The 144179-nt window shown below is 37.9% G+C and overlaps 4 protein-coding genes, 2 long non-coding RNA genes and 1 pseudogene across 15 annotated transcripts; all 7 read right to left on the bottom strand.

The window, feature by feature from the left end:
* Positions 1 to 6938: 6938 nt before the first annotated feature.
* LOC129450843 (PI-PLC X domain-containing protein 1) lies at positions 6939 to 9573 on the bottom strand. The gene is made up of 6 exons (XM_055213845.2): positions 9348 to 9573; positions 8745 to 8878; positions 8553 to 8675; positions 8263 to 8424; positions 7753 to 7927; positions 6939 to 7512 (listed from the first exon to the last, which is right to left on the bottom strand). Exons 1-6 carry the CDS (start codon positions 9433 to 9435, stop codon positions 7274 to 7276), a joined length of 921 nt encoding a protein of 306 aa, XP_055069820.2. The 5' UTR covers positions 9436 to 9573; the 3' UTR covers positions 6939 to 7273.
* Positions 9574 to 11147: 1574 nt separating this feature from the next.
* On the bottom strand, positions 11148 to 17327 carry rgn (regucalcin). 3 transcript variants are annotated; one of them, XM_055212895.2, is made up of 7 exons: positions 17176 to 17327; positions 15157 to 15324; positions 14082 to 14264; positions 12689 to 12904; positions 12471 to 12602; positions 12108 to 12262; positions 11148 to 12025 (listed from the first exon to the last, which is right to left on the bottom strand). In XM_055212895.2, exons 2-7 carry the CDS (start codon positions 15317 to 15319, stop codon positions 11975 to 11977), a joined length of 900 nt encoding a protein of 299 aa, XP_055068870.2. In that variant the 5' UTR covers positions 15320 to 15324; positions 17176 to 17327; the 3' UTR covers positions 11148 to 11974. The 3 variants fall into 3 exon arrangements, with proteins under 3 accessions (XP_055068870.2, XP_055068868.2, XP_055068869.2); XM_055212893.2 differs by having other exon boundaries at positions 17086 to 17288; XM_055212894.2 differs by having other exon boundaries at positions 17126 to 17287.
* A 59-nt stretch (positions 17328 to 17386) lies between these two features.
* vps16 (VPS16 core subunit of CORVET and HOPS complexes) lies at positions 17387 to 35315 on the bottom strand. The gene is made up of 21 exons (XM_073870749.1): positions 35014 to 35315; positions 34109 to 34209; positions 33929 to 34020; positions 33695 to 33823; positions 32051 to 32195; positions 31856 to 31971; positions 30310 to 30432; positions 30125 to 30180; positions 29180 to 29364; positions 29001 to 29077; positions 28795 to 28926; positions 24023 to 24186; positions 23732 to 23840; positions 23413 to 23547; positions 23201 to 23309; positions 22451 to 22548; positions 21777 to 21881; positions 20245 to 20492; positions 18218 to 18314; positions 18032 to 18135; positions 17387 to 17913 (listed from the first exon to the last, which is right to left on the bottom strand). The coding sequence occupies exons 1-21, from the start codon at positions 35061 to 35063 to the stop codon at positions 17769 to 17771; spliced, it is 2520 nt and encodes an 839-aa protein (XP_073726850.1). The 5' UTR covers positions 35064 to 35315; the 3' UTR covers positions 17387 to 17768.
* On the bottom strand, positions 24501 to 26444 carry LOC141365855 (uncharacterized). The gene is made up of 2 exons (XR_012370813.1): positions 25884 to 26444; positions 24501 to 25083 (listed from the first exon to the last, which is right to left on the bottom strand). It is a non-coding gene; the product is annotated as an uncharacterized lncRNA (long non-coding RNA).
* A 20308-nt stretch (positions 35316 to 55623) lies between the features above and the next one.
* LOC129425992 (uncharacterized) lies at positions 55624 to 64515 on the bottom strand. Of its 5 annotated transcripts, none has more exons than XR_008638263.2 (5): positions 64183 to 64515; positions 63349 to 63422; positions 62970 to 63056; positions 56639 to 56738; positions 55624 to 56495 (listed from the first exon to the last, which is right to left on the bottom strand). It is a non-coding gene; the product is annotated as an uncharacterized lncRNA (long non-coding RNA). The 5 variants fall into 5 exon arrangements; XR_008638262.2 differs by having other exon boundaries at positions 63349 to 63425; XR_008638255.2 differs by having other exon boundaries at positions 63349 to 63425; positions 63530 to 64515.
* Positions 64516 to 76562: 12047 nt separating this feature from the next.
* LOC129435317 (uncharacterized) lies at positions 76563 to 80008 on the bottom strand (annotated as a pseudogene).
* A 36272-nt stretch (positions 80009 to 116280) lies between these two features.
* On the bottom strand, positions 116281 to 128417 carry LOC129427310 (uncharacterized). Of its 4 annotated transcripts, XM_073870753.1 has the most exons (8): positions 127151 to 128417; positions 126359 to 126432; positions 125770 to 125888; positions 124210 to 124288; positions 123252 to 123464; positions 122105 to 123160; positions 120227 to 120395; positions 116281 to 116814 (listed from the first exon to the last, which is right to left on the bottom strand). In XM_073870753.1, the coding sequence occupies exons 5-8, from the start codon at positions 123460 to 123462 to the stop codon at positions 116682 to 116684; spliced, it is 1569 nt and encodes a 522-aa protein (XP_073726854.1). In that variant the 5' UTR covers positions 123463 to 123464; positions 124210 to 124288; positions 125770 to 125888; positions 126359 to 126432; positions 127151 to 128417; the 3' UTR covers positions 116281 to 116681. The 4 variants fall into 4 exon arrangements, with proteins under 4 accessions (XP_073726854.1, XP_073726853.1, XP_073726852.1 ...); XM_073870752.1 differs by lacking the exon at positions 124210 to 124288 and having other exon boundaries at positions 127595 to 128417; XM_073870751.1 differs by lacking the exon at positions 124210 to 124288.
* Positions 128418 to 144179: the final 15762 nt, after the last annotated feature.

Genomic DNA, 144179 nt, shown 5'->3' on the forward strand with positions numbered 1-144179 from the left:
CATATAAGTAGTCATAAAAGATAGGCTATTTTTAACACAATGGATAAATAAAAATATATTAAGTACAAATAAATGGTCAGCGCTGATATGTGAAACACCTGCGGCTGCGCTGCGGATCGAAAATGAACTTCATGCTATGAACGTTGCGGCAAAAAAGTGTCGTTTGGTGCACAAATTGAAGCCCAATTGACAATCAATCCGCTTTTCCAATGTCAGAACGCGATATAGAAGCTCGGTCGTTAATAAGTCTTTATTTAAAACATCTATCATTTGCATGAGACGCCAAACACAGGCCTATTTAACACAAGTCAGATTTTTCCAAGTTGAATGTTTATCTGTAACGAAAACTATAATGACGATAATTTTGATTTTTATTATTTTACTTTAGTTCGTTTTACAATGTTGTTAATAAAAAAAACTTTATTTCAATTTACATTTTTTAATCATCGTTTCAGTTTCAGTTTACAAAACAATCCTGCTTGAAACAACCAATAAATACATTTCATTTTATGATTAAATGTAGCCAAGTTTATCAAACATACACCAAATAATTGTTTTGTCCTTTACAGAAACATGAATAAGCAAGTTAGGAAGAACAGGAAGAAAACACTCTCACCTGAACAATCACCGTCATCACAATCTGTAGATTCACACTCAAAATCCATTTTTCCCCCAAAAACTAGATCCATGTGTAGCCTACCGGCATATAAGTTTTTTTTTTTTAAATAAAAACTTTGATACTTCGTAGAGTAAAGAATTTACCTGTTTAAAGGGACGAATAACAAACACTACAGTTTACTTTCACTTTTAGGTTATTTCTTAAGTACCTGCAGAACCGGTTGAGGCGGACACGTCTGCACACGACATACGGAATAGTCGGAGTTCGCCCCCTAGTGGCAGTGGTAAAGAAGTTTGAGTTTAATCGTAACATGGGACAGAAGCTAATTTCAGCGACTTCATTCTAATATATTATTTACCACGGTGGAATAAATAAATGAATGCAAATGAATGAAACAAGATAAACATCTATGCTTTTATGAGAAAGATTGCCAATATTTTTTTGGAGAGAGCTGAAGACAAGATAATAATAACGTACACAAATTAAATTAATAATGTATAACTTATCAGTAATAAAATAGTTTTATTTTAAAGGATTCAAGTGTTACTAATAAAGTTAAACATAAAGGATTAATCATTTTCACCTCACACACAAGTTTATGATTAGAATACACTAAAATACATCACTTCCGGTCGACATATCGCATGCGGTGTAGTCCCTGTCCCAAATGGCACACTCCGGGCTTGTGGGCCTCCTCAGAGTTCATACTTTGATGACATCATGTAGTGCAGACCTTAGGGACCCTTGATGTGAGTCCAAGAAGGTGCACCGGAGTCATATTTTGGTACAGACTCAAGTGTCATGCCGGAAATAGGAAGAGAAGTTGCCCATAAGTGTGAACTCCTCCCTTCTGTCGTCTGATTGGTCTGATTGCTTTTTCGCAAGAACTTCTGGGTTGGTAAAGTGCGCAAAGCCTGCTGCAGTGCGGGCTTTGCCGAAGATCGCATCAAGGGTGCAAAGAGGGCGCTGATGAGCACACTTTGAAGTGGAAAAATGACAGATGTGACACCCTAGGGACTCATAGACTAAGCGAGCGTGCGAAATTTAAGGCCACAAGACCGAAAGTTTACATGAAGTGTGTCATTTGGGACAGGGCCGTAGTTGCACAAATTTTTTAACAGATCCAAGGCTAAAAACGGATCCGAAAATTACGCATCCGCATATGGTCGCCACGGCATGGTTTTAGCTGTTTAAGCAGGTTGATTTTAGAGGGTCAGACTGGGGAAACAGCTGACCCCAGCTTGACCAGGTTGGAAGACCAGCTTTGCCAGGCTGAAAGCGCATCTTAAGCTTCTTCCATCTTAAACCAGCCAAGACCAGCCAACCAGGCTTTCAGCCTGGTCAAGCAGCTGGTTTAAGCTGTGTTAGACTTGATGAGACTAGTTCTATTGCATTGCTGTTCTTGTGTTGCTCTAATTGCTTCTATTGTTAACTTATTAATAAGTTGCTTTGTAAAAAAGCATCTGCTAAATGTAAATGTAATGTAAATTTTAAGCTGGTGGGTTAGTCTTTCAGCCGAACCAGCTAAAAAGTATCCAATACCCCTCCAAAACCAGCCTGCTACACCAGCTTAACAAGATAAAACCAGATGTCACATGTCGTCTTGTATTGACTGCACCGGTTATTGTTTGTCCTAATTAGTCTGTTCCACCTGCCCCCTCATCACTCTGTGTATTTATACTCCCTGCTCTGTTCATCCTTTGTCGGTAGATGTCTATGTGTATGCCATGTTCGTTATGTTGTTCACCAGTAAAACTTCATTGTTATTTTTATTATGAACTCCTTGTCTTGCTTATAGTGGTTACGTGACAGAATAACAGACCGTACAAACATGATGGACTCACCTGCACTGCACCTACTTCTTCGCCCAGAGAACCGTGGGCTCCTGGAGTACCTGAACATGACACTGGGGTGGAGGGGGCTCTCTTTCTTTGCTCAAGAGCCTGAGGCAGTTTCAGTACCTGAGCCGGAGCTTGGGTGTGCGGTTCAGGCCATCTCAGAGCCAGGAGCAGACATTGACCTGATAGACTTGTGGTCGACAGATCCTATTTACACTCAAATAACCACCCTTCTCTCTTTGTTGGTTCTGTTCAAAATTCTTCATCTGTCCTGTACCCTGATCCCTCCTTCATTGTTGGTTCCATCGGCACCCCTGTTGTCGTCATGCTCCTTGGCTTTGTCTCCGCCGCTAGTCCAATGCAGTCCATCCTCACCTCAGACCTCTCCTACACCAGTGTGGCCTGAAAGAGAGTCCCCGGCTACACATCGGGTCTTCAGTCCCACGCCGCCACGGCAGCTTGGCAACCCGTCACCTGCACCTTGCCTCACCACTCCCTCATCACCGCCGTGGCCTGTCTGCCCGGAAACTCCGCTGGGCTCTATCGGGACTCCAGGTCAGCCGCTGGTGGTCGACATCCTCCCGATGACACGGACTTCCGGTGTTTCGGCGATGCATCTCACCTGCACCCCTATGTCATCATCAGACTCCTCCCTTCCTCTGGCTTCCCCCGTCGCCCTCTCTTACCACATTGTTGGCCCGTTTAGCCGAGTCCCCACCAGCACCTCTGTCCTAGGAGTCAGCGGCTGGCCTCTGCTACAGCGCCTTGGTGTCGTCCCAGTACTTCGACCTCTCATTGCTGGTTGCTTATTTCGCCATGGGTCCGCTTTCGGTGTTTGGACCCTGGGATTCCCTCAATGCGTCATGCGTTCCACCCTGGCTCCTCCCACCTTCAGCTTCACCATTGCCCATGGTGCCAACTCTTCCTCGCCCTCCACCAAAGCCTCCGCCTCTTTTCCACACCCTCATTCCTCCTGTCCTAATTAGTCTATTCCACCTGTACCTTTTGAGTTCCCTCGTTACTCTATGTATTTATACCTGTTCTGTTCAGTCTTTGTCGGTTAATATCTATGTGTATGCCATGTTCGTTATGTTTTTCATCAGTAAACTTTATTGTTATTTGTATTCTGGAGTCCTCGTCTTCCTTTAAAGGGAAATTTCACCAGTAAAAACATTATTGAAAGTGGGTTATATTTGTAGTCAAAATGTAACACAAATTAAGAATTTGGTGCCTGTTTGACCGAGAAAAGACAGAGTGTGACTTTAGGGCGCATTTGTATGGAAAACTCCAACTCCAACAATGCACCACAATGCACAGCTCTGCAAGCCACTCCCACTAATCCAGAACACCGCTCACTCAGCTGTATGCTATTGTGTACATACATGCCACGTTAGATAAGAAAGAAAATAGAAACACTCACTTTATAGTCAGACGTCGGTTTATTCCTGCAGGCTTTGGCTGTCTCTTTCAGTTTAGGATTCTAAAATATGTATCCAGGAGGCTGCTGTCCATATCCGGTACGAAGCTTGGATGGTTGGTTAATAACCACACAATCTAATTGTGTCGTAGGAGCTGGCTTCACTCAGTTTCTTATTTATTTTTGAGAGTGCTTGGCCAAACATGTAAATAATCCCAAAGAAGGAAATCCAGCACCCTACACACAAACGCGTCCACAATATGTTAACTCCACAGTTGCGCCAACTCAGCGTTTGTGCTCGTGAGCCGAAACGCGTCTGTGAAACAAACACGCACGTACACAAAGTACCTTTTTTCCCCGGGACCATTCACCACATAAACGTTCATATCCTGATCTGAGGCAGAAATTTCATATAGAAGGCACACAGCGAGAGTACAGGCACTACTAGTCCTTCCAAGCTCGTGCCATTCCGGGCTCCTCCTCTGGCTTCTCGCCGCAGCTTTTTGCTGTATTGTGGCTCATAAAGGTTCCACGAACAGCAGATTAGAGCATCATGCTTGCGAAATCACCCTCTTCCATATCATATCGATTACCTTCCGCTATTATTGTAACAAGTCTGGCTCGCTCCACATCATCTGTTAGCTTAGCTTAGCTTAGCATAAAGATGGCGGCTGATCGTTTCTTTTTGGGTATGTTCGTGTATTTTCTTAAGTCCCACCCACTGATCTGTAATAGGTCTGTAGCGGGTCCCACGCAAAATGATGATTTTTACATCATTGAAAGAAGGAAGTGCAACACTGAAGTCTGTATTTCTCCAGTCTCAGGGGAGACTTATGCTGGGTACACACCAGAAGATTTTTTACATCTTATAAGATTTTAAAAATGTGATGGACCACAAACTTGAGGATAAAAAATCCTAGATTTATCCGTTTTGCTCCTATAGTGTGTGGTGTGCCATTATGTGTTAAAGACAGCACACCACACACAAACAGATTTTTAATCAGAGTCTCGACTGTGAACACAGGAAATCCCACAAAATCTCGCAAGACTTCAAAACAAGCATGGCGGACGATATGCAGGAAGACATTTCAATGATAGTGCTTGGAATAATTTTTACAAGACACGTTGTATAAACATTCATGCTGTTGCCACAAATCAACAAGCTGATCCTCCATCTCTACTGTCCACATCAACTTCACTTTGGCCGTTTCTCAATCCGAAGGCTGTAGCCTGCTGAGGTCGCATATGCAGGCTGCATACGTCATGAAACCTGGTTTATTCAAGTTAACTGAGCATTACATTCACAAGTCATAAGTTTATTAAAACTATATACGATGAACAACGAATAATAGCCAATTTTATATATTCTGAAATAAGACAGTCTTGATGACGTATATACAGCCTGGAAATGCGACCTACGGATTGAGAAGCGGCCTTTGTGCTGCACCGTGACTGCTTCCGTCTTCCCTCATCTCGCTTTCTGATTGGATATGGTTTCGTTTCATGTGATAATCTCAATAGCGTGCTCGCGTTTGTCCTCGGGATTCCCCACACACATCAGGATTTCTGATCGTAAATATTCAACATGTTGAATATTTACGATTCGCGATCGGCGCGGCTCCGACGTTCTTCCGAGCAGGTTCGGACACTCTTAACACACCTCACATGAAGGGACAATCTGATAAGATAATCTGTGAAACCTTCGCAATACTCGGGACATAGCTAGGATTGTCGGAAGGGGGGAAATCGGCCCAAAATCAGCCCGATTATCTTTTGGTGTGTTCCCGGCTTAAGGGAATGATGCACGACCATTTAAAAACATGACTGGGTTTCTAATGATAAAAAGCTTAATGCAAATTAGTGAAGTGTCCCTTTAAGGGGATATATGACAGCAGTCTGGGAGAGGGTATCTTTTCTGTAGGGTATGACTTTTGCTGAATCTATTTAAACTAATACTATAATCATCATTTCTTCTACCTGCATTCATTCCAAACTCCAAACTTATTTCTAGGGATGCACCGAATCCAGATTTTTTAGGTTCGGCCGAATCCCGAATCCACCGTTTAAGATTCGGCCGAATCCGAAACCGAATACCGAATCCTACTCGCATCCTTATTCCATTAACACAGTAAAGCACATTAATGAAGTAAACAACGTCCACAGCAGTGTACTTTTCATTTTTTTTAATTTTAACTGTACATTATGCCAGGATGACAAGTTGGAAAACTATTTTGACAATTACCATAAGCCTATGCATAATGAAAGCGATGCGTTGCGACACGCTCGTTTTTCCAATAAGCAAGCAGCTCCGCGCTGAAAACTATACTTTGAGTTAGAAGCTCCGCTCGTCAATGTCACAGTCTTCACACGGCCGTCCAATTACAGTGGAGGAGGGGCGGGACATTACCACAGCAACCAACCGGCTCACAGCTGAAGCATCACAGCTACCAAGCGCTCGGCTGAAAAACAGCTGGCATTTGGCGTCCTCAAGGCGTTTTCAGCCGTGTTTAAAAGTTTTGGTGTGTCCAGACCCTAAGGCTTACCGAAAGAAAAAGCTCATCTCCACTTCAGCACCCGATGTGTGTAATCAACGGCCGCGTGACGTCGACCAGCGTAGCGCAAGCCTAGGGTTCGGTTCGGTGAAAAAAAAATCTAGGATTCGGCCGAACCCGAACCCCGTCAAAAAGCCCAGTATTCGGCCGAATCCGAAACCGAATCCTGGATTCGGTGCATCCCTACTTATTTCTATACACTCTAAAAATACTTTGCTGCCTTAAATTTTTTTGTTAAATCAACTCGGATTTACAAGTAATTTCAACTTATTTATCTTGACTATAGATGAGTTGTTATAACTACAGGTGAGTTGTTATAACTTATCAAATTAAGTTGACTTTTCTCAACTATATTTTATAAGTTGTGACAACTCATCTCTGTTGATATGACTTGATGAAACTTAATCTGAAATAAGATCTCTTTTTCAACATACCCCCTCAAAATGTATGATGTTTGTGATGCTTCTACTACCCATACATAAATTTTGATTTTGTGTTTCATGTGATCATTTTATGTGTGAAATACAGTAAAAGGATGATGTACCATGCTTGCTCAGACTCCATGACACATCTGAAAGTGCAATTATTTAGCATTTTTGTGAAAAGATTCTACACAAAACCACCACACAGTTGTATTTGTGCAGATTTTTTATTCTAAATTGTTTTAGTTTATTCAAATGCTAAGCTTTAAAACTTGGCATTTTAACAAAAACTGTGGTTACCGTTGTAAACTGTCAGCAAACATCTCTAACCTAATTATGTTAATAAAGTCCTGTGAAATTGGTACTAGACAGGCATATTTGCATTTTGTTTATTCAGACTCATAAAGTTTTGGCCGGATGGATCTTCATGAACCATTTTCAGCTCTGTTAAGCTGTATGACATCCTGAACAAAGCTATTCACTCCAACAAAATCTCCAGCAATGATGTTGATGCCTTCTTTGTCAGGACCTTGATGTTGTTCCTTTACCCAGTCAAGCAACTGAGGGTAAGCAGCTGTGGTCTCCTCCTTTAAAGACTTCATGAGGTACAGCAGCATATCGTTTCCATCAAAGGTCAAATTAAGACCAGCCACGAAAAGTCCCTCTATGGACCAAACAAACATTATCACCGTTCCTATTGTGTACAGTTATACAACATCTCTAACATTTAGCTGGTACACAACAGGTCCCTAAAAGGTACAACATTTCAATGTGTTGCATACCTAAAAAAATTACAAAAAGGACACGTAACAGAAATTGTCATTTTTTTTACTTTTTTTCTGACAGTGTATACCTGCAATTATATATACACCATGTTAATTTTAGGGTGTTTTAATCAATTTACCTGGTCTTCCCTTTTGTTTCTGGCTGTTGAGGAATAAAATGACTTCTTTGGGATCTGAATTATCAGCCCACCAGTACTCGATTTGAGGCCACAGGACTGAATCATCATGGACACAACTGTTTTCATAAGACAAGATAACCTGGTAACCATTTTCCCAGCAGTCCTTGAGTGAGGGCTTTACAAAGGAGACAACAAGCTTTAAACGGTCCTGACTGAGAAGGCACTTTTTGAAACATTTTCTGATATTAATATTAGAGCTTAAACCAGGGGTCTCCAACATTTTTGTGAGCAAGGGCTTCCACAATGGATAAAACAATCTAGAGGACTACTTTTTTGATATAGTCTACTGAAAACATTTTTGTTTTATTTTATAAGTCAATATAAAAATATATATAGTAGAATGTGCCTTTGGCGGGCAACCTGGTGCCCATGGGCACCATATTGGAGACCACTGGCTTAAACCATTCTTGACTGCAGTTTCTCTCAGTTGTAGGCTTTACTCATACATACCACTTGAGTCTTGGGACAGAGTTTGGTTTTAAAGTGCTCTTTGAGGAAGCTGGTCAGGTCATTGTGTTGACTGTCTGCCATTTCTTTAAAATGTGAGAAAGCAAGAATCACCACCTCCTTTGAATGCTTTCTTAACCATGTCTCCAACTCTGTCATTCCCTCCTACAGTCATTTCAAGTTATTAGGCATCATAATGCTTTTTTACAAGTATGTACATTTCCCATGCATGCTTTATTCAATCAAGAAATAATTGAAAGAGTATTAAAGTGAAAGGACAGTTATGTATCTACCTTGACTGTCATTGTTGTGTATAGTCCATGGTAGAAAAATAAATCACTGGATTCTGGCTTCCCAGCAACCCTCAGATCAAAGTATCGGACACCAGCGTCGAGTTGCTCAGAGATGGTCTTTACCTAAACAATCATTTTAAAACATAAGCACATACTTGGACCTACTTAAACTTTACATTAATGGTACTTTACCTGAGCAGTGCCCCATTTTTTGACAATGGGCCTTAATATAGCTCTAAATAACACTGTGTCCAAGGCTTTTAATTTTTTGGGTTCCAGGACTGAAGAGTTCACATCTAAGTTGTATGCCATGGAGTCATGGCTACCTGAAGAATAATAACATTGATAGTGTTTCTTTTTTTACATTTGTGGTGTAAATTTTAATCAGATTTTGGTTATATGCAATGCAGTAAATTTAAAAAGAAATTTAAAAAATTTTCAAAATGCATTTTTATCTGATAAAATTATCAATAGAAACAGTATGGGGCAGTTTCCCGGACAGGGATTAGACTAGTCCTAGACTTAAACACTTTTAAGAGCTCTCCAAACTGAAAACAACTTTCACTTACAGATCTTAAAATACATCAGTGCCCTTTGTTTTACTTCAAGATGCACACAGGTAATATTTTTAGTAAGGCATGTTGTTTAAAACTAGTTATATTTCCTAATTAAACTAAGGCCTAGTCCTGGATTAAGCTAATCCTGGTCCGGGAAACCGCCCCTAAATGTTTAATTTTTAGAGCTACTGTATTCAGCACATTGGAATTTGATTGGTCTGTTAATTGATATACTCACCTGGAATAGCAAGCTGGCTCAAAGGGATTTTGGTCAATTTCTCATTCAGGGAAGACATCCAATCCGAAAAACTCTCCATTTCACCCATAATTTGGTTCTCTCTTAATTTATCAGTGACAAATTAGAGACAAAAGAAATATGTAAGCATAAATACTTTAGATTTTAGATGTGGTTTACTGCGGTAGAAACAGATCATGTAGTATGTGTCCTCTTTGTGCTTAAAAATAACTTTTCATCCTTTTTATATGCAGTTTTAGGCAACACCCTTTCATTATGCATCACTCAAACATATTTGATGGGCCCCTGCAAAAAAAATCAGTTCCTTATAGCAGGGGTTTTTAAAATTTTTGTCAGCCAAACCCCCTTGACTTGAATAATTTACTTGAAGTACACCCTGATATTTTAAATTATATATTTCAATATATTTTAAATCCGTTTAAAATTAAATTTTACATAATATTATTACATGGACCTTCATCTGGTAATTTTCTTTTATTGTTACATAAAACAAATATTAAACTAATAAAATATATTCTTTATTTAGCAAATAAAAAAACAATTTTTAGTGTTAGAATGTTAGATTCAAAAAATTTTTTTTCACATATTATGATTTAATTGTAAATAAACTCACAACCCCCCTGCAATTCTTCCGCAAATCACTCGCAAATTCTAATTTGGGAAACTCTGCCGTATAGGAACAAGTTTGTGAATGGAATCATTTCAGTGCAAAAGTTAAAATGAGATCAGCCAATTCAATTCCATTTTATTGTAAACCTTTTAAAATATTAAATCATATCATAATAATGCTGGATATAATAGGACTTTGTCCAAACAAACATTGGAGAGAAGATCTGTGCTTTTCAGCAACACTGCTGATTTACTTCCTCTTAGATTTAGATTTTAAAGCATTTTAGCCTTGCAGGGAAATGCTGAAATCAGCTTATATTAGTTCAAGGCAGTCACATTAAATGACATGAAATTCCTTATGCAAAACAACCGTGATGTGTCAGTTAACCCCCCAAAGGCTTGCAAAATAGTATAATGTCATTTTATTATAAATATTATTTATCATCAACCATTTGTGGCATTAGTTAAAGTAATAGTTCAACCAAAAATGAAAACATTTGTTTATTATTTACTCACCCTTATGTTTTCTAAATCTGTATGAGCCACTTAATTCGTTTGAACATAAAGGAAAATATTTTGATATCAGTTGGCGGTACCCATTGACATTAATAGTATTTGTTTTTCCTATTATGGAAGTCAATGGGTACCATCAACTGTGTACAGTTACCATCATTTATCAAAATATCTTTCTTCATGTTCAACACTTTAAAGGGATAGTTCACCCAAAAATAAAAATTCTGTCATCATTTTCTCATCCTCATGTTGTTCTAAACCTGTATGAATTAATTTTTTCTGATGAACACAAAAGAATATATTTTGATAAATGATGGTAAGCACACATATTGAAACTATTTATTTCCATAGTAGGAAAACAAATATTTTGGAAGTATTGTGATAAATAATAAAGAAGATGTACCCATTGAATTCCATCATATTGTTTTTCATGGAAGTCAATGTTTAAACTTTTTGGGTAAACGACCCCTTTAAAAAAACTCATACAGGCTTAGAACAACATAAGGGTGAGTAAATTACAGAATTGTAATTTTTGGGTGAACTATCCCTTTAAGTGGACAAATAACAAAACAACATATCCAGCATGTTTAGAGATACATTTTTTAATGCACAATTATAAATTTGACAAAAGGTCCATTTATAAATCTTCATTCAAAAAAGTGAATTCCAAACTTTTATTTCAGGTTATGGTATGATGCACAATACAGTACAGTAAATAAAAAAAGGAATTATTCTCTTCCACCTATGCACTTATTCTTGCTTTCTCATAGCATCTTTAAAGTCAACATGACACCCGATTTGTTATATTTTTTCAGTCTACGGTTATAGTTTGTGTGTATATATATATATATATATATATATATATATATATATCATAAACCCTTTTAATATTAAAAAAATAATAATTTCAACCACTAGGGCTTAATCCTGGTACTTTTTATAATCCAATTAATTCCTGATGGAAAGTCTTATTTCTATTAAGGTCTTGTTTTACGTTTAATGTTTCATGTTGACTTTAAAGCAATGTAAAAAACAGAACAGAATAAAAATATAATAATCATTATCATCATTTTTATAGCAGCATCATTAATAAGTCTGTCATTTTTATGGTGTATGATCTCCCATTTCATGTTTAGCAGCATCACATTGAGATTAATAAAAAAGTTTGGAGTATGATCTATGATCTCTGTCCAAAATTAATCAATCACAATAAGTTCTTAATATTTTAGTTCACAGAATGTTGTTCATGTAAATTAGAAATGTATTTGTTTTACATCAATAATAAAGATCACTAACGCTATTAGTAATAAGTTGATTAGTAATTTATCCCATTTAAAAACATCTCACAGAAGCCCTGTTAGCCCTTTAACAAAGGCTAAATCAGTTTTAACGTATGTCCCTGATAGCAGGATAAGAAAAATTCAAAATATGCAATGTTGTTCTTGTTAGATGACTGTAATGGTGAATTAACATCATCGACTTGGTTTTCATCCAGTATATGAGTATGGTGGAATCCCCTTCACTCCTAAACCCGTAACCTGTTGTGATGAAAATAAAAGATATTGTGTTTGAAAAGTGATGTCACCCTGTGATGTCACCCTAAATACAGTATGATGTTACCTTAAATATGCAGCCAGCCTCAGGCTCTTTAGGCAGTGCATTTTCATCCATGCCTTTATATGCTGAGGTGACATACAGATCACTGTAGTCCTTCCCACCAAAACAGCATGAGGTGGTTTTCTGCACTGGCAGTTTGACCATCTGAAGTTGGGTGCCTGAAAGTAGTCGTCCATAAAATGATTGATCAAAAGTCAGTCAAAATATAACTTCAAAAGACATTTTCTTCAGATTAAATGGTCGCGTACTACTGCACCTTATATTACTTATAAGAAGAAGCAGATCACAAATGTTATTACAAGGATTTTAATTATCAAAAAATGTTAAGAGTGTATACAAATAGATTTTGGAAATGCACTCACGCACCTGTTTGTGGGTCAATGCGTAAAACTCTTCCTCCATTGTAGCACGCGACCCACAGTTTGCCCTCTGCATCTATGCACATACCGTCTGGTATGCCATCATCTTGCTCTACCTTGTAAACCACTCTGCGGTTAGCTTTGTAACACAAATACATAAAGTGTAAATACATAGATTTTACAACACAGACTCGGTTTTTACACGTCATCCAAAAACAAACTCACACAGGCTGCCAGTCTGGATGTTGTAGTCAAAGGCCTCCACCTTGTACGCCAGGCTGTCGATGTAGTAAAAGACGCGGTGATCTAGTGACCAGTCCAAACCGTTGGAGATGTCTACTTGGTCAAAATGATGAACGACAGAGTGGTCTGGATGGAGCGAGTACAGCGACCCCTGTTTTCTCTCCACCACGGCGGGTCGCAGTTCCAATCCCATGGTACCTGGACACAGAAGGGCAGATGGAGATGATGGGTTTATTATAAGAATTTAGGGCTGAAAATACAAAATAAAAGTTTTTGTTTGCATAATAGATGTGTGTATTGTGTGTAATTATTATGAATATATATAAATACACACACATTCGTGTATTTAACTCTTTCCACGTCATTGGCGAGTTATCTTGTCAATTAAGAGAAAACGCTTTCCTGCCAATGACGAGTTTTTATGGCAATCCAAATTTCCACTATTATCCACTAGGCGGTGCTCTTATCCAACTTATAAAACCCTGAAGCATACTCTGATCCAAAAACAGTAAAAACTCGGTATATGTTTTGAGCATCGCTCTGAATCTGATCTCTAACAAAAGGCCTGTACAAAATTACAATTATTTCACAAATAAAGAGAGGATAAAACTTTTTTCTTTTCATAGCAGAGGGTCTGTTCTTTCTAGGGATGCAACGAATCCAGATTCGAACAAAAAGCATGTTGAGGCTCGGTTAAAGTTTGCGAAAGAGCATTTGGAGAAGCCTGTGAATTATTGGGAGACTATAGTATGGTCAGATAAAAGCGAAATTGAACTAAAATTGAAAGATTAAAATCTGCTGCCATCTACCAGAAAGCTGAAAATGAAAAGAGGGTGGACATTTCAGCAAGACAATGATCCCAAACACAAGGCAAAGGAAAAAATTAAGTGGTTTCAAAGAAAGAAAATCAAGTTGCTTGAATGGCTGTGCCAATCACCTGACCTAAATCCAATAGAAATTCTATGGAGAGAACTAAAGATTAAAGATCATAAAAGAGGCCCAAGGAACCTTCAAGATTTAAAGACCATTTGTGTGTAAGAATGGGCAGAATCACTCCTGGGCAATGCAGACAACTGGTCTCTCCATACAAGAGGCGTCTAGAAGCTGCAATCACCAACAAAGGCTTTTCTACAAAGCATTAAATAAAGTATGTTCAATACTTATTCCCTGTGTCATTTCACTTGATTTATTATGACTCAACTTGTATACTTAAATGTTCTGATTTCTTTGTATGAATTCAATATTTGGCTTGATGGCTACATCTGGTGGAAATTTTGTGTCAATAGCCCACTTAGAAATCCCCTTACTGATAAAAATGCTGATGTGGGATTTTCCCCACTGTTAATGAAAACATGAAATTGTTTTTCATACATACCAGCAAAAAACCTCCCTGCTGGATCTACCTTTCCATCATTGAAGCGGGTGTTTGGCTTTTCCTTGTCCAGGTGAGCAACTGTTGAAAAGGAACGCTTGACCCAGTCAACAAACGCAAACCGAGTTCCCTCTGCTATGACGTAACCACCTGCCTTCCGCGGGACCACAGATCCCACAAGATTCTCTGTGAACGTGTGAAAAAAACCCTTCATATACCCTTCAGATACGTAATGTTTACAGTTTTCTCAGCATTACAGTAAATGCAATGTCCACAAGATAAATACTGTATAAATACAATATGCAAAACTGGAGCTTTCAACTTAAAGTTAAACATTTGATTTTTACAGTTTTGGAATCCATTCAGCTGATCTACGGGTCTGGCGCTAGCACTTTTAGCATAGCTTAGCATAATCCATTGAATCTGATTAGACTATTAGCATCGCGCTCAAAAATGACCAAAGAGTTTTGATATTTTTTCTATTTAAAACTTGGCTCTTCTGTAGTTACATCGTGTACTAAGACCGACGGAAAATAAAAAGTTTTGATTTTCTAGGCCGATATGGCTAGGAACTATACTCTCATTCTGGCGTAATAATCAAGGACTTAGCTGCCGTAACATGGCTGCAGCAGGCGTAGTGATATTACGTAGCGCCTGAAAATAGTCCCCTGCTATTGAAAGTAACCAAGGGGACTATTTTCGTGGCAGTGCGTAATATCGAAACTCTTTAGGTTATTTTTTTAGCGCAATGCCAACGGTCCAATCAGATTCAATGGATTATGCTAAACAGGGCTAAAAGTGGTACCGCCAGACCCGGAGATCAGCTGAATGGACTCCAAAAAGGCAAAAACCAAATGCCCAACTCCAGCAGACCTGAGCATATTGAGGATATTTTCAGTTTTTAATGTAAACCACAGAAAACTCTGTTGTCTTACTTTAAATGTATGCATGTGGCAGACACTTTTATTTAAAGTGACTTACTGTGCATTCAAGATATACATTTATCAGCATGGGATTGAACCCATGACCGGTCCTAACACAATGCTCTACCGGAACATATTATGTCTTAATGGCTTACCGGTAGCAATACTCTCTATCTGACCGGTCAGAGAGCTCCACCGGCTGACTTTTTGACCCGTAATGTCAACGTACACCAAAGATGAGTCCTTCTCCTCCCAGACGGGACTCTCGCCAATTTCATTCTTTTCTTTGATCACACACTGCACTTTAATGGATGACATGGCACCTGTGGAATACAGTTGAGGAGTTCATGTCCTGAATTAACCTGTACTTTCTTACAAAGTTCAGTGGCATGAAATGCACAGACTTGTTTGCGTTGACGTAATTACAACTGAAACAGGAAGTTAGGGCGGGACATACGAAACGGCAGCTCCTCTTGAAAATAAGCATAATGTTAACATAAAAATCTGATGTGGATTGGTGAAAGTGAGAGGCTATAAGTTGTAAATACTTTTATCTAAATATTTTTGTCATAAATATTTTGCAACGCTGGTTTATAGATACCAGTACCCTGCTAAAAAAACAATAGACACCATCACAGAAATTCTATTGGTTTATTGGGAAGTTTATTGGTTCAAATGGAATATGGCCCAAAACACACTACATAGTAGTATTGGTCTTTGTTGGACTCTAATGGTATGTATTGGTTCTATTGGTCTATGTATTGGTTCTAATGGAATATGTATTGGTTCCAATGGAATATGGCCCAAAACACACTACAGTGTAGCGGTTTTAATGGTAAACGCTAATGGTTCCTATTGGTATTTTCATGAAAACCATTCAAATTTTCTGTAATGGTTTTATTGTTTTTTCAGCGGGGTAATATTCATAAAAAAGCCATAAAACTTCAATCTTAAAAATATTGGGTTACCCTTCCGAAAATTAAGTATGGTTTTACTACAGTTAAAACCATGGTTACTATAGTAAAACCATAGTTACCACTAAAAATTGGTTTCAAAAACCGCGGTTACCTCATGTTTACTGTAATAAAAACGTCTTTGCTAATAGTAATCAATACACCAAAAAATACATGGTTTCTTCAATTTAACCACAAAAAAATATGGTTAATTTTCATGAAGCTATATTTTTAACACAGTGTTGGACCAACCTGTTGGGTTGTAATTTAACTATGCTTGTATCAACCCAAAATGCTTGGTTGTTTTAACCCATTGCACAGCGTACCCGTCGTACAGTTTCGTTGCAAAACGAGATAAATCAATTTTTAACATTTTTGTCAAAACATGTTTATTATATTGTTATCATGTTATTATTTTGTTTTATGGTGCTACTTAGCTGTATTTTTTAAGTTGTTTAAATCAAAACAAACCAACTGCAGTTGAATTTATATTAATTGGAATGCACAACCAAAAAACAAGATTTCTGAAAAATAAAAAAAGCGGAGTTATTTCGTTTTGCAACGAAACTCTTCATACTTTTGGATCTTCAGGTAGCGCTGCGCAGAGCAATCAGCGTATGACATCACAGTACCGCGATAGAGTGTCGAATCAGGCTCGAGATACTGTGACATCACAAGCAAGTCGGTCTGCGCAGTTGCTCGTAAACTCGAACACGCCTATTAAGATGTCCTCTGATATGAGTTCTTGTTCCCAGTGCTTTAATTCTCCTTAAATGAACAGAATGCGTGTCGTTAGACATGCATCATTACACAATCACAAATTTGTAGTGTAAACTTATAATACAAGCTTTGCGAATTAAGTGTAATCTGTGCATTTTAAAGCTTTATCGATTCTCGTATTATGAAACACGGCGATACCGATATTACAGCACAAAAATGCACCGTGAACCCCGTTTCACTTGATAACATACAGAAGCTTGAAAAGAATCAGCAACAAAACAATAATTTCCCTTTTAAAATGTTATTACAGTGCAGTGAACTTGCACAATAGTTACGAGGCGTTTACGTGCACTATCATGTGACTAACGTTAAGAGCGCACGCATCTCTATAATTACACAACAAGTGCGTACATAACATCGCTTACAGATTCAGACTTCGGTGTTGTCGTACCTTTGCAGTTCTTTTCCTTTCTGATCGACGTTATTCTTGCAAATACTCACCAAGTTGCAAAATTTTCCTACAGTATGTGAAACTGGTCTGAGTGCAGCAGTGCGCCCTCTGTACTAACACAAACACGCATACATCCAGCCAGCCAAATCAGCATACAAGTTCAAATGAGAGGAGTTTGACCCATGGGAGCTAAGCATGGTTGTGGGAAAACTTATGGTACCTTATTTACCCTCGGATTTATATAACACAATTGAGTCACAATTAGCACAGTACAATGTTTATTTAAAATAACAGGGATTTCAATCTCTACAAGCATTTGATCATTGACAGACAGCTGGGTTATACTACAAATAAACAAACGCAAAGGTTTATATAATGGAATTATAGTACAAAGTTATTAAAGGTTTACAGTGCAGAGGATGATGGAAAGTGCTTTGGGCTGACATGCAAACTTCTTTCTCTTTGTGCACCCACCCAGATAATTTTCTGGCAAACTCTTTCCATCTGCGTCAGCTGTTCTTTTAGCAAAATCTTTCAGTGAAACTTTCCAATATGCCGATTACTTCAAAACAAATAACACGGGAGGCTTTGGGTTCACAGGGGTTCAGTGTTTGGCAGTTCACTTTAAGCAGGGTAAACCGGATCACTTTTTGACAGCGGTGGCTTTAGCCCGGTTTAGACGTTCCATCAATGCCTGATCAGTGTTGGCCGAACAGCGTGACAGGACGGCACTGATCTCGGATTCGTTACGCCTCTCGATAGCCGCTTCCGTTGCACTCTCCAGATCCCTGTGTGAAATAACAGTGCAATAAGTGCAATGAACACCTACAATTGCATAAAATGTCATATATCTTCCAAATTTAAGATGTTGTCTTCTCATGCACATACACACGTCCTAACTCTTACCCTACTGCGAGGTGAGCTTTGACCTTCTGCTCTGGTGTGACTCTGGAAACATATTTCTTTGCTTCATATTTGCTATGGTGTTTTATGCACACTTCGACAAACGGCTGTGCACAACAGAAGGATTGGTTTAATTTTGTGATGGACAGTAAAAAATGACAGCAAGACATCTCAAAGGGCATCAATTACCAGATATCCAATAGGAGATTTCTTGCTTTTAGCAAATTTCTCCAGTTCCTCCCAGTCCCCCTTCTCAGCCAGAGCCTTCAGCTTCAGCCACCAGTACCTGACAAAAACAAATATATTTTTTTTCTTATTTTGTTCGTTCACATTACGTTATTTTTCAGTGTTGTCGAGTGAATTTATATTATATGTGACCCTGTACCACAAAAGCAGTCAATCATTCATTATATACATAATCTGAAAGCTGAATAAAAAACATATGATGTATGGTTTTTATGGTCTTCACGTGTCCACTAAGACCCGAAACCTGCTCTAAAAGTTTCATGTGTGCCTTGGACATGGATCAGGTATAATATTAGTGGCCCCGGGTAATTTAAATGAAGGTGTTTTTGCCGAACAGACCCGAAAAGAACTAAACTATCTGTGCACTGAGTCCATAATGATATAGGAAACTAAGTTTTTAGACAAAAAATATACAATTTAAGTGAATTTGTGCTTAAAACAAGCTAGAAATACTAAGAAAGAAAGAATTTTTTTGCAATGTGCATTTTTTTAAAATATTGAGATAATTGCCTTTAAATTTGTCCAAATTAAGTTCTTAGCAACACATATTACTAATGAGAAATACATTTTTGATATGTTAATGGTAGAAAATGTACAAAATATCTTCATAAAACATGATCTTTGCTTAAAGGAATAGTCCATTTTCTTAAAAGAAAAATCCAGATAATTTACTCACCACCATGTCATTCAAAATGTTGATGTCTTTCTTTGTTCGGTCGAGAGGAGGTTATGTTTTTTGGGGAGAACATTGCAGGATTTTTCTCGTTTTAATGGACTTTAATAAAGCCCAACATTTAATACTTAACTCAACACGTATCAACAGAGTTTCAAAGAACTATAAATGATCCCAAACGAGGCATAAGGGTCTTATCTAGCAAAACGATTGTCATTTTTGACAATAAAAATAACAAATATACACTTTTAAAGCACAACTTCTCCTCATGTAGATCCGGTCGTGATGCGCCAGGTGACCCCACGCAATACGTCATGACGTCAAGAGGTCACAGAGGACGAACGCGAAACTCCGCCCCAGTGTTTACAAATGTGTTGAAAGAGGACCGTTCCGACGTTGTTGTATGTCAACTGATACTAATTAATGTCTTTGTGTCAGTTTATTGTTTACAATGGTCCGCAAATGTGCGTTTTATATATGTAACACGTGACCTCCCTACGTCACTACGCATTTACGTTAAGTCGCGCTGGACCGGACCTACTCGAAAAGTTCTGGTTTAAAAGTACACATTTTTTATTTTTCTTGTCAAAAATGACAATCGTCTTGCCAGACAAGACCCTTATGCCTCGTTTGGGATCATTTATAGTTCTTTGAAACTCCGTTGAAAAAAAACTGTTACGTGTTGAGTTAAGTGTTAATTGTTGGTGTCTATTAAAGTCCATTAAAATGAGAAAAATCCTGCAATGTTTTCCTCAAAAACATACTTTCTTCTGGACTGAACAAAGAAAGACATCAACATTTTGGATGACATGGTGGTGGGTGGATTATGTGGATTTTTCTTTTAAGAAAATTGAATATTCCTTTAATATCCTAATGATTTTTGGCATAAAAGAAAAATATATCATTTTGACTCATACAATGTATTGTTGGCTATTGCTACAAAATATACCCGTGCGACTTATGCAGGGTCACATATGCCAAACCCGATTTGAAATCTTGACTTGACTCAATACAGTAGTCTAGAACATTTACATTTCATTTTGTGTTCTCCAAAAAAAGCTTGAAACAACATGAGGACAGGTACATAATGACAGATTTCTAATTTTAGGTGAACTTTAACCAGAAATTAAACCAGAATGACAAGGCGTCCTAAACACAGACAGAAGGCTCCGCCTACACACTCTTCTGATTGGCTATGATTTTGTTGCATCTCGTCTGATGCGGACAGACAAATATCTTATCGCTTGTGTTATAATAAAGTAATCAATCCATAAATAACGTGGGTAGAGCTATTAACCTCTTATCGGGTACTTTGAAGTCCTTGTAGAGCTGCTCGGCATGCTTGTGTAGTCCCACAGACAGCAGTGCGGTGATGGTGTCATGAAGAGAGAATCCCACCAGCGGCTCGCCCTTCTCCTCCTCAAGCTTCCTCTGGAACCTCAGGAGACGCATTTCTTCTTCCGTGGCCTTGGCTGCGAATTCATTTTTGGCTTTGTAAAACTCATCCACCGCACTTTGTAAGAGACCAATCCGAGCCTCCAGTCTCTGTAAACACACACATACACACCAAAAGCGGAAGAAACAAAGGTGAGACTTTTCACACAGACATTATGGAAAATACACAGAAAATGCATCCAGGATTTGTCCGGGATCGTTTTATTTTTTGTTGATTCACAATGCCAATGATAAAGATCCCATAGAGAAATGTCACGTGTTTAAAGTCCTGCACTTGTTAGTTTCTTTCTCTGGATTTTTCAAACCTCGCATACATTGTACGCGTTGTTGCGCATGCACGTACAGGAGTACCGTACTTTCCGGACTATAAGCCGCACCGGAGTATAAGCCACATCATTCAAAAATGCGTCATTTAGACCAGTGGTTCTCAATCCTGGTCCTGGAGGCCCACTGCTCTGCACATTTTGTATCTCTCTCTTATCTGACAGACTCAGTTCAATTAAATGAGATCTCAGCTAATGAGCTGATGATTTGGATCAGCTGTGCTAAATAAGGGAGACATGCAAAATGTGAAGAGCAGTGGGCCTCCAGGACCAGGATTGAGAACCACTGATTTAGACGAAATAACATATATATGTCACAGTGGACTATACCATAGCATACAGAACTTACCTGGAAGGTTGAATAGGCTAAATGAACCGAACAAGCCAACTAGCGTGAAGTTCACATACTCGTCATTCCACATTACTGAATCCATTGAATTACAAAAATACAGAAGCAGCATATGGCGGACTCTCGCTTCTGTAGATGGTAATGTTGTCTCTTGCCTCATAAATGTCAAAATTAATTCATTCTGACTTATAAGGCGCACCTGACTATAAGACGCAGCACCAGCCAAGATATGAAAAAAAAAAACAGTTTATAGACCGAAAAATACGGTATGTAGTGTGTTGGCCAAGAAAGGCATAGCAATTTGTTGCAATGCGCATGCGTCAAACGTTAGCGCAATAGGCTTTATGCCCAGCTGCACCACCTCCTGAACTTCAGCCAGCTCCTTGTTTCCTGTCTGCCATTATTGGACAAACTGATTAATCCAGGTGTGCCTGACCTCAGTAGTCACAACAACAATAATCAGACACACCTGGATTAATCAGTCTGTCCAACAATGGCAGACAGGAAACAAGGAGCTGGCCGAAGACCAGGAAGTAGTGCAGCTGGGCACAAAGCCCATTGTATGAATCCAATGAACTATGTTTTGCAAGGCTGTGCTTTCGACTGTGCGTGTCGTACACATACACTCACGTATGCATACGAAAACTGACAATACCAAAATCTTGAAGGTCTAAGCTGGTTAAAAAAATAATAAGAGCTAACCGGTTCTTTATAGCTGGCCTTTACATAGTAGTTGCCAAGTTCTTGATGATCATCATCTTGATTGTAGAGATCCTTCAATGTCTCCTGCTCCTGATGTTTACAGAACTTAAAAAACAAAACAAAAACACAACCACAGATTAAAAACAACAATACACTTTTTACAATATTATCAAAATAATTTAAACCCCAATGTAGGGATGCGCGATAATTTGCATGCGATAGTCATTGCGCATCTTATCAGTGAAGCCGGTTCTGTGATTAGTACTAAATCACCATCACCTGCTTTCAGATGGAGCCGCATTTACTACACAAAGCCATAGTTCACTGACAAGCTGAGCATAGATTATCGCGGGGCCTATTATAAGTAAACTAAGGCTTTGTGCAGTAAATGCAGCTCCATCTGAAAGCAGGTGATGGCAATTTTCTACTAATCTGATCAAGGAACCGGCTTCACTGACAAAATGTGCAATGACTATCGCATGCAAATTATCGCCCATTCCTACCGCAATGTTGTCATTGACATTACTGACACTGCTGGTGTTATGTTAATCCTAACCCTGATCAAATTTCCTTTTTAAGACACAACCTAAATGGTAAAAATAAATAAAAAATACAACACCGGCTCAAAAAAGCATGTCCAGGTAATCAAATTTACTGTTTAAGAGTCTGTATACCTGTCTATAAAGGCTTAGAGCCACAGGCTGGTTTCTCAACATCATGAAGAAGTCTCCTCTGTTTAGCTCATTCTTCAGGTACATGACCACTGTATACACTAGCATACAAAAAAAGTGTGCAGGTTAGACCACAAGTATAGGTGCATTGTGTAACTTTCAGAAGGATCTCTTGACAGATATGCAATATAATATACGTTACGAAATTAACTGTATTGTTTTTATTACCTTAGTATGAGCCGTTTTTTATCTATATACACCGCGTGTCTACTTACATGGAAGTCGCCGTCATGTTTCTACAGTAGCCCTAAACGGACAAACTGTTCTATAGATTGTGTTTCGTCACTACGTTGTCTCATTCAATGACGTGTTTGTCCTGCGGCAGCTACCGTAGCTTCTCTATGCGTTTCGAAAGTGAGGGGTGAGCTGTGGACTAAGCCGCTAGTTGCAATTCACGCTAGATGCCGATAAACATCTACATAGTGAACCTTTAATGAAGTGTATCAAATCAATAACTGTGAATGATTCTAATGCCTTTGTTTGATTGGTCAATCATCAAAAAGGATTATAGCTCTGTTCAAAACACTAGTGAGCTGCCTACTTCTTGCTTGTTTACTAGCACCCAACTGTCTATTCAAAGTATACAGCTAATTTCAATTGGTTGGTGTTAGCATGATGCTAAGCTAACCATTATAAAGCTACATGAGGAGCAGCCTACTAGGTTGTGGAACTCAAGTGAACCACTGTACGTCCCGAGGTCTGTGTCTCCACTCTCAATGGCTTTGCTTAAAGCCAGAGGACTCTTCTTCATTTTTAACAACAGCGGCACCTGTTCACCAGAGCGCGGCTCGTGATCCAATAACTGCAGCGAGAGGGAGAAAAGCACTGATAACTCCATAATGATAAAGCAAAAAATGTAAGTGCAATATTAGTCTGCATGTGGCATGTAGTCTTTGCGTGCACACTTTAATAGCCAGCTCTGTGCGTCCGCTGTCATATGCTGTAGTGGCGATTTCTGAGTAAGAGATTCCAGCAGCGTCGGCAAGCTTTGCGCTCATGGCTTTCGCTATGACCTCATCTGACTCCCCCTTTTGCTGGACCTACGCACACACGCACACACATACATACATACAGGAAACCCGTCAACACGATGCATGTCTTGTCTATGCAAACACCAATTATGCACAATTTATATTAACTGATGAATGACTTTTGTAGTTTGTAACGTATGGCATATGTGATTTAGTAACCTATGCATCAGGGGGTACAGTAAAACACACAAACCTTATAGCAGGCCCAGTGTTTAAGCACTCGACTCACTCCCTGATATTCAGGAATCTTTAGATACCGGCAAATCTCAATGGCCAGTGGATAGAATTTACGATACACCAGTCTGAGCAGGGAGAGAAAGTAAAGCTTAAAAAATCTGCTTTGGTCAAATGTTAAAGGCTTTCATATAGATACTGGTAAAGCACGGGGCTGGCAACAGCAAGATCCCGGGATTGATTGCACAGCAAAAGCAAAGTGGCTTTGAATAAAAAAACATTTGTCAAATGCATCAATTTTAAGTCTGACCTGTCGATGAGTATTTGTAAAGTCATCTGTTTGAACTGAGAGTGGGTGAGAGGCATGCCGACTGTATAATCTCGGACCGCATTTAACACCCGTAGGTCCCGACACATACTGACAAACGGCTCCGGAGGAAAACTGCTCAGGAAACACTTCCCAAATGAGGCAGCCTGGAAGGAGAAATAAGACATGTATCCGTGTTTGATGCCAGCTTTTCTGTAGGCACAACATGTTGCCGCTGATGCTCACTTAAAGGGATAGTTCACCTAAAAATGAATTATTTCTGAAGAACGCAAAAGAAGATATTTTGAGAAATGCCGTGCTGGCAAAGTTGATCGATCAATTTGGTCATCTGCATTTTTTGGATCAGATTCGGCACGTATTGCAGGGTTCGTACAGATATTGTCTAATGAAATTCCAGGACTTTCAAGGACTTATCAAGCACCATTTTTTGGGTTTTCAAGGACTACAAATCAGAGATGTATTTTTACAAACATATTCTTTATTTACCTTAAACTCTGAAAAGGAGCATGCATGGATAAAAAATAAAACAATATGGTACAAATTAAGTACAGTAACTCAAATCTGAAGAAGATTGCTCAAATTAAGTTCTTCTGTCAAGTGCTTGAAATGTTTCAGACAGTTCTCTGCCTTACCATGCCCCATAAAGGCAGAATCCAAGTAGTGTGTGGAGACCTTGTTTGCAACTGCATCCAAAAATCTAATGTGCACATCCATCTGCTTTAGCTGAAGTTCCTTGTTAAGAGATTCATCAAACAGCAAGACATATTCTGAACCTGTTTTCACTTTTTCCAGCAGTTGCAGCTTCACATAAGGAGCAATGCCATAATTAACCATGTAGGATGTCTTCTTTTCACCACAAGCAAATGATTTTGCTATAACACTGCCTGGAAACATTAGCTGAAATAATGCAGAATTGTTCTCAGCACTTTTGTTGGAGTAGTGCGATGTAACAGCCTTTAGAGTCCAAAAAATTTCAGCCCTCCAAGTATCATTGTTTCATACAAAGGATCCAAGACTCCTGATGATGTAGTAGGTTGAGGGTTCTGCAAAAGAACATGTACAAAGGAAATTATGGCAAATTTATTCAATCATGGATATCTAGCAAGGATGCAGTATTGGTTGTAAAAGTTCAAGTAATTATTTTATTGCATTCTAATGACTAGTTTGGACTAAAACTATTTTTATATTTTGTAAGGATTTTTTATTTAATTCAAACTACAATTACAAGTCCTTCAAAACACAATATACCACCAGATTGATAGAGAGATAGATTGATATTACCTTTGTGAAATAATGTTTTGTACAAAAGAAACGTTTGTTTTTTAGGCCACTAGGAGGTGCTCTAGCCTAGTCATTATTCATTGATCCGTTCATTGATCCGTTTTCCATAGAGTTATAGGTTTTTGAATATTGGATGACTCCATTTCATTTTTATCACAGATTAGGGCAAATATATATTTTATGTACTATAATATATTAATATAAATTAGCACTGAATTAACATACTTAAATATTTTCAGCATTAATATACTTTATTTCTTGAAGAATTAAAAAACATGCAAACCATATAGTAACAATTATATAATTATAAGACAAAATGTTTCTGCTTTTAATTCAATTTAGTTACAGCTATGACTAGATGTCCTTGTCCATATTAAGAATTTTCTGGCGGTTCACGTTAATTTCTTCTATGAATTCGTTTTTGAATTTCTATGCGAGAGCGCCCTCTGGCTTCGAGTATGAATGAAACATACACTGCACGTGCACATTTACAGCGCTCCGTTCACATAATTTTGGATACAAATAAAATGATCACACACACAAACAACAACAAAATGCTTACCTGCTGCTTTGAGACAGTGGGGGCGAAATATTCTCGGACGGATGTTGATCCAGTGCGGCCAACTGCATTGACATGACGCTCCCCTTGCATGTGAACCTTCAGCGCCGACTCGCCCATGTTTGAAATTTCGAGAGATTTGCTGCATATTTTACACTGTGCACGATGAACACTTTTTGGATCCTCAAGGAGCCAATTTTTATTTACCTCCTTTTCCAGCTATGCTGGATTAAACTTGCACTTCCCCGGGTATTGTCTCTTACCATTCTGTAACTGTGCTCCACGTGAGTGACGTCAGAACGAGCAGTTAATGAGATACGTAAAGTGGAAGGGGAGGAGGGGGAGCGCTAATTTCGATTAAAATAAATGTTTTTGCATTTTATTGAAAAATAAACACTTTAAAATTATTTTAAAAATCTATATATTGTCTTTGAATAATCCCAGCACTTTTCAAGTACTTCTTCATAAATATGGCTGTTTTCAAGGGTTTTCAAGGACTTAAATTTAAAAAAGTCAAATTTAAGTACTTCAAGCACTTTAAGCACCTTGTACGAACCCTGGTATTGATAAGGTAGTAAAGACGATATTAACTCGTGTCAGCATTGCATTGTGAGCTAATCTTCAAAGCGTGTTGAGGAGTGCCACATTTCCGGCTGACGCTCCTGAGGTATTAAGGCCAATCACAACCTACATATTAGTTGGCCAATCGGATGACACAGCGCTTTTCAGAAAATTATCTTTGTACAAAATCAGAGCGTTTCAGGGAGAGAGGGATTTATGGAGCAACAATAATGTATGGTATGTGGAAAATAATGTTTTTTAAAACTATAAACACATTGTATTACACCAAATACACAAAATAGGTAATATCTAATAGATGCCTAATTTTGCAAGATTTAATATAAGTCTAGAGTGTGCCCAAGATGTGTCTGTGAAGTATCAGCTTAAAATTCCCTACAGATCATTTATTATAGCTAGGGCTGTCGATAGATTAAAATATTTAATCTAGATTAATCGCATGATTTCATGAGTTAACTCGCGATTAATCGCAAATTAATCGCACATTTTTATCTGTTTTAAATTTACCTAATTGTATCACTTTTCAAGTTTTTAATGCTCTAATCAGCATGGATTTGGTCAATATAGATGCTATATGCAAATGTATGTTTACAACAGCCTGTTTACATTTCAACAGAACCATCAGCCATAGTTTTATATATGATTTTCCCTTTAGAAGACCTTGTTCTTTCTCCATTTCTGTTTGCTGCTGCATCATTTGTGACCTGTGCTGGCATGGGATGAGCACATTTTCAAAAATTTGTTATTTATATTTCATCATTTTCTATTTAAAAAACTTCAAAACAATTGGAACAATTGTTGGAATCTGAGAAAGCATGACAGAACTATACCTGTTTACGCAGATCAAAAACAATATCAATATATGTTACATATATGTTTTTCTTTTATAGTTTAATTTTGACATTGAGACAGACTGCTTTAAAGGTGCAGTGTGTAATTTTAAGAAGGATCTTTTAACAGAAATGCAATATAATATACAAAACTACATTATCATGGGTGTATAAAAACCTTTTTATAATGAATTATGTTTTTATTACCTTAGAATGAGATGTTTTTATTTACATGCACGAGGGTCCCCTTACGTGGAAGTCGCCATTTTGTGCCGCCATGTTTGTACAGAAGCCCTTAACGGACAAACATTTCTGTCTCTGACGATGACATATTTTCCTGTGGCGGCTACTGTAGCTTCTCTATGCGTTTCAAAAGTGAGGGGTGAGCAGTGGGCTGAGCCTTTGGTTGCAATTTGTAACCTCACCACTAGATGCCAATAAAATTTACACACTGCACCTTTAAGATAATGCAGGCTAATGCAAGGGTTTAATATAATGATACAATGATACACAACAGATACTTTTACTCAACAGTTAACCAAACATTCACTTCAGATATAACAGATTATAGGTCATACCTGCGTGAATTCTTGTCAAAACAGATATTTTTAAAACTGTAATTTTGTGTTAGATGTCTATATATATATATATATATATATCAGGTCGCGCACTCGTGCGTTTGTGTGCATGCGCTTCAGACGTCTGCGTCAGACATCGCTTTTGAGTCTTGTCACTCTTAATAACTCTTTTAACATCCATCAGGTCCCCAACTTTATCTCTAATAATTATTTTAACATCAAACATGACCTGCAAGTCCTGCAGTCTATTTTCTATAATTTTGGAATGCTTTAAAAACGAAACCAAAGTGAAGCAATTGCTTTAGATTATGAATTTGGGACGGTACACCTCTCAGGAAACGTGCAGATAAAGATCATTTTAGATGTTTAATGACTATTTACAGCATTGGATTCGCTAGATGAGAGTTTAATGTTCTTATTTTTATGAAAACCTCCGACTCATCTAGATAGCACAGATCACTTTCTGCGTCTCAATTCATCCAGCTGTGGGTCAAACAGAAATTGTGTGTTGCGTTAATCGCGCGTTAATAAAATTAGTGAAGTTAAAATGAATTTGCGTTAACGCGTTATTAACGCATTAATTTTGACAGCCCTAATTATAGCATATCGAAAAATGCCCCCATTTGGGTGGAAGAAAAAATGCTTTTGTGTCTGTACCTTTAAATGCAAATTAGCTACTGCTCCTTACTCCCTTAGCAAAACAGACAGTGAGTGCTTTCAGGATACCTTTATAATATTAATTATTATCTCACATACTAGCTTGTTTGGATTACTTTCATGATGAATGTGTGTGCTTTTTGAAACTTCAATCAGTAGTAACAAAATCAAATACATCTAGGATGGCATGAGGGCGAGTAAATGATGAGAGTTTGATAATTTTTTGGGTGAAATGTTCCTTTAATGCAGCGTTGTGGGTGTGCGTCTTACCCTCATGAGAGTTTTCTGCGTCTCGGGTTCATGCTCGTGACCGGCTGCCTCCACGCACTGCTTCACCGCCTCGCCCAGCAGATTCTGTTCGGTGATCTCTCTTAGATACTCATCTGACTTCTGGCTCTTTTTCTGCACACCAAGAAAGTTTCATTAGCAACAATATCCCACAAATAGGGGGGTCTGGTACAACAAACGTGTCTTACTTCATATTCTTTATATGCCTCCAGAAGTAAAGCTCCAGGAGCCATTGAAGCTATTTTAAAGATCTCTTCACATGCATCTGTAGAAGATTATGGGACAAAAATGAAACGCTTCATTGGCTGATTGAAGTGCAGTCAGAATTTGCTGTAATATGGATTTGTCTGTAAGATCATCATCTAACCTGGGACCTCTTGCAGAAGCTCATGGTGTGTTTTGTTGATGATCCTGATCCCGTCCAATTCTGGCACCAGAAGACAGTCTTCATCAAGGTGGTACTGAATAGTCTCTTTACACTCGCCCACTACTAGTAACAGCCCGTCCCACATGATCACCACTGATGGCTGCTGACTTTTGGGTCGCTGGCACCTGCAGGATAAAATAGTAATAGTGAATGGGAAGAATATTATCTGATTTGCATCATTTAACTGTTAAATACAGGGTTCCCACACCTTAGTTAACTTCAAATTCAAGGACCTCTCAAGGACTTTTTAGGTGCAATACCCTCCAATTCAAGAACTAAATGTGGGGACACGTTACAAGTGAGAGCAAGGTTACATTGTGTTACCTTTTAAGATACATTGTTACAATTCCCTTTTGAGGGAACTTGCGCTGCGTCACTGCGGAATGTATATATCAAATTCAACCAATGGTGAGGCTTAACAACAAAGACAGGGTGATGCGGGAGCGAGAAAGTATATCGCTATCTGAAATATGGCCAGGGACGCAGGAAGTATGGCAAGGGAGACGCAGCTTCTCGTTCCCTTCTTAGGGAACAACAGTTAGATACGTAACCCGAGACATTTTCATGTGTCCAACACAACTATGGAAAAATGATTCATTTTGGTATGAATCAACATTTACATACAGAAGATATAAGCATTTAAAGCAAACAGTTTAGCATGTGTGCTTAAAAAGTCTACACTACACAGGGAATAATATGGATTTTGTCCAGAAAACTTCTTGCATAAAGTAGATTCAAGCACATTCAATGACCTGTATCTATGTATGTATATTTTTAAAAACTTCCCAGGGCCTTGAATTTTTTCCCAAAGATTTACAAACTTTCAAGGATTTCAAGGACCTGTGGAAACCATGTAAATAATTCAAACAGAAAATAATTTCATACCATGCCATCTGTTTTGGGGGAGTTTTGATATTGGTGTCTACCTCGCTGAGTTTCTCCTGCGAAAGAAACATCAATCATCAGATGCTATGAAATGCCGCATTGCTGAGCCAGAAATGTGAGACTAACACAATAAATTAAATTCTTTCTGGTAAAGACAATGAAGTTTATTGTTAGGTTTCACTTACCTTTAGGTTGGAAGTACCCATCCACACATGGCCAGAGTCTGTGAGGAGAGCCAGATATTTATAACTGAATGAGACACACATGTGAATCACACTGGATGCTTGTGGAGAGAGACCTGGAGGAGTCTGATACACACAAATACAGACAGATCAAAATCCATTATGTTGCATTGACCAAGTAGTTTAACTATACTGCCCTCCAAAGGCTAAAAGCAGTAACTACACAAACACAGAAAAAATGCCCTTGAAGGGGAAAATTAGGCAACGTTAAAATAAAAACAACCCAGTTACTTTGTTTTGGTAAACCAATCTCTGCAAGCATGTGAATTAGGTCATTGAAATTTGTTTCCCCTTGTGATGCCAGAAGGGGATCTTATTATAATAATATATTATATATTTATATTAAATTGTAATATAATAACCCTAGAGATAAATATTTGATTTTTACCATTTTGGAATCCATTCAGCTGATCTCCGGGTCTGGCGGTACCACTTTTAGCATAGCTTAGCATAATCCATTGAATCCGATTAGACCATAAGCATCGCGCTCAAAAATTCCCAAAGAGTTTCAATATATTTCCCATTTAAAACTTGACTCTTCTGTAGTTATAGTGTACTAAGGCCGTCGGAAAATTAAAAGTTACGATTTTCTAGGCTGATAGGAACTATGCTCTCATTCTGGCGTAATAATCAAGGACTTTGCTGATGTAACATGGCTGCAGCAGGAGCAATGATATTACGCAGTGCCCGAAAATAGTCCCCTACTATTGAAAGTAACCAAGGGGACTATTTTCGGATGCTGCGTAACTTTCCGTCGGTCTTAATATACGATGTAACTACAGAAGAGTCAAGTTTTAAATAGGAAAATATTGAAACTCTTTGGTCATTTTTGAGTGTGATGCTAATGGTCTAATCAGATTAAATGGATTATGCTAAGATTTACTAAAAGTGGTAACGTCAGACCCGGAGATCGGCTGAATGGAATTCAAAACGTTAAAAATCAAATGCTGAACTCTAGTGGGGAGCTGGAAAATGAGATTTTTTTTTAATGTGGAGTATTTTAAGCTAAAACTTCATTTACGTACTCTGGGGACACCAAAGACTTTACACCTTAGATAAGTCTCATAATATGTCCCCTTAAAAAGTTTTTACACCAGCCGGTCAAATATGTTACTGCAATTTTGACACACTGAAATGGGACAAATTTATACTGGGAGACCTTGTCAAAAGACAGAACGGATGTCACAAAGCACATTTGAAACCTTAATTCAATTTTGACCAAATGTGTAGTTCCTGCACTTTGCCTTTGTATGGCAAATACTAAAAGAGTCTTTTGGACTATGGCTGTCCTTAGATGAGAAACCTCAAACCAATGGTCGAGGTTTCATACAGACCATCACGTGTAAATAATTTAATTATAAATTAGGATAAAATGCATAAGGTAAAATTGTTATATAATGGTAATGCACATGTATCTGTGTGGCTGTTACAGTGAGGATCCACTGTATAAACCTGACATTTATTTGGTGTGTGTATGAACTGTCATTACCACAGATGTACAGGTTGCATTATCTAGGATGTACAGATTAGATCCATTGGAAACCAGCACTTTACTTTGCCTGTCCTGAGACAGTACTGCCCAGCACGTGGGTGCCCCCTGTAAACCTGGAAAACCATATTGCTTAGTTAAAACAATCACCAGTCGACATCTCAAGCAATGCCAAATAACAAACAAATGTTTTACCTAGAAGTTCAGCTAGCCTCCTCGGTTTTACGTCTTCGATGTTTGAGGCCAGAATGAACCGCGACGCACCTGTCAATATAGCAACTCCAGTCCCATAAGGCGAATGGAAAATCTTGGTCTCCAGCACGCGACTCTGAGAAACTTCCTTTGAGAGTGTTAAAGGATCAATGCTGTAAATCAGTCTTAAACTAATGCTTGTTTAAAAGTGTAAATAGTAAAAAAGTAGGACCACCAAATGAATTTGCAAAAAAAAGACAGGTTTCCCAAACACTTCCCCATCTACCATTGGTCAGTCAAACAAACAGTCCTGGAGCAAACGCACATCATTGGTTAATCTAAACATTGCACATTGAAGTACACACTTTGAAATGTGCACAATGTATCAAATGTGACCCTGTCTGTGAAATCCACGCTAAAGTCTCATAATCTGATTCACATTAGGTATGTTTACATGCAACCAAATAATCCTTATTGATGGCTCAACCAGATCGAAAAGCCTTCATGTAAACACCTTAATCAATACGATTGAGGTTGATCGATGCAAATTTCAATCGTATTCCAAAGGGGTGGTGTGGTCCATGTAATACGATCATCAGAAGTGCGCATGTAAACGCGTGAATCATAGTATTTTCTCAATCGGATGCAAAAATACCTTGCGCAGAAGAATTGTGCTAAAGTTCATGTCTTATATTTACCTATTATTTACGCATCACATGATTCCCGTGACAGAAACGGCAATGGCAACATGCATTATTAAGGTAATTGGGACACGCACTGTACATTCTGCAATCTGCAGCGTTCATGTCTTTCATAACATTGGGCTACATAAAGCAATAAAATCGCGTTGTGCCTTTCGAAAGTATGTTTTCTTTGCCTTTATCTAAAAACTTCTTAAGAGCAACTTTCTCATCCAGAGATAAAGCGTTAACTCGATAAAAGATGTGGCGCACTGCGTTGCCAAGTCCTCGGCTTTTTTCAGATTTGGGCTACTTTTAAACCATTTCAGCTAGTTGTTTTCTTTTTGCGGGTTAAAGATGAAATGATTTAGTTTATTAGGTATTGGCATTTAGATGCTTTCGGGCTAGTTTTGATACGCAAATCTGGCAACCCTGCCTGTGCGCAGATGTTCGGTTCGGATTCTATAGAATGTACATGTAAACAAACATTTTAATCAGATTGCAATGTTTAGGGTGCATGTAAACTGTACTGTCGTAACCTGCAATTGGATTCAATTCAGTCAGATTGACAAAACTGTAAACATAGCCATTGATTTCAATCTTTGACATGACCTTACTCAGTCAATATTAAAAATATCAAGGTTAAATTATCCAAGAATCTTCTTTACGTTATATAGGATGATTTTATGTAGAAATCAGGGCCACAAAGAAACATTGGCTGTGTCAAAAATAGCACACTATTACCTACATTAGTTCACTAATATAGTTCATTTGAATTTGAGTTGCAGATAGCTTTGAGTGTACATCGGTTGTACGCTCATTATTGCAGTGCATTGTGGTTGAATGAGTGCACTCAATAATGATTTTGGACACACCTAAAAATGTATGGTTCCCTCAAATAGTGCACTATTTAAGAGTATACAGGGCTATTACGGACACAGTCATTCTTTAGAAACAGTGTTCTCACATTGCCCATGCTGAAGTGTCTCTTAAAGCTTCCGAAGAGATCATAGACAAGAACAGTGCCGTCTTCCTGAACACACAGCAGTTCATCAGACACCGTCCATCCTAGCTGTTTCACCTCACCACTTTTCCACTGAAAACAAAAGAGAGAGAGAGATCACTGTACATTATATACTTATTATGATTGTATTGCCGCACTGTTTAATAATGCAAAGTCAATGTTGTTGTCTGCTCTTACCGGGAAGCTGGCCAGAGCCAATCCAGAAGAAGAGTAGATTTCTAACTGAGGTCTGGTACTGGGCGAGCGTTGTTGGGGCAACCTTAAGAGAGCTGAAAGAGAAAGAGGGGCGTCATTCGAATCAGACACCACGAAAAACCTCTACGACATTCTGCTGGGTTGATCTACTCCAAAACTCACCGATGGGACCCCCATATGGAGCTGCTGCGATCATACCGTTTTTCAGACAGTCTTTTAGACCATCCCTCAGGTTCCAGGTCATCTCATACAACTCAATCTTTCTGTTCCAGGAAATAAAACAAGTGGAAGCTTTAAAAAGCTGTTTCACCCAAGATGAACAAATTTAATACCTTCCTCAACTGTAATCATAGTTTTAAAATTCTGTCATCATTTACTCACTCTCATTTTGTTACAAACCCACATAAATTTATTTGTTGTGATGAAACCAAAGGAAGATATTATGAAAAATTTGTTTGTAACCCATTTACATAGTAGGAAAAAAGAATACTATGTTAGTAAAGGGGGTCCACGAACTGTTTCAAAGAAAATTTCTCAAAATATCTTCCTCTGTGCTCATCAGAACAAAAAAACTATACAGGCTTGTAACAACATGAGAGTGAATGATGACAAAATTTTAATTTTTGGGTAAACTATCCCTTTAATATGGGGTTTGTAAGTATTAAGATGATAATAAGCACGTGTAAAAGCAGTAAAATTGGATTAAAAGGGGGGCGTGACTCATTAACTGTCAAAGTACTGTAACTGTCCATAAAACAAACTGAGGTATTTGTTAAGGAAAATAAGCATTAGCATGACCACATTCAAAAACTAGCTGTAAAATGTTAAATAGTCTCACTCAATATTACCATGGTAAATCTCAATAGGTAAGTTAAACCCGTAATGCAGTCGTGCTACCACATGACAACTGTCACATGACTCCAGCGATTTTTTCAAAACAGACATTCAGTTTTAAAGGATACATTTCACGCGCTTCACTACTGAGTAAGTTTGTTTTGCATGTTGTCATATATTCACGCTCTGTATATTTCGTAAACATAATGATTTTAAGATGTTCTGTTATTTACCTGTAAAACGCATCTCCCAAAGGATTCCAGTTCGCTGTGACAAACGCCATGTTCTCCACAGCCGATGAAAAGCGTATAAATGTATAAAAAAACCCACAATTAACACCGCATTACTGTTTCTGTTATGATATTGTACTGTTTATTTCGGTCTTCCTCGCCCATCTCTTCCTATAACGTCTTCTTCTGCCTCAGTGATGGGGTCAGCGCATGACTTCTGCGCCCTCTGGTGTTTCGATGGTATCACTATGCTAATGAGAAATAACTTAAATATTGCACTTCAACAAAACAAACACATAGAACCACGGGGCTAAGCAAATCATTAAATACATATGTTAAAGGATTTACATATTATTACATTTAATACTAAAAATCTTAATAGCTTATGATTATATATTTAAATCTCCTTAAAAAAAGAAACAAATACGTTATTTTACAATATTGACAGTTGTGAATATTAAACAAAGTAAATTAATACAAGAGAATTAACTTTATGCGACGCTGTGCAGATCGATCGAAGTATGATATTGAAGTATCTTACGGCGCCAAAAGAACTGACAGACGGATGACGACGTCAAAGTACCGCGAGAGCGATTCGAGGAATCATACGGAGAAGCTTAATTTTGATTCGCTCTCGCGCTACTTTGACGTCATCCGCCTGTCAGTTCTTTCAATGCCACATGAAGTCGAACGCACCTAAGTTATATGATGGGGCTGCACTTGTATTTTAGTACCCAGTCATTGCAGTAATGGAGATTTGAATGGGATTTAATAGATAAGTCCGTTTTCAAGACTTAATGCACCACATGGAGAAAGTTAACTTTGTCCGTCAACGTGCAAGCAAAAATAAAATGAATATCTACCTACCACATGGTGTCGCTGCTTACTCACATGTCGCATGTTCACAGCTGCTGCCCCACATCTGCTTTGGACACCTGTTGTGAAGTTTGGTCCAGTATAATGAATAGAAGAATAGCTGTGGTGGGTTGGCTTTGTAAGGGAAGGCTGAAGCGTACATAGTATTAGCTGTTCTGTTCGTGTCTTTGTATCGCCTAGTTCTCATTGAAATGTCACCTCATAGTGTAACAGGCTGTAATCAGGATCTTTTGTAGTGGGAGATAACATACTGCTGTTGAGCGTCTCAAAATCACATCATTGTGAAGATCACAATACCAGTCCTGCTATAATTATACCCATCTTGTGTGGGGTTTAGGGTTCACCATTAAATTGTCAATCAAATGACAATTCTGTGTGTGCTCTTTTCATAAATGAACATCAAATAAATAGATGATAAGCTAAAGGATAAAAAGCTTCAGAGACAATAACATTGTTATTCTAATAACACACTTCATCATTCTAGTAAACTTTCTGGTGTTAGTTTTGTACAGTTGCTTTATTTGGTTAATATAAAGGTAACTTGGAGGATGTATTTAGATATCAGTTAAAAAGATGTGAGAGTTTGGTGTAAAACTGTTTATATGTATCACACTTAAAATCAATCAAAAACATGTGAGACACATAACAAAGCAAGGAATTAACATTTTTGAGAGTGGGAGGGATGTCTCGGGTGGGACGTATTCAATTATTTTCCACTTGAACTGAAGAAAGACAATTTTTATTAGACATTTAGCTGTACTGGGATAAATAATGTCATTTTTTATTTGAATACAGAACATGTCAAGCTGTCCCTATAGCAAATCACAGTTTAACACAAAAGCAATATCAAAAGCATGATAGCAGTGCCCAGTGGTACTGTATGACTCAGAGTATCTGTAAACATGTTATCTGCCAAATAATGTCTCAACACAATGTGGTATGGGGAGATATTTATTTGAAGATAAAAAGATTGTCATACTTAATTTGACAGGATTTTTAAGGTGTTATCAGAGCCTTATACCACTTTTCCACCGTCCCCTTACGAAAATGAACCATGGTTTTATTACAGTTAAAACTAATAAATTATGGTTGCTTTAGTAAAATCATGGCTACCACAAAATAACCACAGTTTTGCAGTTTTGGGCCAAACCGGTAGAGTACGATTACAGTTATGTTACCACTTAAAGTGACAATGAAACGGAAGTAGCGATAGTCTGATTTTGCCCCGTTGTGACATATATCCAAGTCAAACGGCTTCTGAAAGGTAAAAAGGTAGGGCTGGACTCGAATTTGTCCAATTAATTGGATCGTTGGAAGTCGATTCATGTTGCTATTGGCTAATTGCTGCAATCTTTTCCTAGGCCCTGCCCACCTGCCATACCCTGTGACCAGAAGTAAAGAGAGATACGGCTTGTTCGGCTTCATGCAGCGTCGCAAGAATCGCGAGAGGGATTCGGAATCAGACTCCTCTGTGTGGTTTCTGGAATTGGTCTAATGGTACTTTGATGTCATAGATGACTTTGCTGCTATGTTGAATCCAAGCGTGCCGCACAAGCCTTGAAAAGTGAAGCCAAAGCATCTCGATCGCCCCCCAGTGACTGGTCCCAGTATAGGTCATAAACCCCGCCTCCCCCATGTTATTCAATGGGACTTGAGATCAACTAAACAAATTAATTACACTTCAATTATCTTTTTTCCGAAGCTGGTTTCTGTCATTTACTGTAGTTTTAATCACGTTGATGAAAATTGTAATGTTTGTTTTTAAAATAAGTTTGTTTTTAGTTTGTTATTTAATGCTATAAAAACAGTGGTGTCACATCATGATTGACAGCTGTAATATGCGCATTCCGCGAGCGCGAGGCCTTGATTTTGCGGCTTTATTTTCTGCTCACTACTGCGCAGAACTGGTCCCGAAATTGCTAATGCACAGACTCAAAATGTCAGCGCCGTATCGGGACACTGGCGGCTTCACTTTTCACCAATGGAAGAGAGCGAACGGGCGTCGTCCATCTTTTTTGCAGTCTATGGTTGAATCCAATACTCAGCGCTGGTACTGTCGGACCAATCAGGTTCCTTTACGACTACAAGACCTTAATCATTAGGCTTGTTCGACTTCATGCGGCGCCGAAAGAACTCCTCCACTCCTCAAAGTCTACACTGTAAAGGAAGTACTTTGCTGCCTTGGATTTTTTTGTTGAATCAACTCGGATTTACAAGTAATTTCAACTTACTATTATTTATCTTGACTAGAGATGAGTTGTTATAACTACAGATGAGTTGTTATAACTGATAAAATGAAGTTGACTTTTCTCAACAATATTTTATAAGTCCCTGTTGACATGACTTGTAAATCTTTGTTGATTTAACAAAAAAATTTAAGGCAGCAAAGTTTTTTTTTACAATATATTGTTTCGAGGAGGGGAGGAGATTTGCGTTTTTGATTAAAGATTTTGGGGGCGCATGAATTTTTCAAAAATAATAAAGCACAGAGATAAGTCATTTGTAAAAAAAAACAATATTTCTAAAAAAATTATTTTTTTAATGTAAATTGCATTACCTGGTTTGGCACGGCACGATTACATACCATCTTTGCCTCGTAATTCTCAGCACTTATTTAAAAGTTCCAAGGCACCAACTTTCCAAAGGATGCTATTATCAGTCTTAAACATGGAAATGAAACCATTCGAGAACGGTTTGGCACGCTGATGGAAAAGCGGCTTTAAGTGGCGGTCACACTAGACTTTGAGCATGCAACTATTTTTTTTGGATGTTTCGGCGAATATGGGAGCGCTTCATAAATTGGTGCTTTTCAGTAGAGAGAAAGTCACGCCATGAAGTACCGGTTTTCTAATGGTCACATGTCTTCCTGTAATCTGAATTTCGCAGGGCAAAGTTCACCAGACTTTGGTACCAAGCAAAATATATTAGCATGACTCTGCGTTTGCGGTCTGACGCATTCTCATACAGACAGAGCGCAATGCGTCATAACCTGAAAACCACGCCCACCGGAGGAAAAACAATCCATCCGTCTCCATAGACTTTGTATTGCAAGAGGCCGACTCCTCGTCATTTCTGGCTTGTAACAAAAAACAGAATAATGCCTAAAAGCTGCTGTGTGACAGGATGTACAGCTAACAAGCCAAAAACCCGAGAAATAAGTTTTTATAAGCTGTCGACCCCAAAAAATGAGCATTTAAAGACACAAAAGTGGATACAGACAACTTTTCATAGTACTACTATTATTAGAACTACGCCCACTGAAGGGAAACGTAATCAGCGATCCAATTTTGTGTCTTTAAATGCTCGACAGCTTATAAAAACTTATTTCTGGGTTTTTTGGCTTGTTAGCTGTACATTCTGTCACACAGCAGCTTTTAGGCATTATTCTGTTTTTGTTATAAGCCAGAAATTACAAGGAGGCAGCCTCTCGCAATACAAAGTCAATGGAGACGGTTGGATTGGTTTTGCCCCGGTGGGCATCGTTTTCAAATCAGCATAACTGCGCTCTGTCTCTATACGTTTGAATGGATGTCAGCGGAATGAAAATGTAGTGTGACCGCCCCTTTATGTACTGTACACCATTTATTAACATTCAGACAAATTGTCCTACTGTACTTATTCATGCAAGCTAGTCATTCTCCTTATAAGGGCATCAGATCATATAGACATCTTTAACTCTAAAGATGGCAGACTCAACACTTGCTAAACAGATTTTTATCTATGAAAATTTTCACCAGTACCAGAAAACTTTTCAGAATTGTTACGGCCTGAAGAAATTCCCCAAAACTGAGGTTAACACAAACATGAATGCACCTGAGCAGCATTTACTCTGTGAGTTAAATAGAGAGAGGTCAGACTGCCGGAGGTTGTTACTCTCTGTGCAGTAGATGGATGTCTGTACTATGCCTCTGTGGCCGGTGATTTAGAGAGCTTGGCTGTTTTGCGCTTGTCTACGGGGACTGCCTCTTTTTTGATCGCTCTGATGAAGAGGAAGAAAACTGCCCATCCATCTGTACCCTCACAACGGCCATTGTCAGTCAGAGGCGATAAAAAACTTTTGCTTGTGCATCCGTGCCTGCTTTTCAAATGTCAGCTGTCCTGGACCCTTTTTCTGCTGGAGTGATTTCCCAATTCCCAATCTTTATCCATATCCAAGGTTGTCTTAACAACACATTCACTTTTTCTCACTTCGTTGGTGTAATAATATCTCTCAAAAAGTATTTGAACGCTTGAACACTCAGTACCAGGCTATACAGACATTTTGATAAAATGTATGGCTTAAATGCACCGTAGGTCGCTTTTGATAAAAGCATCTTTAGATAACTTCTTGGCGCTCTTGTGATGAGTCCTAGAGCCAGATTTATTAACCGGTTGAGCCAGCGCAAACGCCTTAAAAAGTACTGTCAGAATTTTACTAAAGACATGTAGTGATAAATTAACGCTGAAAAGACAAGAGTTGTTTTTGTGACTGATCTTATTACAAGGAGTTTTCCTTTCAGATGCTAAATTGATGGAAGGAGATTCTTTAAATAAATCACGCAAATAAAAAACGTAAATTTACTGGTATTTGCACCAATATTTAAAGCTTAAAGGATTAGTCCATTTAAAAAAAATCCATATAATTTACTCACCACCATGTGATGCGTATGTTGACGTCTTTCTTTGTTCAGTCGAAAAGAAATTATGTTTTTTGTGGAAAACATTCCAGGATTTTTCTAATTTTAATGGACTTTAATGGACCTCAACACGTAACAGTTTTAATGCAGTTTAAAATTGCAGTTTCAACGGAGTTTCAAAGGACTCTAAACGATCCCAAATGAGGCATAAGGGTCTTATCTAGCGAAACGATACGTCATCACGTCAAGAGGTCATGGAAGACGTATGCGAAACTACGCCCCAGTGTTTCCAAGTGTGGAGAAAGAGGACCGTTCCAACGTTGTTATGTGTGGAATGATACTAATTAATGTCTTTGTGTCAGCTTATTGTTTAAAATGGTCTGCAAATGTGCGTTTTATATATGTAACACGTGACCTTTCCATGGCATTCGCAATTACGTGAGGTTGCGCTGGCGCGTCACAGGACCGAAGATAGATGAGAAGTTGTGGTTTAAAAAATGACAATCGTTTCGCTAGATAAGACCCTTATGGTGCATTCCCACCAGCCGCGGTAGAGGTGGCAAAACTTGCTATTCGCGCGTAGTTGGACGCTTGAACATTTGAGTTCACTAGCTTCATTCGCGCGTGACATTCTAGTCCTTCGAGACATTCACACGGAAATTCACGTCATGGGAGGGGCTTCTGTGACTCAGCTAAGACTCCGCCACTACGCTCGCTTCCTGTAATCACGTCACTACTACAGCAAGGTCCTGACTGGTTAAGTTCAGATTTTTCAACTTGTGAATTTCCCGCGGCAACGCTCAATTCGCACGGAATGCGCCATCCACGCCGCAGGATGCCTAATCGCGTCTTTGCATTGACTTAACATGTAAATCACTTGCACTTGCCGCGTCTATCGCGTCTGGTGTAAACCCTGCATTATATCTCGTTTGAGATCATTTAGAGTCCTTTGAAACTGCAATTTTAAACTGCATTAAAACTGTTACGTGTTGGGATCCATTAAAGTCCATTCAAATGAGAAAAATCCTGAAATGTTTTCCTCAAAAAAAAACATAATTTCTTCTTGACAATAAAAAAATCTACATTTTTAGTGGTGAGTAAATTATCTGGATTTTTGTTTTTTAAGAAAATTGACTAATCCTTGCTCTTTCGCCGCCAGTGTATGAAAAAAGTTGACAGCCAGCGCCAGCATTTATTTTATGATTTTCACAAAAGTTTAAAGCCTTTCTAGAAAATGTTCTTCTTTAAATATTTAACCATAAAATATATAAAATAAAAGAACAGGCCCTCTGCTTTCAAAGAAAGAAAGAAACAAACAAACAAACAAAAAAACTTTTATCCTACCTTCATCACCTCTCAAACATGGGTAGGTTTCTTCAAAAATACCATAATTCCTTAACCCTTTAGTTATTAACAGTCTAGTATGTGTTCATTGTTCTCTCATAGTTTCTTCAAAATTAAGTTTTATTTGAGTGTTTTTAATAAAAATATTTTCATCTTCCTTATGACGCGTATGCCCCGCCCCTTTGATTGCCCCGCATCCAGTTAATCGAGTACTCGTCCTTCAGACCTATGGATTAATCGAAATGAAAAAGTGACATAAATGCACATCCCTAATACAAATTCATACAAATTAGTACCCTCATAAAATACATACAAATTGCCATGCGATTGTGTTGGTAATTTCATGTTCACGTTTAATAGTCAAAGGTGTCTAAATATTTACTATGTATTTTTATGTAAACAAAACAAAGAATGCCCACTTCCCAGCATGCATCAGACAATAACCCGGTACTTTCAAGTAACACTAAATGAGCGCACAACCGGCGAAAAGTCATTTCCGCCATAAAGCGTTTTCTCATTAAGCCGCATCTCATTGCACATGAAATCATTAGTCCTCGATAGGATGCGCTCAGATTCAGAAAGTGCTAGGGTCATTTTTAAGGAGCACTTAAGGCCGTTAGGAAGTCTGACATCATGATAGGGGCACTTCCCTCTCCATTCGTAACACTATCTCCCCCATTAGGCTGCAGCGGGGCGGAGGGCCAGTATGATATGGGTAAGGGGCAAAAGGGAAGTGTGTGTGTGTGTGTTTATGTGGTCTGTCGGAGCGGGGAGAGACAGGGGGGTGAAGTCGGCTTTTAAGGTGTCAGCGGTAAAATTTATAACACACCATAGAGAGGCAATAGTAGCACTCGCTGCCACACTCACTCAATAGAAATCAGATTAAAGGGATAAAGGGCCGTCAGTTATCGGAGTTTGCAGAAGCAACGCAGATTGGCATCGGACCACCTGGACTGGAAATGAGGGGCGGAGTCTTGAGGAAGACACCTGAGCCTTATGACTTTGTATGTAATGACTCTGCAGTCATAAGGCTCAGGTGTCTTATGGACATCGGTGATGATGATCATGGACTCGCAACGGAGATCCACAATGAAATATGAGTAACAAACCGTCTGCATGTTTTCATGACGGATGCGGTTTCACAGAGACAGTGATTGGCTCATCTCGTATTCTGTGGTAGAAACAACAGCTGGTTTAAAATGCGTGGAGAGACGAGTACATAATTAAAGTGTCATAAAAAATGAATATATACATTTATTTTAATACAGGGAAAAGCAAAATCATGGCTGGTAATAATTTTCTTAATAAATGTCAGTATGGTTCCATAAAGAACCTTTAACATCCACAGAACCTTTCTGTTGCCCAAAAAAATGTAATAGGGGACGAAGGATCTACAGACTATAAAAAGGTCAGGTTGTTCAGAGAATCAAAAACGTGTTTTTTCTAAATCATGTTTTTTCTAAAGTTTTTCTACACAACAAAAGCGAAGCAGATATTCACACCAGTGATGCGCGGGTCAATGTAAACAACCCGCACCCGACCAACGTTTTTAACTAACCCGCCCGCAACTCGGGCCGAAAAAAAATTAAAAATACAATTTGTACCCGACTCGCTCTCTGGCCTGCATTTTTTAAAAGTAGTAATTGTTTAAAATAGTTAACTGGTATCTTTATTTTAAACGACCTGACTGACCGCGACACGAATATCATAAAAAATATTTTTGGATGACTCGTAACCGCGGGTAAGCTCATTTTGAATCAACCCGATCACTGATTCACATCGCTCTAGATTACTCACGGGATTGAACTTTTGTTTGCCTCACACCTATGAATAAAAACATTGCGCAATGAGAAGTGTTTTCACACACACTGTCAACAACAACAACAACATTTTCTTATTTTCATACTGATTTCTATTTTATTGTTTTTATTTTGTGTTGGTTTAGAGGGATTCCTTAAGTGTTTTTTGTATTGCATGTTGCCGTGTTGTAAAGCAACAGATTGTAGCGCTATGCTCAATACAAATTTCCACTTGGGGACAATAAAGTGTATTCCATTTCATTCTGCGTAATTTTTCCATTAAGAAGACAAATACTATTGTTGCTCTGTACCTGTTGCGGAAATCCTAAATACGGCGGAAATCCAAACGCCAATGTGTTTGCGTTCACAGCACCATACATAGGAGCACACAATTGGCGAATTTCACTGTCTTTTCCAGAACTGGTTGCGTGGAACTGGTTGCGCAGAAAGTGCATTTAAAGTGAACAGCGCACGTTCACGGCAACTGCGTAGCCTAAAGCCCGATTTATAGTCGTGCGTAAGTTCTACGGCGTAGGCTATCCGTAGCCTGAGCCTGTGCGTAGCTCTGCGTAGCCTGATGTGCACCTTGCAAAAATTTTAAAAGCGCGTCAGATCTACGCGGACCGCAAGCGCTGTGATTGGTCCACCAGAACCCCTCCCATCAGGTAAAAAAACTGCGTCATAGGTATTTCCCGTGTGCGACGATGAAAACAAAGATGAGCCAATTTAAGGAGTAATTTAACTCAAACTGCAACAAAAGTCGCTGTTCATTTACTTCCATCATTGCTTGTCTTCTCAAATCATACACAACAAGTTGCTGTTTCTTCTTCGTTTGTGGATTAACCTGCTAAGCTTCTTCTTCATTGACGGTCGCGCTGCTACTGTGGTTACACGTGTGGATACTGCCTACCAGCAGTCTGCCCGTGTGTTTGCACGTCGACGCGGACAATGACGCAAAAGTATAAATGAAAACCGACGCTGTAGAACCTACGCACAACTATAACGAGCCCTTAATTCACATCACTTGCATTGCTTCATGCAAATTTAAGTCTATTTGCATCGTTGCATTGACTTTGTATGTAATCTACTTACGCAAATAATTAAATTCGCTTTTGGTATGTGCACACTTTAAGGCATCAGAGCGCATTTATTTAGAGTCGAAAAAATTTTGTTGTTAATGACCATATCCACCATTGTGGTTTTATAGATCCTTTTACTGTTTGTACACAATGATGATGTAGCAACATGCATCTTGGCAACGGAAATATGGCTAGAATCACAGCGTGTCAACCTACGCGAGCAGACTAAGCAACACAAAGACACAAAGTTATTTTAAGAAGTTGACTTTATCAAATGGTATCGGTCTACCAGGTCCGTGTACTAATAGTGAAGTGGATAAAAGACGTTAGCAGATGGCCAAATATATGTCAGGAATAATGTGGAATTGACGATGGACCATTAAATTCTAAAATATATTAAATATTGCACACCCAAGGTGGTTATGCGGCACAATGTATTACATCGCGGGTGTGCATTATTTTCAAATAATTCAAAGGACCGGAGTCAATTATTCGCTTATACCACGGTTAATAAAAACATTGCTCTGGTGTCTATTTTTAAGACATTTGACAAGTTAGGTGTGCGGTTTACCATAAATAATCAACACCCATAGAAAATTTCTCAGCCAATCAGAATACAACATTCAACAGCCCCATGGTATAAAATATATAATAAAAATTTACAAATATTAGTGCAACCGTAAACGCAACAATCCAATATTTTTATGCTGGGAAACCATTTTAATAAACTTTCTGAGTTGCTAACACCTTAGAACCACTGGGGACAACACCACTTCTGTTGCCAAAATGCCAACGCAACTATTTGATCACGTGGGCTGTAAAAGGGGCTGGTTGGAAAATGTTGGATGTTTTTGTCCCGTTAAGCTCATCAGGAAAATTCTTGGCTCCCTATGGGAATTCCAACCCTGTGCACATACACAACTTCAGGCAATTATCTTATAATGATGTCAGACATCTCACACTCGCCTGAAGTTCTTCTTAGTCCGTGTAGTAGTTATCTCATGTCATCCACTGGCAATTGAAGCTCCAATCTCCTGCAGGCTTTAATCAGAACTGGAGGTCAGAGAACACCAGAGGTCTTTGCTAAAAGATGCGGGTTAATCATGGACGGATCACGGTGGAGTGGATGGCACTCCACAAGCTTTGCTGAGTGGATTAAGATGGAGATTTTCTTCATCCAAGTCTTCGATTTCTTCATCAACTTTTAGCACAATGTTAAAGAACGTGATGCTCAAACCTCAAATCCTACCTACAGTAGGTTTTACTTGCTTTATCTAAGCACTTTTTATTGCGCTGACACAGTGGATAGAGGCTTTATGCTAAATATCCTTTGGAAACGGCACATCCCAGATCTTGAGTCTGATTGGTTGGAGGGAAGAGATGATGTTGAAAGTGTTTACTTTTGGTTTTATTTCTTCATAAGCAAATGAAAATAAGCAAAAAAAGAAATGGTGGGTGATTGACAGCATTCATGTCCCTATGAAGACCTTTCCCTCCTTGGTCATTACTTTTTTTCTGAAATCTCCTTTTGATGGTTAACTTACAGTTTTTCGTTTGATATTTAAACATTTCAAGTCACTTAATCACCAAAATCATTTTCAGAGGGGCGTTCTAGCCAAATGACATCCATCTTTTCCATTCCAGACGGATATACGGCAGAGACAGAGGAGCTTTGAAATGTAAATCTCATTGGATCTCCCGTCGAAGGGATTTTAATTAAATTGATGTACCTTATTTACCCTGGATTGGAGGGAATTCTCAGCTCTGAAAGATCACATTCAAGCAGATTTAGAAAGGATTTGACACGTATTGATATTGTATAAAGTCAGTTTTTAATTCTTTTCAAATCATGTTTAGTTAAAGTGCTCAGATGATTTCTGTTTTCACACTTAATGAATTGAAATAATTATTGAAACTGATACGTTACCTTTCTCAAAAAGTTTTGTTTGACCACTCAATAAAGAGAAAGTCAACCACTTGGGTCTGAACACACGGATGACCTTGAAAAGGACTTTCGCCTGTCCTGGAAAAATGTATACAAAGTAGATGTTCACACACAAACACACAAAACTTCTGGGCTATTTTCAATAGGGTCAAAAGGGGTTGTATACATTTACTGGGTTGTTTTAACCCATTGTTGGGTCAAATATAGACTGGGTTAAAAATAACTCAACTTTTTTTTAGAACTAGCTTAATTAATTAAAAATCGATATAGGTCTCTGTAAATGACCTAAATGACCTTTTATTGCACAGCCTGACCCCCAAAACGTGACAAGAGATTCAATCCTCACCTCTCGGCATTTGAATGGTGATCAGTCATGTTGGCAATTGGTAATTGTTTTGAGACTTGGGTTGGCCACTTCGGTATACAAAGAACCGCGCTTGTTAATGGCAGTGTGATTTTCTCACTTATAATTGCATTTTAATGTGATTATTGCTCAGTAAAGGTCAAGTCGATAATGAGCATATAATTTACTTAAGAGGCAAATGAATGAAAACGATCTAATAAAAATATGAAAAGTTACTAAGACGGTAATTGTATTTGGTCATTTAAAGTTTGAGACTAAAAATGAGATTCATAACCTGGTACAAGGTTAAAACCACAGAATAAAATTTATCATCGAATCCCAGATTTCCCGCCTCTAAACGGCGCATTATAACAAAGCAAACTGGTGATTGGTCACTTTCCATTTTAGTAATTTTCTCTTTGTTCTATGCTGGAATAAGATAAACCAGTCTTTGGTCAATCTGGCTATGTCAGACTTCTAGTCACATGAAAAGCAGTAAACTAATAATTCTCTGCATTATTTACAGGCCAAACAAAAATGGCATCTATCCATCATTTAGTCTCTATCTTAGCCATTTCCTTTCCTCTTCAGTGCTTTAAAATGACTATGATAAGCACATATGAGATAATAAAGAGCTTGAGCCTTATTCTGTCTAATGCACTGCGTGAGATTCCTCATAATGGCGCATAAATCACAATGTGATGATGGGACACATGTGTAGCCTAATGCCATTATGTGAGCCACCCAGTGGGAGTAAATAAGGAGCTATTGATTATCTTCCACCATTAGAGTTTGAAATACCTTCTGTGACAGCAGAGAAAAACACAGAGGCACATACAAGCACTCGGGCACAGTAAACAGTAAAAACTAGTGTTGTAGTACTCAAGACCGGCCTTTTGATGGTCTTGTCTCGGCCTTGATCGCATTTAGACTCATTTTGGTCTTGGATTTTACTTTAAGACCAGGCCACAGCTGGGGGGTATCACTAAATTGCAGATGCATACTCAGAAAATTAACCTACCGCCAGGCACACAATGCCACAAGCTCTCTTGTCAAACAGAGGGGAGGTTTGAAAAGGACATTGACACATACACGAGAGAAAATTCGGGTCTTCGGGTCCGTTCGAAAAAACCCATTCAGTCTAATTTACCCAAGATCCGCTATTATTATACCCGTGTCCGTGGCACACTTGAAAGTTTTAGCCCCGAATGGGTCTTGGGTCGGACCTTGGGTTTTTGGATCTAAGTGGATCCGTGAAGACCTCTAGTCTGAAGCCCCTATGAAGAACCATATAGCACCACTATAGCACCACATATGGTTCTACATAGCCCCTTATGGTTCTAGGTGCTACACAGGTACTTCATTGGTGCCATATGACACTTAAAATGGTTCCTCTATGATTACGAGCCAAGAACCACTTTTAGTGCTATTTAGCACAGTTTGTTTTTAATTCAATTCAATTCAATTTTATTTATATAGCGCTTTTCACAATTTGGTAATTGTATCAAAGCAGCTTTACATTAATAGAAGCAGTGAAAAGCACAGAAAATCGACAGATAGCACAACATAATACACGATAGCACAAGCAGCTAAATTTGCTGCGGCTATAAATCAACATTAGAGCGAAAGTATTACTAATGTAATGTATAGAAGTTAAGCCCAAGAAGGCTGCCTCCCCGGGTTGAAAACCCCCCAGACTTTTTAGCCGGGGAAGTAAAAAAAGTCCTAGGAGGGAAAAACCCTTGGGAGATATACATATATATATATATATATATATATATATATATATATATATATATATATATATATATATATATATATATATATATACATTGCAACAGATATTTTAGAGTGTATAATGTGAGCGCAATCCCACCTTAGCGCGATTAAAAAGGAGAGATGTCAACTGTGGGAGATGTCATTGACTCACCTTCGTTTGCCTCAGTTAAAACCTTTTGATGCGCGCAGCAGGGTTAGGTGAATGTCCAAGCTGCACACATGACAGATGAACTAAGCAATATGATGTAATGTGAAATGGCTGTGTGTTTTCACGTACCAAATAAATCTGAATAAAAAAACACCGACTTAACATTACAATGGGTTTCAGTGTTAACAGAGCGCTCTACTATCTGCTTTTTTCAAAACAATCGCATCCCAATGACGAAAGCGCGCACGGGCTCCAATCGATAAGTGAGTACGTGCTTCTAGGGGAGTAGGGAGGGAGGACAATCACGCTGGGGCATGGTTTGGATAATGTAAGTGCGCCCTTATAGTGCATTCAATCTATACATTTATTATGTTGCCTGGGATCAAACCCATGATTTCTGCGTTGCTAATGCAAGTTCGATCCATGGAGGCACAGGAACACATAAAAAACGTCCGTGGGATATTTGTGGGATGCACATCCAGGGCACGAAGCTCCCATTCCACCACATCTCAAAGATGCTCTATTGGGTTGAGATCTAGTAACTGTGGGGATCATTTTAGTACAGTGAACTTATTGTCATGTTCATGAAACCAATTCGAAATGATTCGAGCTTTGTGACATGGTGCATTATCCTGCTGGAAGTAGCCATCAGAGGATGAGTACATGGTGGTCATAAAGGGAAGGACATGGTCAGAAACAATGCTTAGGTAAGCTGTGGCATTTAAACAATGCCCAATTGGCACTAAGGGGCCTAAAGTGTGCCAAGAAAACATCCCCCACACCATTACACCACCACCACCAGCCTGCACAGTGGTAACAAGGCATGATGGATCCATGTTCTCATTCTGTTTACACCAAATTCTGACTACCATCTAAATGTCTCAACAGAAATCAAGACTCATCAGACCAGGCAACATTTTTCCAGTCTTCAACTGTCCAATTTTGGTGAGCTTGTGCAAATTGTAGCCTCTTTTTCCTATTTGTAGTGGAGATGCGTGGTACCCGGTACGGTCTTCTGCTGTTGTAGCCCATCTTTCAAGGTTGTGCGTGTTGTGGCTTCACAAATGCTTTGCTGCATACCTCGGTTGTAACGAGTGGTTATTTCAGTCAAAGTTGCTCTTCTATCAGCTTAAATCAGTCTGCCCATTCTCCTCTGATCTCTAGCATCAACAAGGCATTTTCGCCCACAGGACTACCGCATACTGGATGTTTTTCCCTTTCACACCATTCTTTGTAATCCCTAGAAATGGTTGTGCGTGAAAATCCCAGTAACTGAGCAAATTGTGAAATACTCAGACCAGCTCACCTTGCATCAACAGCCATGCTCAAAATTGCTTAAATCACCTTTCTTTCCCATTCTGACATTCAGTTTGGAGTTCAGGAGATTGTCTTGACCAGGACCACACACCTAAATGCATTGAAGCAACTGCCATGTGATTGGTTGATTAGATAATTGCATTAACGAGAAATTGAACAGGTGTTCCTAATAATCCTTTAGGTGAGTGTATATAAATACTTATAATTATTTGATATTTTTGCATTAATAAGAATGAACATGTTTAATTGTCATAAAAATGATGTCACAATGACAATAAATTTGAATGGTCCCAAAAACAGGGTAATTGTTTTTAAACACAATATGATTGATTTAAAGGTTTTACAAGATTTAAGGACACGTCAGCTGCCTAACCTTATTTGGGACTGAGAGCGGTTATAATTCAACCAAGGCAGCTAAAATGAGTGGAGGCAATTGATTTCCATAATAATAAGAGTGAACTAATCCAGTTTTACAATGTAATAAACAAAATTGTCTTTTCCTCTAAGGTAATTTAGGGTGAATCTCTGAGTCTTAATTAACAGGCCGTGCCACATGATTTGTCTTCTGATAGAAGATGACACTCGCATCGTGATTTCACTCCCTTTCGCCCCTTGTTTACGATGTTATGACGAAGTGGACCATGACTAATAACTCTTGTGAGATCACCGGTACACCAAAGCTTTTCGTTTTGCTGCGAGGAGACGTTTATAAATTCCCTGTGTTCATAAACCGCATGTCAACAATGCGAACAATCCCACGAATATTGTATACTCTTACAGATAATACTGTGATCTTGTCGCCAATAACAGAAAGTGTGATGTTGGTAGTTTGCTAGATTATTGACTTTCTGTGTATAACATGCTTTAGGCAAAGCTGCGGGCATTGCTGTGGTTTAACTTTAAGGAATGCCTGTTGTGACATAACAGGTAGTTTCTCTCAGGAAGTATGGGTACTGCAGCACCCCCTCATTTAACAGGATTGGATATGCAACACAAATTTTGGTCCATTTTATATTTATTCATACTGAGTGTTTATTTACACCAAGTGCAAATAGCGTCCCTGCTTGGCAAATGGTATAGTCGTGCCCGCCACTGTCTGGTTTTAAAACAAAAGTTTAAACTAATTGCATTTTGCCGACCTCGCTTTTCTCCCTTTTCCGATTACATATCACATCAAAAAGGCATTTATTTTTAATAAAAGGTGGAAATAAAGTGCCCAAATAGTGTTTGGTCCAGACCTTGGTGATGTCACAGCTGGTTCCATCTATACAAAATAAAATGCGCTCTTGTCTGTGTCCGATATCATCCAGCTGCAAGCTCTTTGATGAACTGTTGGGGCCAAAATCCACCATGACAAAAGTGTTTGGGACCATAAATGATGCCTGAGTGCTTTATTCCTTTATCACAACCTGCCATGCGCCATGGAGTTTACAACAAGCTCATCTGACAAGGCACATCCTTTTCTGAGCAACCAGTCTTCTTCTTTGTAAGACTATCAAAGTAAACTTGCTTCTCAGCTGGGGTTAAACTCTAAACACCTCTGAGGTTGCTGTGTATTGACAGAAAGACAAATCTATGTGGGTGTGACTGTGCCAGCAGTGGGTGGTGTGATGCGGAGGATGCTAATAAACTCAGACAAACTGAGCAGATGCTGAAACGGAGGGCAGACTGGAAGCCCCGGGCCTTCCCTTCAGCTGTGGTTCTTGTGCTTCTCTAGTGTGATTTTATATATATATATATATATGTGTGTGTGTGTGTGTGTGTGTGTGTCCAGCTATATGTCTGTCAGTGGATGCACAACCGGAGGCTAAATGTTTCTTTTGGATAAAAGCATCTGCTAAAAGAATAAACGTGAAAGGCACTGTGTACTGCATTTGTGTGGTCAGTCGTCACTGAAATCTGTGTATTGTTTTAGTTGTTTTATGACACATTTGGGGTTTTAAAATCATAGAAACCAGTGTGTTGGTCTGAAGAACCCATAATGTCAGGAATAGTGCACTCAAGACTACAATGAAGACGATTCTTGATAAGGCTATTTTGCTAAACTGCCGCTGTACAAGGTGCTGCAAAATGCCACAGATGAACCATTTATTTTTTAAAAGTGCTCATCTGTAAAGTGCATCTTTGTCTGAAAGCATCCTGCTTGGTGTAGATCTGTTTTAAGCTTTGAAAGTGCCAGTTCATAAAATGATGATTGTTTCCTGTATGTGGGGAGCTCTCTCTCTTTCTCCATCTCATTGTGACAGTGAAGAAAAGGTTATGTGCTTTTCTGTACTGTTTTTAGTAAGACTTTAAAGCAGACACCCTCATATAAAGATATATGGATAAATATATTGATTTTCAAATCATGTTATATTCAATGTTTTCCTATGGTTCTTGTAGACTTTAAAAAAAAACTGGTTGATTTAACACACGGTTAGAAAATACTGGACAGATCCAACTTTTGGCTTATAAATAACAACAATCCAAACTTAATGATTATAGGAACACCTGTACAATTTCTCATTAATGCAATTATCTAATCAACCAATCACATGGCAGTTGCTTCAATGCATTTAGGGGTGTGGTCCTGATCAAGACAATCACCTGAACTCCAAACTGAATGTCAGAATGGGAAAAAAAAGGTGATTTAAGCAAGTTTGAGTGTGGCGTGGTTGTTGGTGCCAGATGGGCCAGTCTGAGTATTTCGCCATCTGCTCAGTTGCTGGGATTTTCACGCACAACCATTTCTAGTGTTTACAAAGAATTGTGTGAAAGGGAAAAACATCCAGTATGCGGCACTCCTGTGGGCGAAAATGCCTTGTTGATGCTAGAGGTCAGAGGAGAATGGGCTGACTGATTCAAGCTGATAAAAGAGCAACTTTAACTGAAATAACCACTCGTAACAACCGAGGTATGCAGCAAAGCATTTGTGAAGCCACAACACGCACAACATTGAGGCGGATGGGCTATAACAGCAGAAGACCCCACCCACTGAAAAAAAATGATTCATTGAATTTAATCCATTTTTTTAAGGCAAGTGGTTACAATCAATTTATTTAAGCTACATTTAAACAAAAGTTTTAATTTTATTTTACTTTACTAATCTTTTTTGTTTAAATGTAGCTTAAATAAATTGATTGCAACCACTTACCTTAAAAAAATTATTAAATTCAATGAATAATTTTTTTCAGTGTACCACTCATCTCCACTCCACTACAAATAGGAAAAAGAGGCTACAATTTGCACAAGCTCACCAAAATTGGACATTTGAAGACTGCGTAAACATAATGAGAACATGGATCCATTACCACTGTGCAGGCTGGTGGTGGTGGTGTAATGGTGTGGGGGATGTTTTCTTGGCACACTTTACGCTCCTTAGTGCCAATTGGGTGTCATTTAAATGCCACAGCCTACCTGAGCATTGTTTCTGACCATGTCCATCCCTTTATGACCACCATGTACCCATCCTCTGATGGCTACTTCCAGCAGGATAATGCACAATGTCGCAAAGCTCGAATCATTTCAAATTGGTTTCTTGAACATGACAATGAGTTCACTGTACTAAAATGGCCCCCACAGTCACCAGATCTCAACCCAATAGAGCATCTTTGGGATGTGGTGGAACGGGAGCTTCGTGCCCTGGATGGCATCCCACAAATCTCCATCAACTGCAAGATGCTATCCTATCAATATGGGACAACATTTTGAAAGAATGATTTCAGCACCTTGTTGAATCAATGCCACATAGAATTAAGGCAGTTCTGAAGGCGAAAAAGGGGTCAAACACAGAATAGGGGTTTTCACACTGCGCTTAACCCTGGGTTATCTTCATTCTAAACCCCGCTTTTAACCCTGGGTTAAGGGGCGTTTCACACCTGTAATTTGAAAGCGGTGTTAGCACCACTTTTTACCCAGGGTTATGAAACCCTGCTCTGGAGCAGGGTTAGCACTGCATTTGTGGTGTTAACCCCGCATTGTGGTGCCAAACGCATGCAGTGTGAAACGAAGCAGGGTTAGAATGTTATGACCCTAATTAAACACAGCTGAAGTAGCTAATCAAGGCTTGATAATTACAGACAGGTGTGTTGAAACTGGGTTGGAGACTCTTGACCCAGGGTTTAGGAATGCACAGTGTGAAACGTCAGATTATGAATACCCAGGGTTATCTCTTAACCCCTGGTGAAGTATGAACAGTGTGAAACATGAAAAAAATAACCCAGGGTTCCGTTAACCCTGGTTTTAGAATAACCCAGGGTTAACAATTTCAGGTGTGAAAAGCCCTAATTAGTATGGTGTTCCTAATAATCCTTTAAGTGAGTGTATATTTATATCCCAGAAGTTGGTTCTGTCCAATATTTACTCAATATTAAGTACAAATTATTTGTTGCACTTAAAATGTTAAGTTTAATAAACTTGAAATTACTATTAATTTCATCTTGACTAGTGAGCAGTTCTGTAAAAATAATAACGTGCCTAAGTAGATTTAACAAAATATAATAAAACTATAATAAACCCTATTTAAAAAATTATTCTTGTTTTTTTTAACCAAAATTTGAGTTAAAATTGAAAAATGTGAGTAATTCTTAATGAACACATTATTGAGTAAAGTCAACTTTATCATGTATAACCCACTTAAATTTGTAAGAAGGAAATACGCTTAATAATTTTATGTTGAAACTACATGAATGATTTTGGTAGACATAACTAACTATACAGTGAACTTGTAGTTCCAAGCATGCTTGCATGGGACTGCATTTGGAAAGTACAATTTGAAATTTAACGCTATTTTATGTGTTTTAGCTAAAAAGAAAGACTTGTTAGTGTTCAATACTGTATTCATTTATCTATGTTTCTTCTTTGAGTGCCTTTGTTTAGACTGTAATGAAAATCATGATGTGTGTTAATTCACTCAATGAGCAATAACTGTACTAATGCCAGTCCTGAAACCAGTCTCTTCTTACTTGCTCATCATAATGTAGTATATAATAATAAATATGTAAAGAAAACAGGTACACTGTAAAACATTTCAAGTTGGTTAAACTTAGAAACGAAAGTTCACCTGCTGCCTTACAAATCGAAGTAGAATGAACTTGAAGATATGCTTTGTTTCAACTCACAGAGATATGTTTTACATGGTGTTAAACTAATCATCATTTATTGTTTCAACTTCATCCTCGTAGTTGAAACAACTAGCTAAGTTACATCATCAGTTCAATAAAACTCACTTTATCACTTTATCTCAACTCAAAGAGTTATGTTTTACACGGGGTTGGATTAATAATCATTTATTGTTTCAACTTCATACTTGTAGTTAAAACAACTAGCTAGGTTTCATTATCAGTTCAATTCATCATCTTGACTAATAATACTCACACTGAAATAAACTTGCAAATTATTAGCTCAAAAACTATTTATTTGCACAAGAACAATTTGTAACATTGGCTTGGAAAAGCATTTTTGTTAAAAATGAATATTACAAATGTTTATTAAAAACAAATTTCATTTAAATATTATATGGGTTTCTTTAATGTTTTTAAACTGTGAAATCAACACCATAGTTGTAATAATAGATACAGGTATGTGTAATGTTTCTTTTACTGATAAAAACTCAAATATGATAAAAATAGTTTTGCACTGTTAATTTTCAAATTATTAGTATTATTATTATTATTTTAAAAGGCACGTATTTTAGAGTTAGTTTTTTTTAAAGAACAATTAATGCAATATAACTATCACCAAACCTTTTTTGTTAATACCCAGTCGCTAAGAAAGTCTTTTACAAAATAAACCGATGGACCTTGGAAACAGTCAACATTTCACATCAGCTGGTTTGTCTAGTATTTAACACCATTGGAAATGACCATTACTGTTCCATCCCTGGCATAGGCATCATTTGCAGCGCTCAACTGAAGTTCAACATCATGAGAGAAATCAGGAATAACAAAAGGATCAGGCCATTCCACTGATGAGGCACTAGTAGTAATTGTAATGCAAAGTCAGAAACCGAACCAGAAGCTGTCAACAAAACTTTCAGTGTCACTCGATCTGATGGTAGATCTTTAATATCGGTGAAATTGCAGTGCTCATTTCCAAAGTCTGGATCCTCAAAGTGTAGAAGAAAGTTTCCTTGCAAGCCCAGAATGATGCACCATGTCACACATAGCTCCTTGACTGACTCAGGAAAACTCTCTAGGGTGACACACCTTATTTCTTGAGATGACACAATAACTCTGAGAGGTATCTTAATGCACCAACTGCTGTAGAAGTGTGAAAAAAGAGACTAAAGTTAGAAAAAGCAGCCTAGGCTTAGCTTCTGAAATTGTACTACGAGTGAAGAACTGCTAAGTCTAACGAATAAGCACCAAGTTGATAGCATTTGGCAACATTGTTTTTACAATACCTTATGTTAACTTGAATGTCGTCAAAGTGATGAGCAGCTCTTCTTCTATGCAGCCACACAGATGCAGAGTGACCAAACGAGACAAAGTAGTAAAAGCGGACTAGAAAAAAAAACAGGAAATTGTATGAGTGAAGAACTGCACAGTTTACAGTAAATGTATTAAGTTGATAGTATTAGGCCAACATTGTTTTTACAATACCTTATGTTAACTTGAACGTCGTCAAAGTGATGGGCAGCTCTTCTTCAATAGCAAGCGGACTAGAAAAAAAACATGAAATTGTATGAGTGAAGAACTGCACAGTTTACAGTAAATGTATTAAGTTGATAGTATTAGGCAACATTGCTTTTACAATACCTTATGTTAACTTGAACGTCGTCAAAGTGATGGGCGGCCACAAAGATGCAGAGTAACAAAACAAGACAAAGTAATAAAAGCAGATTAGGAAAAAAAAAACATGAAATTGTATGAGTAAAGAACTGCACAGTTTACAGTAAATGTATTAAGTTGATAGTATTAGGCCAACATTGTTTTTACAATACCTTATGTTAACTTGAACGTCGTCAAAGTGATGGGCAGCTCTTCTTCAATAGCAAGCGGACTAGAAAAAAAACAAGAAATTGTCTGAGTGAAGAACTGCACAGTTTACAGTAAATGTATTAAGTTGATAGTATTAGGCAACATTGCTTTTACAATACCTTATGTTAACTTGAACGTCGTCAAAGTGATGGGCGGCCACAAAGATGCAGAGTAACAAAACAAGACAAAGTAATAAAAGCAGATTAGGAAAAAAAACATGAAATTGTATGAGTAAAGAACTGCACAGTTTACAGTAAATGTATTAAGTTGATAGTATTAGGCCAACATTGTTTTTACAATACCTTATGTTAACTTGAACGTCGTCAAAGTGATGGGCAGCTCTTCTTCAATAGCAAGCGGACTAGAAAAAAACCATGAAATTGTATGAGTGAAGAACTGCACAGTTTACAGTAAATGTATTAAGTTGATAGTATTAGGCAACATTGCTTTTACAATACCTTATGTTAACTTGAACGTCGTCAAAGTGATGGGCTGCCACAAAGATGCAGAGTAACAAAACAAGACAAAGTAATAAAAGCAAATTAGGAAAAAAAAACATGAAATTGTATGAGTGAAGAACTGCACAGTTTACAGTAAATGTATTAAGTTGATAGTATTAGGCAACATTGCTTTTACAATACCTTATGTTAACTTGAACGTCGTCAAAGTGATGGGCGGCCACAAAGATGCAGAGTAACAAAACAAGACAAAGTAATAAAAGCAGATTAGGAAAAAAAAACATGAAATTGTATGAGTAAAGAACTGCACAGTTTACAGTAAATGTATTAAGTTGATAGTATTAGGCAACATTGCTTTTACAATACCTTATGTTAACTTGAACGTCGTCAAAGTGATGGGCGGCCACAAAGATGCAGAGTAACAAAACAAGACAAAGTAATAAAAGCAGATTAGGAAAAAAAAACATGAAATTGTATGAGTAAAGAACTGCACAGTTTACAGTAAATGTATTAAGTTGATAGTATTAGGCAACATTGCTTTTACAATACCTTATGTTAACTTGAACGTCGTCAAAGTGATGGGCGGCCACAAAGATGCAGAGTAACAAAACAAGACAAAGTAATAAAAGCAGATTAGGAAAAAAAAACATGAAATTGTATGAGTAAAGAACTGCACAGTTTACAGTAAATGTATTAAGTTGATAGTATTAGGCAACATTGCTTTTACACTACCTTATGTTAACTTGAACGTCGTCAAAGTGATGGGCGGCCACAAAGATGCAGAGTAACAAAACAAGACAAAGTAATAAAAGCAGATTAGGAAAAAAAAAACATGAAATTGTATGAGTAAAGAACTGCACAGTTTACAGTAAATGTATTAAGTTGATAGTATTAGGCCAACATTGTTTTTACAATACCTTATGTTAACTTGAACGTCGTCAAAGTGATGGGCAGCTCTTCTTCAATAGCAAGCGGACTAGAAAAAAAACATGAAATTGTATGAGTGAAGAACTGCACAGTTTACAGTAAATGTATTAAGTTGATAGTATTAGGCCAACATTGTTTTTACAATACCTTATGTTAACTTGAACGTCGTCAAATTGTTGGGCGGCCACAAAGATGCAGAGTAACAAAACAAGACAATGTAATAAAAGCAGATTAGTAAAAAAAACATGAAATTGTATGAGTAAAGAACTGCACAGTTTACAGTAAATGTATTAAGTTGATAGTATTAGGCCAACATTGCTTTTACAATACCTTATGTTAACTTGAACGTCGTCAAAGTGATGGGCAGCTCTTCTTCAATAGCAAGCGGACTAGAAAAAAACCATGAAATTGTATGAGTGAAGAACTGCACAGTTTACAGTAAATGTATTAAGTTGATAGTATTAGGCAACATTGCTTTTACACTACCTTATGTTAACTTGAACGTCGTCAAAGTGATGGGCGGCCACAAAGATGCAGAGTAACAAAACAAGACAAAGTAATAAAAGCAGATTAGGAAAAAAAAAACATGAAATTGTATGAGTAAAGAACTGCACAGTTTACAGTAAATGTATTAAGTTGATAGTATTAGGCCAACATTGTTTTTACAATACCTTATGTTAACTTGAACGTCGTCAAAGTGATGGGCAGCTCTTCTTCAATAGCAAGCGGACTAGAAAAAAAACATGAAATTGTATGAGTGAAGAACTGCACAGTTTACAGTAAATGTATTAAGTTGATAGTATTAGGCAACATTGCTTTTACAATACCTTATGTTAACTTGAACGTCGTCAAAGTGATGGGCAGCCACAAAGATGCAGAGTAACAAAACAAGACAAAGTAATAAAAGCAGATTAGGAAAAAAAAAACATGAAATTGTATGAGTAAAGAACTGCACAGTTTACAGTAAATGTATTAAGTTGATAGTATTAGGCCAACATTGTTTTTACAATACCTTATGTTAACTTGAACGTCGTCAAAGTGATGGGCAGCTCTTCTTCAATAGCAAGCGGACTAGAAAAAAAACATGAAATTGTATGCAGTGTTTCCGCTATATACATTCAACCGTGGCGGCCCGCCATGCCTAAAACATCCCCGCCACGCCTGCGGTTGTGGATAGAAGGGATACAGCAAACGAAATCTCGCTGGATGACCACTGTTTTAATCTAATCCTTCAACCAAACCCAACTCTAAACACAAAATTCCACACGATTGTAGGATGTACTTGTATCTCATTTAGCCAGAGCCGCTGTTTTCATCCTAATAATCCTACCTCCAAATCTAATCATTAACTTTTCGGCATTTGCTGTATCCCTTCTAGACAAAACCCACGGCGGCAGCTCGCAAAAAAGCTACATAAATGTCCGCTCTGCCAGACTGGCTGTCTTAGAAATAAATTCCTTTCTGGATTCGCGTTGTTAACTCATTTATAAATAAATCTCCTAAAGCATCATAATTTCTTCCATGGGTTTAGTTTAATGAACAAATAGATTTAAATCAACAGAGGATGATTAGGCTACGTCTCTGTTTTAAGAAATAATAATAAAATAAATAAGCCTATACGAAATATGTTACACTTAAATAATAATTAAATTGACAAAACGAATAAAAAAGTATTTGAGTTTCTGTTTTTTTTTGTGACGCGCTGACCAAAGCAGCAGAAAGCACGTCATGTTTTTAATGATTTTAAGTAGGTATGTTGCTAACTCCGCTGTCGCGGCTGACGTTTTGGTTCCACTCAGCGAAACTCAAGATTTTCTCAGGCGGCGCGCGGTGCTGTTGAAAATAATGCTTCTGTTGGTTTGTTGATGGCGAAATTTCTGAGTTTTTATTGTTAACACCACCGGAAGAACCATAGGTACCTTCTCGTTTTCAGGCACAACCTTTCATGTTTAACCACTGGCCGTGCGAGCTCGCCAAAGTCGGTTGTTTGAAAAATAGTCGTTGTTTTTGCTGAAGTTGAGTAAAGACATTCTTGAAATTGTAAAGACATTTAGTTTAATTGCTAAACTACAAGTGAACGAAATTTTAAGAAATTTGACCGACTACCAAAGGTGGTTTTACCTCTACCAAAATCTGCTTGAATGGTAAAGAATGGGACGCAGCCGTATAGCCATGTAGATGATATCTGTATATATAGACTGAATAAAGATTGTTATTTTGTGTAATTAGTGGGTTGTTTTTTTATATATCTAACTTTTTAGAAGTGGAATATGTAGAGGATATATCAAACAGCTTATCCTGAAAGATTCAGGTCAATATCTTAACGATTTAAAAAGTTATAGCTAAAAACTTCATAATTTTCATGATTCGGTCACATATTTTCTTGAATTTTAATGGAAAACATGGGACCAAATAAAGTGATGATTTTCGAGTTTCAAATGGCCAGTATTTTGTTATTCTTTAACCCATATACATGATCTTGGTCTCATTTAAAAGCTTTTTTCAAGCTCTTTCTATCTGAACAACTCGTTTTAGCATTTAACCATTTTGAAAATTTTAGCAACATACCTATTTTAAGTAAGCACAAAGTTTTCTCCTTATTGTGAGTTTACACAAATAAAAATACATAATTTGAAGTTTCGAATATTGTTTTACTTTTATCTTTATGACTATAAATTTAGGGTAATTTAAGGTGCAAGGTCATCACGCATTTGATGTTCAACGCGGACGCAGCGCAGGGCTGCGAGAAAAGACATTATTAAACTTTCGATTTAACATATTACGAGTTTTTTGGACATTCATTTGGAATCACTGTACTCAGTCATATAATCCACTTATCTGGTCATTAGTTTTTCAGAATATAGGCTATAAGCGCAGTAGCGCGCTGCTGACCGCTCAGCTGTCAATCAATCTTCTGTGCTTTAGATCGACACTCACAAAGTTTCACATTAAATTATATGATATTTGTCCCAAAAACAAAAGGCTAAATACTGAATACTACTTATATGCGACTGCAAGACATTAATAGTCGAATCTGTTTGTAAGGAAACTTACATTATTCCCGTGGAAGAGAAGAACGTTGGTAATAGAAACTTGAGGCAGACGGTGAGACTGTTTTATCTGTTTTCAGACTAAACAGCAGGGTCGGGGTACCCGCGGGATTTGATCTAACGGGTGTAATAATTTGTGTTGTAGTTGCAGGTCGGGACTCAATAGACAAGAGTAAAATGCGGGTCTAACATCCAAGACCAAAATTCGACTCGTTTTTAAATGGCCCCGTGCTTTGTGTTTAAGATCTGTCTGAAGACCGTTAAAGGTTTCTATTCAACTGCGCGATTTGCGGTGTGACCGGCTCGGGGTCTTTATGTCAAATGGTCCGGACCGGGTGTGAAATAAAATTGCTGCTGATGGATGTTCGGTCAATCACAGTGGTGCGGATTATCAAACAGCACTGTGCGTGAGTTTGCAACAGCTCTGTAACGCTAAACACGAGCACAACTTGTAATGCACACTACATTAAAACTACAATGAAATATCCGAACTACGTACGTAGCTATGTAACGTTTTTTAAGAAAATACATTTTAGATCAAACATAGAAAAGCAATATGCTATAAATATGAGGAAAAGTAAATGACAGCATGAAAATGATAAAAAATACATGTTAGTTTACTGTAGCCTATATTCTACTTTAAAAAAATAATGTACATTTATAATCATCATGGGCGCCCCCTGCCGCCACAGCTGAAAAAAATCCTAGAGGAAACACTGTGTATGAGTGAAGAACTGCACAGTTTACAGTAAATGTATTAAGTTGATAGTATTAGGCAACATTGATTTTACAATACCTTATGATAACTTGAACGTCGTCAAAGTGATGGGCGGCCCCAAAGATGCAGAGTAACAAAAAAAGACAAAGTATTAAAAGCAGATTAGGAAAAAAAAACATGAAATTGTATGAGTAAAGAACTGCACAGTTTACAGTAAATGTATTAAGTTGATAGTATTAGGCCAACATTGTTTTTACAATACCTTATGTTAACTTGAACGTCGTCAAAGTGATGGGCAGCTCTTCTTCAATAGCAAGCGGACTAGAAAAAAAAACATGAAATTGTATGAGTGAAGAACTGCACAGTTTACAGTAAATGTATTAAGTTGATAGTATTAGGCAACATTGCTTTTACACTACCTTATGTTAACTTGAACGTCGTCAAAGTGATGGGCGGCCACAAAGATGCAGAGTAACAAAACAAGACAAAGTAATAAAAGCAGATTAGGAAAAAAAACATGAAATTGTATGAGTAAAGAACTGCACAGTTTACAGTAAATGTATTAAGTTGATAGTATTAGGTAAAATTGCGTTTACAATACCTTATGTTAACTTGAATGTCCATAAAGTGATGGACAGCTCTTCTTCAATAGCTTATCAGCCACAAGATGCAGAGTGACAAAACGAGACTGAAAAAATTAAAAACAGACTTTTGTGGTTAAATTGTTTAAAAATCACTTGAGTGTTAACATTTGCAAGACTTTAATAAACATGCAAATGACAAACTTTGTATAGATATTAATCCGCGAATCGCATGGGAGCCGAACCGTGGGTCGTGATCTATTTTTTACAGTCTATGGTCGTCTGCGATCCGGTAACTTACACCACTGTAATCGCTATGATCAAAATACTTAGTACTCTTGTACAAAATACCAAAAATACGACATACAGATTATAAAATGGTAAAAATCATGCAAATACCTGTTATTTATGACAAGATAGGGAGGCAGTTTTTAATCATATGGTGTCCTGTATGTTCAGCAAACACGTGCGTCCTACTTGTAAATCCAGAAACACAGATAGCACGAACAGCATTTAAAGCCACTGATTAGAACGCAATAATCAAAGAAAAAAGATTAACTATACGCAACACAGCTGTTACCATCAACAACATGTAAAGGGGATTCTCTGGCGAGAGGTTGCAAACCTATGCGCGTGCGCAGTAGCCTGAAATGGCTGCCCTGCTAGACTTAAACACATAATTCTGTGGAAACGAACAGATATTGTGTCCACTTGTTAAGCGACTGAGAGATATAAATCTATTTAAAGGTTTTTTATGGCCTTTATGTCAGACGAACAGATCCTCGAACACTTATTAGACACTATTTGCGTTCATTTCAACGCATATTCCCCTCGTGCCCTTAATCGCACGAGGATAAAAATCTTTCAAGCATCACAATAATACATTACCCGTTTCTTAAACGCTTAAGACTCAGCCCGTGATTAATTCACATTGACAGTGAACAAACAAATCTGTTAAGCTTAAATGTTAAACTGTAAGCTATATTTATAATCAAAATAATCGATATAACGTTACGCACAACCAATTGAAATATCCAAAATTGTCCCCATGGTGTATTAAACTCTTTTAACATTTGATGCTTCGATGTGAAAGCAGATAAATATCCTGACGACGACGCATTCGCAAAGCAGGCTCGATGTCTGCATATTTTCTTTACTTTAAACTCAATATTTTTATCTAAAAATGTATAAAGGGCATCTTTATTACATCAAGACAAAAAAAATCATACATACCTCCTTTGCAGCCTTGCAAAAAAAATGTATTATTGGTCATTTCAGATGAGCGCTGTGTCTGAGGTAAAGTTAACTGAAATTTTCCCGGTCTTTTCTGGACACGACCCCTCCCTCTCGTTGTGATTCATAACTTACAGAAGTTAGTTAAATGAACATTCACATCACAGAGACAACTCACAAGTAGTTAAGACAATATGTAACTTTAAGTTTAACTTTGTGAAAACTTACAGACTTGGGTTGAATATCTAAAACTTGCTGTGTGTAGTAGAACTAAATAGCAAATGTTAGTACACATAACTTAATGAGGCTATAATGTTTTACAGTGTAGTTTTACATGATTAAATCATGAAGATTGCATTAAAGAAGTAAACCATAAGAACTTCAAAAAATAATGTAAAATATTGTTACCAAACATTTTTAAGCAGATATCACATATTTTTTACTATGTAATTTTACTTAACTTATTTAAGTAGATTTACTTACTTTGTGAAATTTACTTGAAAAATATTAGTGCAAAATCTTGCAAAATAAAAATGAAGTAAATTATACCTTTTTAAATAACTTAGCTAATTCTTTATTTTTTATAATTTATAGTAACTCTTCTCTAGTCAAGGAAGTTTTATTTAATTGTAATTTCAATTTGAGTAAACTGTAAAATAGAAGGATTTTTTTTACAGTACAAATTCTTTGCTGCCTTAAATTTTTTGTTTAATCAACTTCATTAATTTATTATTATTTATCCTGACTTTAGATGAGTTGTTACACCTTATAAAAAAGAAGTTGACATATATTTTAATTATATTTTATAAGTTATAACAACTCATCTTTAGTTAAGACAAATAATAGTACGTTGAAATTACTTGTAAATCTGAGTTAATTAAACAAACAAACAAACAAAAAATCAAGGTAGCAAAGAATTTTTAACAGTGTTAAACCAACCCAATAGGATTGACAGCAATTTTTCCCTTTAAAGTTTAGACTCTCAGTTGCACACATGGTTCTTAGTAGAAATAATGGACAATAAAAATTGCTATGCAGAGAACCCTTTTAGGGATCTTTATTTTCAAGAAAATATTACAGCCATTAAGTGCAAAATGTGTGGATCATAACAAAAGAAAAAAGTGAGAGAATAGATAGGAACCGAAAACAGAAGTTGACTTATATGACCACTTATTTTTTCACGAAATGTAAGTAATTCTCCTTCGCTCCCTTCCCACCTCTCAGTTTGACCTCTCTCAGGAACTGACCTTCACATAAGAAGTAAAACAATGAACCGAGAATAATAAGAACAATATTCCCTCTGTTCTTTCAGTAGAGGTCATAAATGCCTGCACGCTTGCCTGACCACTTTCATTGTTAATAGGACCCCGAGGCCTGCTTTGGCTCTCTATCTGTTCCACTGAACGGTGAGCGTGGATGTACCTTATCTTGTGTCTGGTGAAGCTGGCTTTGCATGCCTCAGGTATCCACTTTAAAACATTTTGGATCCCTCTTTTAGGATTCCAGATTTTCTGCAAAGTTCTGCAGTTTTGCAATCGATCATTTTTAATATATTTTGCAGCCTCGGCTTCGGAACAAAGATTCAGTTGATATGACTCTATCAATTGAATTTCATTTTTTAAACCATAAAGTATTGCTACATCCATATCAATAACCAGGCCTGCGATTTTTCTAGCAGATTATTTCAATACATCACTGTGATTTCCAGACCATTGACATTCCATATCCAGTTTGCAGTGCAGATGATCTTAAGACTGATATATATATTATTTTTTTTGTCATTTGGGACAAAGAGCATCCATCGCCATGGACGGTACATCCAATAGCCGTGTATTCTGACGAAATTGATGCACTTAGTTTGCAGCACTTCCACTTCGGCGCACAGTAACATAATCACTCCTGACTCCTCCCACTCTCGCTCAAACTTCTGTCAATGTTACTGCACCTGAGGTCGAAGTGCTCTTTCGCCATAAAATATAGTTTTCATTTTTTATCAGATTAAAATTTGCCATGTTTTATTTTGTGCCACCATACTTACTTGTGTAACTCCTTATGTAACAGTCAGGGAAAACAAGTGTTTGGTGGCTTCTAAATGTATCCCTGTTTGTATCCTAAGGAATGAATGGGGCTAGGATAAATGCTAACACATTCACGACACACGATGGATATGTATTAATTCGTCTTAGTTGAGGTAAGAACATAGAAAATATTGAAAAACTGTGGTGTTTTCCTTTAATCCTTTTTCACGTTTCTAGTCTTCTATCCATCATGGGCACCTGGGGCCGTTTGCACCAGCTGTGCGTAAGTTACAACGTAGCTTAGTTACGAGTAAATGGGCACTAAGTTACAACTTACGCACTACTAAATGTTTTTGCGCTGCACCATTAAACTTAGTTTAAACGTAACAATACGTTGTAACTAAATATTTACAGAAGCCTCTGTCCATGAATAACGATTGGAATAAGATGTCAGCCAGATTATATTACATCAATGAGCTCGTACTTAATTATGAAGAGCCGCAAGTTCGTCAACGAGTTTTCAAGAACTGTTTAATTGTGTATCCTTCAATTAAAATAAGATTTAAAATTTCTTCTTGTTTATTTTCTCCTCCATGTGTGGGATAGATATTTTCAATTAAAGGAATAGTCTACTCATTTTCAATATTGAAGTATGTTATTACCTTAACTAAGAACTGTTGATACATCCCTCTATCATCTGTGTGCGTGCACGTAAGCGCTGGATGCGCTGCGACGCTTCGATAGCATTTAGCTTAGCCCCATTCATTCAATTGTACCATTTAGAGATAAAGTTAGAAGTGACCAAACACATCAACGTTTTTCCTATTTAAGACGAGTAGTTATACGAGCAAGTTTGGTGGTACAAAATAAAACGTAGCGCTTTTCTAAGCGGATTTAAAAGAGGAACTATATTTTATGGCGTAATAGCACTTTTGGGAGTACTTCGACTCGCCTGAAAAGTCCGCTCCCCTTCTCACTCTCATAATGGGAGAGGGAGGGTGTTACTGCGCCGAGTCGAAGTACTCCCAAAAGTGCTATTACGCCATAAAATTGAATGAACGGGGCCAAGCTACATGCCATCGAAGCGTCGCAACGCGCCCCAGCGCCCACGTGCACGCACACAGACGATACAGGGATGCACCAACAGTTCTTAGTTAAGGTAATAACATATTTTAATATTGAAAATGAGTAGACTATTCCTTTAAAAGTGTAATGTTTTGAGTTCGATAACGTTTGCTTTAACGTCTTTTTTAACTTTCAGTTTTACGCGAGTCAAGAATGAGTTTGAAATTACGTACTGTTCAGACTATTTCCTGATTACACACTATAAGGCTTGTGATTGGATTAAGAAGAATAGATGTCATTCTATGCGACAACGCATTACTTTACGGAGAGCTTACGACCTACTAGCTACATTCTGCCTTAAGAACAAATGGTGCAACTGAATAAAGTAAAGAGTTAGTTATTAACTAGCTAGTAGTTACTAAGCCTCTAGTTTGGACTTTACGTCCCAGTTTAAGTAAGATCTTACGAATGACTGGTGCAATCTTACCCTAATGTCTAAGATTTATATCTCTTTTTCTACAATGTCTGATGACCCTGCGTGAGTTTGCGTTCTCGAGGTTCTGGGTGAGATGTGTTAAGTTGTTCGACTAAGCGCATGGTGACAAAAACGATTGACACGTTGTGCAAATGAGCGGTAAAAACGTGGTCGCGCATTCCTTCACTCACGAACCTTCCATAGGAATGAATGAAAACACTTTATTGCCTTTGCGTCAGTGCACACGCACAAGTGGGCACACTGCCGCATGGCAAATCGAGACCTTCAGCCTTATATATGCCGGGGCTTAGCCTCAGATGGTCCCGGCCCAATTTAAACCCAGCATGTACTGTATGCGGACACTCGCGTATGCATAAAAACTATAATATATAGATTTAGGATACTGGTTTGTTTAGGGCCGTGAGTTGTAGGTGTGTCATTTTCCTGCCACTACATTGTGTTTAGTCACATGATGTTTGGCTAAAATAATCTACGTTTTCAAAACTTACACCCCCTCCAAAATACTTTCGAACATTAGTATGCATAATAAATAATATATTTGAAACCTCAGTATGCAAAAACAGTATGTGAGAAATAACCAGATGCCTGTTGCTTTCTATTTAGTCAATGTGTAGATACTTAAAGGAAAACACCACCGTTTTCAACATTTTACTATGTTCTTACCTCAACTTAGATGAATTAATACATACCTAACTTTTTTCAATGAGTGCACCTAATCTTTGTACAGCGCCTCATGAATGTGTTAGCATTTAGCCTAGCCCCATTCATTCCTTAGGTCCAAACAGGGATGAACCTAGAAGCCACCAAACACCTCCATGCCTTCCCCACTCAAAGACATGAGTATTTACACGAGTAAGTATGGTGGCACAAAATAAAACTTTTGTTTGGAGCCATAGGAATGAATGGGGCTAGGCTAAATGCTAACACATTCACAAAGCGCTGTACAAAGATTAAAAGTGCACTCATTGAAAAATATAGGTATGTATTAATTCATCTAAGTGGAGGTAAGAACATAGTAAAACATTGAAAAACGGTGGTTTTCCTTTAATGTATTTTAGTATGTACACTCACAGTACGTAATTTTAGATACAGTGTGTGTGCCCATAAGCAAAGATAGACGGATACAGGTCATTCACATTTGCATTCAAGATGAATGGTATTGTTAACAGATGGCTCTCTTGTGGTATTAAAGACCTTTTTGGTAAAGCCATGAAAAGTAAGAGAAGCTAACGAGGTGATAAAACACATCTTATATGTCTGTTCCGGCTAAAGTGTTGTGTTTTTCTAAAGGCCAGTGTCTCGTTTTTGGCTTCTATCGCGTTGAGGTCCTTGTACTTGCTTCTCCTCATTATTTCTGTTTCTATCTCTCTCAAACACGCTGCTCTTTCTATCGTTCTTTGAAAGGAAAGAGAACAGGTGGCCAGCCAGTAAAAGCGGCTTTTCCCGTCTGTTCGTCCAAAAACCGAGAGGTTACCTGAAGTAAGAGTGAACCAGTTTAAGTGGTGGGAGAAATGAGCCAAACCCTGGCAGATACTCTTTTAACCGCACGCTTCGATGCTCTGAACCCTTCTGATGCACAAAAGAGCCAATGTGGAAAGCTTTTAGTTCACATTTTGAGGGAAAATTGAAGAAACTGGCAAAGGTAGGTAATCATTTCAGATTTGGTGTTCCATGTGATATGAAAACCCAAAAATACAGAAAAGCTGTATTTTTTGTGATATCTGCATTTCACGTCTGCCCACGCACAAAGCAGATAATTGTTCAGTGCGACCATCTAACAGCCTGTTAATTTCACTGCCAATTTCACAACACGTTTTCGCACCATCCATAGCAAACGGGAGCAATAGTTAAACAACAAAGGCTATAACTGCAGGAACTTCTGTTTTTGGAAACTGTCTGCACATTTCAAATGGGTAAAAACAAGAAACAAAGTGGAAAAATCTATAAGTTAAACATTTTTAAATGAAGTTAAATGAACACAACATTTTAAGGCACCATGAACACTTAAATTTTGAAGTTGAAACAGTGTACTTATAAAACGGTTTATTCCAGTCCTTGATTCTGATTGGTCAATAGCTATGCTTTATCTTCAATAAAACTGCTATTACTGCTGCACCCAACGATTTTGTGTTTCACTGCGCTGCAGTCTTAGCAATGTAAACATAATGTCTTGAAAAATCAGCTTTGTCCATAATTTGCCAACTTCCAAACTACGCGAAAATCTGTATGTGAGGCGAATACATATTTTTTATGTAACTTTAACTTACAAAGTTAAGTTAAACCATTTCAGCTTGTTTCTAAGTTATGTCAACTAAGTCAAAACTTAAAAAGGTAAGTTAAATTGACTTGCATAAAATAAGTTGTTTAAACTTCATACTGCATTTTTTTTTGGTCCGAATTCATAGTAATTCTTATTATATAAAACACAGAAAAGTGCCAAAATACTACTTCAGGCTACAATTTCAAGTGTGTATTCGATGGGCACTTTACTATCCCATGAGACCTCGTGATCTGAGAAGCCGCCAAAATAAAAAAGTGAATATAGTAAAATATCGGAAATGTATAAATCGGGCGGATCTTTAAATAATTTAGGTACCAAAGAAATGTATTATTCGTTTTTATTGAACAAATAAGAACGCGGTTCTTCAGATTACATCATAGGTCAAAGGACATATGGCTCACCTACCCTATCTCACGGCAAGTCGAAATATTTAATTAATTTATTTGTGTTATTGACACAATTTTCCGCTGTTTTTTGTGCCATTGGAGAACGAATGTCTTTTTCGTGTCTAGAAAGTATTTCTAGAAATAGTTTTTCATGTCTGTGCCACGACTTTATTTATCGTGTCATTATATATATTTTTTCATTTATTTTTATTTTTTATTTTTAAATCATTGTCGGTTGGGGTTGGGGTTAGATTCGGGATTTGCGTTAGGATGTAATTTTATGAATTGGTTTCTACATGTTTTTCTTTCACTTTTAAACCATGCTTGGAGTTGGGGTTAGAGTTGAGGTTTTGGGTTAGGATGTCACAGAAAGTGATTCCCAAGCGACAATGGTAAAAAATAGGAAGAAAACAAAATATAAAATGACATGATAAAGAAAGTCGTGCCACAGACACGAAAAACTATAGAAATTTGTCACATGAAAAAGACATTCATGCTCCAGTGGCACGAAAAACATGAATACATTAATCAAACATTTTGTGGGTCACATGACAATGAAAACATGGTGGATACAGTATGTCTATGTATTCATACAGCACCCATATAGAACATAGTGTTTTAACAATAAAGCGGTAGGTATTTCATCTAAATCAATATGTACTGTCACAATTTGGACGGTTTAGTTGCAGTTTACAGTCGGTCAGGAACTACATTTGTTCCAGCAGAAGAAAAGTTCTTAGTGATTTTACTTCATAAAAGTTGCATTAAAGTTTTTGCTTTAATATATTATGGTGTGGTGACCACTTTATAAACGCAACAAGGTACTAACAAGTCATGACTGAAGGAGTTGCATTGATATTATTAAGTGTATATTAATAATATCGGTTTTTAAAAGAACATTAATGATATTAGACTCTCAAAAAAGATTTTTTACCCAAACCTTTTCTTTTTTTGTATTTAAAATGTTGGGCAAGGAGCAGCATGTAACTCTGAGATTATTACTATGTAAAATGTAGCAGGTAGCCTAATTTTCATGCATCAGAGGAGCTCGTCCTTTAACGAACAGACTGAAGCGTAGAATCAAATCAGAGCCTGTTCTGTCTCTGCCGCTCTACTGAGCTACCTGCAAACCCACAGAATGGCATGAATATTTATTAAGCACATGTATTGGTACACTACACGTTGGCTCGTTAGTATCTAAAGGAGCATTTATACATCATAATACACCGACTTTACCTTTTGATGTGATTAAAGCCACTTTAAAAGTCAATTTTTTGACACATTAAATAAGGGACACTCCACTTTTTTTGAAAATATGCTCATTTTCCAGCTTTTGATTTTTGCAGTTTTGGAGTCCATTCAGCTGATCTCCGGGTCTGGCGGTACCACTTTTGGCATAGCTTAGCATAACTCATTGAATCTGATTAGACCATTAGCATCGCACTCAAAAAGGACCAAAGAGTTTCAATATTTATCCTATTTAAAACTTCACTTTTCTGTAGTTACATCGTGTGCTAAGACCGACGGAAAATTAAAAGTTGTGATTTTCTAGGCAGATATGGCATATTCTGGCATAATAATCAAGGACATTGCTGCCGTATCATGACTGCAGCAGGTGCAATGATATTACACACTTGCCCAAAAATAGTCCCCTGCTATTGAAAATTACCAATGGGACTATTTTCGGGCACTGCGTAATATCATTGCACCTGCTGCAGCCATGTTTTAAATAGGACAAATTTTCAAACTCTTTAGTCATTTTTGAGCGCGATGCTAATCGTTTAATCAGATTCAATGGATTATGCTAAACTATGCTAAAAGGGGTAACGCCAGACCCAGAGATCGGTTGAATGGATTCCAAAACAGTAAAAATCTAACTTTTTACTCTAGGGCAGCTGGAAAATGAGCATATATTTTTTTTTAAAGTAGAGTGTCCCTTTCAACAGGTTGCAGAAGTCACACTGCCCTGTTAGTTAGCTGCAAGTCCATTATGCTGTACAAAATGTTCTGAACTTAACAGAAAATGCATTATGAATTGATTTATCAATACAACCTTTTGCATTGTATGCATTTTATATTTATATAACATACAGCAGGGGTGGACATTCCTGGTCCCGGAGGGCTACTGTCCTGCAAAGTTTAGCTCCAACCCTAATCAAACACACCTGAATGTCATTTCCAAGTCGTACTAAAGCCTTTGGTTGGGATATTTGACCCAACAATAGGTTAAATTACAACCCAAAAGGTTTTCAGCCTTCAGCTGAAACGTTTTTTTGAGATCATGAGATCCATTTCAGTTACTGTAAGTGACCCTAAATATTTGACCGTATTGGGTGTGTATAAATGTCATACACCAGTCATGTCTGACAGATGTTGTTTAGCAGTCATCAATAGCAGCAGGACTAGGCCTTCTCCCAGGCCTAGGCGAGTCGGATCAATGACGGGCGAAACCTCACCCCCGTGTTTCTCCATCATAAATCCCAGTTTGAGCTGAAATCAGAGACGGTTACTTCACTCCTCTAATCTGTGATGGGGTGGGAACATTAATCTCAATCAGATGGAGGGACAACCATTTTGAAGCTCTCTGCATCTGGCAGGCTCCATTTTGTTTATAAATGATCTGAGCCGAGAGTGGACATCAAGGAGAGCGAGAGAGCCATCAGCGAGGGCCTTGATGAGCCCTGCTCACAAAACTGCATTCCCTTCTGGGATGTTTTAAAGAGACTTTCTTTAATGGTGTAATCCATAAATGCTGATACGCCCTAACTGTGCCCGAGTGGTTCGCTCAGGGGCCAAATCGAAAACATTGTTTGTTAAAAATGCGAGCGGAGTCAGCGTCCGAGCAAATAGAACTATTGTTATTGTTTGAAAGTGTTCATTATTGCACTACGACTAATGGACGGTAACGAATGGAGAGTCGTTCAATTTATCCTTTCTGTTTTAGCTGAAATTTAAGCTTTTGCCGGGAGACTTTGGTGTGGCTGCACTATTAAAGTGATCTTGCCTTTTATTTGCCGTTGCTTGTTTAAAATATAAATAGATTACTTTATAACAAACAAATCTTGCAATATGATTGCTGTGTTGCCATGACTGTTGAATATTGTTGGCAAGTTTTGGGTCCTGAACAGTCAGATATTTGGGTTTGTGCATTGACTAAGTTTAGGAAAATTACTGCAATAATACAGTATATGATGAATAACATTGATTTAACTAAAGTAGTTTTCATTTAATTTAATCATTTTAATTTCTCAATGCACGCAAGAACTCTTGCCTTATGTTACATTATACATCAAAGCTTCAGTAGATGAATAGAACTGGATTACAAACAGTGCTCATTTACACTAACAGTGTAATTTTTAGGGTTTGGTAATTCAGTTTTATGATGTTGTGTAATGGTACAGTGCCCTCCAGGAGAGGAAATAAACGTGAAAGCTTTTACTGGGATCAAACACAGCTTTAAAGATCCATCCACCTACATGAATTGACCGATTATTTAACAGAAGGAGGCAGAGGCTTCAGTGCATGAAATAAACATCTGTGTTAACTTCGGCCCTCATCTCAGACTCTGCTATGTTCACTGCTTCCTTTTCGCTAACTTAACTTAGTGATTTTAACTGTGATTTTAAATTGAAAAACAAAAACCTTTAACACCTATTTCAAAATTTTCATTCAGTGGCACACCAGCTAGGTTTACACGAGGTTTCAGTGGCGGCCGGTAACACTCGATGCATGTATGTAGCCGGTCATGTGAGTGGTTCCTTTTTTCAAAATATGTGTTCTGCGCATGGAGAGATACTGTGTGCATCATGTGTCTTGTCAAAATAAGTGTCTGCTGCAGATGCATCTAAAGGGTTTATGATAAAAGAGACGCTTGCGTTTGCCAGATACTCACATAATCTCATGCGAAATCAGAGTTTACTGGTAAGTGACTGTCTTGCATGTATTTTGTGAATGTGAGCGTCTCTTTTATCATAAACGGTTTTGACGCGTGTGCAGCAGGCAGTTATTTTGACAAAACACGTGATGCATGTGGTTTACATGATGCAACAAACACACATCTTGAAAACGCAAGCAACACACTTGACACTCCGAACACTCATTTTGAATTAGCGCCCATCGGATGAGAAGTCAAGTTTTGCAATGTTTGTCGATTAAAACGATTGCAAAATGACGCCATTTCCATTAACCAATGTTATGTGACTAAAATGTAAATTTTTCCTTTTGTAATAATAAGTCATGATTATATGTCTTAGTAGGTTTATGTATATCGCAGCCACAGCACTAGCCAATACTTTGAATCAAAGGAGAGGCAGTCGTGTTATCCAAGCATTAATGGCAAAGGAAAGTCCCCTTAGTTGGGACTGGGAGTGGCCATGTATGAGTTGTTCTGGGGAGGTTAGAGTAAGTAATTTTGCATATTTTATAAATTGCAGTTTTGTGATATATTACTTTTTCAAATTGCCTAAAAAACGAAACCTTTTTTACAATATATGTGAGTATTTGTGAAATTGACATGTTTGCATTGGGTGTATTTTCAAGTGTTATGGAAATGCAACTATTGGTTGCAAACTTTTTTTGACCCTCCCCCACACTGTATAAACTACCCAATCTCACGACAAGTTGTGTTATAGTCACAAAATATTTGATTAATTTATTCGTGTTCATGGCACGATATTCTGCTTTTTTCGTGCCATTGAGCACAAATGTCTTTTTCGTGTCACACAGCACGAATTTCTATAAATAGTTTTTCGTGTCATTTTATGTATTGTTTTCTCATTGTTTTTCCTATTTTCTTACCGTTGTCGCTTGGGGTTGGGGTAAGAATCACTTTCTGTGACATTTCAGACATCATAACCCAAAACCCAAGCGAAAATAGCTTTAAAAGCGGAAGAAAAACACGTAGAAACAAATTACATCCAAACACAAACCACAAAGAAAAAAAGCATAATATCATGCCATGAACACGAATAAATTAATCAAATATTTTGTGACTATAACATGACTTGCTGTGAGAAAGGGTAGGTATAACTTCCCTGTTGCACGTTTAATGTCAATTAATATTAACTTTCTTGACTAGTGAGGAGTTGCTATTAATGATAAAAATAAAGTTAAAATAACGTAGCTAATTTTTATAATTTAAAGTAACTCCCCACAAGTCAAGAAAGTTGAAATGAATAGTAAATTGAAATTGATTAAACTTAAAAGTGTAAGCGTGACAAGGATTTTTTTACAGTGCACATGTAATTAATTGTCAAAAAATATGAAATATGACTAAAAAGTATATGAAGAGTTTGGTTCCAAAACGTAATAAATCCATTTGGACTAATTTATGTAAAAATGTGTTTTCTATACCAAGAAAGTGACAAGATGAAAACCACTATTTTCTGTTACAGACTTTCACATAGCATCTTTAGGTTATAAAAACATAAAAAAATTGAAATCCATAATTTTATTTTCAAAGATTTATTATAAAAACTGACATTTTTTCAACAAAATGCAATAAATCTATTGAATCAATATATTAATGTGCATTCATCTTTGTCATGTTATATTAATTTAGTTGACTAGTGGTACACTGATTAAACATACATTTTAAATAAAAAACACTTATTTTGTCATATTAATAAAACTTTATTAACTTTATTGACAGCGATCAGCTGTAAAATGTTTTGGTCCTGCTCGATTTTCATTGACTTCGAATAAAATAATGTTAAGTTTTTCGTAAGATCCCCTGGGATCAATGTGTTAGCTGAGGCTTGATGCTGTTGTGTGAGAACAAGTGTCCTACGTTTCTTCCCCACCACAGGTTTATCAATGCTATCAAAAGTATTATTTTGTTTTTGTTTGTTTGTTGATCAAGAAGTACAAAGTAGATGAGGAAAACGTTAGGTTACTTACGTAACCCCGGTTCTCTGATAACATGAGTGAGGTATCTCACTATGGGAAACGCCTCTGGCGTGACAGATCATGGAAGCACCAATCACACCACGTCTGTCGGTTGACAGACCAATCACGGCAGTGATGCTGGAGTCCCGCCTCCCCACCTTAAATATCACTGCCTTTGGTACCTTACTTCATTCTCAGCATATCTCTTCTCCGTGTAGCTACTGCAAGGAGGATGGTGTGGTGAGATACCTCACTCATGTTATCAGAGAACCGGGGTTACGTAAGTAACCTAACGTTCTTTTTCAAACATTCGCTCGGTATCTCACTATGGGATATAGACAACTCCCGTATTGCAGATATGCTGTCCGAAGCAGGCTTGTCAACCAACCCGTGATTATGCAACTTAACTTAAAGTCATTTGAGCAGCTACCTTCCTAATAGCATACTCATATTATGGCCAAATTTTACACACTTAAGACAGAATGAGCCAGCGATGGCTCTGTGACGTCCAGTCTATAAAATCGAACAAACGTGTGAGGCGAAGCCCAACTTGCTGCCGCACATATGTCCTGAACTGAGACACCTTTAAAAAGTGCCCAAGAAGTGGCCATACCTCTGGTAGAATGAGCTCTCAACCCCGCTGGGGGAGTAAGACCTCTGCTATTATAACTTAATATAATAGCTTCTACCACCCAGTGAGACAAGCGCTGACGAGAAATAGGTTTCCCTTTGTGAGTGTCAGCCCATGAAACAAATAACTGATTATTCTTCCTAATCGCCCTAGTTCTGTTCACATAGCAACTTAATGCACGAACCGGGCACAAGCAATGAAGTCGCTCTTCTTCTGGTGAGGAAAAAGGCGGCGGGTGAAAAGCCATTAAATCCACTTGTTTACACGCGAGAGCTGACTCGCTCACTTTAGGTATAAACGCTGGATTTGTTTTAAAAGTCACTCTAGAGAGATCTGTAGCAAACACCATACAAGAGCTATGAACAGACAAAGCATGAAGTTCACTAACACGCTTTGCCGTTGAGAGAGCCAACAATAAAGCCACCTTTAGCGAAAGGAACTTTAAATCAATATCATCTAAAGGCTCGAAAGGGGGCTGAGATAATGCATTCAGAACCACGGATAGGTCCCACGGCGGAATCAAGGGCTTCACAACCCTTTTCAAACGCCTTGCACCTCTCATAAACCTGCTTATTAGCGGGTGCTGACCAACCGTATTCCGGTCGAAACCCACATGACACGCCGAAATTGCGGCTAGGTATACCTTTATCGTAGAAAAAGATCTGCCCTTGTCTAAAAGATCTTGCAGGAAACACAACACTTCAGCCAACGAGCAAATAAAAGGAACCGTATTCCTGAGAGCGCACCAGCGCTCAAAAACGTTCCATTTCTTATCATACACAGAGCGCGTTGACGCCGCCCGTGCGCTCTGAATCGTCTCAATAACCGCCGGCGACAATCCGGTGGCACTTAAGTTTAACCTTTCACGTGCCAAGCCCAAAGAGCTATTTTGTCTGGGGCAGGATGGAAAATCTCTCCTCGCGCTTGTGACAGAAGGTCCCTGCGCAGCGGGAGAGGCCACGGCTGGTCGCATAGCAACTGCATTATCTCCGCCAGCCAGATCCTGCCTGGCCAGCGTGGAGCGATCAGTATTACCGAATGTCCGTGCTCTCTTATCCTTCTTAGAGTTGGCACAATCAGGCTCAGTGGGGGGAACGCGTACAACAGAGCTTTTGGCCACGGGTGTGCTAGAGCATCCACACCCATAGGTGCACTCTCTTGCTAGAGAGAAGTATAGAGGGCAATGAGTGTTTTCGTGCGAGGCGAAGAGATCTACGGCAGCTCGGCCGAACCTCAGCCACAGCTGACTCACCACCTCCGGGTGGAGAGTCCATTCCCCGTACAGGGGATTCCCTCTGGACAGAAGGTCCGCCCCCGCATTCAATATCCCTGGGACATGTGTCGCCCGTAGTGAACGAAAATGCTTTGTCCCCCAAACGATCAGCTTCTGTGCTAGATAATGAAGCTGAGCAGACCGAGTGCCCCCCTGGCGATTTATGTATGCCACCGCCGTTGTGTTGTCTGATCTGATCAGAACGTGGTGGTTTCTTAGGAACCGCACAAAATGCTTTAGTGCAAGGTAAACTGTTAATAGTTCCAGAAAGTTGATGTGCGCGCTCTGGAGCGTGTCGGGCCATTTTCCATTTATTGCTCTGCCCTCGTACACTGCACCCCAACCCCACAGAGATGCGTCCGTCGTCACCACTTTCCTCTGTGAGACCGTCCCTAACGGGGTTCCCGACTCGAGAAAAGAGCGTTGTCTCCAGTAACGGAGGGCATCCATGCACTGTGACGACACTACCACCCTGCGGTTGAGGTGACGTTTCGGGCACAAGCGCTGCGCCGCTATCCAGTGCTGAAACTCCCTCATTCGCAGCAATCCCAGCGGAACGACTGATATCGTAGAGGCCATAAGCCCCAGGAGGCGTAAACACAGTCTGAATGAAACCTTGTTCCCCTTTTGAAATAGGGCAAGGCAACCGCGAATCGATTTGATTCGTTCCTCCGATAGAAAAGCCAGATACCGGGCTGAGTTCAGTCTGAGCCCTAAGTAAATTATCTCTTGTGTGGGTACTAAGCAGCTCTTTGCCTCGTTTATGTTGAAGCCTAAATTCACTAAATGAGACACGAGCTTTTCCGTATCCCTCTCCGCCTGTACTCGTGACGGGGCACAAAGGAGCAAATCGTCTAAATAAGCTGTCACTCTGAGCCCCGCTACTCTTAACGGCGTGAGCGCTGCCTCAACACATTTGCTGAACACCCTCGGTGCTAAAGAGAGCCCGAATGGAACCGTCAAAAACTCGTAGGCTGTGCCTTGATAGGCAAACCTGAGAAATTTTCTGTGCGCTGGGTAAATGCTTATGTGAAAGTAAGCGTCCTTCAGATCTACTGATGTACACCAGTCGTTTGGACGAATAAATTGACACAGTGTTTTGAGTGTGAGCATTTTGAACTTGTACGTCCTGAGGTGTTTGTTGAGGCTCCGCAAATCTAGGATGGGACGGAGACCCCCCCCTCGTTTCGGGATGAGAAAATACCGGGAGTAAAACCCCTGATGGCTGTGCTCCGGTGGTACCACCCGAATGGCTCTTTTGCTCAATAAAGAGTTTATTTCCTCTTCTAAAACCTGAGCCGAGGCCCCTTCTGCTGTTGACATTAGAATTTTGCTGAAACGTGGTGGTTTTACAGCAAATTGCAGCCGATAACCCCTTTTTATCGTGGACAAAACCCAGGGGTGTACTGCGCATGCGCGCCAATTCGCCGACTGAACAGCAAGGGGGCCGCTGAAACTCTCGTTCACCAGTGGCGCGGTGGCGCCATCTAGTGGGAGAGCTGGGGATTGCAGCTCCGAAACAGACAGATTCATTGTCATTTGTGTCTTTATTTTTATATGACTTTTTATTTTTATATTTGAACATTGCTGTGCCCTCGGCGCATTGCCTGGATGCACAGGGACTGATTTTATTAAACTCACACCACACTTGTGTTTGTGCAAACTGTCCTCTGTCCTCCGTTTCAACCCCGTGGGTGGAGGAAGGGAATTTCTTAAGCGGGGCACTGGGGGGAACTGGTGCCGAACTCACGCTTGACCTGGTTGAACACAAACCTGTTTCGTTGAACCATTCCCGATTCCCACACCTTCTCTTGGTGGGAGGGGGAGAAAATAACCTTTTTGAAGGGAGGAACGTGACAGAGACTCCGTGAGTGCTGCCGTTTATCCCGTCGTCCTGTGCGGGAAATGTTAGGTTGCCCGTCGTTTCTTGCCGCCCTGAGGGTTAGCCGGCCGGTGTCTAGCCGCAGCCGCTGCATAAGACGGTTTATCTCTCGGCGGAGCGGGCTTTGACTGCGGTTCTGCCTGTTGAGGCTGTGCAGGTCTATGGCTGTGACCTCTAAATGCTACCTGGCCACCCCGGTGAGGGGCATCAAAACTGGGTCTCGCCGGCGGAGGGGCCCTAGCGGTATGCCTCCGGGGAAGGCATGTTTGAAAAGCTTCCCCCTCCTGTTTCTTTAAGTCACACCGCTGCCTCATAGCCGCGACCGAAGCTCCGAAGAGGGCTTTGGGCTCAACCGGGGCGTCCAGGAAGTCCAGCTTTTCTCTATCTGACAGTCCCGACAGTCCCAGCCAAAGAGCTCGCTCCCCTGCCACCGCCAGGCCCATGCTACGGCCACAGCTCTGGACTGCGCCCCGAGACGTTCTCAGATTAAGATCTGAAATAACACACACCTCCTCCCAGAGACCCGGGTTAACAGCGCCGGCGTCCATCTGCTTTCCTAACTCCTCCATGAGTTCTGCCTGATAAGCAGTGATAAGAGAAGTGGCATTAAGAGCCCGCACCGCCAGGGCTGAGGAACGGTAGAACTTCTGAAAAACTGAGGCTGTTAGGCGCTCAGTACGACCCGGTAGAGAGGTTGAAGCTGAGGACAGAGCCGCTCTGCGGCTGGGATTCAAATGATTCGCCACCGACGGCTCCACGGGAGGGGGGTTTGATAATCCTAACTCCTCCATATTCCCGACATCCAACCTCGAAAACCCTTTAACAGGGACCCTGTGTGAGAATGGTTTATCCCAGAATCGTTTCATTTCCGAGATGCATGCCGGGACCGCTGGAATAAGTTGCTTCGCCGCCGGGGCTCGCGACGGTAGCCTTTTTCCGTCATAAAGGTCCCTTTCTGCTCCCTGCTCTGTCTGTTGAGACGGCCAGTCAATACTAAGTTTCTCCGCCGCTCTTCGACATACTTCGAGCAAGTCGAACTCCGCTTGGGCTGGGGGGGGACCTTTCGCTTAACGCGCTGTCCGGTCGGGAAGGATTCGGTGGGAGGATGGCATCATCCTCATCCTCTTCACCCTCCTCTAACAAGCGAGCGATCGTTTCGTCGTCGTAATCGTCCTCCTCTTCTCCATCGTCTGGCAGAGACCCAAAAAGGGGAGGTAGGTCAGAGGAGAGTTCATCCATCATGTCGCCCCAGTTGTCTGACTCCGGGGGCTTCTTAGTCTCTCCCGTGACTGACTGGGAAAGACAGGGGTCTCCTTTATTAGCGGCCGCTACCCGCACCCTTCTCTCTAGCACCCTTGACGGGAAGCGAGAGCAGAGCGGGCAGCATTCCGGGTTAGCGTGGGCCGCTTGCGCGTGTTTCACCCCCAAGCAGACGATGCATAAGGGGTGAGAATCTCTGGCCGAGATCATCGATCCACACGCACATGGACGCGGGGTCGCCGCTTTTGCCCCGTCGTCCGAAGAACTAGCCTTTGAAGTACTAGCCATTCTAAGTTCACCACAACGTGTTACTTAGTACAATCGATGTCCAATACCGCAGCAAGAATTCACCGTGACAGTGAAAAATCGCCCGTAAGAAAAACAGCTGCGCTCAACGACGTACCTTGACAGCTCGTCCTACAACCGTTAAACAGCTATTTCCTACGGTGCCTGCTGAAGGATAGCTCCCAAAAAAAGATCTTCACGGGGAAGAGATCGAGAATGAAGTAAGGTACCAAAGGCAGTGATATTTAAGGTGGGGAGGCGGGACTCCAGCATCACTGCCGTGATTGGTCTGTCAACCGACAGACGTGGTGTGATTGGTGCTTCCATGATCTGTCACGCCAGAGGCGTTTCCCATAGTGAGATACCGAGCGAATGTTTGAAAGAGAACTAGGATTCTGTGTGTATTCAAAGTGCTGAAATTACAATGTGTGGAATGTGCGCTGTGATTGGTTAAGCGGATTTATTGCATTCTGCAGAGAAGGAGGTCTGGCGTTTATTGCGTTTTGGGAAAAAGGGAGAAAAGATGACAGAATAACACAGCGGATATTTGATTTTGCATAAAATGAAGAATTGACTTTTTAATACTGACCTGATACAATACTGATTTTGTGGTAACTCATTTAAAAATAAAGGCGTTTATTGCGTTTGGGATCCAAACTCTTCATATATTAATATATATTATGATAATTTTATTAATTTGGGTTCTTTGTCCATGGCTGTGTAGAGAAAGTCTGATATCGTAACAGCACTAATTTTACCGTTGGTTAACTGCCTGTAGATACTTTAATAAATCGCTGTTATGGAAAATCATGTCAAAACTTTCTGTCAGCCTTACCCTCTTCTTTTTAACCTGTCTTTGTATTTAATTAATTGTGACTCTGATAATTCATCATTTGCATCCTAACTCCTTTCAGAATTGCTTTGTCTATCCTGTGGGGACAACCAGTGATGCATCCTAATGGAGCTATCATAATCACTTTGTCCTTCATCTGGAATTGATGCGGTTTCTGGAGCCCAGTCTCATGGAGATGCGTGTAAATAGCACAAAGTGTGAAAACTCTTGCAATACATACGCCAAATTCCAATTTCGGTGCATATGATACGCCAGTCCTTCCCATTCACTTAATACCGTGCATATGTTTGTGTCTTTTTATGTATTGGTTTCACTTTTTTTACCATTGTTGCTTGGTTAGAACAACTTTTTGTCACTGTAAAAAATTTGCTGTAATTATGCAGCTGGTTGCCAGTAACTTACTGTAGAAGATTAAGACTTAAAATGTTTCATGTTCATTTAACTTTGAACAAACTGCTGCCACTACAGTAAATAACATAAATGTAAAATCTACAGTAAGTTACTGGTAGCTAGTTGCCAGTAATACCCAGTAATACTATAATTTCTATAGAATTTTTTTTTACAGTGTACATAAAATGACATCCTAACCCAGGGCCGGAGTGGGACTCATTTTCAGCCCTGGAGTTTCATGCCTTAGACCGGCCCACTTTAGTTCACGACTGAGTATTAAAATAATATCTTTAAACCCTCAGTAGTATAAGTCTGCAGTAGTGCACTGTTCTCTGCAGCCTTGCAATTTGTATTTTTCAAATATATAATTTCATATTCCGTGCAAATGCAGTAAACAATTATAATTTTTGCCATAATCATGCAGCCCTACCATAAGACCATAATATTACTAAAGTAAACTCATTCAAAAACTAAAGGAAACAAATGTGTTTGTGTTTTCCTCTATATTTCTATTGGGTTGATAACGTTTGGAAACCCCTGATATACAATACACAAGCAAGATTGATCAAGTATGCATTGGAAACAAATGGAAAAAATCAGTATCTTTTTTTTAGTACTTAGATCATGTCTATTGCTAAATAACGTAGGCCTACATTGTGTTAAAAAAAAAACATCATGGATATACTTTTGAAACTACTTTTTTCAAATAAACTTATGAGTTTTGCATCAAATAGATTTTTGTTCCTCTTGCAAAAAACGATGAATAATGACTATTCATAGAGAATTCATCTATGACTTGGATAAAAAAATACGTTTTGTAAATTCTTTTCCTTTTAGAAGCCAGCCCGTTTGTATTAAGACGCGCTCAAGTTTATTTAAAATATAATAGACGCGCGCCCGGCAAGCGCACTCAAAAGACGCGCTCAAGTTTATTTAAAATATAGACGCGCGGCCGGCAAGCGCACTCAAAAGACGCACTCAAATTTATTTTAAATATAGACGCGCGGCCGGCAAGCGCACTCAATATAGACATCTCTCACCCGCAAATACGCGTCATCCCGGTGGCATGACAACACCGGCCCTCGTGGCCAAAAAAAACAGACCGGCCCACCGGGAATCCTCCCCGTTCTCCCTATGGCCAATCCGGGCCTGTCCTAACCCAAAACCCAATTCTAACCCCAACTCCAAGTGACCATGGTTTAAAAATAGACAAATCTAACCCTAAACTGAAGCGAAAATTATTTTAAAAACTGAGAAACCAATACATAAAACGACAAGGGGTAAACGGGAAGGACTGGCCTATCATATGCACGCAAAATTGGAATTTGGCATATATATTGCACAAGTTTTTACACTTTGTACTATTTATACGCATCTACATGAGATTGAATTAGTTTCTGAGATCAGAGACATGCATTTGACTACCAATCATTTAAACATTGGGACTTACCGTGTATTTACTGTACACAGTAAATAACAATCTCAAAAGATCTGCAAAACAATATTACATAATGTTTAAGGTAATTACAATGCAGATGTTCAAAAGCAAGTCGCTTTCTCTTATGTCTACACGGATCATCTTTTAGAAAGGCAACTCTTAGAGTGCAGCCATTCAACTAGAGATAAATGACTCTCCATAATCGTAATTAGTTTATATATTTCCAGAAAAAAACTAAAGTGTTACGATCATTATCCTGAACATGAGAGAATGGCGAATGATTGAATTTGGATCCTGAGTAAGCTTCATCATTCTGGTTTCCTTCTCAGATTAAAGTGTGATATAGCCGCTCTGATGGCCGGCATTAATCCGCGCGTAATGACATTGCAAACCGCATCAGGGTCATAATGGGCCGGTCGAGTCCGAGCCTCCGCTTCTTGTAATGACCCAGATGTCAGAGGAAACGAATGTTATCGTCGGAGTAATAAATATCCCAGTCAATTTGCTCCTGGCCAGTAAAGAGCTTTGGGCCATTCCGAGGAATTTCCGTCAGGGAGAGAGAGGAATCCTGTCATTGCTAATCAACTGATTACCGGCGCTCTGCATTGTGGGTTTTTAAAAGACAACGACCATTCTTCTCTAATCTTGAAGATTAGCCAGAGTTTCAGATATGAAGTGTGTTCAGCTCAGACCAAGCTGAGGCGGCCTCACAGGGATGGATCAAAATTTTCCAACCATATCCGAGACAGGCTTATGAAAGACCACACATGACTGCAGAACGCTATGTGGTCGGTATGGCGATGGTGTGAATGTGCATCAGCTTTTTGAAGTTAAATGGCCACATATTGCTCCTTATTAATGGAGACGTCATGACCTGTTTAAGGTGGATAAAAGTAGCTTTGGGTTTGTGTATGATAATCTTAATATCTGGCATGGTCTCATGTAGCCAGTACCGGTTATTGTAGCACTCAGATGAACTAGTAGTTTCGATTCATTTGGATCATTTTTGACGGATTTGGAATTTAGCGGCTTTTGCATCTGAGCTCCTCATATGTTTTTGTTATTTTAATTTATCAAATTAAGTTACATTTACTAGTTATATTAACTCTTCTCCAATATATAAAATACACTTTTTACACAATTTAAAATCATTATTACTTTCTTGACTAGTGAGAAGTTACTATACATTATAAAAATAAAGTTGACGTAGCTGTAGTTATTTCAAATGTATTTTAAAATTTATAGCAACTTCCCACTATAAGAAATTTGAAAATAATTGTGATTTCAAATTGATTAAACTTAAAAATGTAAGTGCAACAAGGAATTTTTAGTAGTTAGTTTAGTAAGTCGATTTAACTAATCTTAATGTTTACAGAGATAAGAAGACACATAAAACTGGAAACCTTTCTTGAGTTTGCAAATATGAACAATTCTTCACACATCATAGATTGTAACTTTGGGTAAACCCAGCAAACAAAGATTAAACTTTTTTTTTTTTGAGTTATTAGGCATTTCAATTACACTGTAAAAAATAATACGCTGGATTTACTTAAAAAATATAATGCCATCATTTATGCATCCATTTTTTTTAAGTACGTTTTAATTGAAATTTTATGCAATTGCATAAATTTCTTAAAATTGCATGCACTTACTTAAAAAATGGATGTAAAATGATGCCCTATATTTTTAAGTAAATCCAGCCTTTATTTTTTCAGTGTAGCATTTCAGTATAAAAGAAAAAGAAAGTATTTGTAATCGAGTTAAAAAATCTGAGACCAAATTGATATAAACATTTATGCGCATTTGAACTTTTCAAAAGTTTTCTTATCTGGCTTTTTTAACCTGTGTGTGATTAAAGTACAAGAACAAGTTCTAAAATGTCTGTCACATTCAGAAACACCTAGGTTACAAATGTAAGAAAAAGTTGTTCAGAGCCGCAGGTGTATAAATAGTTAGTTCCCTTATTAATATTCCAGATAGACTGGAAATGCTGTTGAATGTCTTGGCAGAGAAGAACAGCCTTAAAAACTGTGTCTGATATACTTTGAATGATCTTAGTCTGAACCCTCTTTGTTTTCTTGCTTTTATCTGTCTGCTCTCTGTTGTTCAACTGTTTCTGGGTATCAGTAAGATGGATTAATCACAGAAGACATGTTTAATCTTTATATAACCAGAGGGTGGCTTTTGTTCTTTTAATGTCAAATAGCTGGTTGAGGGGCAGTTTCCCAGAGAGGGTTTAGATTAATCCAGAACTAGGCCTAATGCTGCGTTTTCACCAACCGCGGTAGAGGCGACAAGCGCATGGTGCTTTTTGTGCATTTTGCGTTTGACGCGAATTTGCGGCTGATGCCCGAGTTCAAAAATTTGAACTTTGGCGGATTTTCGCGCCGCGTTAACCAATCAGGACCTGGTTAGTTGTAAATACACATTTTGAGTCAAATACACTTTTGAGTTACGTGACGTTTATCGACCCGCGCCATTTTCCCCCTATAGTAAGGTGAAACCGGTAACTCTCTAGATAAATGCACAATCAACATCAGCCATCTTGCAAACAGTCAACCACATGCACTTGCCCCTCCCACAAGAAACAGATTTTGCCCCTGACGCACTAGGCGCGGTAAACGCAGCATTTGTTATATTAGGACATTTAAGTGTTTTTTACAAACTTTACGAAAACATTACTGGTGTGCCTCTTTAGACAACACAATGACACTGATATATGTTAAGATACGTCAGTGCAAAATGTTTTAAATTAAGGCAGATGCAAACATGCGCCTCAACAAGTCTAGCAGTATCATATCTGTACTTTATTATGCAAAAATCCAATGTGTCCTCCACTGAGAGTGTGATTGCCCCTCTTGATTTCTCATGTTTAACTCAGCATTAAGATAGTGGCACAATGAGTCAATGGTTCAAAACAATGCAAAACACATGTTAAAAATGTATACCTTGTAATGCAGTGTAAGTCATTTGGGAAAGAAGCGTTGGGCAAATGCCAAAAAATTAATGTAATGTAAAAACCATAGGATTGACTGGCATTGTAAACACTCCCAGCATGCAACTCACAACATCTATTTACAACTTGCGAAACAAATCGTGGCTATTGCCGCTTGACACATTTCTGTATTCAATCAGTTTTTCTGTATTCCTCCACTGTCCGTTAAAATCACGACCCCGGCTTCGCCCTTATGAATAATCTGAACAGGGTTGAGACCAGAATAGCTCGCTTTTTGATTATTTGTAACCACAATTTGACATGTTTTGCATTATAAACCAGGACTGGACGATACAGCATACTAGTCAGTCTCTCTGCTATCTGCGCCTACCTAAAATTTTGACAATAGTTGACTATAAATTTTGACGTATTAAAATCATTTAGTTATTGCAAACCATTTGCGATATTCAGATTTTTGCTACACTATATTGCCAAAAGTTTTGGGACACCAGCCTTCATATGCGCATGAACCTGAATGACATCCCATTCTTAATCCATAGGGTTTAATATGAAGTTGGCCCACCATTTGCAGCTATTACAGCTTTAACTCTTCTTGGAAGACTTTCTACAAGTTTTTTAGGAGTGTGTTTATTGGAATTTTAGACCATTCGTCTAAAAGCACATTTGTAAGGCCAGACACTGATTTGGACAAGAAGGCCTCGCTCGTAGTTTCTGCTCTAATTCATCCCAGAGATTTTCTATTGGGTTGAGGTCAGGACTCTGTGCAGGCCAGTCATGTTCCTCCTCACCAAACTCGCTCATCCATGTCTTATGGACCTTCTTTGTACAATGCTGCACAGTCATGTTGGAACAGGAAGGGACCATCCCCAAACTCTTCCCATAAAGGTGGGAGCATGAAATTGTCCAAAATGTCTTGGTTTCATGAAGCATTAAGAGTCCCTTTCACTGGAAGTGATTGGAACAGCTGAATTTAATGCTTTAGAGGGGTGTCCCAAAACTTTTGGCAATATAGTGTATATCTTGCAGCACTATAATAGACAGACGGACAGTAAGACAGGATTTTTGATTGGTCTGATGGTAACAGCAATTTTCTTTTTAACCTCTTTTTAAATTAGTTGAGAAATTGATTGGAAACACATTTGTACTTCACAGCTAATTTAAATTGCTTTGATGACTTTATAAAGAAAATGTATTATTTGAAGTGAAATACCTCTAAAGTTTGATCCAACTATTGAGTGGGAGAGAAAAAGAGAAGTCATTTTAAACTCAATCAAATCCAGTTTCCCACAATGCATCAGTGAATTGGTCATGTCAATTCAGGATGAGTAACAACGATGTCAGTAAATCAGCCGACAAATAACCAGCGTGTAAAGATGATTAAAATTCCTCCTGAAGCTCATTGCTCCTGTGCTATTAAAGTGCGACAGAGTTCATCTACTTTAAATGAGAACTGAATAGCACTTAGCCTTGAGTAGAAATCATTTTGATAGGTCATAACCAGAAGAGCGCTGCCTCCTACCCATCTCTGAATATGCTTTGATCTTCATTCTTTACCATGTCTTTCTTTCTCCCACACACACACTGTGAATCATTTTTGTGTAAATATAAAGTATAGTTCTGGCTACTACCATTACTTTTATTGCAACAATTTATTATAAGTAAATATCAGTACTGTGACACAGTAAATGGTATTCAGAGTGAATAACTGGTATACAATTACAGCATTATGATAATTGGGTCTACGATACAATAATCTCTTGTAAATTTCAATAAATAATGTAATTATTTGGCGACAGTACTTTTCTTTCTCTTAGGTTTCCAGCATGCATGGAATCATTTATGTAGTTGCAATTGCTGTTGTTTATTTCTTTTGCTGTACTTTTTATAGCAAAAAATTATCTTCATTGCGTTAACAGTAAATTGTTGTAATATCGTAAAAAAATTACCTGTTAAAGTTTTACAGTGCACACACACAAATCTATACCAACAGTATAAGTCTGAAAACACAAATGCTTTCCAATTAAAAGGAACCTAGTAAACTTTACAAAAACTTTACACTTTAAAAATAAAGATGCTACAGAAAACAATACTATGATTTCTTGTAAATTTCAATAAATACTGTAATAATGGTGATGGTGATAGTACTTTTATGTCTCTTGTGTTCCCATCATGCATGGCAGCATTAATGTAGTTGCAATTGCTGTTTGTTTACGGTATGTCTTTAGCAGAAAATCCTGAAACCTACAATGTGTTTACAGTAAATAGTTGTAATATTGTAAAAAAAATACCTGTAAAGTTTTACAGTGTACACACACAAATATATACCCACAGTATAAGTCTGACAACACCAATGCTTTCCAATTAAAAGGAACCTAGTAAACTGTACACTATAAAAATAAAGATGCTACAGAAAACAAAACAACAGTCTCTTGTAAAAAAAACTGTAATAATGTGATGGCGACAGTACTTTTCTTTCTCCTGGGTTCCCAGCATGCATGGCAGCATTTATGTAGTTACAGTTGCTATTTCTTTATTTCTTTTGCTGTATTGTTTTATAGCAGAAAATTATCTACATTGTGTTTACAGTAAATTGTTGTAATATTGTAAAAAATTACAGGTAAAAGTTTTACAGTGTACACACACACTACTCTATACCCACAGTATAAGTCTGAGAACACAAATGCTTTCCAATTAAAAGGAACCTAGTAAACTGTACACTTTAAAAATAAAGATGCTACAATACTATGATTTTCTTGTAAATTTCAATAAATACTGTAATAATGGTGGTGGTGATAATAGTACTTTTCTGTCTCTTGGGTTCCCAGCATGCATGGCAGCATTAATGTAGTTGCAGTTGCTGTTTGTTTACCATATTTCTTTAGCAGAAAATGATAAAACCTACATTGTGTTTACAGTAAATAGTTGTAATATTATAAAAAAAATTACCTGTAAAGTTTTACAGTGTACACACAAAAATCTATACCCACAGTATAGTATTTCTGTCAACACAAATGCTTTTCAATTAAAAGAAACCTAGTAAACTATACACTATATAAATAAAAATGCTACAGCAAACAATACGATAATTTCTTGTAAATTTCAATAAATACTGTAATAATGTGATGATGTGAGTACTTGGGTTCTCAGCATGCATTGCAGCATTAATGTAGTTGCAATTGTTGTTTGTTTATTTCTTTTGCTGTACTTTTGTATCAGAAAATAACGAAACCTACTTTGCATTTACAGTAAATTGTTGTAATATTGTAAAAGAAAATTACCGGCAAACAAGTGCAAACATTTAAACATATTCATACAGTATAAGCTGTATGGTTTTGGCTGTATGGTTCCATAAAGAACTTTTAGGACCTTATAGAGAGAGAGAGAGAGAGAGAGAGAGAGAGAGAGAGAGGGGTATATTCAAACAATCTGAGTCCTTCTCTGCTATATGTTTACCCACAGTTAAGCCCAATAAAGGTTACTAATGACCTGTCTAATTGCTTTTCAGTGCAAATGTTATTTGTGTCACCGCCATGTTTGGTTTCCAGATAATGTATTTGTTTAGACATCGCTAAAAAGGGGTATTATAGATGTCTCAGGTTTGTTCATGTTTGTAAATAGGCTTTACAGCACAGATTATTGCATTTGCAAAGAGACACCAGCATTAGGCTGGTGGATAAAGAACATTAATAGGGCTTCCATTGTAACTAGCAAGCTTTAAAATTAAATGCATGCTGGACGAAAAGTGTAGACACTGGGGATTCATTGCATTTGCTCTGTTTGTGTAACATATAGCTTTAACCAATAGCGTGAGATTAGGGGGGCTATATCTTTTTGGTTGAGAATTACGGGATACAGGAATGCTTTGGCGATTCCATTTGGTGATGCCAAAATGACACTTTTGACCTTTAAACACATAATTATTTACCACTACTAATCTTTCCGAATTTAAAATAATTGTATTTGCATGCTTGAAGTGCTTTAATTGGAAATTTTACAGAAACTCTAAGGAGAGCTATTTCTACACAAGCAGGGGAAAAATAGATTTTTATGAATAGTCAAACAGGTTTGCACATGGGGACGTGATTCCATTAAAATTCTCTGCAAGAGAAATAATGGATGTGTCTCTTTTCTGCTCCGCTGGTTAGAAAGGGAAATTCAAACAGTCTGCTGCCATTGAAGATAACACACCTTTTTATTTATGGATTTATACGGTTCTATATAAGTGCCAGTTATTTCCCTCTTTCCTCTTTTTTTCATTCAATCACACATTTTCTCACCCCGTCCTGCCATCAGAGTTAAATGCGTTAGGCCAGTAGGTTTCTGTCCAACAGGGGAAATCTCTGGTTTCTTCATTTTCAGCTTCCCAGTTGGTCACCGGGTCAGAGGTCTTAGGAAAATGATGAATGGAAAAAGACCTGTGGACTGCTGGACCCTCTATAATTCACCTGTAAAAGACACATAAAGTACACTTTTAAAAATAAAGGTGCTTAAAACAATAATTTTTGTTCCTTAAACTACCATTAAGTCAAAGATTCTTTAAAGAACCATTTCTTTCTTTTTATAATCTGAAGAACCAGGTGCCTTAAAAAAACCATTTAGACAAAAAATGGCAGCATGAAGCACATTTATTGTGTATAAAAAATATTTGGTTTAAATGAAAATTCCCAAATATTAAAATGCTGTCTTCGTGTCTACTTTATTTTAAGTGTAATTTTTGTGACTGACAGCCTCAGTCCCTCTCATTGGTTTACTGCACGTTATGGCCAAAAAACACACCCATTACTCGTTACGAGAATATGAACAACCCTTTAAGACTGTGTGCCAGGCGCATAGAACTTTTTCCCGTTGTTAAACTAGCAAAAGGGGATTCGGACATGTCCTAAATGCACTTGCATGTGCGCTTTAGAGCATGCACTTATATTGTTAAAATAGGGCCCATTATGTGTCATTTGGTGTTGATTTGTTAAGATAAAACACACGTTGTGTTAAAAGTAACACAAAATGTGTTGTTCCAATTATAACACAGATATGTGTGTATTCTGGGAGAAAGCATTTAGTGTGTTGTCCCTAAACTAACACTGATTGTGTTGTTTTTAACACATTCGTTCTAAGAGTGGATGTGCCCCTGTCTAATAAAACCCAGCTAAAGTCATTTGTAACTCTGGTTCACTAAACCAAGTCGGGTATATTTGTAGCATTAGCCAACAATACTGTACATTGTATGGGTAAAAATAATTGTTATTTTTTAATGCCAAAAATAATTACGATATTAAGTAAAGATCATGTTCTATGATTTTTTTTAATTTCCTACCATAAATATTATAATTTTTTTATTTATCATTATGTTTTGCTAAGGATTTCATTTGAAGGATTAAAGGTGATTTTCTCAGTATTTTTTTGCAGCCTCAGATTCCAGATTTTCTAATAGTTGTATCTCAGCCAAATCTTTTCCTATCCTAACCATACATCAATGATTTTGTGGTACAGAGTCACATTTGTGATTTGCAGTTTTCTACATAAAATCATCCTACATCACATTCTGTGAAAATACAACCTTGATACAGGGCCGACACCACGGGGGCGTCACCGGCACTATCCCACCCCCTCAGATCACCAGATCATGTTGAATGGGATTTGAATGATAAAATGTGCTATTTAAAAATCAATTTTGCCTAGTGTATTGTCTTCCTTGAGTGAATAATAAGATAAAATAGCAATATTTTAGTTAAGGGCGGTCTATGAGGCAAGGTTGAATTCTGATTGGTCGCTTGACTAAGCGTGTAACATTATGTAAAATTTCTTGCACTACGGAAAGCAAACACGAAGGCTACGAAGATTACATAATTTTTTAGGTTATATATTGCATTAACTAATTGGACATTTGAAAATGAATTAAAACAAGAAATGACAGCAACTGCCACTAACTTACCTCTGGGTCTGAGCTCCAAATAAGCGGTGTTGTGCTAAAATGTATGTGTGCGGTTTTTTTTTGTAGTTGTATATAATAAGATAGCTCAGAGCTCTGTACGTTTCACACGATCTATATATTATAGATCCTTTTATGCCTTTATTTTGGATAGTGTTGAGAGAGAGTTGACAGGAAATTTTCGGGTGGAGATAGGGGAGCAGGATCGGCAAAGGACCACAGAGAGGAATTGAGCTCGGGTCGCCATGAACGCACTGGCAGTATATGTCGGTGCACTAACCGCAGGGCTAACGCCGCCAACAAGTATGTATTTTTAAGCTGGGAGAATTATATGCATTCATGTGATCGCCCCCTCTCGGTATTTCAGATGCCCCCTCATCAGCGCTTGGCTGGCACCGGCACCGCCTTGACATCTTAAATATTGACTGAGCAAGGTCATGCCAAAGTAAAATGAATAAGTAAAATCAAACTTTTAAGTTCGCAATCTCATAATTAAGCCCTATTCGGGCAGGATTACACTGTTAGACTTAACTGTAATTTCTACAGTTACTTACCACAAAATGCCCAGTAAAATACCATCATTTTCTTTTCTAGTTAATTACTGTAATAAGCATTGCATTATGGGTATTAACATTTCATTAACAGTGATTTACTGTATGTTTTGAATTTGCATTATGAAACATTCTTAAACATAATATTTATTTTCCTCCATCTATTTTCCTATTGGTTGATCGTATCTATTACAAATGTATTTCGGCTTTGTTCTTTCAGATCTTTAGTGTTTTAAACTTTTACAGGCTCACTCTCAGGATGTGCACCATTTGTTCCCCATGGTTTACTAATGATGTCATTAACTGCAACAATCAGAGAACACAGTCATGAAATTCTTGAGCATGCACTCACACAGTAGTTCATGTAAAATCTACCTGTTTGTAACAGTTTTCATGTACAAATTTAAGCAGCTCAATGATTCTGACAAAATCGCCCGCTCACCAACAATAATTGTCAATGATCTTAAAAAGGTAACAGATGTGTCAATGTAAAATTTAAGAGTAGAGCTCATGAAAAAACCTAACAAAAATACAGCTATCAAGGTGACAGGCCTGACAGATAAACAAGGGTGCTTCTTTATATTTCTCATGTGCGCTATTGTTCAGCCACGAAACCGAACACTCTTCTCATCGTCTCACGGTCTCAGCTCGTATATCTTATCATTGAGTCAAGGTTTTTTCATAAATAGTCAACTGGGAATTCAAGTAAATTATTCATGAAGATTTTTGAGCCATCAATCCTCGATGGTTGGACAAACCAAGGCCGCCTCCCTGCCCGTCGGCTTGTTTCAAAGTAGTCGAGGCGCATCAGGTGTAATAGCCAGACGGTGACTGAAGTCTGGTGAGTTTTGAAGGATGAAACCTTGTTGCGGGCGCAGGGTTGAGCGCACCGTTGCCCCGCGCCCCTTCGGAGCGCTCTGGTGCCATCCAATAAAGCCGTCATGGGTTTTGAGCGGTGAGAAAGGCGATTAATGTGATATTGATCATAACATGAATTCAGCGGCAGACTTTGGGTTGGCTGTAATAACTGAGTATTACTTTGTTCCCAAGCGTGTCCTGAAATTCACGTCCAGTCAATATCCCATTAGAGAGGTGTGTTAGTACAGATGTGTGTGTGTGTGTTTGCAAGACACAGAGTATTGGTTGGGAGGAAGCAGTAAAAATCGCATTATAAATCATTTATTAGGTGGACATATGGCTGCCTGTAAAAATCAATGATGATTATTGGTAGCGTATCATCACCCTGTAAACATACACTTAGTATTTTTTTGGAAACCATACACATAATAGTTTACATAAAAATAAAGAAATCAAAGAAAATAGGACTACAAATTTTTAAATATTAATTTATATACTAAATATAAAATGATCCTCACTGGTTGAACAACCTGAGCACCAGGGTCTTTAGCCCTTTGACTCATCTTTTCTCTTTTGTCAACACAATAATAGAGTACCATAGGGATGGTATATTTTTGTAGGCAAAACCTGGAAGTGGGGTTAGCGTTTTAGCATTTCCGATCCCATCCCAGGGTAAGTGATTTTTTTGGGGGGATAAACGTCTTAAATAAGATCTTAGGTTAACATGTTTTATGCTACGACATAAAAAACTCCAATAATCCCACTCGTGACTTTTTAAAGCTTTAAAGTTTCTTTAAAAGGCAGTCGCTAACAAGTTGCTACATGGGACTACAGCTTTTGTTGGGGACTTTAAACGTCACCACGCGCAAAGCAACATGGGCACAATTCCAAAGATTCATCCAGTATTTCCTTATCAGGAAGCGTGTTTTAAATGTGTTTAATTCATCAAAAACTTGATAGTGATGACGTTGATGTTGTTGAGAGAACTGGTGTGGTTCGCCTGAGGTTAGATTTTTATTTCTAGTAAAGCATTTAAACTTCAAAACTCATAAATTGTGTTTACTTGTGAAGATTACCTTTACGGCCTTATGATTTCCGTGATGCGGACAGAATCACGGATTTCAAGCTTAAAGGAAAACACCACCGTTTCCAATATTTTACTATGTTCTTACCTCAACTTAGATGAATTAATACATACCTATCTTTTTTCAATGCGTGCACTTTTAATCTTTGTGCAGAGCTTCTTGAATGTGTTAGCATTTAGCCTGGCCCCATTCATTCCTATGGCTCCAAACAGAAGTTTTATTTTGTGCCACCATACTTACTTGTGTAACTACTCATGTAACAGTCTTTAAATAGGGAAAACATGGAAGTGTTTGTTGGCTTCTAAATTCATCCCTGTTTGGAACCATAGGAATGAATGGGGCTAGGCTAAATGCTAACACATTCATGAGGCGCTGTACAAAGATTAAAAGTGCACGCATTGAAAAAGTCTAAGTTGAGGTAAGAACATTGTAAAATATTGAAAAACTGTGGTGTTTTCCTTTAAAAATGCAATGCGGAATGTCACGGAATGTGGCAAATTTTGGATTTGAAATGTTGGACGTAAAGAAAGGTACGTTTCTCATCATCCATTGCAAACAATGACAAGGGTTGCCTCATCAGCGCAAGCGGGTTTCGTCAAAGCCCGGAACACAGCAGACAAAAAAGGTACAGTATACCTTCCTCCCGCGTCAGTGCTTTATTTACAGGACATTCACAAATTCAGGAAAGATGAAGAAAAGCAGCAGATTCACCACTGCAGTGAATATACTGTATGAGTGTGCGATGGTGGGTTCCCACCCTAGGACACAACGCAACGCTCTTGACATCTATTTACCAGCCTGTATAGCTCGTATATGTTCCTCAGACATGAGGGCTCACAAAGTGCGCACACAGGAGCATCGGCACCGGCAGTCAACACACAGCGTGATCTCACTGAACTAAATTTTCTTTCTTGTTTAAGTGAACAAAAACAGCTGGATGTTTATCAGAATATTGAAACAGTGTAGACTTAAAGCTGTTTTGGGTGACAAGTGACAGGAGCCTGCTGCTTTCTGTGTCAGAAATGTTCATTACACACCAAAAATAAAAAGCACTCACTACTCTTAACTAAACAACTTTTGCAGCTTCACATTTAATTCATACAATGAGGACTTGCAGTGTTTTAATTGTATTTATTGCTAATGTTAAATCATAGATTATTGACTGACAATTTACTAATGTATACAGATGCCTGAAAAGTAAAACAAGATGTATATGCACTCAAAAACGTTCACTTTTGCCAATTTTACTTAAAGGGATAGTTCACCTTAAAATGAAAATTCTGTCATCATTTACTTATCATCATGTTGTTCTAAATCTGTATGAATTTCTTTTTTTCTGATGAACACAAAAGAAGATATTTAGAGAAATTATGGTAAGCACACAGCAGATAGTGACCATTGACTTCCATAGTAAGAAAAATATTATGGAAGTGTGATAAATGTTAAAGAAAATATTTTAATAAATGATGGTAAGCACACAGTTGAAATTCCATCATTTTTTTATTCCTACAAAATGTGTAAGTGTCATAAACTTTTGTCAAAACACAGCTTATCTTTTGCAATAATCCAAAAATCTATGGGAAAAGTGCCAGTGTCCCCTTAACTTCTAGGTTGGCCTATAAAAATACGTAATCCATTCGACACTTGCATTTACAGACTCCTTTACTAATTTAATTATACACTAAATAAAAAATGCTACACTGTAAAAAATTTGCTTTATGCAGCTGGTTGCCAGTAACTTACTGTAGAAGATATTGGGCCCTATCATACACTCAGCGCAATGCAGCGCAATGCGTGACGCAAGTGTCTTTTGCTAGTTTCAAACCGGTGCAGATATTATTTTCACGTTTAGCGCCATGTTGTTAAATAGCAAATGCATTTGCGCCCATTTGTTCTGCTCTGAAAACAAGGTGTGTTCAGGCACATTGTTGTACGTTGCTATTTTGAGGCAACTAAAATAGACTACGCCATTGACCAACTAAAACCTGATCTAAAGTCTAACGTCAATGGCACAATATTGTTTTTGTTATTTAATGAGCGCAATATGCGCCTACAAACGGGACGCCAACCGCGTTTGCTTATCACACAGCAACACACAAACGCGTTTAAATATGAAAAATGAAAGGATTAAAATGTAAAATATTATTATTAAGTCTCTTGGACATAAATGAGGACCGATTATGAGACGCTAGAAGGCGTAAAGAGCTGCTTCACCTACTGTAGCGTGGTAATAATTGCATGTTTTGTTTTATACAATATATCATCTATTTCAAATGTTTGTTTTTTTTAAATGCTACCCCATGCATTTATTGTGTTTGATCACTTTGTACCTGTGGATATGCTGAGATGAAAACCTTTATGCTTTTCAAAACTCTCACGGCTCTGTCCAAGTGCTGAAACATTTCGGAATTGGCTCTCCACACGTTTGTTAATTCTTTATCTCCTGTTACATTTCTGCTGATATGGGTGTATGTAGCATTTTAGTACTGTTAGACATCACTGCTGTATTTGACACAATATCTCATGCTGTCCTTCTTGAGAGATTGTCTGCATGGCTAGGAATCTCTGGTACTATGTTCAAATGGTTTTGGGGAAAAAAATCTTTACCAACACTAGTCCAGTAGGGTGTCCCACAAAGGTCGGTGCTTGGTCCCATCTTATTCAGCATCTATATGCTGCCTCTGGGTGACATCATTCGTAAGTTTGGGTTAGGGTTTCATTGTTATGCTGATGATACGCAGATCTATATCAGCATGCACCCTAATCCAAAAACCTTGCAGTCACAGCCCTTAGCACATCCTTGGATGAGTTAAAAGCCTGGATGCATGACAACTTTCTTAAGCTTAATCAGGCAAAAACAGAACTTCTTTTTGTCGGCACGCCAACATCTTCACTCAAGCCTAACATTTCTGAGTTGATAACTGTCAATGACTTTGCTAACCCATCTTCTCAAGTGTGCAATCTTGGCGTTATTTTCAACCCTGAACTTATGTTCGATATTCATATTAAGAACGTCTCAAAAACTGCCAGATGCAGAGAGGTTTATTCATCCCTTTATTACGTAGAGGGTCAATTATTGCAATGCGCTCTACTTTGGTCTCCCAAATCGGTCCATCAAAAATAACAAAATATACAAAATTCAGCTGCTCGGTTTTTGACACATACAACTACTCGTCAACATATTACTCAAGTACTCTTTGATTTACATTGGCTGCCAATACAAGCACGTATAGAATTCAAAACATTGGTTCTTACATACAAAGCTATTCATGAAACGGCCCCTGCTTACCTTTGCAGTTTGGTCACTGCTCTTATCCCAGCTTGCTCTCTGCGCTCTTCCAGGTCATGCATCCTCCAGCAGCCTCGATATAAATTAAAGTCTATGGGTGGTCGAGCATTCTCAGTCGCAGCACCATGTTTATGGTATGCTCTACCACCGGAAATTAGAGACTCTCCAACATTGGATTGTTTTAAGAAGTATTTAAAGACACACCTTTTTAGAACTGCTTACTGTAATTGAATGTATTTATTTTGCTGTATTTTTAGAACTGTTTTTGTAATTGAAGGTTACTATTTTGGTGTATTCCATTGTATGTTCTCTCTGTATGTTGTAGCGCTTTGAGTCTAAGAAAAGTGCGCTAGAAATAAAATGTATTATTATTATTATTACAAATACATTTTCAGAGTACAAACCTTTTCTTTTTTGAGATTACATTGTGCATTTAGGCTATCTTTCCATTTAAAGGCCTTCTATTTTTACTTCAATGACTGAAAGAAAATGACTTTTAAAAGTTTTAATAACAAAAAATATGAAATATGAAATGAAAACAACGCAATTTTTAACATCAATCTTAAAGTGTGGGTCTTCTTCCTCTGCTTAGTTTTTTAGTGTACAAATTTAGCCATCTAAATAGGAAATCGGCATGGCGCGAGCTCAACTGGCTTTTAAGGGGATGAAAGCTGAGACTCTAATTGGTTTATTGAACGTTACGCCCAAAACACACCCATTACTCATTACGAGAATAGGAACAACCCTTTTAGACCGTGCGTTTGACACACAAAAAATTTCCCGTCATAAAATTAGCAAAAGTGGAATAGGAAATGCACGTTTAGACCATGCGCCGTGCGCTTTAGACAATGCGCATAGATCGTTAAATTAGAGCCCAAAGACTGAAAATGTTTCATGTTCATTTAACTTTTAACAAACTGTTGCCCATTAAATAACTTAAATGTAAAATCTACAATAAGTTACTGCTTACAGTGTATGGACTTAGACAAAGCACTTCTGTTACTTGCTCCCATGCTTATTTAAATGCTTCTATTGTTCTCAAGTCTTTTTAGATTAAAAAGTCTGCTAAATAATTAAATGTAGATAATAGTAATTACCTTGTCCTCCAGGCATCCTTCTACTCCAAAAAACAAATTAAAACATACAAATTATTTTTTATTCCCCTTGCATTGTTCCACAATGATTATTGTTTGGTTTTCACCCGAGTAAGTGGGATTTCTCTGTCCTGTGGATTAATAAAGCATCAAGGCTGTGTCTAAAGACACATCTGCTGCTTGTAGTGCCTTGCTTACATGTGTGATGCGCAAGGCTTTAACAGAATCCAGTTTTGCCTCCCACCTGTTGTCACTCAATAGCTTCAGTGTAATTTCCACAAATTCTTTCTGAATATCCCATCTCTTGACATACGAGGAGAAGATTGCATAACATCTTTGAACAGTGCCAAAGGCATTAAACATTCTCTGTTACAAGATGCTACATCACATAAAATCTGTTTAAGGTTGTGGCCACAACAGGGAATGAATAATACATCTTGGTTTTACTCTACATTGTAAAAAAAAAATGCAGCATAAAAACATCTTGGTTTTGCAAGTCAATTCAACCTCCTATTTTAAGTTTTGGCTTTTGATAAGCTTACATTACTTAAATCAAGTTAAAATAGTTTTCTTAAGTTAAAGTAACATAAAAATATATTTTGATTTGACAAAAATGCTGCATATTTTTTACAATGTAAAATTAAAGCCCCTCATACAGTATTCGAGCCATTGAAACTTGGTCAAAACTTTTTGTTTTGTTTTCCAGTGAGACTTCTCTGCTGCTATCACCTTTTGCATTACACGGCCAATTTTCTTCTTTAACTGCAAGTGAGTTGAACATTCTTTCCATGAAAGGTTAGCGTCTGAATGATGGTGACTTGTTTCATGAAGATGTAGTGCTTTTGAAAGACACTGTGAGTTTTTGTATCCCACCACAAGTCGTTTGTCAGCAATACACTTTGCTTTCTTGAATACAACAACTGGCTTTAGAAAGTGCCTCTTATGGGATATGTTCCATCAGGACATTTCAAAGAGCCTTTCTGTCTAAAAGTGTCAACAATCTGATGGGGTGCAGGCCAATCTGATGGGTCCTCTGAAGTCTTTTCTCTGCTACCTTCTCTCTTGCATCTCTGCATTCTTCTGTCATTTCTTTATCGAAAGGTGTTGCTTTCTATCTATCCTTCCACTAGAAGTCCTGAACTCATAAATGAGGAAAAACTGTTCAATGGTATAACCCCACAATTCGGTACTACCGTAATGGATTATTAACATAAAACACAAGACAAGATGAAAAATATTCCTAAATCATGACTTCTGGTGCACAAAACACTATAAAGTGTAAATCATATTAACTCTTTCCCCGCTATTGATGAGCTATCTCGTCAATTAAGATAAAACATTAAAAAAAAAGGTGTTCCTGATGAGTTTTTATGGTTATCTGTAATACCGCGATTATCTGCTAGATGGCGCACTTACCCAATTTATAAAAAACTGAAGAAAAAAATTATTTATTATTTATGATCTGAATCTGCTCTCTAACAAAATTCCTTGACAAAAATGCAATTATTTCAGCTTTTTGTTAAAAAATATTTTTGAAGACAAATACCCATATTTAAGGGCCCTATTTATTTTAACGATCTAGACGCATTGTCTAAAGCACAAGGTACACGGTCTAAACGGGCGTGTCTGATTCCACTTTCGAAAAGGGTTGTTCCTATTCTCCTAATGAGTAATGTGTGTGTTTTGGGCGTAACGTGCAATAAACCAATGAGAGTCTCAATGCACATCCCCTTTAAAAGCCAGTTGTGCTCCCGCTATGTCGAATCCCTATTTAGAAAGCGGAATTTGTAAAATCTGAAAAAGTAAGTGGAGGAAAAAACCACCGGTTTAAGAAAAATTTAAAAAATTGTGTTTTCATTTTTATTGAAATTGTTATTTTTTTGGATTAAAACTTTTAAAAGCCTTTTTCTTTCAGTCGTAGAAGTACAAATAGCAGGCTTTTAATTGCTGTAAATGTATTGATATCCTACATAATCATAGTAATCTCATAAAATAATTTGCAAATATGCAAGAAAAGGTTTGTACTTTAAAAATACTTTATTTGTAACAAACAAGAGATAAAGAATTTACAAACATGCGGAGAGCTGTTTCAGCACTCGGACAGCGCCATGAGTGCTTTGAAAAGCATTACTTAAAACATTTTCTCATCTCATCATATCCACAGGTATCTTTTACATTTGAATTTTTTATGTTTTCATATTTAAAAGTGTTTTTGTGCTGCTGCGCACCCACGTGTGTGATAAGCAAACCCACGTTGTCGTCCCATTTATAGGCGCATATTACAAATGCGCTCAGTAGCCTCTTATGGAACGGCTGAAATTCCACAAGGGGGTGTATTTGTTCCAGACGTTGCACAATAAACATGACATACGAATATATTCATAATAAATCGTGAATGAAAAGTGAGATTCGAACGAATGTCCGTTAGTGAACTATACAGTATTTATATCGTAATTCGGTCAGAAACGTCAAGATTGTGAGATGAACAAATCGTTTTGGATTAAAAGGCTTGGATATTCCATTTCCTTGAACTTTTGGGGATTTATGAACAATTTGTTTTGGACAATTTCACTGAAGCGGATAAAGAGAAGATTTTGAAGGTAAGTAAATACCCTAAATCGGCGCCGCCCGGTTCAGGTAACTAACAACTACAGTTTTATGACGGCTAAAAATCATATTATGCTTTGTGTGTGCGCTTAATGGAATCCCGAAAGTCTAAGCTTTACAACGATGTGCCGCATGACCATATATTTTGAAGATTTAATGCTTCAAAGTTACAATGATGTAATGCAGCCTCATGTGCAAGGGAGGGGGTGTACCGTGTACGGCACAGTGTTCCTTATCAGATTAAATTACAAAAACATTATTATGCCATTGACTTTAGACTAGGTTTTAGTTGGTCAATGGTGTAGTCTATTTTAGATGACTCAAAATAGCAACGCGCCAACAATGCGCCTGAACACACCTCATTTTCAGACCAGAACGCCCATGGGAGCAAAATTGAGCGCAAATGCATTTGCTATTAAACAACGTGGCGCTAAACGTGAAAATGATCATTGCGCCGTTTTGAAACTAGCATAAGACACTTGCGTCACGAATTACGCCATGTGTATGATAGAGCCCTAAGAGTTTATAAGCAGAAAAAAATATATAGACAGGATGAAATGTTTTGTTTTCTCCATTTTGTTTGTTTGAAAGCAGAGGGTCTGCTCTTTCATTCAATATATTTGTTGTATGTTTATATATTTTCAGAAGAAAATTAGCCTGTAAGGCATTTTGTGAAAATCACAAAAAATGCTGGCGGGCAACTTTTCAAAAAAAGGCTGGCGGGGAATTACTTAAAATGGTGAAAAGGATGCCATTACCCATTTAAAGGGGTAGTTCACCCCAAAAATTACAATTCTTTCATCATTTACTCATTTATTGTTACAAACCGCTATAAATTTCTTTGTTTTGATAAAATTTTTAATTAAATATAATTTAAGTTTGCATGCCAAAACAAAGTTTTGAATAGGTTGTGCCAGAACAAGTTGTATCCAGCAGCGGTAAAATGTTGGTGAGATGGGTAACTGGAGATTTACAAAGGGGACAAATGGTGTGAGATAAACAGCAAGAGCATCTGTAACTTTAACAGCCCAACTGTTTAGTGTTTCAAGATCAACAGTCTTAAACATTATGAGAAGCAGTCTACTCCAACCTCTCTGAAATTACTGGAAATGGTTTGATAGAGTTGCCTTTTGCCTGTTTCAAAGACAACCGATGGCCCAACACCATATTAATTAAAGAGATATCAGTTATTTCTCTGGTGTTCACATTATTTTGCCCACCCCTATTTTAGGGGTGTAATGATACTGAGCCAAAAACCAGCAATACACCACACTCTGTACGTTCCGCAATACTCTCATGATGTACCGAACGCCCCCTCCTATAATCTATAATTTAGCGATAGAGCTTTAATGGCAAGACATATATCACTGTAAAAACGTTGGTTTACCTACGTGGTTGCCTTAAAATGTTGAATTATTCGTTGAAATTTTTTTTCCACAATTTTAAAAGTTTAAATAACTCAAAATGTTAAGGTAAGCAGGTAACTTACTTTTTTAAGTTGAATCAACAAATCATCTTTTTTACACCAATGCTGTTGCTTATTTGAAGGCAAAAGCAAAGACAAATTATGGCACAAAATTATCTTCTCAGTTTGGCAACTTCCCCATCTTAATTTACTCTTTCCCAATACTCCCTACCCCTCGCAAAGGGTTTTATTATTATGAACTCAGCATCTCGCGCTGTAACATCTGGCTGCTCTGCTGTTGTTTCGTCGAGAACCCTGAATCTCCCGAATGCCTGATGGCTTTTTAGGACACATTAGGGAATTCATATTTTATTGTCTAACATGTACCAACACTGAGGGAAGTAAAGCTAATTTAAAATTCAAACATGAATCATAGCTTAAAGAGAAATCTGTACAAGAGGATTTGTTACAAATGTACTGAACAGATGGAAAACTAAAGACGAATTGCCCATATCATTCTGTATTCTTAATTAATATTTGTCATTATCAAAAGCATATGCAAGACGAAACGTTAAAGCTGTGCTATTTACATGAATGCACATTAATGCTACACTGTAAAAAGTGAAAAATTACTTTAATTGGTAACACCTAAAAAATTCTTAAGCAATTTTGTAAAAAAATCACCTTAGATTGTCTTACTTTAAGTGAAACATTTAAATTGACATTTTTTTAATGAAACAAAGTTAAGTAATTTAAAATAGATCCAACTTTCACTTTTTACAGTATATGTAAGTAAGTTTTACTTTTAAGAAAGTAACCATTAAAAACATATTTATAATACCCATGATATGGCTTAAAGCCTTAGTGCAGTTTTCTTTATTGATTTGATTTGCTGTTTTTATTAATATTTTGGTTCACCGAGATGATACATTATAATGACATCACACACCAGGCAACCATCCTTTTGGGTTCTGCAGGCACGCAACTTTTAGTTTTGCATTATGTAATGTAATAATGATTGATACTATTTATTAAAGTTATATCTTGGCTTCTTTAAAATCACCCACAACACCAATTTAATCTCTATTTATGATTAATTTGTTAAACATAATAGCAGCTGATTGTAAAAGTTACTAAGTTATGATTTGCATATATTTTCCCAAAGGCACAATTTGAGCAATAGCAGTGCAGCAACTCAGTCCAGTTATAAGGCGGTAACACTAGACTTTCATCATGCAAATATTTTTCGGACACTGAATATGGGGCAATGGGGAGTGATTCTCGTCTTTTCTTTTCAGTAGGGAAAGTTCACGCGTGACATAACGATTTTCTACTGGTCTCATGTCTGCATGGGATATGAATTTGGAGGTCAGAGTTCCACAAGACTATCCCCAAGATGAAATGGGAAATATCTTGGTTGTGGCTAGAATGGATACAGCAACGGCCAAAATATTTTAAAATCTCGCCATATGAGCTCTGTTTTTATTCTAATCCTACACCCAAACCTAACCCTTAACTCAACATCTCTCAAGGTCAGGCTGTAGCTGTATCCCTTTCAGACAGAACTGCTGTTTTCATCTTAATCCTACCCTCAAACCTAACCCTAAACCCAACATCTCTCAAGAGATAGGCCATAGCTGTATCCCTTCTAGCCAGAACTGTTGTTTTTATCCTAATCCTACCCCCAAACCTAACCCTAAACCCAACATATCTTGAGAGATAGGCCATAGCTGTATCCTTTCTAGCCAGAACAACTGTTTTCATCCTAATTCTACCTCCAAATTTAACCCTAAACCCAACATCTCTCAAGATTTAGCTGTATCCCTTCTAGCCAGAACTGCTGTTTTGATTTTAATCCTACCCCCAAACCTAACCCTTAACCCAACATTTCAAAGGATTTAGGCCATAGCTGTATTCCATCTAGCCAGAACAACTGTTTTCATCCAAATCATACCCCTAAACCTAACCCTTAACCCAACATCTATCAAGATTAGACCTGTATCCCTTCTAGCCAGAACTGCTGTTTTTGTCCTAACCCTAAACCCAACGTTTCACAGTATTTAGGCCGTAGCTGTATCCCATCTAGCCAGAACTCCTGTTTTCATCCTAATTCTACCTTCAAACCTTACCCTAAACCCAACATTTCACAGGATTAAGGCTGTAGCTGTATCCCATCTAGCCAAAACAACTGTTTTCATCCTAAACCCTACATCTCTCAAGAGTTATGCCATAGCTGTATCCCTTCTAGCCAGAACTGCTGTTTTCATCCTACACCCCAAATTTCACAAGATTTAGGCTGTAGCCGTATCCCATTTAGCCAGACAAGTTTCATCCTAATCCTACCCCCAAACCTAACCTTGAACCCAACATCTCTCCAGATTTCGGCCATAGCTACCATTCTAGCCAAAACAAAGTATCTTCCCACAAGCTTGTGGAATGAATGGATTGAAAAGTGCAGTGTGACCACCCCTTTACACCCGCATGATCTGTGAATTTTCATTCTTTGTGGAATATTCTGAATTTGTCCTGATCCACCAATCTGGATGGAAATGCAAAAAAGTCTGATTTACAGTAGCTGAAAATGACCAAAAAGTGCTGAGTGTATGGATGAAGTCTAAAGCCAGCAGTATAGTCTGTTTTTTACGTGAACTGGTCGACGTTCGGCGCATGCGCAGTGCGTCAAAATGCAACGCATGAATTGGACTACATACTACATTTTACTGTACGCACATGCGGGACCTGGTTTAAAAAATCTGGGGGTGCACGTACAGTATGCATGCACTCTTCTGATGACAAAAATTGCGTCAGGCGCACTGAACGTGGACGTTCACTTACACGTAAAAAGATAACTATAGTTCGGCCGATAAAAGTCAAACAGCTCTCCCCGTGTTGCCAAATAATTCCAAAGTGCTGCTGAGTGTTTGTTTTAAAACAGTCATTTAGAGAGACTCTTTAAATGCTTAAATCTTTTAAAAGAGGATTTTGTCAGTGTTTACAGTACACATACAGATGGTTTGTCTAGCTTAAACAGTAAAGCATGGCACTAGCAATGCCAAGAAAGTAGGTTTTATTCCCAGCTGAAAAATATTTACTGTAGCTAAATGCCCGTAAATCACTTTGGATACATTAATTTAATCACAATTGCAATGTGCTGAATCACCTGGTGACAATTCTACTTGGCATCCCAAATGCACATGACTTCCTTTTCAGTATCATTCACTTTAAAAGACATAAATTAACCCTCATACATCATTTGGTTTACTTTTACAATGGATGTTATGTGGTTTTTGGAGCTTCACTATATTGTCTCCCATATTATAGTATTATACAGTATTATAAAATTGTTTACCTTCAGCTGAAGAAAGAAACTCAAATACATCTGGAATGACATGAAAAAAACGCGGCTGGTGTAAATGGGTTTCCACTTACCGTGGGTTTCGATTTAAAATTTTCGATCAAAAAACGATTTTAAATCGAAATCGATCAAAATTAAGTCACAACCTCGAACTTCGAATAAAAAAATGGGATTGTTGATGCTGCACGCCCCATGTCACGTCCGGTTGGATTGCCAAGCGCGGAAAAAAAAACACTCAGAGGTGCCTTTAAAAACATCGGTCCATCAGAACGCGTTTTATATTTTAAACGCGAAGGATGTGTTGCTACAACTCCTTGAAATGCATATCATAAACAGGATTACTACCTAGTGATCTGACTTCGGACAGAGCGCAGCTCTCTGCACGTGCGTGAGAGTGATAAAGGCACCAAGATGCAGCGGGTTATATTTTAAACAAAAGGGATAGTTTGCCTCAGCTCGCATGAAATGCGAAACTGAATGAATACGTAAGGATTACTCATTTAGTTTATGTGGACTTCGGACAGATGCAAGAGCACGTGCACATGAGACAGAGAAAAGCGCAGCTGCTTACCGTGGGTTTACACCAGCCACGTTTGAGGCGTCAAAATCGCGTCTACCGCGTCTAGTTTGCCCCTTGAACAGTTTGAGTGTACTCGCTTCATTCGCCCGTGAAAGCCCCGCATGAAATTCTAGTCATCGAGACATTCACATGGAAATTTGCGTCATGGGAGTGGCTTCTGCAACTCCGCTTGCTTTCTGTAATCACATCACTACTAAAGCAAGCTCCTGATTGGTTAACGCAGTGTGTTTTTTGGCAACGCTCAATTCACGCCATTCGTGCAAACTAGACGCATGAATTAGGCGGAATCGGGTGCCTCATTCACGCCACGAGACCTCCAGAAGCGTGAAAAGCGTCCTCAAATTGACTTAACATTGAAATCACTCGCGCTTGACGCCTCTACCGCGGCTGGTGTAAACGCAGCATTATGACGCGCTGGAATTATTTCAGATGCTAGGAGTCCAAGACGCGCACATTAAGTCCATGTGCGTGCAAGAAGGAATCCTCTCTCTACAAGCTCTCTCGCCAAAAAGTGAAGCCCACAAACCCCCATGCGAGGTAAAGCACGCAATGTGCATGTTAATGCGAAACTATAATAATAATAAATAATAATGGCATAGCATGTCTTTCAAAGAAAATAAATGTAAAAATCAAGAATCGAATCAAACCGTGACCTTAGAATCGGAAATGTAATCGAATCGAGGATTTGGAGAATCGTGACACCCCTACTTAAAACCAGTGATTGATCTAGAATCCGTTTGTAATTGTATAAATTGATATCAAATCATGGCATGCTTGAAGCTTCCCACCGTCTCTTGGTTATGAGAGAAACAAAGGGAGTTTAAAAGAGAGAGTAGAATTGACCAAAGATACCTTCTTAACTTCTTAATCAGCAAGTTTCAGTTCAATCGCCCGCTGTAGATTAGGCTTAAGATTGCTTTGGTGAATTGGGGTATTAGGGTTGGTGCCACTGTCACCCAAATGTCCATCTTTCTCTTCTAAACTTCAATCTAGCAACCTTCACAGACAGTCAGAGATTGGCATCAGGTGAAAATCTCATTAAAAAGAGATGGCATCTGCAGCCCCTGCATTCTCCACCCTATTTCGTTTAACTGCGTTTGAAGTCATCCGAGACTTAGAGGAGGTGCTTTTGTCCAGCTTGGAAAAGTCTCCTTGTTAGGAATGATTTGTCGATTTGGTGACAGCACGGGAATGCGAGCTGGCATTGTTAGTGTGCCGTGATTTTATTGCTGGCGAGAAACTCGGCTGATTCAATAAGCACTGCGGTTGAGTCATTCTTCGCAAAAAACTTTGGCGTACTGTCCACACAAACGAGTAGGGGGGTGGATCAGGGGAAGGGGCTGGGGGTGTAAAGAAAGAGAGAAAACACTTGGGGTACCCAATTAAAGCCTAAAAGATGACTTGTCTGATATCGACACTGACAGTTTCACCATGGTAACGGGTTTCATCGAGCAGTCTCTTTTCTCTCCGTTCGCATCGTCGCCTATGAAAATTTCATGAGACTCGCTACAGTGGGTGTCCACCTGACACCCTGAAGCACAGGTGCGATTAATCTAATGGCATATGCATGCAAAACAACTGCAGTTTGCGACATGGGAAGGAAAACAAGGGTGAAACGAAATCCAAACAAACAGACAACAAAGGTCTTGACGGTTCGCTGTAGGCTCGTCGTAGTTGTTAGTATAAGTACGAGCTTCCCGTGGTTTCGCAACATGAGGCATCATGCAACCTCACATTGGTGCATGGAAATGTAAACCTCAAATATGTCATGCTGAATAACTTAAGTGCAATAACTCATTTTATTGAATTGAATTGACTCATTATTATGCTTACCCAGTATTTACTGTATAAAATAAATTTAGGATTAGCCAATCTGCAGCACCACTGTGTTTTTTTTTAGGATAAATACTGTTGGTTAAACTAGATATCGGTTCTTGGTATTACGTATAGTAAAAAAAATCTAGATGGAGATGCTGTCTGCTCTGCCACTAGCAATATCCTGCACTCCTGGAGTTTCTTTTGTTTTTAAATTGTATTCAAAACACAAATATGCTGAAATGAAAAGACGATTTTTCCCATGCCTAACAAACAGGGACATGCATCAGATTCATGGCGAGCAGGAAAACTATGCATAAGCGTGTTTCGTCGTCGGATTCGTGAGGTAGAATTTCACCTGACACCAAAGAGCTCACCTGCTGGGAAGGGCCCAAAATGTCGTGCTCATTCAGAGACTGATTTTCTCGAAGATGAAATGTTCACTCACACAGAACGAAAGTCTTATTACAGATCACGGAGGCAAGACGGGAGAGAGGGAGGAGGGTGCTGGGGTTTAAGCGGCCGTGGTATGACACACAGAGGAGATATGACTATTTCAGCGGTGCTTTTACGGTAAATGTTCCATTACAGGCAAACAGGGGCACAGATGTTCTGAGTGTAGAAAATGACAGCGAAAGAAAAAAAGCACATCGGATAGATGCTGGGTATGTGTGTATTTTCTTAAAGGAACAGTTCATCCAAAAATAAACCTTTTAACCTTATTTAATATTTTTTCATCTTATGCCATTTCAAATTTATACAAAATGCTGGATTGTTTCAACCGATGACCTCTCTTCAAATATGTGCTCGGAGTATCATGTGTGTTGCTCATCATGTCAAAATATCTGTTTGTTGCCTCATGTGAACCCTGTACATCATGCTTAATTTCAAAATACGAGCCTGCTGCACACGCGTCGAAGGGTTTATGATAAAAGAGACGCTCACGTTCACAAAATACACGCAAGGCACTAACTTAACACTAAACTCTGATTACACATGAGCAGTGTTGGGGTAACGCATTACAAGTAATGTGCATTAAGTAATAATATTACTTTTCTGAAGTAACGAGTAAAGTAACGCATTACTTTTTAAATGTGTACATTAATATTTTAGTTACTTTTTCAAAAAAGTAATACAAGTTACTTTTTTTAGTTTAATTAATTCAATAAAAAAATTATGTACTGAATTAAACTAAACGTAATCACATTATGCATACACGCCTGTGTGGGAAAGGTTTGAGTCAGAAACTGAGATGGCAGGCCAAAGAGCGACATTTTTGTGATGAAATATGCAATTTCTGAATGCAGAACTTTTCAGTCATAAAAACACATGCAAGGCCTAAAAGAGATCAAGCCCTTAGCCAAGAAAAAGTAACGCAAAAGTAATTAAAAAGTAATGTAAGCATTAATTTCCATGAAAAGCCACTAAGTAACGCAATTAGTTACTGTATTTGGGAGTAACTTAATATTGTAAAAGTAACTTTCCCCAACACTGCACATGAGATTAAGGGAGTATCTGGCAAACGTGAACGTCTCTTTTATCGTAAACCCCTTTGAAGCATGGGACATGTATTTTGACATGACACGTGATGCAGATAAGTTGACATGAGGCGCTGAATACATATTTTTTGATATGACGAGCAACACACATGACGGGCTAAATACAGTTGTGACGAGCTTCGCATAGTGAAGAAAAGCACATCGGATACTGTAGATGCTGGGGATGTGTGTATTTTCTTAAAGGAACAGTTTATTTAAAAATAATACCTCTAAACTTATTTAATATTTTTTTATCTTATGGCATTTCAAATTTATACAAAATGCTGGGTTGTTTCAACCAGTGACCTCTCTTCAAAATATGTGTTCGGAGCAGTGCTTTAAGTGGGCCGGAACGCCCCGGTACTCAGTACCGCCACTTCTAAAAATAGCTCTTGAGCGTACCATCACCTCTACGTGCGACCAGAACGTGCTTTTAGCGTACCGGAACGCTCATCTGTTTAAAAATCAGAGGTTTAATTTAATCATTTGGCTGCGCTGCCGCTTTTCAGAGCGCCCTTAATGTACGCTTCCTAATTCGTTCCACCGAGAGCAGAGACTACATTACCCATACACCCTTGCGTTTACAAGTTAAAAGCGCATGCGTCCTTCAGTCAGTGTCAACGTGCTCTGGAGAGGTGTGTGTTTGTGTGTGAAACGCTCAACCATAGCTGATCGGTTAAAATGAAAATACAATGAACACGTAATATGCCCTCCTTGTTTTAGACTCTGAGTAGTAAAAGAACAAGGTAAGAATCAGAGGACTCGCTGACATCCCACCAAGCCAGAATGATAGCTGCAGGTCAGACGCAAGCCTTGTATGTACGTGATAATCTCCGCTGTCGCGGCTTTCAGTTTGGTTCCCCTCGACGCAACTTCGGATTTCCTCAGGCGATGTGCAGAAAACATTCTTGAAATTGTAATATACATTTAGTTTAATTGCTAAACAAAAAGTAAACGAAATTTCAATGAATTTGAACGACGTGCACAGTAGTTTTACCACCCGCAAAATGGAAAACAATGGGACAAAATAAATGACTTTAGAGTTTCAAATGGCCAGTATTTTGTTATTCTTGACCCCATAGACATGGTCTTGGTGTCATTTTAATGTTTTTTCAAGCTTTTTCTATCTGAACCACTAGTTTTAGCATTTAACCATGCTGAACATTTTACTCGCATATCTACCTTTTGCACATTTTATTTATGTTCAAAAACTCTTTCTACAGTAGCTCTTTCTAATGGTATTTTTTCAAAATCCTTTTGCACATTTTATTTATGTTCAGTAGCTATTTCTAGCTCAAGCAAATCCACAAATTTATAAAAGGATTAATTATTTTTTACAAGGTCGTCTGTTGACGGCTAAATATAAAACCCCTTCAATATAGGAGTCGAGTCAGCAAAAAAAAAAATAGAGTACCGGCACCTCTTTTGGGCCACTTAAAGCACTGGTTCGGAGTGTCATGTGTGTTGCTCGTCATGTCATAATATGTGTTTGTTGCATCATGTGAACCATGTGCATCATGCTTCATTTCAAAATACGAGCCTGCTGCACACACGTCAAAGGGTTTATGATAAAAGAGACACTCATGTTCACAAAATACACGCAAGGCACTAACTTAACACTAAACTCTGATTACACATGAGCAGTGTTGGGGGTAACGCATTACAAGTAATGTGCATTATGTAATAATATTACTTTTCTAAAGTAACGAGTAAAGTAACGCATTACTTTTTAAATATACACATTAATATTTGAGTTACTTTTTCAAAAAAGTAATACAAGTTACTTTTTTTAGTTTAATTAATTTGATTAAAAAAATTATGTACTAAATTAAACTAAACGTAGTCACATTATGCATACACGCCTGTGTGGGAAAAGTTTGAGTCAGAAACTGAGATGGCAGGCCAAAGATCGACATTTTTGTGATGAAATATGCAATTTCTGAATGCAGAACTTTTCAGTCATAAAAACACATGCAAGGCCTAAAAGAGATCAAGCCCTTAGCCAAGAAAAAGTAACGCAAAAGTAACTAAAAAGTAAAGTAAGCATTACTTTCCATGAAAAGCAACTAAGTAACGCAATTAGTTACTTTATTTGGGAGTAACTTAATATTGTAATGCAGTACTTTTAAAAGTAACTTTCCCTAACACTGCACATGAGATTAAGGGAGTATCTGGCAAACGTGAGCGTCTCTTTTATCATAAACCCTTTCGAAGCATAGGCCATGTATTTTGACATGACACATGATGCAGATAAGTTGACATGACGCGCCGAATACATATTTTTTGATATGATGAGCCACACACATGTTAAATACAGTTGTGGCGAGCTTCGCATTGTGCGCCCTTGAAAAAGAAGTCACAGGCCACCACTGGTTTCAAACAATGGTTGGCTAAAATATGGACAAACCCCACTCTTTGGGTTATATTAACCTGGACTAGGGGTTGAAACAACCCAGAATAAGTTAATATAAACCCACCATGTGGGTTTGTCAATATTTTACCCAAGCATGGGCTGAAGCCACCCAGCTTTTTTAGTGTAGGTAGTTTTTTAAGCATACTGTACAAATGATAATTTATATAGTTTCTGAACAACCTCAAAGTGATAGTGAAAAGGAAAATTCTGTTATCATTTACTTACCCTTGTGTTGTTTTAAACTTGAGTTTCTTTATTTTGTTAAAACCTGATAGCCTGCGCGAGGGCGTGGGTGTACTGAAGAGCTATTTATTTACATAATTTAAATTACTGTTAGTTTAAATGTACTTACATTAAACAACTATACATCATTAAAAAGTGTTTTGATTTAAGATTTAGTTTTTGACCTTTATTTTAATCTGAGAATCCTAGTAACAGTAATTTCTTCATTTTTGTCAGGCGTTATGAAAATGAAAAAATGGTACATACCTTTAATTTGAAATATAACCCTCAGCCGCACTCATTGATAAAAATACTCTTCCGTGATCGTCATGAAAGCACTCGATAAAACAACATCCATCGGGGCTTTTAATTCAAAGTATGCATATTTGGAGAAATATTACTTCAATTTTATATGTTTACTTCAAATTTTTGCAGGGGGGGTAATATTTCACCCATTTTTATTCCAAACATGGCGATATGAGCAAGCTGGAGTCTGCAGTCATTCACACTCAGTTTGTTTCATTCATACGTGAAGCCGGAGGGCGCTAAAGTCTGAAAGTATCAATATGAAACTTTCATAGAACAAGACGTCAGAGCAGCTCAGCTGTCAGTCAGACGTGAACTTGAACAGTGACGTGCAACGATCGATCGCTGTTTTTATAATAACATGCAAATAAAGATGTTTTGATGTTTTAAAACCATGGAGGCAATAAACACGATTAAGATTATATATGGTTTGTCTGTATTTTTAACGCTATGTCTGGTATTTTCATAACAGTACTGTATATTATAATGCTATGCTAATCGAGCAAAGCTAACAGCATAAATAGCATAAAATTGTTTATTTTCGGTCTTATTTTATGATCCAAAGCCACATCAGATCACGCATGATTGTTTAAGCACACGACTTTTGATGTTATAATGTGAGTTTTATTATAAATGCTTTTATTTGTAGTGTTTTGATGGCATGCTAAGCTAACGTACTAGCTGTTCTGTAAACATCTGCTGTCTGGAGATATGTGTTTCTAGGAATAATTTTGACTGGTAAAGCTTCTTTAAGGTTCTTTTTGTAAGAAAGGAATTTAATAAAAAGAAAGTGAATTGAGACGAAAGGAGGAAATAAAACACTAAATAGAATGTATGAGTAATTATTAATAATAATAATAAAATAAACATTTAGACAGCCATATCCCGGATTAAAAGTTGTTAATGACTCATCCGGATGCTTATTTAATGAGTCTGTTTAAAACCCGGAGCAATAGGACAATAAACTGAAAGGATGTTGTGAGATATAAATAAACAAACATTAGCTTTGCATTTCTGCTGTTTTCTCTAAATAAATTTACATGACATGGGTCTAAAAAACATTTCATAAAATACAGAGTTTTAGAGGTATCATCTTCAGATTTAAAACAGAACATAGTCAGACCTGTGGCTTTATCTGCTTTCTAGATTGCTCCAAGGCCAGTTTCATTTAGATTTTGATAACAATATTTCATACACTGTAAAAAAAAAACCGTAAAATTTACGGTGAAAAACCGGCAGCTGTGGTTGCCAGAAATCCACCGTAAAAAATACGGTAGTAATGTTCTTTGGTTTACGGTATAATAAGGAGTAAACTGTGAAATTAACGGTAAAAACTGGTAGCTATGGCTACAGAAATTTCCTGTTAAAAAAACCGGCAGAAATGTTAATGAAGTTACGGCCTGGAAAAAAATACCGTAAAATTTACGGTGAAAAACTGGCAGCTGTGGTTGCCAGAAATCCACCGTAAAAAAAACGGTAAAAATGTTCTTTGGTTTACGGTATGATAAAGAGTAAACTATTGAATTAACAGTAAAGACTGGTAGCCATGACTGCAGAAATTTACTGTAAAGAAATGGCAGAAATGTTTATCAAGTTATGGCACACTTAAGAATGAACTGTAAAATTTACAGTTAAAAACTTTCAGCTGTGGTTGCATATAGATTGGTAAAAAAAGCAAAGTCTTGTGATTCATAAATTCCAGAATAAAGCAAAACAATTAGATCACTTATACTGGCTACATTTTTATTTAAATACCACAAATTCAGTAAACACAAATTTAGGCATCCATATTTCTTTTCATTAAACAGTTCAAGAGTGCAGAACAAACATTTTGAAATACAAGAAATTTACCAGAAAGCAACATTTAAAAAAACATACACAGAACGTTCTATCATCAGAATGGTTTAACCATGTTAATGAAAAACATGAACACCAAAGGTATACACAACCCATGTATAGAGAGCATACAGATTTTAACTTTTTTATATCAAAAAGTATCTTTCCGTAGGGAAATATAAATTCATAAATTGACAGTACACAAAACAGCATAACCACATAAACCTTAAAATCTCTGAATTTCATTGGCTTTAAACAGATTTAATTTCAGCTACAAATATATTTTCTTTTTTAAAATGACTACAGGCGCATAGTACCATTACATAAGTTTGTAGGATGGAACATTCAACACACAACACAGAAATCTCAAACACAAAGTCTGAGCATCAGCAAGTGACTTAACATTGCGATTAAGTAAACAAATACAAATTTGCAAACTTGTATCCTTAAAGTGAACAGAACACCTGTAAAATGTCTCAAAAAAAAAAAAAATCAAAATACTAATAGCAGAGTCCAACCTTAATCTGCTCTCCATTCATGATCCGCAAGGTCTGCTATGAGTGTAAGGACTCTGGGATTCACTGGGAGCTGTTTTTTGTTTTTTTTCCATTCAACTTTGGTGCCCTTCTCTGGGTTTATGCTAAAGAAGCATCTGGAGAAGAAGGAAAATTGAATGACTTGAATTAGCTACTTAATGGAATCCTGAATTGCATCATTTTAACATTCAACAAGTAACACTGTGAATGAATCCTGCATTTATTTTGATGTAGAGATATACAGTAACTCACCACAGCGAATTCACCCCTCACATTTCAGCAACCATTCTTCTCAAAGGACAATAAAATATTCAAAACTAATTTCTATAGTAGAGCAGTCAATGTGCCTCTTGTATAACAGTTTAGATTTACTGTCCTCTGAAAATAACTAAACATAGTCATTGTTGTCAAAATAGCTGTCAACAAAAGTGAGTACACATTGAGTGATAATAGAGGCATGTAAGTTAACCATGCAAACCCACATGTCCTATTCATCATGTTCATGTGTTTTACTGCGTAACAGGACCATTCAAATGTGTAACTTGTATTAGAGCAGTTAAAATGTATTGCATTCAGTACAATTCTCTCATACTGACCACTGGAAGTTGAACATGGCACCTCATGGCAAAGAACTTTCTGAGGATTTGAGAATTAAAATTGTTGCTCTCCACACAGATGGCAAGAAGATCGTCTACATCCTGAAACTGAGTTACAGTAAAGTAGCAAGTGTCATAATAAGGTTTTCCAAGACGGGTTAGACACAGAGGAGAACTGCCAAAGGGTCGATCAAAGAAGTTGAGTCCTTGTGCTGTGCGTCAGGTGCAGAAGATGGCTTCAAAAACAGATGCATGAGTGCTGCCAATAACGTCGCACACAGCAACAAGTCAGTCACTGTAGCCATTGTCCCAGAAGGAATCCTCTACTGAAGCTGGTTCATAGCTTCAGAAGAGTATTCCGGTAATGAACACAGAAACCGACCTGCAGTGTGCGACGTATAGAGTGACCTTCTGCAACCTCTAAAGCAATGTTGAGAGCACTCAAGGATGTGTTTTTTAAAGGAACAGTATGTAAGAAATTTATATCAACTAATCATAAAATGTCCCTGATATGTCACTAGACATTAAGAAATCATTTTCATTTCAAATACTTATATCACTGACAACAGTGATCTGGCCAGGATATTGTCATTTAATAAAATGGAGTTTCAGCCCTCAACTGATGTTTATGTTGTCATTTTGTATATTGGCCACCAGCTGTGTGATTGCAGTACCAGTTTTAGCCACAAGTTTTGTGATTGCAATACCAGTTTTGGCCACAATCCTACATACTGTTCCTTTAAGCCTGACGCACAGCACAAGGACTTATCTTCTTAAATCGACCCTTGCGAGTCCTGTTCCGAATGGAAACTGTCTTGGAAAACCCTGGTCTGTATGACCCTGGCCACTGTACTATAACTCAGTTTTAGGATGTAACCGATCTCCTTATAGCCTAGGTCAACCTTGTGGAAAGCAACAATTGTAATTCTTAAATCCACAGAGAGTTCCTTGCCATGTTCAACATCCAGTGGTATGACAGAATTGTACTCTACGCACCAAATTTCAACTGCTCTAATACAAGATACACAAAATTGCATGGTCCTGTCAAGCAGTTAAACACATGTACATGATGAAAACAACATGTGGCTTTGCATGGTTAAAGGGATAGTTCAGCCAAAAATTATATTAAACCCATGATTTACTAACCCCCAAGCTGTACGAGACACATATGTCCATCATTTTTCAGACTAACACATTTTCAGTTATTTTAGAAAATGTCTTAGATCTTCCAGTTGTTAACAGTGAAGTTACCCAAACGGCTCTAGGATGATCAACAAAGGTCTTCTGAGGGTAATCTACTCACCCCCAAGCCGCAGCAGAGAACCCTCCGTAAACCGCATACTCTCTCATCTTGAATGCGGCTGGGGCTAAGATGGCAGCGTTACCGGAAGCTAGTTATTTTCATTTATAAAATTTTAAATATGGATATTTCTACAACAACACCGCGGCTTGGGGGTGAGTAAATCATAGGTTTAATATAATTTTTGGCTTAACTATCCTTTTAAACGATATACAATGAATATCGCATAGGGTGTACTCACTTTTGTTGCAGGCTATTTGGACAATAATAAAATAATAATCAAGTTATTTTGAAAGGACAGTAAATCTATACTGCTAAACAGGAACATATTGACTATTCTAAAATATACAAATTTCTAAAGTATTGTCCCTTAAGAAGATATAAATATGGGAATAGCAAACATGCATCATAGACGAATTAAAAACTGCTGGCGAGATGAAATATGCAAGATAAGGTTCATAATATATCCTTTAATTTGTCCAGTACCAAAATCAGAACTTAATAGGTTTTTAAGTCACAAAGAGGACATGAGAAATAAACATTAGATGCTATAAAATGTAATATCTTGGAAAATGGCATTTAGGCTTCAATTTTTAAAGGAACACGCCCACATTTTGGGAATTCAGCTTATTCACCGTAACCCCCAGAGTTAGATAAGTCCATACATACCTTTCTCATCTCCGTGCGTGCTGTAACTCTGTCTGACGTAGCCCCTGCTAGCTTAGCTTAGCACAAAGACTGGAAGTAAATGACTCCAGCTAGCACACTGCTCCCAATAAGTGACAAAATAACGCAAACATTTTCCTATTTATATGTTGTGATTTTTGTAGTCACACCATATATACAAATAACAAGGTCATATGAGACACAGCCATCTTTTAACAGTATATATACCGGGAACTATATTCTCAGGTGAAGCATTGCTACTTGACCAGAGTGATTTGCTCGCAGCGCCCGAGAAGCCCCCTGGTGATGAGCAGAGAGTTCGGTCAGAGTTGTGTGAATCACTCCGCCCAAGTAGCAGTGCTTCGCCTTCTGAGAATAAAGTTCCCAGTATGTATACTGTTAAAAGATGTCTGTGTCTCACATGATCTTGTAATTTGTACACGGTGTGACTATACAAATCACAACACATAAATAAATCACAACACATAAATAGAAAAAAGTTTGCATTATTTTATCAGTTATTGGGAGCAGTATGCTAGCTGGAGCCATTCACTTCCAGACTTTGTGCTAAGCTAAGCTAGCAGGGGCTGGGTCAGACAGAGTTGAGAAAGCTATGTATGGACTTATCTAACTGTGGGGGTTATGGTGAATAAACTTAATTCCCAAAATGTGGGCGTGTTCCTTTAAGAGCTCACATACAGCGCGTTTTAACTGTTTATAATTATAGAAGTGGAAATTATCAAAAGAAAACACTGATAAAAAAATGTAGACCTTGTAATCCATAACTTCAATACCTTGTAAATAATAAATGCAGGATTCATGGAAAGTGTTATCCAACATTCTTTAAAAAAAAAACTTTTTTGAAATGCAGAATTCCGAATGTGCTTAGAATGAGAAAAAACACCAAAGTTTCATTTTTAAATGAACTTTCAAATAAATTAATGTAAAAAATATTTTTGAGCTTACCTTTGCAGGAACTCCAGAGTAGAACCCAGCTCCAAAGGATAATGAATGTTGAAACAGTAGAAGCTGCCAAACATTATGCATATTGCTGAGATGAAAGTAGAAATGTGTGGAGTTGTTATCCTTTGGTCAATGCTCACCATGAACAGCTTTGATGTGTAGCAGGAAGAGCCTAAAGGAAAAAATGTAAAGGTTTTTAGTTGTGACATAATAATACATTTTTAAATTCTAATCTCATTGTTCTGACATTAAGTTCTTTACAGAACTAATCTTTAAAGGAACACACCCACATTTTGGGAATTTAGCTTATTCATTGTAACCCCCAGAGTTAGATAAGTCCATACATACCTCTCTCATCTTCGTGCCTGCTGTAACTCTGTCTTACACAGCTCCCGCTAGCTTAGCATAGCACAAAGTCTGGAAGTGAATGGCTCCAGCTAGCACACTGCTCCCAATAAGTGACAAAATAATGCGAACATTTTCCTATTTATGTGTTGTGATTTGTATAGTCACACCGTGACAAATAACAAGGTGATATGAGACACAGCTATCTTTTAACAGTATACATACTGGGAACTATATTCTCAGGCAAAGCCCCGCCAATTGGGCGGAGTGATTTGCTCGCAGCCGAGCAAATCACTCCGCCCAAGTAGCAGTGCTTCGCCTTCTGAGAATATAGTTCCCAGTATGTATACTGTTAAAAGATGGCTGTGTCTCATATGACCTTGTTACTTGTACACGGTTGTGACTATACAAACCATAACACATAAATAGGAAAATGTTCGCATTATTTTGTCACTTATTGGGAGCAGTGTGCTAGCTGGAGCCATTCACTTCCAGACTTTGTGCTATGCTAAGCTAGGGGGGACTGTGTCAGAGAGTTACAGCAGGCACGAAGATGAGAGAGGTATGTATGGACTTATCTAACTCTGGGGGTTACGGTGAATAAGCTGAATTCCCAAAATGTGGGCGTGTTCCTTTAACTAGGGATGCACCGACTATTCGGCATTTTCGGTGTTTGGCTAAATGAGTAAAAAGGAGCCATACGCTTTATAAATGCAGCAAATATGCCAGCAGTGTGGAAGCATTTTAAAGCGTCAATGAAAGACACAAAAATGTATAGCACTACAAGTTTAAAGGAAAACACCACCATGTTATTACCTCAACTTTTTTCAATGCGTGAACTTCATCTTTGCACAGCGCGTCGTCAATGTGTTAGCATTTAGCCTAGCCCCATTCCTTTAGAAGTCACCAAATACTTCCATGTTTTCCCTATTTAAAGACTGTTACATGAGTAGTCACACAAGTATGGCAACACAAAATACAAAGCGATTTTTTAAGCTGATAAAAAATGACAACTATATTGTATTGCAGAAGAGCACTTCGTTTGCAGCGCTTCGACCTCGGCCCGCAGTAACATCAACAGAGGGGGGAGTTCACAGAAGTGATGATGTTACTGCGCCACAGGTCAAAGTGCTGTAAACTAAGTGCTCTTCCACCATATAATATAGTTCTCATTTTTATCCGCTTAAAAAAAACCCCACATTTTATTTTGTGCCACCATATTTACTCATGTAACATCTTTAAATAGGGAAAACATGGAAGTGTTTGGTGATTTCAAAATTCATTCCTGTTTGGATCCTAAGGAATGAATTGAGCTAGGCTAAATGCTAACACATTCACGACGCGCTGTGCAAAGATGAAGTGCATGCATTGAAAAAGATAGGTATGTATTAATTAGTCTAAGTTGAGGTAAGAACATACTAAAATGTAAAAAAACTGGTGTTTTCCTTTAATTAATCATTTAAAATCCAGACACAACGAACAACAGAGTACAAGAAAAACACAGCAGAAATTCTATAGATATTCATTAAAACTTACCACAGACAACGATGCAGGGTGTTGCTGGTAACTTATCTAGCTGTACATCTTCAACAAGGCAAGACTCTTCAACATAGTGAAACATCATCTCTTCCTTTTCATCGAAGTAGGCAAGCAGGAGCAGTACCAAGTCTTTAATATCTTCAGAACATCCCTCAATTTGTCCCCTCATAACTTCAAGTTTTGCAGCAGCTTGAAGTACTCGTTTCTTCCGTTCTGCACCAACAGTTTTTAGAAAGTTAAGGAGCCGCTTTCCCTTTTTATCCAAGCTGTTGAAGAGCATCTCCTTTAGATCGATTCCTGTTAGCAACTTGAAGTGTACACACATGCCAACCTCTCGAAACAAAAAAGGCCAGGTCTCACAAAGCTGTTGCATGCTTGTTCCATTGTTTATGTCTCTGCGTTGTGTATAGTATGTTGCTTTCAAAAGACTGCTTACTACTTCTGGGTCAGGACTAGCTGTTGTAGACATCATCTTCATTTGTTCTTGTTTATCCAACTGGCTCTCTTTAGTCTCACTGAGTGGCATAAGTTTTAATTCCCAATTCACACAACCATAAGTGTCTTGAACTGCTGCTTTTTTTTCACCAGGAATCTCGTCTGTGTCAGAGTCTTCCGTTCTGTTGCGTTTTCTGATTTTTGGCACATATGATCTCTTTATGTTTTCTACACGATTCTGAAGCTGTTTCACCAGCGAATGATACCCTGAACCAACTATCTCACCCTCAATAACATCCTGCAGGGATGCAGGGTATTTGGCCACCATCTTTTTAGCAATGGTTGTTGAACTTTGTTTACTGGGACCATCACATACCTTCAACATGTCCGAAACCACTATTCTGATCATTTCTCGACGTAATCGAGGACTTAGTCTCTTCTTTTTTTCTAAACAATGAATAATTTCTTCTGGAAGCTTCTGCCATGGAATTTTAAAGTTGTCTGCCCAGTCTAAAGGCACTTTGGAAACCTTGACAAGATGTGATGAAGATGACGAACACGAAGCTAAATGACTGTCACTGTTTTCTGCTGAAGTTGATCCGCAACCAGTGCTTTGTTCTACAAATCAAAGAGGAACCCTTAATTGAACTCTTCTGAAACTAGATTAAGAACACATACATTATAAAATCAAATGTTGAAATGTACTTACGATTCTGGCCCAAGACAGATACCAGTTTCCTAGCCTGAATGTGTCGTAATACTGGAAGGAGATCTGCTTCCTGAACATACTGAAAATCTTCAGGTGTAGTTACCCCAAGTGAATTCAGTGTCTCCACAACTGATGCCAGCACCGAAGATGAAAGATCTGGGAGTACCCGAACAATTGCACTGGTTACATTCCTTTGCTGTGATTCATCCATAACTAAAACAGAAATACATAAATTTAGTGTATTGAAAAAGCATAAATGTGTAGTGTTTAGATACACAAACTGAGAAAGATTATTTGACTTGTATTACTTGGGTTTTAGCATTGGTTATAAATACAATCAAGTGCTATAACAATGCTAGACCTGTAATGCACTAATGTGACACTACACTGTGTTTCAGGGTGACTACCCTACATCCTTGCATCATGTAAGACGTCAGAGGATAAAAGTCAACCAAGTCCTCAATGTTCAAACACTGAACCCTCTCACTGGTGTTTCTTAGCGAGTACAAATGATACTCAGGAAGAAGGTCTGCTATGAACACTTTGGTCAGTAAATCAACTCGCTCGTCTGTGATGAACATGAGCAAAAGTTCACCAAATTCTATGGTTTCATCATTTCTAATGACAACCAGTTGGCCCTTCTTGAATACAGTTCCTTTATACTGTATTTCTACAGAAACCTGTGTTTGTGTTTCACTAAAGCTGAACTGACTGACAGCAGCTTTGACAGTTTCACTGTAAAGCTCAGAACAAAATGGAGAACTCCCTTTCACTTGCAATACTGGGGGACAAGAACCAGATGCCAAGTAGGCCTGAAACAACTGATGCCTCTCTGAAAGGGTGTGACACAAATTCTTAAAATTCTTTATATGTCTGGTACATCTTTTGAAGTAACTATGCTTACTTTCAAATCTCATTGTCCATAACCTTATCAATGGACCAAATTTGAGTATCAGACCTGGATAGTGCCGCAAGTAGTGATGTTTCGGTCTCAGATTTACTTCAGGAAATGCTGCTTTTCTGGACTCCAAGTATTCCTGTATGAGAACATCCAAGTAAGCAACCTGTGACACTGAAATTTTCTGAGCACAGATCAGTTCAACAATCTCCTTTAGCTGAAGTGTTAACTGCCAAACTTCATCTGCAGGATCTAGCACTCTGTCACTAAGTATAACAGGTAGAAGCCTTAAAAAATTCCAATTTTGAATGGCCTGACCTGCCAGCTTAAGCCCATGCGGACTGACCTCACAAGGTTTTGAGAGAGCGTCAGAACCACTATATTTGAACTGACAGATTCGACGGTTAAGAACTGGGTAAGTGAACCACTTTTTCTTAACAAAATACTTGAGGTACAGGACAACATCATAAGACAACACGCCTTCAAAAACATCGTGACCAAGGCAAGGTGGCAAGCCAGGTTGGCACACTTTAAAGTTTTTCAAAGAACTGAAAACTGAACTGAACTTTATGCCTTGAACCTCTGTAACGCCTTCTGTCTGTAACTGTTTAACAGCAGATTCATATCCCTCAACAGTACGTAGTGGACCACATGAATTTGGGTCAACACTCTGAAATTCATCTTTAGTAATTAGACAGTACCTGCAAAAGTACTTGGACTGGCTAAAGTTTTCAGTGAACCCACCAATACAGTGTGATCCCAAGTTATCTCCAGCAATGCAGTAAAGACTGCCTTTAATAACAGACTGGTCTGACAGAGAAATCCCATTTTCCTCAAGATCTTTCAGGTCTGCTACTAGCTGTGAGAAAACACTTTCATGGCCAAAGTCTTTAAAGTCCTTCTCCCTGCACAACATAACCAGCTGCATATGTTCTGTGTTTGACCTAAGATGAGCTGGCAAATTAACGAGAGAGAGATAAACAGCCAAAATTTTGTGTTTCTTGCGTGCAGACCCTAAAGGGTTAACCACCTCAAAAGCATCCTGATAGAGCAGTAGCTGAAGGCTTGGATTGTCTTCAGAGAAATCTCTGCACTTAAGTATTTGGCCATCTGAGCAATCACAAAGAATGTCAGAGTTGTTTTCAGTCAGGTGCATTGAAATGTAATTCTTCCCAATATCTGAATTTAACAAACACCTCAATGTCTCTTTTACAGGAACATAATATGCAAACTGCTCTTTCCGGTTCTCATCTCTACCTAAAAGTATTCTTTTTGGTTCAACATAGCTGAATACTTTTTTAAATGCCTGGCTCCTTGAGTACACTGTTCGCAAAGGTCCCTTGTGACACATAGAAAACAAGTCTGATTCTTTCACTGTAGCAAGGATTTTAGAAATTGTTTCCTCAGGTAGTGACAGGTCATTCTGCAAAAGTGAATGAAGCTTACTAACAGTATATGTTTGTCCCAATTCATGAATATTTTGCATCTCATCTACAATATTTTGTATTGTAGAAGCTGCGAGAAGAAACTGTCCTTGTAATTTCAGATAAAATAAGCTAAGATTTTTTAAAAATAAATCATCAAAATTTTCAAATGAACCCATTTCAACTTCTGACTCACCTGTATTTACATCCAGGTCAGAAGCTGCAGGATATTGCTCAGTTGAAACAGATGTAATCTCTGGTGCAGATTGTCGATGTGAATGATCAATGCTGTTAAAGGAGCAATTCCTGTGCTTCCTAGACATATGGGAAGTAAAAGAAGACTTAATTTGAAAAGTATATTTGCACCCTCTTACTGGACAGTTAACTGCACGACCTTCCTTCATATGGTTCTTTAAATGAGCAACAAGACCAGGCACATCGCTACACTGACGACCACAAAGTGCAACATTGCATATTAAGGCTGTATCAGTTACTCTATGTGCATAGGTGTTATGTCCCCGATAAAAGTGACTCTTAAATGCTTCATATTTGGAAAAAGACTGTTTGCAATCAACAGCTGCACATTTGAAAATTGCATGCGGTTCGTTGCGATGCAGTCTACAGTGCAAGACATAGTCTCTCAAACTGTGCACTGTTAAACTACAAAAGTTGCAAGTGTACATTTTTAAAGCATATTCCAAAGTGATTCACATTGAACTGAACTCTGAGCTCACACTGTCCATTACATTTTAATTTAACCAGTTAACAGTGAAACATTTGCTTACCTGTGCGTGTTGCAGAAAGACCGCCAAACAAACGACACAGAGCAGGCAGTGCAACGTCTTGAGTGCTGACGGGACTGATCGTCAATAGAAAGACAAGACTTTTAATAAAAGAAATAACTTTCATTTAAAATAAAACATACTATGCAACGCAGTGGCACTGACTGGACAACTGAAATGACAATAAAACAAAAAAGCTTTAAAACTTGAAACCAGGGCTTTTACAAATGGTTTAATATGATGCTCTTATTACAATCTCCACTATTATTCCTTTAGCCCCACAAACAGACTGATAACTTATATGGGTCGCAAAATGTTTTAATGACAAAGAAACCAAGCGAATTCCCGAGCGAATTAGTAAACTACTAACAGTTAGGGTGTAACGTTAAGGTTATATAGGCTATTAAAAGGTTAAAATATTAACAACTAGTAGACATCCAGCTGGTTAACGTTACACGTTTATTCTTGACATTTGAAAAATTACATGAAAAAATACCAAACGCTTTAAAACACAACCGCATAACCTTATATACAATAAGACAATTAATACCACAAACTGGGCTTATATGTGCTCACCAAAGAGATTTTGTGTGTTCATTTAATTTACATTTCATGAGTTAACAGCAGCACGTCGCCTTCCTTTCCTGGGTCAGCTAAAAAAACCGCCAACGCATATGGTTTACCTCACAAATATTTTTGCAAGTAACTTAACTCAGAATATAACCATAACTAAAACTGATAACGAAGGCAATTATTATATCTTAAATGTAACAAACTGTGCTTATATGTGCTCACCAAAGAGACGAATAACACTTAAAATCAGAGGAGTAAACAGCAGCACGATGCTTTGCTTGGCTGTGTTCCAGAAAGACCGCCAAACCAACGGGCTCGCGCATATGGTTTACCTCACAAATATTTTTGCAAGTAACTTAACTCAGAATATAACCATAACTAAAACTGATAACGAAGGCAATTATTATATCTTAAATGTAACAAACTGTGCTTATATGTGCTCACCAAAGAGACGAATAACACTTAAAATCAGAGGAGTAAACAGCAGCACGATGCTTTGCTTGGCTGTGTTCCAGAAAGACCGCCAAACCAACGGGCTCGCGCATATGGTTTACCTCACAAATATTTTTGCAAGTAACTTAACTCAGAATATAACCATAACTAAAACTGATAACGAAGGCAATTATTATATCTTAAATGTAACAAACTGTGCTTATATGTGCTCACCAAAGAGACGAATAACACTTAAAATCAGAGGAGTAAACAGCAGCACGATGCTTTTCTTGACTGTGTTCCAGAAAGACCGCGAACCTAATGAGCTATCCTAGGCAACGGCATCGGCAACGGTGCAACGTGGGCGCTGATTGGACAGTTCAAAAATCAATACATTTTATAAAAAAATCCTTCACTTTATACAAAGTCGTTGTACTGAGTGGACAACTAATAAAATGAAGACTGTAGCATAAAGTAAAGCCTTAATTTAACATAACATAAAAATTACAATTTTTAAAAATGTTTTTAATTAATATGATGCAACATAATATAAATGCAATATATTGCATATGAACCCAAAACAATAACATAAAGTATGGATTTTAAAACCTTTTACATATTGCATTTCATATTAATTTCAGAATTTAATGACATTACTGAGGAGTCTAAATCAGGAGGAGTCATTGCAATTAAAATACTTCATTTAATATGTAATATTACATTAAGTATTTTATTATGGGAGAGACTAAAGTTTTTTAAGCTGCCTGATTTATTGTTAAAAAACACAAGTGCATAACATACTGCTAACAGCATACATCAGAAATTTTTGCAATAGGCCTACAGTGATTATCTGTTTATTTTGTTTGTGTGCTATGTTGTTTGGTGGTAAAATAACAGACATTTTACAAAGCAATCAGGTGAAACATATTAAATGTCCTTGTTTTTACATTAACAGCATTACACCGTCAATTTAACGGTAATTTCATGATTTTTTAATTACGTTTTTTTTCCTTCACTATTTTACATTCTTTCACCGTTAAATCCACGGACTTTTTTTACAGTGTACATGTTTGGTGGAGTTAATAAAAAAAAGTATAATTTAAGCTCTCTATAACAACTTTTTTCATTATGACAGTAACTAATTTTCACCTCTTAATAAACTTCCAAGTGTCTGCTTTCAAATGAGACCAAACTTATGCTTTTAGTGCAAAGACTTCATAAACTGTATCTATTTTAGTTTGGCTATGACAGTTTTTGTGGGGAGGTTCAGAAAATGGAAAGAGGGTTAACAGGTTTTAAAGACGATATTTTCAAGTTCAAGTCTGCTTTATTGTTAATTCTTATGTTCAGTACATACATACAGAGAATTGAAATTGCGTTTCTCTCAGACCCTTGGTGCATACAGATAACACAAACAGTAGGGCATTTAATACAGATAATAAAATATTAAATGTATTTGATAAATGTTGGAAACCACATAGCTGATATATTTACACTCTTAGAAAAAGGTACAAATGTGTCACTGGGACCGACTGTACCTTTGAAAAAGGTCCTAATATGTACCATTTTGGTACAAATGTGCTTTTGAGGTAACAATTTGCACCTTTTAAGTACAAAAGTACTTTTTGAAAAAGTTCTGCCGCAGTGACAACTTTTGTACCTTCTTGTAACTTTTTCTGACATGTACTTTTCATGGTATTTGCCTCGTTTGCCTTTGCTAACTGGATATGCAGGTACTGTGAGTTCTGAATGCTCTTCCTAGAGTGCCTCGTGCATGTTCAAATCAATTGGGTGTGCGCATGTGTGGGCAGATCCTGTAGCAACAGGGGTGGTGCCATGGTCGCGAGAGAGAGTGATAGTCGCGCAAGCCAATCATTTGTTTTGTCCCGAATGGAAATAATTAGCTGTGTTTAAAACAGCCGTGAGAGGTCTACAGACACTCGAGTTTTATACTCTCTTTTCAGAGTATTTACATTTTAATTATGTATTGGTATATAAAGACAGTTTAAACAAATTTGTAAAAAAGTTTTTTTTAGATAATTCCTGCCTATCCTGCCTTTAAAAGTACGCATCAGGTTTATTTCAATGCACATATTGTGTTTATGTTAATTTTATGCAATAAAAATTACATTTGCACCATTTTTATGAAAGTTAAGACTGAATGGACCTGAAAATGTCAAATGGTTTAACTGCCAATTGCGCCAAAGAATTAAAATATTTATTATGGATATTTCTAAATGTAAATTTGAATGCGTAATATTTGTCCTGACATATGCTGAAAACAGCTCTGTTTTTTTAAATAATCTTTGACAAATGATGTATAAAAAACATATTACACTAAATTAGATGATTTTATTCCACATTTTTTATGAACATATTTATATTTTAATTTAAATAAATACAACACCAATTGACATAGACCGGTTACATCACATTGACAATTTTGCAATTATCCCCCAAATATTCTTTCAAAATGAAATAAAACCAGAAATTTTAGATTTGGTCCTCAAAAAAGAGAATGTTTGCAAGTAATCTGCAAATTTATTTTGACATTTTAAACCTTTTACATATAATTGAACCATATGGAGTGCGGAAACAAAATAATTAACATCATGTCATTGACCCATAAATAAACCTATGCCCGGTTGTTGTTAACCCAACCATGAGTTAAAACAACCCACCATTAAACCAATCCAGTATTTATTAACCCAACATATGTTCTGTCTAATATTTACCCAGCATTGGGTTGAAAACCCAGCAGAATTTAGAGAAACTGTGTACCATTATTTATCGTATTTTGTATAGAATAAAGAAACTCATACAAGTTTAGAAAAACATGAGGGTGAAAAAATTACAACAGAATTGTCATTTTTGGGTGAAACATCCCTTTAAGATGCTGCCTATTGTGTGTATTGTAGCTAGATGTAACAAATTCAATATTTTTCACAGTTTTTTATTCTCTTTCCCTCTAATCCTTTATAATCCATTCAGTTTCTGTTTCTATCCATCCTGAAAAAGTGATCTATAACTAGTATGTATCTCACTTTTTGATTTCCTCCATTGACTCTGAAATCCATGGGGTTTGACTAGAGAAAAATACTAAGTGACATTTTGATCGCAGAGGCTGGGCTTGACTAATCGATAAATTGCGTGCCAGACTTTTTCTTAAGCCATTAATAATAGAATCTCATTTGAAGCTGTTGCTTAGGCAACCATATGGCAGAGACGAAGGCAGTCGTTTCTCAGCGAGAGAGAGAGAGTGAGCCGAGGTTAAAACCCAGACTGATGACAGTGTCTCTCTTTAGACTGGCTTTTTCATATCATACAGACACGACGGGGCACGGGAAATGTGAGAAAGTCAAACTTGGGTCACATACAAAGATTTCGAAAATCCATTTGAGCTTTTGGTGTTACTATTAAAGTCAGTGGTGAACTAGAGAGCTAAATAATGGATTGTGGGTCTACGGGACACATCACTTTATGCAGTTTGTAATACTTCCATACAAGTTATATTATAAAATCACTGGCAAAATCTCATGGGCATGAATTAGAGAACTGTGTCTGTCTCACACAAACTTTGTGATTAAACTAGTTAGACTGTTAACCCTGTTAAAAAACAATAGACATCACAGAAATTCTATTGGTTCTATTGGTTCTGTGTATTGGTTCTAATGGAATATGGCCAAAAAAACACTGCAGTGTATTGGTCTTTGTTGGTCTATATTGGTTTGAATTGGTTCTATAGGTTCTGTGTATTGGTTCTAATGGAATATGGCCCAAAACACACTACAGTGTAGTGGTTTTAATGGTAAAAGCTAATGGTTACTATTGGTTGTAATGGTTTTATTGTTTTTTCAGCAGGGAATAAACAATGAACGCAACGTCAAACCATTTTGCCGGCAAAATGTCCACCACACTGTTTTTAGATAAAACTGATCTACACGTTTCTGGTTTAGATGTTTTGGTAGAAAATACATGGGCTGCGTCCAAAAGGCAGCAGCCAGCATTCCAAGGCAGGAAGGCATCAAGGCACATCCGAATCAAATGTTTGCTTTACTTCCTGAGATCTCCTGAGATACCTTCATCATCTTGTCCCACAATTCTATGCTTGTGTGTGCATGAGGAATGTGATCGGTAGAGCCTGGTCGAGTTAAAAAAAAAATGGCGGCCAAGAAAGTGGTTGTATCACAAATGAGCTTTTCCATTGCATAGTACCCAACAGTTTGGGTCGGGTCGGGTCAGCTCACCTCACTTTGGCTTGGTTAGCTTTTCCATCGAGTTTAGTAACACTTCGGAGTTGAAGGGATTATAGGCGTGTCGTTATATTTGCACTGACTACTGCTGTGACATCATACAAGTGAGAGCGTCCTTGTACATTCCCATACAGTCATTTTTTTCTCAGTCCGTCACAAAATTAAAATTGACCACCACAAATGACAGGTTTACTTGAGACAGCGCAAGCTAGCATGAAGGTAAAGCTAATCTTTTACATTATAACAATGACGCTGGTAGTGATGATTCTCTCAGACCAATCAGTGATCTACATTGTTTTCGGGTGACGTTTTGGTATCAGCTCGGGTCACTTGGAACCCCAACCGAGGTGGTACTAAAAAAAAAGTAAGCTGACCGCTACCTAAACCATGAGGTGCTATGAAATGGAAAAGCGCCAAAATGTTGTGTAAATAAAAATATATTTTCACTATTTATTGCACACCTTTTGATTGCACATCTAGTGAGACTTTAGTATCACAGTTTTCAAACATGAGATTAGTAGTTATAAGAAAGACGCTCTCTGTTCATATTTCAAACAGAATTCCATTACGTTGCCTTTGAATTTCCCAGAGCTTCCTTCATGTTGTCGAAGTCATGAGGCAGCTAGGCAACAAGCCTTAAGTTTCGGATGCAGCCCTGGTCTTCGTCCTCTGTCACACTAACAGATGGTAAAGAATGTCACAGCATCTGTTTAATTGATGTAAAGGGATTTAGAGTCACTAGACTAGCAGTTGTTGTAAAGGTATGGATGATTGCATCTTGATGGCTGGATGGAGAAGCATGAAAGATAAAAATTGAGAAAGATACAAATTTAAACAGCAAGGGTGTGATATACAGTACTGATTTGGAGAAGATTGAGCTGTCTGTAGTTTTTAACAGCCACTGTTGTTTGGATGTGGAAAGATCATTTTGGGGTGGTGTTCAGGTCATGCCCAACTGGGAAGAGACACCGGGGCAGACCCAGGAGGTGCTGGAGAGATTACATCTCACAGCTTACCTGAGAATGTCTTGGGGTTTCTCAGAAGAAGCTAGCCAGGAAATAGGCTGCCCTTCTCGGCCTGTTGATTCCACAACCTGGTCCCAAATAATTGAAGCTTGTGTGCTGTGGATGTGTACAACATTGAACTTTTGGGTGATAAGAAATGAACCTAAATGTCCCTCTCAGTTGTCTCTAACATTACAGCAACATTATAGCTTAGAAAAGTCGCCAGCATTACAATATAAAAATTTAGCTCTTAAAGGGACATTCCACTGTTTAAAAAAATATGCAAATTTTCTAGCTCCACTAGAGTTAAACATTTGATTCTTACTGTTTTGGAATCTATTCAGCTGATCTCCGGGTCTGGCGCTACCACTTTTAGCATAGCTTAGCATAATCTATTGAATCTGATTAGACCATTAGCATTGCGCTAAAAAATAACTAAAGAGTTTCGATATTTTACCCATTTAAAACTTGACTCTTCTGTAGTTACATCGTGTACTAAGACCAACAGAAAATGAAAAGTTGTGATTTTCTAGGCAGATATGACTAGGAACTATACTCTCATTCTGGCTTAATAATCAAGGACTTTGCTGCCGTAACATGGCTGCAGCAGGCGCAGTGATATTACGCACTGCCCGAAAATAGTCCTGTTGGTTACTTTCAATAGCAGGGGACTCTTTTCGGGCATTGCGTAATATCATTGCGCCTCCTGTAGCCATGAGGCTGTTTACACTTGGCATTAACATGCGTTTTTGTCGATCGGATCACAAGTGGACGACGTTAATGCCAGGTGTAAACGGTGTTCAAAACGTTTTGAACTCGTCCACTTTCGACCACTTTCAACCACATCCAGAGGTAGTCGAAACCACTTTCGATCGGATCGCTTTGGAGTTGCGGAACACACATGTGGTTAAATGTGTTCGAACAGCCACATGCGACCGCCTTCTCTCAGCCCATTTATCTAATCTGAGGTATTAAACACAAGTTTAACGTCTTTTTTTACTTCTGGCGTGAACATACGGTGAACAGCGCTATTTTTAGCCTTTCATTGATAAAACTAAAGCAGCTGATCTCCGTAGTTTCGTTTTGAAAGCGTGTGAAAGTTGCGCGATCATATTTCATCAATTGCACTGAAAATTCAGAGAAAGCTCTTACGTACACATGTACAAAACTCTGTGCAGCATGTTTACTTGCTAAACAAGCAGCGAACTCCGACATATTAGTTTGCGTCCATATAAACTCATAATTAGTTTGAATGACAGCAGAGAGACTCGCCCACCGTCTCACAGACCACCCCCTCACAGTATTCAGGACAGAAGCGGTCGGAAGTGGACAAAAGAGACGGATTTAAATACCAGGTGTAAACGTAATGTGTCTCTCTCGTCCACTTGTGATCCGATCTATGAAAACACATCTTAATACCAAGTGTAAACAGCCCCCATGTTACAGCAGCAAAGTCATTCATTATTACGCCAGAATGAGAGTATAGAATATTCATATCTCAAACTTAAAGAGCACCAATAGTCCGATTCATGATTTTACATTTTCTTTGGTGTGTATGTGTGTATTAGTACGTTAATGATATGGAACATCGTTTACAAACCCCAAAGTAAACGATGATTCCAACGTAAGTCTCTTTTCTTGGACTACAACAAACACACAGATTGTAGGCAACCGTTTACTTCTGGCGTTTGGATTACTTTTGTAAAGAATGAATGTACTCTTTTTTTGGGTTTAAAGTCAAAAGTGGTTTACTGATCCCTACCATTATAAAAGCTTGAAAAGCAAGAACATTTACTAAAATACTCCAAATGTGTTTGTCTGAAAGATGATGGACATGTGTATTTCGGATTGCTCCAGGGGGAGTAAATCGAATCATGCACAACCACCACACACTGTACAAAGACTGACTCACAAATACAGTATGTGTAGCTAGTAGGCTGAGATACACACCGAGACCTCTGTTGTCAGAAAAGCAGAAGATCAAAAATACAGCGACTTCAAAGTAGCAGGACCTATCGTCTAAGGAGGTTGTTAAAAATCTGTCATAATGACTGCGGTGTTTTGTAGACTCTCCTGCACTCTCGGTTCAACGCGGGTCCACTGAGGGAAGTGGATCAGCATTTCTTTTGCTCTTTTGTCTCCAGTGTTCTTTGACAGATCGTGAGATCCTTTGGTCTGAGTTTGCAAAGTTTTTTTTTTTTTGCCAAATGCACTGCAGAAAATCTTCAAGACTCTTTTGATGGCCGGAGGCAACGCGGCTGTGCTATTTTTAACTTTTCATTGATTTTGAGGAGGCGTACAGCTTCTTAAAATGTTCCAGAGTGTGACACATGTCAATATTTTAAAAAAGTATCACTTGAAAACATGATATTTGACCAATTTTCCAGTTCAGAGATTTAAAAGAGTTTAAGATTTAGTCCAGATTTGTGCTTATTACTGCTTTTTGCATAAAATTATCCTGCGAAATGTAAAGAACATGAAAATATGTGAATTTATTACCTTGATATCTTTAAAAGGAACACTCCACTTTTTTTAAAATATGCTAATTTTTCAGCTCCCCTAGAGTGAAACATTTGATTTTTACCGTTTTGGAATCCATTCAGCTAATCTCTGGGTCTGGGGTTACCACTTTTAGCATAGCTTAGCACAATAAATTGAATCTGATTAGTCCATTAGCATTACGCTCAAAAATAACCAAAATATTTTGATATTTTTCCTATTTAAAACTTGATTCTTCTGTAGTGACATCGTGTACTAAAACCGACGGAAAATTAAAAGTTGCGATTTTCAAGGCAGATATGGCTAGGAACTATACTCTCATTCTGGTGTAATAATCAAGGACTTTGCTGCCGTAACATGGCTGCAGCAGGCATAGTGATATTACCTAGTGGCCGAAAGTAGTCCCCTTCGTAACTTTTAATAGCAGGGGACTATTTTCAGGCACTGCGTAATTTCATTGCAGAAGTTTTAAATAGGAAAAATATCCAAACTCTTTGGTCATTTTTGAGCACGATGCTAATGGTCTAATCAGATTTAATGGATTGTGCTAAGCTATGCTAAAAGTGGTACCGCCAGACCCGGAGATCAGCTGAATGGATTCCAAAATGGTAAGAATCAAATGTTTAACTCTAGGGGAGCTGGAAAATGATCATATTTTCAAAAAAAGTGGAGTGTCCCTTTAAACATTGATTGAGTAAGGTCATGTCAAAGATTGAAATCAAACTTTGATGCTTCTCTTATCTCATCATTAGATTATAAGATTATGAGATCTAGATTTCACCAATAGGCGTTTCGCTCACATACTGTATAAAACATGGTCCATGACATCACCTGTAGGTTTCTGAAGAGCATTTTTGAAGCCCAAAGTGGGCGGAGTCGGCCTGCCGCCATATTGGCAATGTGTAAGTGTCACTCCCAGAAAAAACAAAAATGGGCAAAGAGGTGGAATATGGTGGAGCTGGGGTGCCTGGTTGCTGAAACCACACCCGACTAGCTGGTAACTGCCGGTAGTAACAGCAGCAACAATCCACGCCCTTGGTTGAGTGGCCACCCCCTTAATTATGCAGAACTTTGAATTTAATATAATTCAAACAGATGAGTTACAAAAAAGTACCCCCTAACAGCTGTCATGAAAGGCAAAATGAGCTATATATACCAAAACCACTTTTTGTACCAGGCTGTAAAAAAAATTATTCTGTAAAGTTGGGAATTTTAAGATGGGGTCTATGGGATTGACTCTTTTTTCGATCCTGTGTTTGGGCCAGTTTAGGTCACTTTCATGTTTGATTCATGAGAGACCGGAAGGTAGCCCCTTGGTGTCGAGTTCATTGCATTGATGCAAACATGTCTGTGTATTACGTAAAATAAAATAAAATAAAAATCAATGACATTCTTCAATCCATCATGGGAGGAGTTTATGTTTTCATCAATGATTGTTTAATTCAGTGTATAAGGTGATACAATGAAGTATTTCGTCTTAAATCAATAACAGTAAGGGACTGTAATTTTGAGAAATGCAGAAAAGCACAAACAGATTGCATGTTGTCTTTCTAAAGTAAAAGCAGGCAACTTCAGCAAAACCTCCGACAACATCTTTGCTTGTGTGTCGTGCGATGACAAGATGGTGTTGAATACATACTGCCATTTCTGGCAGGGTGCTTTCACAGAAACGCACCCAGCAAACCCTATTATCTTGGGCATTAAATCACTTTCTAAAAAGTTTGCAAAAGAACTGCACAGTACTGTATGTTCATGTGAAAAATTGTGCAGGTAATTCAATATGACACGTCTCTTGGAAAAATCTGGGCATTAATGGTGTAACCCTGGGTTACTCTAGAGAGATTGTATTTTTTATAAAGTGCAAGTCATTTTGGATTAAAGCATCTGCTAAAGGTAGATAAATTGGTTACTTCACCTGTGTAATGGTATTTCAACAAAACAGTTTTTTTTTTACTTCAAATTCACATCACATCTGGCGTAATATACATTTTATGCAACATCAACAACTGCATTAGACACATTGTGTCAAAAAACTAGGAGCGTCACAATGCACGATAGTCGATCTTCAGTCCATTTCAGTTTTATCTATTAGACACTATCTCACCCCCCCCCCCCCTCTCTCTCTGTTTATGGATCCCGGCGAATTATTTTGCTTTCATCAGGAGAGCTGATCTGTTGGCATGGAAATCAAAATGCAAATGGATGTGAGTGGAGGATGCACTCGATAGAAATTCAAATTGCACAACCAGCAGCTTGTAATCATGAGCAAATTCTCGGCGCGGTGTTGACGTTATTAAATTTTGAGACAGATTAAGGCTTTGTGGGAAGCTTTGTGTAATCCAACGAATCAGCATATTGCTTCAGTTTTGCAGACTCACTCATAAATCCCATTAAATGTGGTTTAAGAGCAACGCCAATCTCAAAAATCAGGTGTGATTTTGTGCAATTAAAGTGTGAGTTTACGAACTTCAATTTCGCGCCTCTGTGAGATTTTAAAGAACACCAATGGTCCGGTTCACGATTTTACATTTCATTTGGTGTGTAAATGTGTATTAGTACATGGGAACGATATGCAAAAGGGTACAAATCGCAAAGTAAACAATGATGCGAGTTATCGTCTCCAACGTAAATAACTTTTCTTGGATTACAACAAACACACGGATTGTAGGCAACAGTTTACTTCCTAGGATTGGTGATGTAGACAAGACCGACATTATCATAATCCCTCCCGCTTGGACTCACAGCCTGTAAATTAACTCCTCTTAGCATTGCATTGTGACCAAATCTTTTAAACATGGTAAGGAGCAGAGGCGTCATGCCCATTCAAACTAAGGGGGCACGTGCCCCCTTGGTTTTTTTGAGCCAATGGATTTTGCATCCAACCTCAAAATCAAATAAGCGTCCATTAATCTGTTATTTGATTTTTAATCTATTTAATATGCACACTATTATACATTCTGTGCTGCATCTTTGTCACTTTTCGGAGATTTTCGCCGTTTTGATAGCGTTTTGATCATGTTACATTACTTTTATTCTGGCGGCAGCTGGCGCTGCACTCAACGCAGTCGCAGACGTCATCAGCGTCTGGGCGCGCTCACGAGCTCTCTGTTGTTGCTGGCTTGCTGCTGCATTTGGCTATCTGAGGAATTAAAACGTGTTAGAAACGCTCACAACATTTCCAAACCCCAGTACGGTAATGTGCAGTTAACCTCCTCTGTGTAGAAAATGTATGGTTTTAAATGTGACCGTCTCAACGTTATATTAGTAGAGATTCATCTTCTTGGCACAACGCCAAAGTTCGCCAGAGTTCACGCGGGCGCGGAATCTCACATGCTCACATATGAAGTAAAATTTAATGCAAAAATCCGTTCCTCTAATAATTTTATCTAAACATATATTTTTTTAAATCATTATTGAACATTAAAATCAATCACGTGGCTATAGCTTATGTCATTTTCGTTGTTTATATACTTTATGGATTTAAAATTACATTAATTTTAGTTGTTGTGTTGTTGTGCAAAATGCATGAATGACACAATTAAACAAGTCATTAAACAAAACGTAAATAAACAAAACATGCCGTTTCAGATGTAAATATGATGCAAATGTGTCATTATTCCGATTGAATCGTATTTGATATTAAAGTTAGTCATGACTTTTATTTTGGAGGTTTTTGCATGAAAGCAGGGGTTTTCAGATAGTTAGAAATGTAAGTGCCATGGAAAAGACTGAAAGCTCTATAATATTTCGTTTGATGTCTGTGTATGCACAAATTTCTGTTAGCTGTTGACACTGTGCCCCCTTAAAAAAAATTGGTGCATGACGCCCCTGGTAAGGAGTGTCAGAGGTATTCAGGCCAATCACAACGTACAGATTAGCTGGCCAATCAGGGACACAGAGCTTTCAAATCCGTGTGTTTCAGGAAGAGAGGAAAAATGTACAGTATGTGAAAAATAATTTGTTAATATAAACCACGCAACACATTGTATTATACCAAATACACAAAATAACATTGTTTTTTAGCAATGAAATAGGTGCCCTTTAAGAAACATTATGCATGAAGATGTCATTTTTGAAACTTACCCTTAAAAAGAGTCACACAAAAAAAATCACTGCTGTAGCTGAGTTTACCATCCAAGGTAACAGTTTGGCCTCTTGTTCTCAAAAACTTGCTTTAAAGATCAAAATAAAGTTGTCTTGCCTTTTTAAAGGGTAAGCTTCGAGGTCACTTCATTTTGTTCCAGTTTTGTTCGCTTTTAGCTGTACTGGCCGTCAGGTCAGAGCACTTTTACTTAGTTTTTCATGTCCTATCTCGGTGCAGCATAGTTCATACTGTATGTTTGACTCGATCTTTAGGGAGATGGTGAGGAGGTGGTGAAAAGAAAGAGGTATAGGAAATGCAATCTTTGGTTTTCACTGACCTTTGATCTCTATGATCAGTGCATACCTGTGTTGAACCGTCTCACAGCTCCGAAAAGGGCAAGGTCACCGAACAGGTCGATTTTATTGAAGAAACTGTTTGGATAGAGCGCCGATTATAACCTTCAATTTCCTGAATGCTGTTATGACAGCTCAAGGGCGTAGTTTATTCCAGACGTTTATGTTTTTCGGGACGAAACCAGAATTTGGCACAAAACTCTTCAGAATATAAGTGCTGTAATTGAAAACGTCCTATAAATCGCCCGTCACTTGTATGCTCGTTTATTAAACATTTTTCACAGAATATTTTGAAAAGTTTTTCACAGAATAACATGCAGACAAAAATGCCGTTTCTGCATGGGTACTGCTTAAAGAAGCCCAACCTGCCCACACAGATGCTAATGTTTATTGGGACATCAGGTGGCTTTGTGCTTGGATATCTGATGTCCTGATTGTAAAAGTTGTGCAGAGATAAATGCATTTTCAAATCAAAGGAAACTACTGCAAAAAGACATCTTTATAACATCAGTCCTATACAAAGATGATTTGTGGAGAGTTGAAATCTGTCAAAAATGACACCTCATCACCGATGCATTGAAGCCGTAACTCTATCACAGGCTTCTGTTTTCTTTCTGTTTCTGAATCCAAGATCGAGGATATCAAGTCAGTCAGTCAGTCAAGCATAATGCATCATGCATTATATACAGAGCCACTCTGTGATTGCATCTGTGGTATACAAAACCTAAGGAACATTTTTTAAAGTAAAATTTTAGGGGTACAATGTATTATGTTTGGTATACCTGTAAAGGTACAAAACAAAAACTTACCACCCAGCGACAGAAAAGGTGCAGTTTTGACAATGTATAGATAGAAAATGGCAAAAATGGGCAAAAAAAATACATTAAAAATTATATTAAAGTGATAGTTTAATTTTTTTATTATTATTTACTCAAACTCATTAAGTGATCTTTTCTTCCAATAGGCAGAGGCGGACACTACTTAAGTATTTTTACTTTCTACATAAAAGTACATTTTCAAGTATTCATATTTTATTAGTGTTTTTCTCTGGAAAACATACATTTCATAATTTCCAGTTTTTGGTTTCTATTTAATTTTTAAGTACATTAAACATCTAGTATTTTTTATTTTACTTAAGTAAAATGTACTTTTGTACTTTTCCTCAAGAAAGGAAAGTACACCATTTTAATGTAATTAGGTATTAAATCAATTTTAATATACAATATAAAAGGAATACAGAGTATGATTTTATGCTTTAGAATGTAATGAACATTTTTTAGTGAAGTAAAGTAAATTTTTTCCCAAGACAAACACTCTGATAAAGCACAGATGCTTGGAAAATTTACTCAAAGTATTTAAGTAGTGTCCGCCTCTGCCAATAGGAAAAGTGTTGAATGTAGTGGTTGTTTTTGTCTGGACAATAACTATGCTTTAACTAGAATAGCAAAGCATCATTAAAGTTTTAATGTGTGTATCAAAAGCTTTCTGAAGGCATATGATAAAACAGTGTGAGAAACAGATAGGAATTGATTTTATTAATCACTGATAATCTTCGCCTCCAGTGAACTTAAGACTGGAGAACAGCTGCGGCTGAATCACTGAGTCATTAAGTTCGATCTGCGGGTGAATTATTTAGGCAGGATCAACCGATTTATTGCTAATAAGAATGATTCATTCATGCTTTCAATGTGTTTTCTTTTTAAGATTCACTCCATATGCATTGTGACTGCATTTAAAGAAAAAACAGAGCATCATTATTTCCAATATCTAATTTGTTTTATGAATAAAGGTAACACTTTACAGTAAGTGCTGGCAGGCCCGGGGTGGGTAATCGGGAGAAACTGGAGAATTCCCGGTGGGCCGCTACACTTTTGGGCCGGGGAAGTTTTTTTTACATTTGTCACATTATAGTCAATTTATCTTCTCTTAAATAACACTACACACGTTCTCCATTCTGACACCGCAGCCTCTGCATGAGTTGTACCCAGGGGCGGCCCATCCAACAGGCAATACAGGCGATTGCCTGAGGCCCCGCAGCCAAACGAGGGCCCTCCATGCATAAACATTATTTTGTCAATGCACAAACCTCATAGACTAAGCATAGCTAATTTGCATAATGTTAATGACACGATGGAGCTTGCGAAGGTGTGTCTCAGTGTGCATGCTTTGAAATGAAACGTTTTGGATTATGGGCAATGTAGTATCGTATAACAACGCAATGTTTACGTTACCTCTTTTTAATAAAGATAAAAACAAGACTAAATTTTAGTGAGGTTGTGGTTGTTTGGCAAACTATGGCACTAAAATGATACTTTTTATGAGCTGAAGAGAAAAAGAGAAAAGCAGAAAAAGAAAAGCAATCACAAGGTAAAGGTATTTTCTGCATTACATTGTTTAATGCCTATGCTAATTTAAAAACATTAAAAAATGTCCATCACCCTTTCTAAATTAACCCACATGAAAAAAGACTATTTTACTATATAATTTACTGAAGTAAACTGTATAGTAAAATTCTTAGATATTAAAAATATACTATAGTAGGGTTCAAAATCACCCTATAGTAATTATTTTGTATTAATATCCATGAAATTTGTATTGATACATACAGTACTGTAGTTCTGTTGCACTAACAACATTGGTTAATATGTTGCACTTAATAAAAACTTCTAAACTTAAATATATACATTTTCATTTTTGTCTGTTTTAATTTCACTTGTCAAATTGCATTGCTATGAAATTTTTTACAACAGTGGGGTCCATTTTCAGGGTCTCGCCTAGGGCCCCATAACCCCAAGGGCCGGCCCTGGTTGTACCATGTGAGGGAGTTCTTCCTCTCCCATAGAGTTGGTTCGATCCATAGCCCACCTTTTCTAAAACTTTTCTCAGGTAGGCTACTGCTGGCGCCTAACGATAGCTGGGCCGGTCCTATACGTAACAGTACGCGTTTCAAGGAGGATGCGTGGGAGAAAGAGGCCAGGAGGGGCTGAATAAGCCAGGTTAAAGAAACGAAAGGCATAAGAGGAGGACGCTGCCAAATGTGTCAAGCTTACTGATTTATTTTTAAGAGGACAAACACAAGTGGCAACAAAAAGAAAGATAATGATTAGTGGTAAAGAGAGATAATGATTTAGCAGCTTAATTATTCAGCTAATACCGTTGTCAACCTATTCACAAGCAAAATATAAAATTTAATAAAAATATTAGTCTTTTGCGTATCAGCCAATACATGGCGATTCATAGACTTTGCAAATATTATGCAGTTTAATATTGATAACAAAACTCAAGCTTGATCTGTGTATGCAGTAAAATAACTTTTTATAATTATTTTATTTTAATTACTAATTATTTTTTGTAGTGAATAAGTATATTATTATTTAATTATTATTTAACCTTTACATTATTTGTTGAACCATGGTATTAGCAGCCAGTCGATGAATTGCAATTTAAGTCACTTCCGTATTGGCTTCATCAGAGAGATCGGCAGACTACCCCTCGGTTTGAACCCTGGAAACACACAATGTATACCTTTTAAAATGTATACCTTTTTAATGCACTGTAAGTCGTTTTGGATAAAAGCGTCTTCCAAATGCATAAATTGGAAATGTTAAGTAAAATATGGACAAACCTAACCATGAGTTAAATTAACATGCAAATGTTCATATTTGACCCAACCTTGGGTTGAAACGACCTAGCATATTAAGTTAATGCAACTAAGAATAGCTTTATTTGAACCCAGCAGTTCGAGTTTGTCCATATTTTACTCAACCATGGGTGGAAATAACCACATTCTTTTGAGGGTGGTCTGAAATTAAATAGGTTTATAAGATCATTTCCACACACTAAAACAATCAATGGGATTGGGTCAAAAGGGGACAAACCCAGCCAGTGGGTTAAATTATTCCAGAACAAATCTAAAACAAATATCTGCCCATTACATCAATATAGATACAATTTTCATCACCTCCTTTTTAGTCTTTTAAATCTTGACACAACTCCAGTTCAGCATGTTCCTCTCTTATGTTTTAAATGGGATGATTTAAAGGCGGAGTCCACGATGTTTGAAAAATGGTTTGGAGAAGGAGACGGGCCGACTACCAAAACACACTTATAGCCAATCAAATCAAATCAAATGCCGGTTTGCGTATGTGTGGGGCGGGTCTATCAACAGAAGGTCCAGATTCTATTGGGGTAGGGGCGTGTTTGTTTAGGTGATTTCAAATATCAACATTGGCTTTCAAACATCATGGACTCCGCCTTTAAATCAGCAATCATATGGTGTTCCTGGTGTGATTTGCTCCAAAAGCAGCCATGTGTTACAGAGGCTCAATTGACCTTATTGTAATAACTCTTCTGGGAAACATTGGAGATGCTTTAAAGTTTATTCATCTTCAGAAGTGACACATGACGGAGCAAAAGGCAAGAAAAAGGTCCTTGATTCTCCATTAGGTGTGTGTGGTGCTGGCCGGTCTCAGTATGTGTAATCAGGCAAGCTTCATTATGTTTTAGGGAAGATGGCATATTTCATCTGAATAAATGACTGATGAATGTGTGATTATAGTGTCTGGATAAAGAGGAATTGATTGCATCTTCAGGTTGTTACAAGGGAAAAAACGGGTAATCATATAC

Source organism: Misgurnus anguillicaudatus, chromosome 8 (genome assembly GCF_027580225.2).
Source record: "Misgurnus anguillicaudatus chromosome 8, ASM2758022v2, whole genome shotgun sequence".
Taxonomy (NCBI): Eukaryota; Metazoa; Chordata; class Actinopteri; order Cypriniformes; family Cobitidae; genus Misgurnus; species Misgurnus anguillicaudatus.

What these genes read in the sequence shown, in the direction of transcription:
- LOC129450843 (XM_055213845.2), bottom strand. Translation starts at nt 9,435, where the DNA reads ATGGGTGAAATGGAGAGTTTTTCGGATTGGATGTCTTCCCTGAATGAG. An exon ending in AAAAATGGGGCACTGCTCAG is followed by an intron (nt 8,676 to 8,744) that starts GTAAAGTACCAT and finishes ATGATTGTTTAG; the next exon opens with GTAAAGACCATCTCTGAGCA. An exon ending in ACACAACAATGACAGTCAAG is followed by an intron (nt 8,425 to 8,552) that starts GTAGATACATAA and finishes AAATGACTGTAG; the next exon opens with GAGGGAATGACAGAGTTGGA.
- rgn (XM_055212893.2), bottom strand. An exon ending in GATAGAGAGTATTGCTACCG is followed by an intron (nt 14,265 to 15,156) that starts GTAAGCCATTAA and finishes ACACGTTCACAG; the next exon opens with AGAATCTTGTGGGATCTGTG. An exon ending in AGGCTGGCTGCATATTTAAG is followed by an intron (nt 12,026 to 12,107) that starts GTAACATCATAC and finishes TCATCACAACAG; the next exon opens with GTTACGGGTTTAGGAGTGAA.
- vps16 (XM_073870749.1), bottom strand. Translation starts at nt 35,063, where the DNA reads ATGGCGTTTGTCACAGCGAACTGGAATCCTTTGGGAGATGCGTTTTAC. An exon ending in CGCAGAAAACTCTCATGAGG is followed by an intron (nt 24,187 to 28,794) that starts GTAAGACGCACA and finishes TTCTCCTTCCAG; the next exon opens with GCTGCCTCATTTGGGAAGTG. An exon ending in GAGTGGAGACACAGACCTCG is followed by an intron (nt 22,549 to 23,200) that starts GGACGTACAGTG and finishes TTTGTATGCTAG; the next exon opens with TGTATACAGTGGTCATGTAC.
- LOC129427310 (XM_073870750.1), bottom strand. Translation starts at nt 125,752, where the DNA reads ATGGGTTCATTTGAAAATTTTGATGATTTATTTTTAAAAAATCTTAGC. An exon ending in CTACTTGCGGCACTATCCAG is followed by an intron (nt 123,465 to 124,209) that starts GTCTGATACTCA and finishes TTTCTGTTTTAG; the next exon opens with TTATGGATGAATCACAGCAA. An exon ending in ATCTGTCTTGGGCCAGAATC is followed by an intron (nt 123,161 to 123,251) that starts GTAAGTACATTT and finishes TTTGATTTGTAG; the next exon opens with AACAAAGCACTGGTTGCGGA.